This window comes from Trichosurus vulpecula, chromosome 8, assembly GCF_011100635.1.
Source record: "Trichosurus vulpecula isolate mTriVul1 chromosome 8, mTriVul1.pri, whole genome shotgun sequence".
Taxonomy (NCBI): domain Eukaryota; kingdom Metazoa; phylum Chordata; class Mammalia; order Diprotodontia; family Phalangeridae; genus Trichosurus; species Trichosurus vulpecula.
The window spans coordinates 120531453-120675631 of record NC_050580.1 but is presented as its reverse complement, the minus strand read 5'-3'; the positions used below and the strand labels follow the sequence as shown (position 1 = coordinate 120675631).

Here is a 144179-nt window from a genome sequence, read left to right as displayed (position 1 = left end):
TTTTATCCCCTTCCTCATTCTTTCCTGTGGGGTAAGATACCCAATTGAGTGTGTATGGTATTCCCTTCTCAAGTCAAATCCAGTGAGAGCAAGATTCACTCATTCCCCCTCACCTGCCCTTTCCCCTTCCAACAGAATTGCCTTTTCTTGCCACTTTTACGTGAGATAATTTACCCCATTCTATCTCTCCCTTTCTCCTTCTCTCAATATATTCCTCTCTCACCCCTTAAATTTATTTCATTTTTTAAAGATATCATCCCTTCATATTCAACTCCTCCTGTGCCCTCTGTCTATATTCCCTTCAACTCCCCTAATACTGAGAAAGGTCTCATGAATTATACACATCATCTTTCCATGTGGGAATGTAAACATAACAGTTCAACTTTAGTAAGTCCCTTATGAATTCTTTCTTGTTTACTTTTTCATGCTTCTCTTGATTCTTGTATTTGAAAGTCAAATTTTCTACTCAGCTCTGGTCTTTTCACTGAAAAAGCTTGATAGTCCTCTATTTTATTGAAAATCCATATTTTGCCTTGGAGCATTATACTTAGTTTTGCTGGGTAGGTGATTCTTGGTTTTAATCCTAGCTCCTTTGACCTCTGGAATATCATATTCCAAGCCCTTCAGTCCTAAATGTAGAAGCTGCTAGATCTTGTGTTATTCTGATTATGTTTCCACAATATTCAAATTGTTTCTTTCTGGCTGCTTACATTATTTTCTCCTTGACCTGGAAACTCTGGAATTTGGCAACAATATTCCTAGGAGTTTTCTTTTTGGGATCTTTTTCAGGAGGCGATCAGTGGATTCTTTCAATTTCTATTTTACCCTCTGGTTCTAGAATATCAGGGCAGTTCTCCTTGATAATTTCTTGAAAGATGATGTCTAGGCTCTTCTTTTGATCATGGCTTTCAGGTAGTCCAATAATTTTTAAATTCTCTCTCCTGGATCTATTCTCCAGGTCAGTGGATTTTCCAATGAGATATTTCACATTGTCTTCCATTTTTTGATTCCTTTGGTTCTGTTTTATAATATCTTGATTTCTCATAAAGTCACTAGCTTTCCACTTGCTCCAATCTAATTTTTAAGGTAGTATTTTCTTCAGTGGTCTTTTGGACCTCCTTTTTCCATTTGGCTAATTCTGCCTTTCAAAGCATTCTTCTCATTAACTTTTTGGAGCTCTTTTGACATTTGGGTTAGTCTATTCTTTAAGGTGTTATTTTCTTCAATATGTTTTTGTGTCTCCTTTAGCAAGTCATTGACTTGTTTTTCATGGTTTTCTTGCATCATTTTCATTTCTCATCCCAATTTTTCCTCGACTTCTCTTACTTGCTTTTCCAAATCCTTTTTGAGCTCTTTCATGGCCTGAGACCAATTTATGTTTTTCTTGGAGGCTTTTGATGTAGGCTCTTTGACTTTGTTGACTTCTTCTGGCTGTATGTTTAGATCTTCTTTGTCACCAAAAAAGGAATCTTGAGTTTGAGTCTAAGTTCGTTTTTGCTGACTGTTCATGTTCCCAGCCAGCTACCTGACCCTTGAGCTTTTTGTCAGGGTATGACTGCTTGTAGAGTAGAGAGTACTTGTCCCAAGCTTTAGGGTCCAAGCACTGCTGTTTTCAGAGCTACTTCTACTCCACTGTCACGCCAGGCTCTGTCACAGCAGCACTCCTCTTCCCCCAAGAACCACCAACCAGGACCGCAATGCAGATCCAAGCAGGGCACAGCAAGAGAATCTGCCTTAGTGGCCACAAAGTGCTCCTTGCACTCCTGCTCTCATCCGCTGGTAGATTCCTCCCACCGTGTGAGCCAGGGACTCGGGAAGCAGCTGACGCTGTAGCTCTGGAAGCAGCCTCAGGAGCTTCCTGCTGCTGCCACTGCCACCACTGCACCACCTCTGCCACCCCCAGGGCTGGTGATCAGACAGCTCTGAACTCAATCCCAGTTTCCCTCTAACCTGCTCTTTGGCGTTTGTGGGTTGAGAAGTCTGGTAACTGCCACAGCATACTGATGATGGAAACTTTTCTCATTCAGCCATATGCAACTTCTCTTACTCTAAGAAAGTTGCCTGGGGGCACTGAGAGATTAAGCAATTTGTCCATGTTCAAATGTTGCTTGTCCTTCTCAAAGAGGACAATAACATCAAGGAAGTAATGCCATAATATGCAAGTGAATTGGATTTAAGTGAGAAAAGGCTGTGTAAAGTTACCAGCCTTACTTTTTCCTCTGAAGCCAGCTGGTCCAGTGGCACGATATAGATTAGGACAACTGAAGATGGCCTTGGATGCAGTGGAAGACCTTATCCTTTTGAAGCTATGTCTTTAAAAAGTCTCAGTTTGACTGAGGCAACACCCATTCAGTGATTAAGGCTAGGTAAGAAATGAGGCAGAGAATGGCCTCTTTACCCAGTCTAAAAAAAAAAAATCATTCTGGGAAGGGAAGATCCTTGGGAGTTTTTGACCAAAACAGAAACAATTGCTATTTATATTCACTCTGAACCAATCAGAGCCCAAATAATGACCAAATGGAGCTTGGCCTGGGACCCATTGGCCAATCAATAAGAGCCAAAGTGATTTGAGTTTAAGGCATGGTCCTTAAGAAAGAAAGGTTTCAGTGATCAAAATTTACACTCTTTTGTCAGAGGACCTGCAGGTGAGAGTATGATACCCTATGTGGACAGAGGGAAAAGGAAAGGAAGGAAGGAAGGAAGGAAGGAAAGAAGAAAGGAAGGAAAGAATGAAGGGAAGAAAGAAGGGAAGAAAGATGGAAGAAAGAGGTGTGTTGCTCAACTGTCCAGTTCCAGTTGGGTCTCCAGTGAGGGATTCACAGAGGTGGTTGTTCGTCCTTTGTTCTCGAAGAGGACCATGACTTCAGGATGGTGATACCATTACATGCAAGTGAACTGGAAAGTCTGGATTTAAACTCAAGTCTTCCTTACTTTTATGATAGCCCTCTATCCATTAAAATATACTGTCTAAATATTTATGACTATAAATTAAAAAGCACATGTTCACATAAGTGCTACTTGCTTCTAAACTACATGTTCAACCCTGATGTCGCTATTCAAATTTTCCCTAGGAATTTCTGCCCTAAGTAAGTTCTATGAATTGGCCAGTTTCTAATGCTTCTGAAGCAATCAGCCTGTGATTATTTATTTTAAATTGGCTCATATAAATTACTTCTTTGCAAGAAACCAGCTTCATCATATAACTTTAAAAGAACCATCAATAAAAAGATTTTTATAGCAAAATTAGATTCAATTACAAAACTGATTCAAACAATATTCACCCTAAAAGTTCTCCCCTCTTTCAGTTAAATGAAATAATTTTCTTTAAAAAGATCATAAAAAGTTCAGAATAGCTATATCTAGAGTTTCATGAAAACTGAGAGTGAATTTAAGACCAGTTATGTGTCACATAGTATAAAGAATTGTTGTTCAGCCATTTCATGACCCCATTTGGAGTTTTCTTTTCTTTCTTTTTTGGAGGGGGGAAGGCAAGGCAATTGGGGTTAAGTGACTTACCCAAGGTCACACAACTAGTGTGACAAGTGTCTGAGGCAGTATTTAAACTCAGGTCCTCCTGACTCCAGGGCTGGTGCTCTACTCACTGCACCACCTAACTGCCTCATTTGGAGTTTTCTTGGCAAAGATATTGGAATATGTTTTATGTCGGTTCCTTCTGCAGCTCATTTTACAGATGAGAAAACTGAGGCAAACAGGGTGGAGTGACGTGCCCAGGGTCACATAGCTAATAAGTTTCTGAGGCTAGATTTGAACTCGGGATCTCCCTGACTCCAGGCCCAGCACTCTATCCACTGTACCACCTAGTTGCCTAAATGTAAATAATACTAGATTTAAAGTCAAAGGACCTGAGTTCAAATCCTGAATGTGATACTTCTTACCTGTGTTACCTGTGGAAAATCACTTAACTTCCCTAGGCCTCAGTTCTTTCATCTGTAAAATGAGTAGGTGCAGCAATCAATCAATAAATGCTTGATAATTCAGGGTGGAGTAGGTAGTACCAGATAAAGACACAAAATCTAAATCTGTGATCCTAAGTATGGAACTTTGAATTGTTTTCCATTTTATCTTTCTTGTTTCACTCCTAAGTCTTTAAAGTATGCAGTTGATCTTATTGATTGAGGGGTCTAGGGCTTTAGGATATAAAGAGAAAAGAGATTCACCAACTTTGAAAACTTCTAACATTGGAAAAAAAAAAGGTTCTTTGACTTATTTTGGGAGTGTGGAATGGGCCTCATATTTATATGTAAACAAGCCTTTCTTATGCACCCAACTAGATTGTAAGCTCTTTGAAAACAGGGTCTGTACCATCTTTGCTTGTATTCCTTACTGTGCCTTGCAGAAGTCGGGATAGGGGCTGGATCTGTCATCACACTGGTGGTATTGGAAACCTCCAGGGGAAGGGATTCCCCCTACCCGCACAAGATGGCATTTTCTCTGCAACTTATAATCTTAGAGAGGTTCCTATTATACTGAAAACTGAAGTGATTTGTCTAGGGTCACACAGTCAGTCTATGCTGCAGGTAGGACTTGAATCCAGGTGTTCCTGGCTTTGAAGCTCACTCTCGATCCACTGTGCTCCACTGCTCACTAATTGGCACTTAAAAATTTCTGAATTGAAATCAGTAAATTAAATACCACAGGTACCCTGTTTTAAAACCTACTGACAGCAGAACTTATGATGAAGCACCCTTCTTACCTCCTGACAGAAAGGAGATAGACTCAGGGTGTAGATTGAAACATATTTTTCTGGACTACACTTCTTTTGCTTGATTTTATATCTCTATAACAAATTTGTTTTTCTTTCTTTTCCAGTTGAGGAAGGGGAAGGAGGTGAGAGGGAGAAATGGCAAGACTATAACTTAAAAAATTAAAATTTAATTGAAAAAAATTAGATCTAGTTACAGGATTGTTGTATGAGTGTTGAAGCCCTTCTGGGTCTCAGTCTGCTCAACCGTAAAAGTAGAGGGTACGTTAGATTGCCTCTGAGGTCTCTTCCATCTCTAGATCTGTGCTTCTGAATAAGTTATGCCCACCCCCTGAACTGATGATTTGATTAATTTAGGAGAGGCAAAAAATTAGCATATATGGTTGACTGAGATAAATGAATCCCTGGCATTTGTCTTTTGCACCTTTCTGATAGTTACCCATCCACACTCCTTCTTCTACATAATCTGCTCTCTTTCTATCCCCCTCCTCTGATTTCACATTGCACATATGCCCTATAAAGACAGAGCTCAGATAAGCCAACAGGTTTCACTATAAATTATCTGGCCCACTTTCCGTAAGAAATCCATTTGGCCTGACCACTATAATGCCTTTTTTCATCTTGCTTCTGTAAACTTTCTCCCTCCCTTCCCAGAGGTCCCTACTTAGGCTCCCCTTGTCTCCTTTGTTGTAATTAGTATGTGTACAGAGTGTGGGCATTCTTTTCTTGTTTATTTCCATGGTATTTATTATTATTTTTTGTCTTAGGCTCGTGTTTATTTCAATCTAATCTAGCACTATGCCAATTATGCCTCTTACACACTTGCTTCCTGAACATCTCTCCAAGAACAGACTAAAGTATTTGTGCTGTGACGTACCATTTCTGTTTCAGATATAAATTAGCACTTAGAGCATTTGAATGATCAGTGGCAGTAATAGTACTGGAGAGCTCTAGCTGAAGGATTTTTTTTTAAAAGAGCTCAGCTAGACTTCATCTTGTATTAAAATAAAAGTGATTTTAACTTCCATTGACAAGTTCAAGTATTCAAATGTATGCACAAGGAAAAAAACCCCAGAATAAAGTGATTGCAAATAATCAGGTATATATGTATGTGTAAATATACATATTTATACAAACATGTATGTGTATATAAATATATAGTTAAATATGTATGTATATATAAGTAAAAAATAAAATATAAAACAATATAAAATTGGGAAAGACAAGCCTATGGATATATATGTTTATATTTAAATATATATATATTTTTCCTTTGAAAAGAAACAAAAGAAGTGTGCACTTACCTTAATAAGATAGTAACATCTTTCAATGAATTAAAATTAATTTTGTTGATGTGAATAGCTATTTACATAGAGACCTATCTACCTAGATCTTTTGGTTCTGTTTTCTTTATTCTGAACCATATCGTATAAGTTTTTTCCCATTTCTTTTGTAATGTGGTAGGAATTGATGCAATACCCATGTGGAAGAGGCTGGAGGGCCTGCTTCTGGAAAGGCATGATAACAGGTAATGGAAGTATCCTGCTCCCTGATTTGGAGAATATGAAAACATTTTGTCACTGGTTATGATTTACTAACCATGTAATGAGGAGGTTGACTGTTGACTGGATACACAGATGAAACTGGGGGATTTCCCGAAGGTACTAGTTAGCCAGCATTTTGCCCTTGATGGGTCTCTTTTCCTGCCCAGGTGCAGAAAAGGGTAGGAGGTAAGGGGAGAAGTCTTGCAACCTCTCCATCCAAGGCCAACATATGGCCTGTGAATATAAGCCTCTGTTCTTTGCCACCTTTAATTTGTTCTTTCTTGTTTCAATTAAAGGAGATCACAGAGGCTATGACCTTGTGAACTTCAAAAGTTTAGGAGAATGAGCCACCAGAGATCAGAAGCTGGAGTCCATGCTGGGATTCTTGGGAAGCTTGAGAGAAATGCCAGACCCAGGTTGACAGCAGTAGAGATGCAGACTCATCTATTCATCAGTCATACCACATTTGGAAATCGACTTGATGGGCAAATGATAGGTAGAAATTACATTAAGTACAAGCCCTATCTTCCCAGGTACAAAAGTAAAATAGGGGAGGTTGGGGCCCCAGGGGTTGGGGGAAATGTTTGAGTCCACTCTTTTGAGGGACCAATGTGGCCTAGGGCAGAGTGTGCCCCCTCGTGCTGGGGAGAGATGTTTGTACTTTTGTTTTTGCTATGTCTTTGAAGTAAATATCCCTTTATAAGAGCTATCTGGTATTAATTAGTTAACTAGAACTGGAAGGCCAACACTGGTGATCAACATTGGGGAGAACAGCTGGAATGGGCATGCAAGTGGATAGCATCAGAGTTACCCTAACCCCTCAGGGTATCTCTAGGATTTTGAGGGGGAGATGTAATTAGCCTTAGTCTAGAAGTGTGAAATAAATCATTGCTACACTTTAGGTTCTTCATGTTTGTTATTTTTTCCCATGTAAATATATTCTGGGGGCAGCTAGGTAGCTCAATGGATAGCATGCTGGGCCTGGAGTTGGGAAGGCTCATCTTTATGAGTTCAAATCTGGCCCCAGATACTTAATAGCTGTGTGACCATGGGCAAGTCCCTTCACCTTGTTCGCCTCAGTTTCCTCATCTGTAAAATGAGCTAAAGAAGGAAATGGCAAACCATTCTAGTATCTCTGCCAAGAAAACCCCAAATGGGGCCATGAAGAGTTGGAAATGACTGAACAATAAAAACACAATAAGTATACTTCCGTATACTTTCCGTATCATAATTTTCACAGCCATTCTCCAAATACTAGGAACATAGTTTGTTTTCAAATTCTTTCTCTTTCAAATAGACTTCCAGGATTTTTTATAAGTAGGTCTTTTTCCATCAGTTAGTTACTTCCTTAGGGTATACAAATGCTGAATCAAAGTATATAAATGTTTTTGTATCTCTTTATATTATTTACCAAAGAGATTGAGTCTGCTTTACCTACTTACCACTGCTATGCCAGCATTTTATTATTTTTGATAATGTGTTTGGTAGAATGTGGTATCTCAGAGTTGTTTTAATTTTAATTTCTCTGGCTATTATCGACTTTGAACACTTAACTATTCATTGATAGTATTTTTTTTTCTAATACTGCCTACCCTTACCACCTGACCACTAGAAAATGGCTTCTATTCTTATACTTTTTTTTGTCAATTCCTTTTAGATTTTGGATGCCAGACCTTTATCATAAATGTTTAGTACAGGATTTGGGGGCAGAGCCAAGATGGCATAGTAAAAGGAACTCACATGAACTTTCCCAAATTTCCTTCCAAACAACTTTAAAATAGCAAATGGAATTCTGAAGTGGCAGAACCAACAAAAGGCTGAGGTGAAACAATTTTCTAGTCCAAGACAACTTAGGAGGTTGGCAGGAAAGATCTTTCTCACTGGGGTGGTGGTGGGCCCAGGAGCACAGTGCAAGCACTGCAGGCTGGGCCTTGTTGGTGGCTGCTTCAGTTAGGCAGCGGCTTCAGGAGCTCTCAGCACATAGACAGTAAGGGGGCCAGACAAAGGGTCAGGAGATCATAGGGGACCCTTGGCTGGCACTAGGTGCAGGATCCTGTTGCAATGCCCATACCTAGTTCTTGGTCACAGTTCCAGGGCAAAAAGGAACACTAGTGTACTGGTGCTTATAGCCCTGGAGGGACAGTAGCACTGGACATAGTTCCAGGGCAGAGAGGGGCATTATTACTTGACCAGTTGCATTTATAGGGCCAGAAAGAGTGAGAGCCACAGGGGACCAGGGGCCCTCATCCTGGTTCTAGGTATAGAGCAGTGCTTGTGAAGGCTTAAGGGCTGAAGAACAGGTCAGGAGAGCAGTGACCACACCTCTCCTTAGGTCATACCACCTTGGAAGAACTGAAACTTTCAGTCCCCCAGAACTAGCTCTGAAAACAGCAGCACAGAAAACTGAAGCTTGGCTCAGTGCTACCTCCATACCAGGAGCAGACCCAAACTTTAACAAAGTTTAAAGTTAAGAAATAGAGTAGAAACATGAACAAACAACAACAAAAAGAACCTGACTACACAAAATTACTATGGAGATAGGGAACATCAAAAAACAAACCCAGAAGACAATAAAATCACAACAGCTATATGCAAAATCTCAAAGAAAACTATAAATTGGAGATGATCCCCAAAAGAATTCCTGAAATAACTCAAAAAGAATTTTGAAAATAAAATAAGAGGGGTAGGGGAAAAATTGGGAAAAGAAATGAGAGTGATGCAAGAAAATTATGAAAAAAGAGTCAATAGGTAGGTAAAAGAGGCACAAAAAATGCTAAAGAAAATAACACCTTCATAAACAGAATTGGCCAAATGGTAAAAGAGGCACAAAAATCTATTGACTAGAAGAACTCCTTAAAAAGAAGAATTGGCAACAGGGGGAGATAGAGAGAGACAGAGAGGAGAGAGAGAAATAAAAAGGGAAGAAGAGAGAAGGGTAAAACAGGGAGAGAAAGGGGAGAATGGGAGAAAGAGAAGAAAAGGAAGAGAATGGAACTTGAGACAATTCTGATATGGGACACAGAACATAAAAACTTTACTGTTATTTGATTCAATCCTACCTGTTAAATTTTAAGGGTTTATGTAAGATTTATTTCCCTACCATATATTTTACTTTTTTTATTATTTTGGGGTGTTAGTTAACAAGTTTAAAATAAAATATAAAATTTTGTCATATTCAGAAAAAAAGCAAAATTGGTCAAATGGAAAAAAAAAGATTTAAAAAATTCACTGAAGAAAAGAATTCCTTAAAAAGCAGAATTGGCCAAATGGAAAAAGAGATACAAAAATTCACTGAAGAAAATAATTCCTTAAAAATTAGATTGGGCAAGTGGAAGCTACATCAAGAAACAGTAAAGCAAAATCAAAAGAATGAAAAAATAGAAGAAAATGTGAAAGCTCATTGGAAAAAACAACTGACCTGGAAAATAGATCGAGGAGAGTAAATTTCAGAATTTTTGGACTACCTGAAAGCAATGATCGAAAAAAGAACCTAGACACCATATTTCAAGATGTTATCAAGGAAAACTGTCCTGATATTCTAAAACCAGAAGGTAAAATAGAAATAGAAATCACTTCCTAAAAGCGATCTCAAAATGAAAACTCTCAGGAATATAACTGCCAAATTCCAGAGCTTCCAGATCAAGGAGAAAATATTACAAGCAGCCAGAAAGAAACAACTCAGATATCATAGTCAGGGTAACACAAGATCTAGCAGCTTCTACATTAAAGAATCTGAGGGCTTGGCATATGATAGTCCAGAAGGCAAAGGAGCTAGAATTGCAACCAAGAATCACGTACCCAGTAAAACTGAGTAAAATCCTTCAGGGGAAAAATGGATATTTAATGAAATAGAGGACATTCAAGCATTTCTAATGAAAAGATCAAAAATGAATAGGTAATTTGACTTTCAAATACAAGACTCAAGAGAAGCATAAAAAGGCAAAAATGAAAGAGAAATCATAAGGGATTCAGTAAGGTCAAGCTGTTTAAATTCCTACATGGGAGGATGATACTTGCAAATCCTAAGAACCTTATCATTCTTAGGGCAGTTAGAAGGAATACACAAAGACAGATGATACAGGAGTATGTTGACTGTGATGGGGTGATTTAAAAAAAATTAAAGGAGGAGAAAGCACTGCACTGAGAGAAGGGGGGAGTGGAAGAATGGGGAAAGAATTATCTCACATAAAAGAGGCTTTAAGGAAGAGTTTTTATAGTGGAGGAGAAGCTGAGGGGTGGTGGACAACTGGCTCAAGGAGGGAATAACATATACATTTAGCTGGGTATAGAAAGTTATCTTTCACTATAAGGAAGTAGGAGGGGAAGGGATAAGAGAAGGCAGTGGGAGCACTGATAGAAGGTAGGGCAAATTAAGTGAGACAGTGGTCAGAAGCAAAACAGACTTGAGGAAGGAAGAGAGAGAGAGAGATTATGGGAAAAAATAGGATGGAGTGAAATACACAGTTGGTAATCATAATTGTGACTGTGAATTAGATGAATTCACTTGTAAAATGGAAGCAGATAGCAGAATTGATTAAAAACCAGAATCCAACAATATGCTGTTTACAAGAAACACACTTGAAACAAAGGAAACCACAGATTAAAAATAAGGGGCTGGAGCAAAATCTATTTTTACTCCAACTGAATTAAAAGAAAAAGGGTAGGCGTAATGTCATAATCTCAAACAAAGCATCACTGAAAATAGACTGAATTAAAGGGATAAGCAGGGAAATTACATTTTGCTAATAGGTACCACAGACAATGAAGTAATGCTGATATTAAACATATATGTGTCAAATAGTATAGCACCCAAATTCTTAAAGCAAAAGTTAAATCAGTTGCAGGAGGAAATAGACAGTAAACATACTTGTAGGGAAACCTCAACTTTCCCTTCTCAGAACTAGATGAGTCAAACCAAAAAATAAAGAAGAAAGAAGTCAATGAGATGAATAGAATTTTAGAAAACTTAGATATGATGGACTTCTGGAGATTATTAAGTGAGAATAGAAGAGAATACACCCTTTCCCCAGTGGTACATGTCACCTACACAAAAACTGACCATGTATTAGAGCATAAAAATCTTACAACCAAATGCAGAAAAATTAAATGCACCCTTTTTAGACAATAATGACATAAGAATTACATTTAATAAAGGGCCATGGAAGCATAGATTAAAAGTTAATTGGATACTAATAATCTAATCCTAAAGAATGAATGAGTCACAGAACAAATCATAGAAGCAATCAATAATTTTATTAAAAAGAATGTCAACAATAGGACAACATACCAAAATTTATGGAATGAAGAGAAAACAGTACTCAGGGAAAATTTATATCTCTAAATGTTTACATCAATAAAGTAGAGAAAGAGCAGGTCAATTAATTGGGCACGAAACTACAAAAAAAAAAAAACCTAGAAAAAGAACAAATTAAAAATCCCCAACTAAACAAAAAATTGGAAATCCTTAAATATCAAAGGAGAGATTAATAAAACTGAAATTGGACAAGCCATAAATAAGTTCTCTAAGGAAAAAAAGCTCAGGACAAAGACAAATTTGCAAGTGAATTCTACCAAACATTTAAAGAATAATTAATTCCAAAACCAACTAAGCTATTTGGAAAAATAAGCAAAGGAGTCCTACCAAATTCTTTCTACAACACAAATATGATGTTAGACCTAAACCAGGATGAACAAAAAGAGAGGAAGAAAACTACTGACCAATTTCACTAATGAATATTTATGCAAAAAATTTTAATAAAATACTAGCAATGAGATATAGCAATTGATTGCAAAGATCATACACTACAAGGAAGTGGGATTTATACCAGGAATCCAGGGCTGGTTCAGTATTAGAAAAAACTATCAGCATAATTGACCATATCAATAACAAAAATAACAAAAATCATGATTATCTCAATAGATGCAAAAAACCTTTTGATAAAATATAACAATCATTCTTATTAAAAACTCTACAAAACATTGAAATAAATAGAGAGTTCCTTAAAATAGTAAATAATATCTATCTAAAACCATCAGCAAGCACTATCTGTATGGGATAAGCTAGAAGCCTTCCCATTAAGATCATGAGTGAAGCAAGAATGTCCATTATCATCGCTATTATCCATCACTGTACTAGAAATGGTAGCTATAGCAATAAGAGAAGAGAAAGAAATTGAAGATATTAGAATAGGCAATGAGGAAACAAAAATATCATTCTTTCCAGATGATAAGATAGTATACTTTAAGAATCCTAGAGAATGAACTAAAAAACTAGTCGAAACAATTAGCAACGTCAGCAAAGTGGTAGGATATAAAGTAAACCCACATAAACCCACATAAATCATCAGTATTTTTGTTGATGTCCAGTAGTAAAAGATAGAAAGAGAAGTTACATTTAAGATAAAACACTTGAGAGACTACCTGCCAAGACAAATCCAGAAACTGTATGAACACTTTTTACACAAATAAAGTCACATCTAAACAATCGGAGAAATAATAATTGCTCATGGGTAGGCTGAGCCAATATAATGAAAATGACAATTCTACCTAAAATAATTTACTTTTTCAGTGCCATACCAATCAAACTACCAAAACATTTTTCATAGAGCTAGAAAAAATAATAACAAAATCCACCTGGAAGAACAAAAGGTCAAGAATATCAAGGGAATCAATGAAAAAAAAACTTGTATTATAAAGTGATAATCAGCAAAACAATCTGGTTCTAATTGAGAAATACAGTGGAGGATCAGTGGGATAAATTAGGTACACAATACACAGTAGTAGATGACCATAGTAATCTAGTGTTTGATAAACCCAAGATTCCAAAAACTCACTATTTGACAAAAATTACTGAGAAAACTGTAAAGCAGTTTGGCAGAAAAGAGGCACAGGTCAGCAGCTCACACTGCATTCCAAGATAAAGTCAAAATGTATACATAATTTAGAAATAAAAGGTAATATTACAAGCAAATTAGGGGAGCAAGAAATACTTTGCCTGTCAGATCTATGGATAAGGGAAAAATTTGTTACCAAACAAGAGCTAGAGATCTCTTATGGGATGTAAAATGGATAATTTTGATTACATTAAATTAAAAAGGTTTTGCAAAAACGAAACCAATGCAGCTAAGATTAGAAAGAAAGCAGGAAACGGGGGGAAAATTTTTTTATAGCAAATTAGGCCTTTATCAGGCCTAATTTCTCAAATATATAGATAAATTGACTCAAATTTGTAAAAATACAAAGCATTCCCCAATTGACAAATGGTCAAAGGATATGAACAGGCAGTTTTCAGAAGAAGAAATTGAAACTATTTATAGTTATATGAAAATGCTCTAAATCACTATTGATTAAAGAAATGCAAATTAAAACAACTGTGAGGTATTATCCCACAGTTCAAATTGGCTAGTAAGACAGAAAAGGAAAATGACAGATGTTGAAGGGAGTGTGGAAAAACAGGGGCACTAACTCACTCTTGGAGGAGCTGTGAACTGATCCAGTTATTTTGGAGAGCAATTTGAAACTATGCCCAAAGGGCTATAAAATTGTGCATACCCTTTGACTCAGTGATACCACTACTAGGTCTGTAAACCAAAGAGATAAAAAGAAAAAGTCCCACATTTACAAAAATATCTATAGCAGATCTTTTTGTAGAGGCAAAGAACTGGAAATTGAAGGGACACCCATCAATTGGGGAATGGCTGAACAAGTTGTGATATATGACTGTGATGAAATACTATTGTGCTATAAGAAATGATGGGCAGGCCGACTTAAGAAAAACCTAGGAAGACTTATATAAATTGATGCAAAGTTAAATAAACAAAGCCAGATCATTGTACACAGTAACAGCAATAGTATATAATGATCAACTGTGAATGACTTAGTTATTCTCAGCAGTACAATGATCCAAATCAATTCCAAAGGACTTATAATGAAAAATGCATTTACCTCCAGTGAGAGAACTAATAAACTCTGAATGCAGATAGAAGCATATTTTTTTATACTGTCTTTACTTTTCTTTTTTTTTCTTTTTTGGTCTGTATTGTCTTTCACAACATGGCTAATATAGAAATTTGTTTTGCATGACTATGTATGTATAATCTATATTAGAATGCTTGCCTTTTCAAGGAGGGAAGAGGACAAGGAGGGAGGGAATTTGGAAAATTATAAAAATTATAAAAAATGAATGTTAAAATTAGTTTTTATATTTAATTGAGAAAAATTAAAAGTCTTTTAAAAAGTTTAATACAAAGATATTTTTTCAAAGCAGAAAATACTCAGAAATGCTTATATAAAGCTATAGCCTCCCAACAAATGGATACAAATAAATGTGTAATTGCTGTGACATAAGAAATAATGAAAAATTAAAGGATGCACAGGAAGACTTATATGAACTGAATCAAAGTGAAATAAGCAGAACCAACCAAGAAGGAAGAGACAGTGACTCCACCAATGTAAATGGAAAGTACAAAAATAAAATGAAACTGAACACTTTGTAATTATAATGACCTCACTTAGCTCTAAAGAAGAGATGAGAAAATAAAACTCCGATTTTTCTTCTTAGAGGTGGAGGATCATCAGTGTGGAACACTGCAAACACTTTCAGATTTGGTTGACGTTTTGTTAAGTTTTGCTGAATTCCTACCCAAGTTGCTGGATGGTTTCTTTGTTTTCTCCTGACATTGAGAGGGTATTGGTGGAAAATTATGGATATATATCTGTCAGCCTTCACCATGTGACTAGCTCATCTTCTCATTCTATTTTACATTCCTTGATGACAGCTTTTATTCCTGTTCTTCATTGGTAGTATGGTGCAGACTGCTAATATTCACCACGTTCTTCTCCATCGCCCTCTGTGATAGGTATTTTTAATTCTTCAAAGACTGTTGTATTCCACATCTCAATTATACATAGTAACATTGGTATAATGTTGGTATTAAAAATATGGGCCTTTGCTTTCATGAGAATCTTGGGGCCATTAAAGAGCTCTGCAATTTCCTGAAGGCAATTCAGTCATCATCTTCCTCCTGTTTAACTCCTGGTCCAACTGATTGTCCACTTGCACTCTATTCAGAGACACTGACAGAGAAGCTCTGTGGATTATCTATCCCAATGCATGTTACCATCTGGAAAATAGGCATTCTTCACTTGGCTTTTCCTGTGTGAATGGGCAGGCCAAATTCCTTTCAGTTGTTAAAGATCCCTTCTGGGAGATTCTGCAGTATTCTGTGGTTTGATACAATCAAGCAGAATGTGGTCCACAAACAAGAGCATCTTGAGGACTGCACCATCCACAGGGAATCTCTCTTCAGCATTAATTCTGTATTGGATCTCCTCTATCACAGTGGTACAGGACTTTGGGGAGCCTACATGTTCTTGTTTTATGCCTGATGAGATCATTGAACAGGGTTATTTCTGTTACAGCTAGGTGGTACAGTGAATAGAATGTTGGGCCTGGAAGACTCATTTCCATAAGTTCAAACCTGGCCTCAGACACTTACTAGCTGTGTGACCCTGGTCAAGTCACTTAACCCTGTTTGCCTTAGTTTCCTCATCTATAAAATGAGCTGAAGAAGGAAATGACAAATCATTCTTGTATCTTTGCCAAGAAAACCCCAAACGGGGCCACCAAAAATTGGACAAGACTGAAACAACTAAACGACAGTTTCTGTTGCTGTACCTCTTAAGAAAACTTCAATAACTGACATATGAATAGGAGAAATCTTGTTGTAAAGAACTTACAAAGGAGTATTTTGTTCTACTATAGCAAATGCTTTTTTCATAATCCACAAAAAATATAGTTAGATCTTATATTTCCTGCATTTTTATTTAATTGTGAAATGGTAAAGATTCCATTGTTGAATATTGCTTGTAAAAACCTGTTTATTCCTTACTAATACCCTCACTAAGGATGTTCTCTTTTTGCATATAGATGATTCTCATAAAAATTTTGTATAGAGGGGATAGCAGGCATGTATGTTAGTTGTGAATAGATATTCTCTTGCTTTTTAAAAATAATATTAAGCCTGAGATTTTCCCCACATTATTATCTTCCCCTCCTCAGATATTTTGAATATCAGTCCTTTGATACTCTCACAATCGTGTCATTTGCAGCATGAACTTCCTCTCTGCGTCTTTTGTTCAATCTAGCTACCTTTCTTGTCTTTGTTCTTTTTCCAGGGTCATTTCTACTTCCTCTTTAAACACATCTAGGATTATGATGTTATCATCCAAGTATGATGGTTCTATTGTTGTGGATGTTGTTATAATAACTACAGATCTTTCCTTCTGTTTATTGTCCTCCTTCCATCTTCATCCATAAATGCCCTTGGTATGACTTTGTAGAGTCAGATACCTTGCCAAGGTTTCTTTAAACTGGTTTTTCTCTCCTTTGCTTCTCTCTGCTTTATGAGACAACAATGCTCATAATCATCCATCATCCTTCTTTGTAGGATTTTACAAAAGAGTTTACATTCTAACCCTGTGTTGCCTTTGGCAGCCATCTCTCTGTTTGGCAAGTAAGTCAGATACTTGCTGACTTAGGTGCTTCCTAGGCACTTTTGGTCTACTGTTGTGACAATTCATTTACCTTTATTAAACTTCTGGATAAAATTACTGTTCTACAATAATTTCCCTTACATCAAGCTAAAATTTTCTTTAAAAGTTACCCATGGCTCCTAGTTCTGCCTTCTGGGACCAATCAGAACAAACATAAATTCTTCTCATGCCAGTTTTTCAAATTCTTGAAGACAACTATAACCCCCATCTTCTCTTTTCCAGAAAAACAACTCTAACTATTTCCTTCCACCATTCATTGTATAGCATCATCTCAAGAACCTTCTCGTCCTAGTAGAACAAGTTAAAAAGTAGAAAAGAGATATAAAATTCTTTGGGGTTTCAAAGCAGATTACTTACAGGTGAGGATTGGGGATGAGAGGGATAGAAGAAGACTTCATGGAGATGATAGTATTTATGTGAGGTCTTTAAGTTAGGGGTCCTTAACTTATGGTCCATAAAATTGTTTTAAAATATTTTGATAACTATATTTTCATATAATTGTTTTCCTTCATAATCCTCTGTATTTCATTGCATCCATTTAAAACCATTAGTCTGACAAGGATCCATAAGCTTCACCAGACAGCCAAAGAGGTCCATGACAGAAAAAAGTTTAAGAACTTCTGCTTTAAAGTATTTTGTTCTACTATATCAAATACTTTTTTTCATAATTCACAAAAAATAAATATAGTTAGATCTTACATTTCCCACATTTTTGTTTAATTGTGCAATGGTGAAGATTTTAACAGGCAATACAGGTAGAATTCCTAGCAAAGGGAATAATGTAAAAAAAGGCAGAAAAATGTGGGTATTACTGCTAATAATCCCAGAGAATGAATGGATAGTGTCCAACAGTGATGATATCAAAGATGAAGACTTAGGCAAGAAGGAACTAGTGTTTTAGACTCAGCTTATCCTTGAAGATTGGTCCCCAGGCAATGTAGCTTTACTAGACATTACTGCAGCATAAGACACCCTACGGAAGAGGGAAACATTTACATCTTTCCTGGCCACCTTTCCTTGTGCTAGACCTGGGGGTGGGATATAACACACTAACATATCTATATAGCAGACAGTTCTTCCAAAGATCTTAATATCACTGTCACATTCGCATTCCAAACCCCTGGAACTCACTCAAGTCTTAATCACCTTCTAAAAGCAACTTACACTATGATATAGCTATGCAATAATAGCCAATTTATAACTATTAACAGTTTCATCCATTCTTCTTGCTTAAAATCTCCAGTATAGAATACCCTGGCATACTCCTAATAGTGAAGGAATGCAGTTTAGCTTACAGGGGCATGGTGCTGTCCTTTGCAAAGTGCTGACTCCCCTTGTAGTTCCCAGGCACTCCATTACCTCTGGCCACGGTGCTGACAGTGAGACATCTAAGAAATGATGAGTAACCCAGGTAGCTTAGAGTGTAAATTGAGTAAAAAGAACAGAAGAAGATAAAGCTAGAAAGGTATAGTAGAGGGTATTGAAAGTCAGGTTAAGGAGTTTGGATTTTTTTTCCAGCAGGCTATAGGGAAACAGTGATGGACTTTGATTAGGGGAATGGCATGTTCAGAATTATTCATAAATATGAGTAATTTGATTTTGGATTGCAGAATGGATTGGGGGGGGTAGAGGATAGTAATTAAGAGACTAGTGTTTTTACCTTTCAGTAAGTGACACTGGAGGGAGGAGAATATGATCCTGTTACTCTAATAGAATACTCTAGCAATACTCTAATACAAGTTCAGTGACCTTTTAACTTATTCAACTGTTACCTCAATGCTTAAAAAATGAGATTAAACCAAACCTTTGTCATATTCCTGTGCCTATTGCTGTGTACTTCTCACCAGAGTAGGAGAATAAATTCAGTTTGCAGAATTATATACATTGCTTGTTGGTTGAATCTGTGCTCTCACCTCTCCTACCTGGTGTACACAGAGACTGGGTCGTAAAGCAGTGTAAGTGCAGAGTCATGAACTAATGCAGACACTGGGAAATGCACATAAACTGCATATACTAGTATTTATGTAGCACTTTAAGGTTTGCTATCCCAGTGAAGGTTTACCTTCACAAAAATCCTACTCCAATACAATATTATGATGCCACTCATGAAGGCTATGCCAATGGAATGGCAGTTTCCACTGTGCTGAGAAAGGCTTAAAGTATAATCCCCAAAACAACAGCCTACCTAAGCATAGAGAGGCCCATCACCAATACGCTGACCACTAGATTATGGGTTTTTTGATCATGGCGATCCATGGAAAAGGAGGGAAAGGGAAGGAACAAACATTTATATAGCACCTACTACGTGCCAGGAACTATGCTAAACACTCTTTTACCACTATTATCTCATTTGATTCTCACAACCCTGTGATGTACATGCAATATAAAAAAGAAAATACAAAATGATTCTCAGTCGACTTTTCTCTCTTCCCGAATCATGGGAAAGAATGCTCAGAATCACATTTTTAGACTATTAACATAACTTAACTGACAGTACTCTAAATTTGTCACTTATGTCCAGAGACTGATGAATAGACCAACTTCTGGAGGAAATGAATTATTTAAAACTTGACTACTAGACTAGAAGACCGAAGGAATTTGCATCTCAAAGGAAGGCTACTTCATGGGTTCTACTTATAGAAAACAAATAAGAAAGTTGGTAAAGTTGGCTTTATTATATTTCCAAAGGCAACAATAAAAATAATTTTGTAGAACACTTGGTCTGATGAGTATTTGAAAAAAAAAACTAACAGGAAGATGATTTTTGCTTCTACACCAGTATCTGTTGCAGAGGTTGAGAGGCTAGAGAAATTCTATTATGGAGTATATAACTCTATAAGAAGAACTCTATAAAGACCCTTCAGATTCAACCCACATATTCTTTAAAAATAGTTGTCGTCATCATTGGTATAGTTGGCCTTGACATCATCTTCATTTCTGAATATATCACTCTTTCCTCCTACCTAGAGGCCATCCTTTATAGCAAAGGGAAAAGAAAAGAAAAAAGAAGCAAAAGAATAGTCCAGCAAACCTAACCAACACAACAAATGAATCAATGTTCTACATTCACAGTTCCCATGTGCCCCTGCACAAAAAGTGTGGAAGTATATTTTTTCTTCTCTTCTGCAGTGCCATGTTTAGTCATTATAGTTACACAGTATTGAGTTTCATTTTGTTGTGGCTGTTGTTCTTTACATTTACATTGTTCCACATACTCTATGATTCAATAACACTGACCTCCTTGCTATTTCTTTTTTTAAAAATTTATTTATTTAATTTATTTAATATTTTTGGTTTTCAGCATTGATTTTCACAAGAGTTTGAATTACAAATTTTCTCCCCATTTTTACCCTCCCCCCACTCCAAGATGGCATTTATTCTGCTTGCCCCGTTCCCCAGTCAGCCCTCCCTTCTGTCACCCCACTCAACACCCATCCCCTTTTCCCTTACTTTCTTGTAGGGCAAGATAAATTTCTATGCCCCATTGCCTGTATATCTTATTTCCTAGTTGCATGCAAAAACTTTTTTTTTGAACATCTGTTTTTAAAACTTTGAGTTCCAAAGCAATTCAACATAGGCCACATGTGTATCATTATGTAAAACCATTCCACAATACTCATGTTGTGAAAGACTAACTATATTTTGCTCCTTCCTACCCTATCCTACTTTATTCAATTTTCTCCCTTGACCCTGTCCCTTTTCAACAGTGTTTTTGATTACCTCCTCCCCCTTTCTGCCCACCCTTCTATCGTCCCCCCTTTTTTCTCTCCTTCCTCTTTCTTTCCTGTGGGTAAGATACCCAATTGAGTGTGTATGGTATGGTATTCCCTCCTCAGGTCAAATCCGATGAGAGCAAGATTTACTCATCCCTCCTCTTCCCTTCCTACAGAACTGCTTTTTCTTGCCACTTTTATGTGAGATAATTCACCCCATTCTATGTCTCCTTTTCTCCCTCTCTCAATATATTCCTCTCTCATCCCTTAATTTGATTTTATTTTTTTAGATATCATCCCTTCATATTCAACTCACCCTGTGCCCTCTGTCTATATGTGTGCGTGTGTGTGTATGTGTGCGTGTGTGTGTGTGTGTGTGTGTGTGTGTATTTTCCCTTCAGCTACCCTAATACTGAGGTCTCATGAATTATACACATCATCTTTCCATGTAGGAATGTAGACAAAACAGTTCAACTTCAGTAAGTCCCTTATGATTTCTCTTCCTTGTTTACCTTTTCATGCTTCTCTTGACTCTTGTGTTTGAAAATCAAATTTTCTATTCAGCTCTGGTCTTTTCACTGAGAAAGCTTGACAGTCTTCTATTTTATTGTAAGTCCATATTTTGCCTTGGAGCATGATACTCAGTTTTGCTGGGTAGCTGATTCTTGGTTTTAATCCTAGCTCCATTGACCTCCAGAATATCACATTCCAAGCCCTTTGATCCCTTAATGTAGAAGCTGCTAGGTCTTGTATTATCCTGATTGTGTTTCCACAATACTCAAATTGTTTCTTTCTGGCAACTTGCAGTATTTTCTCCTTGATCTGGGAGTTCTGGAATTTGGCGACAATATTCCTAGGAGTTTTCTTTTGGGGATCTTTTTCAGGAGGCGATCAGTGGATTCTTTCAATTTCTATTTTACCCTCTGGCTCTAGAGTATCAGGGCAGTTCTCCTTGATAATTTCTTGAAAGACGATATCTAGCCTCTTTTTTCGATCATGGCTTTCAGGCAGTCCAATAATTTTTAAATTATCTCTCCTGGATCTATTCTCCAGGTCAGTGGTTTTTCCAATGAGATATTTCACATTGTCTTCCATTTTTTGATTCCTTTGGTTCTGTTTTATAATATCTTGATTTCTCGTAAAGTCACTAGCTTCTACTTGCTCCAATTTAATTTTTAAGGTGGTATTTTCTTCAGTGGTCTTTTGGACCACCTTTTTCATTTGGCTAATTCTGACTTTCAAGGCATTCTTCTCCTCATTGGCTTTTTGGAGCTCTTTTGCCATTTGAGTTAGTCTATTTTTTAAGGTGTTATTTTCTTCAGTATTTTTTGGGGTTTCCTTGAACAAGTCATTGATTTGTTTTTCATGGTTTTCTCACATCACTCTCATTTCTCTTCCCAATTTTTCCTCTACTTCTCTAACTTGCTTTTCCAACTCCTTTTTGAGCTCTTCCATGGCCTGAGACCAATTCATGTTTTTTTTGGAGGCTTTTGATGTAGGCTCTTTGACTTTGTTGTCTTCTTTAGGCTGTATGTTTTGGTCTTCTTTGTCACCAAAGAAAGATTCAAACATCTGAGTCTGAATCTCAGTCTGTTTTCGCTGCCTGGCCACGTTCCCAGCCAGCTTACTTGACCCTTGAGTTTTTCATTGGGGTATGACTGCTTGTAGAGTATAGAGTACTTTGTCCCAAGCTTGAGGGAATGTGCTGTTGTTTTCAGAGCTATTTCTATATGGCAAGCTCTGCCACACTAGCGCTCCTCCTCCCCCAAGAACCGCCAACCCGGACTGGACTCAGATCGAAGCTGGCTCTGCACTCCTGCTCAGATCCGCCACTTAATTCCTCCCACGAGGTGGGCCTGGGCCAGAAGCAACTGCAGCTGTAGCTCTGGAAGCAACCTCACACCTCCACTGCCCCTGGGGCAGTGGCCAAACCGCAAACTCCTTTCACTCTGTCCCAGAAGCTTTTCCCACTAACCTTCTCTGTTGTCTTTGGTGTTTGTGGGTTGAGAAGTCTGGTAACTGCCACAGCTGACTGATTCAGGGTGCTAGGGCCTGTTCTTCCAGGCTCCTGGTCTGGTTGGTCCAGTGGCTCATGGCTCTGCTCTACTTGGCTCCCAGTTCCATGCGATAGACCCTACCCTGTGACCATCCAGGCTGTCCTGGGCCGGGGCCCTGCTTCCCTCTGCTATTTTGTGGGTTCTGAAGTTCTAGAACTTGTTCAGAGCCATTTTTATAGGTGTTTGGAGGGACCTGGGTGGGGAGCTCACGCAAGTCCCTGCTTTCCAGGTGCCATCTTGGCTCCGCTCCCAAAATCCTCCTTGCTATTTCTTAACACTCCATCTCTCAACTCCAAGTGTTTTCACTGGCTATCCCTCATGGCTAGAATTCTCTTCCTCCTCATCTTTGTTTCCTGGCTTCCTTGGCTTTATTCAAATCTCAGCTGAAGTCTTATCTCCTACAAGAGGCCTAGGCCTTTCCCTTTCCCCCTTAATGCTAGTGCCTTTCCCCGAGATCATCTCCAATTTATCCTGTATATATCTTTGTGCATATAGCTATTTGCATTTTTTTCTTCCCCAATTAGAATGTTAACTCTTGCGAGCAGGGGCTATTTTTGCCTTTCTTTGTATCCTTAGCACTTAGCACAGTGCCTGGCACATTCTAGCCCCTGGTGGGGAACCTGCAGCCTCAAGGCCACATGTGGGTGCAGCCCTTTGACTGAATCCAAACTTCACAAAACAAATCCCCTTAATAAAAGGATTTGTTCTGTAAAACTTGGACTCAGTTAAAAGGCGATATGTGGCCTTGAGGCCACAGGTTCCCCACCTCTGGACTCTAGATGTTTAATAATACTTGCTGAGTTGAAGTGATTTTGTTTATTTTCTTCCTGGTTTTGCTTACTTCACTCTCATCAGTTCATATAGATTCCTAAAAAAATACATACATACATATATACATACATATGTATACATGTGTATGCATGCATGCGTGTGTGTGTGTGTGTGTATGTGTGTGTTAAAGATACTCAACATATAATGAACTGGGCCTAGAATTGAATAGGAAAAAGAGAGAAACAGGATTGCATTTGGGAGATTGTGGAGAGCTTTCAATGACCCTAAGCCTTTCCTCGAAATAAAAACCCAGGTTTAACCCAAATATGTTTTTAGTGATGCTTAATGATTGTGAATGATGTAAAAATTCAATCTTTGAAGAATCAAAATTGCAGGTCTTCCAAAGGGCAAAGGCAAGACAAATAGTTAGAATAAATAGAATTCAGCATATTACAAATGATGAATTATACACAGGAAGTTATGTGCAAGATGAAATTAAATAGATGCATCACTAGAAACTTATGTAAGCCAGGCATATAAAGAATAAGAGAAAGACAAATTATATATTGCATTGATACCCACAAGAGGCTACTTAGCACATTGAATGGATCCATTGTGGAGGATTTACGGTTAGATATAAACAAAGAATCATATAGGATAAGGAAGTGTGGATACCTTGCGATTTAATCCTTTAATACTTGTGTCACCTCTAGGATAGATCTCTTCTGTACATAGTTAGTCTAGTCTATTTGCTCTTCTAAGTTTTCTATTTTTTCAGCATAATTTCCATTTTCTCAGGTAACATGGGGGAATAATGATGTTGAGTCCAAATGTGATGGCTCCTGTAGCATCGATGAAGAAAAAGAGTCCTTTCTTCTAGAAATCTTACAGATTTTTCATTTCTTCTCTATTCACTGTTCTTTCAGTTTTAATCTTTCAGGCTCTTAGGATGATTTGACTTACTTGGGTTTCTTGCTAAACTTTCTACAAACTTTTTTTTTTTCACTGCTGAGGTTAGGCTGCTTATAATCTTCCGTCGTCCTCTTCTGTAAGATTTTACAGAGAAGTTAATGCGCTAATTTAGTGTTGTCTTTATTATTACTGCCACATCTTTCCACCTGGCAAGGAGATCAAATGTTTGCTGATTGATAGAGTTTCTAGGCTCTTTGGAGGGGGGAGGAGGTCCCTCATTTTCACGGTGTTCTTTCTACAAATTCTTACATGGGATGAAGTGTCCCATGAAATATTTCTTACTGCATTTGGAAGCAGAATAAAGCCAATTCTTCCATAACCCTTATTTGGTTCTCCAAAGAGAACCATTTAGCTGGAACTTCCTTTTGTCTCTTGTTTTCATTTACAGTGAGGGTTTCAATATTTATATCATTCAGTTCCTCCAGTAGTATCTCTCTCTCTTTTTTCCCCTAACCCCTTCTGCCGTTCCCTCTCTGACACATACCCTCACACCTTCATACACACATATACACATTTAGAGTTGAAAGTCAGGATCTTGGAGGTCATGTGCTTGAACTCCCTTATTTTACAGAAGGGGAAACCAAAGTCCAGAAATGTGAAATGACTGGCCCCAAATCACACAGTAAATGGCAGGGCTGGAATTTAAACTCAGGTTCTCTAATTCCAAATTAAGCATCCACAGATTACACTTATTTTTACAGTTAATGTTTGATAGTCTAAAATCTACAAAATTCTAAGCATCCCCTCCCCTTGTTGCAATCAATGTGCTGCCCGAAGGGGACCACATGGGATGAGGATCATTTTGTATTTTTGGTTATTTCCTCCCCTGGGCTGTCAAGGCCAAAGAATCACCAAGAGGACTACCTATTGGTGATTAGGTACTCCACAGTTAGCTAGTCTATTCCTTGGAAAGCAGATGCAGTCTATTCCCAGGACCACACTTGAATAACATCTGGCAATTCTCTGAAAGGCACTAGGGACTGAACTAAGCTTCTCATATATTTTGCAAGGAAAACTAGGGAGACATACTCAGCAGATCAGGGAAGACACAGCATTGTCAACAGCTGCTTTCAGTTTCCCTTACCTCTGCTTAGAGTTGACTTGGCTGAAGTATCATGAGAACCTGTTACTAAAATGGGATATATCACACTTTGTGGGACTGCTTGCGTTAAAATTCTCTGTTACTCAGTAGGGAACTCAAACATGCATACTGTCTTTTACATTAAAAAAAAAATCCCTGAGAGTTTTTGTGAAAGCTATGGATGTATTCCTGTTAAACATCTGCCTTTACAGCAAAATCCCAGGCCTACTCAAACACCTTTTGCATTTTTACTAATGTTAGCAATGATGGGTAAAGTGCCAAGATGAACAACACAGCCTGTATAAAGTATCAAATGGGACCTCAGCAAATTCTGGCCCCTTATGACTGACTTGTATCCCACTGCTGGGCAGGAATAGACTCCTTTAGCAAAAACTCAAATTTACATAGCTCTTTGCAACTTACAAAGCACCTTCCTGTAACGTAGGTCATTTTACTGCCTCCAGCTTAGAGTTGAGGGAGCTAAGGTTCAAATAAGTTGTGTCATTTGCCAGAGCACTTAATTAGTCAATGGAATAGCAAAGATTCAAATCCAGGCCCTCTGATTTCCCAGATTATAAGTGGCAGAAGGACTTGAACCAACTGAGAAAATTCAAGAGCTTATTTTTTAAACAAATTTTATTTAAGTAAAAACAGTAATCCAGGGGAGTAAATTATTACAGATTTGTGAAATCAGCATTATTTACAGGTGCTTTATCCGTGTTGAGATGAAGGCTGAATTGTTTCATCCACACTATTGTTGGGGCAAAGGGAAAAGTAGAGAGGAAGGAGAGAAAGCAAATTTATTAATCTAAGAATAAGGTTAAAAAAATTAACTAAAATATGGAATCACAACTACTCATTTCCTTTAAAAACTTTCCATCAATTCAAAATATTCAAGATATGTGATTATAAATAATATTCAGCCCAATGTGCTGAATCAGTCAGTCAGTCGGTCGGTCAGTCAAGCAGCATTTAGCATAAATAGCATAATGCTGGGGCTACAAAAAAGGGGCAAAATCCAGTCCCTGCTCTTAAGGAGCTCACAGTCTAATGGGAGAGATGACATGCAAAAAACTGAACAAGATACATACAAAGTAAATTGGGAGTAATACAAGGGAAGGCACAAAGATCAATGAGGACTAGGAAAGACCTTTTTCAGAAGGTGGGACTTTAGCTGGAAATTGAAGGAAGAAGCCAGGGAAAGCAGGGGTCAGAGAGGAGGAAGGCGAGAATTTCAGGCATGGGGGATGAGATGCCCAGTGAAAATATTTGGAGTCAGGAGATGGAGCACCATGTTCTAGAATTAGCAAGAAGGACTGTGCCATTGGATGCCAGAGAACATGGAGGGGCATAAGACAGAAGACTGGAAAGGTAGGGAGGGGCCAGCTTATGTAGGACTTTAAAAGCCAGAGGATTTTATATTTGATTCTGGGGATAACAGAGAGTTTAGAGTGGGGGTTGGAGGGAGGTCATAAAGTCAGACTTGCATTTTAGGAATACCAATTTGACAGCTCAGTAGAATATAGACTGGAATGGGGAGAGACTTGGGGCAGGGAGGTAAACCAGCAAGCTATTACAGTAGTCTAGGTGTGAAGTGATAAGGGCCTGTACCAGAATAATGGTAGTGTCAGAAGAGAGAAGGGGTATATATGGGAGAGGCTATGAAGGCAGAAACCACAGGACTTGACAACTGAATGGATAGCAGGAGTGAGAGAAGAGGTAAGGATAATAACTAGGTTGTGAGCTTAGGTGGCTGGGAAGATGATGGTACTCTTGATGGTAACAGGAAAGTTAGAAGGAAGAGTTTTGAGGGGAAGAAAGCAAGTTCAGTTTTGGACATGTTTAGCTTATTGATGTCTAAAGGACATCCAGTTCAAGATGTCCAATAGGCTGTTGGAGGTAGAAGACTGGAGGTCAGTAGAGAGGTTAGTATTGGATAATTAGATCTGAGAATCATTTGCCCAGAGACGATAATTGAAACCATGGGAATTGATGAGATCATGAAGTGAGATACTCCAGGGAAAGAAGAGAAGAAAGCCCAGGACAGAGCTTTAGGAGACTCCTGCAGTTAGCAGGTATGAGGTGGATGCAGATCCAGAGAGGAGACAGAGAAGGAGTAGTCAAACAGGTAGGAGGAGAAGAAAGAATAGTCACAAAAATGTAGAGATGGTCTTTCCATTGCACTGTTGCTGCCTCTCACTATTCCCAATCTTTCCAATTCACTATCAAGACCTAGTTCTTTCTCTTTTTTTAAATAGACTTTGGCCTCCTTCATAAACTGTCAACTTTCTTGTCCCCATAAAATATTTATAAAATAATCTAAACACAAATCAAAAGTATCCTTGATGAAAAGATGTAAAGAAATTAGGTGTCTTTTTACAGATGTATTTCTGTAACAGATCATATCTTCACAAGTATATGACAGACAGCGTTAGCCTTTTTTTAAATTACAAAAAGCATCTGATCTGGTAGAACAAAACACAAACATAAGGGTCTCTTACAACAAGATGTCTCCCATTCAACTGGGACTTCTTCGAAGTTACAACCACAGAGATAATCTTGTTCAATGATTTATTTGACTATTAATGTCAAGTGAGGCATTTAAAAGTTAAGTGTGCTTGCCAAAGCTATCAGCTACTGTTACATAGCGTATGTAACCTCATCTTGGAACATTCCTCAACCCTTTTGGCCCCTTTCTCACATTGGTGAGCTTCTCCTGGAAGCTCCATTTTGAAGAAGGGCCCAGACCATCCATGCTTCAACCCTCTCAAATTCCTGCTTCTGATTTCAATTTTTGTTTAGATTATTTTATATTTTATAGAGATGAGAAAGCTGACATATAGGTCATTTTATGAAGGTGGTCTGGACTTCATAGCTATCCTCATGCTAGCTCCCCCAAGCTCTGTTTATGTATTGTCTTTCCCCAAGAGAAAGTAAAATCCTTGAAGGAGGGAATTGCTTTCTTTTTTCTTTTATTTGTGATCCAGCATTTAACACAGTGCCTGGCACATAATAAACATATAATTTAATAAATGCTTCTCTACTTGACCTGACTTGATTATCTGTATAGAGTCTAAATGGAAGAAGAGGTCCTTCAGCTACTTTTGTTTGCAGATGACACTGTGCTGAATGATTCAAGTCACAGAATACTATAAGGCTTTCTCCATAAGGTCCACAAACACTCTGAAGAGATTGGCCTTGAAATCCACATAAGAAAAACCAAGTAGATGAAGAATAGCAACTGTCCAAATTATGACATGCGATTAGATGGGCAGGCAATTGAATTAATTTATCAATACATATATATCAAATCAGTAATGCTGATGGTCAGGGATCTATACTTGGAGTTGAATAGAGGAAGAGAGTGGTCTGGACTGTATCTCAGAAGCTATCCTAAACTTCTCCCTGGTAAACACTAGTCCCTGGACCTGTCTGGTGGTTAAGGCAGGGGTCAGTGGGGTCCTGGGGCCTGGATGGATTGAGACAAATTTGAAAGATTTGCCCTGAAACCACCAACTCTGCTAGTCGCTCTGGTTGAAAGATCCATCCTATGAATAACCTGGTAATGAGCCTTGTTAAATTTAGCTAGGCTGGCCCTTGGAATCTCAACATAGAAACCATCATCAGGCCTTGACTGAATTGAAAGAAAATTTTGTATTTCAACACAAGAAGCCTTACATATTAGTGTCACTTTTTAATTTTTGAGGATAGTTTTTTTTTAAGTGAGATTCCTATAGAATATTCAAAAGTCATGATTTGAGGATGTTTTTGTCTTGATTTTGGAGAATTAGTAGCAAGGCTAATTCTGTTGAGAGTGTCTGGCAGAACCATTTCCTGGTAAGAGGGAATGGTATACCAGTCCTAAATCACCGGTGGAATACGGCAATTTTATCAAAGTGTAAAATTATAGTTCAAGGTCAGATTATGGTATGACCTTGGCATGTTGAATAACTTGCCTCAGACTATTAGTCATCGGTTGAATTATAAATTAGCTACTTCCCGATGACATATATAAGCACCAGGCATATCATCTTGCCGTAGAATGGGTACTTCCACACTTGCTCAAAATGCTAGTTATTAAATGCCTAATGGCAGCTAGGTGGAGCCATAGTGCATAAAGAGCTGGACCTGGAGTTCTGAAGACCTGAGTTCGAATGTGGCCTCAGACACCTCAGTAGCTTTGTGACCCTAGGCAAGTTACTTAACCTCTATCTGTCTCAGTTTCCTAAAATGAAGATAGCATCTGCCTACTAGGGTTGTTGTGAGGATAAGATGAGATAATATTGGTAAAGCACTATATAAAAACAGTAGATAATACTGTTATGCATGCTGCTGGTCTGTTGGTAAATATGCAGTACAAAGATGAATAAAACATGGTCCTTGCCCGCTTAGAGCTAGTCAGGGAAATAAATCATATATAAACAGAGCTATTGGTATAACACAAGGTAGTAGAAGGTATAAGAGTCACACAGTAATTTGTTAGTTTAGCAGAGGGAGAGTTTACATTGGGTTTGGGAGGAGGGAAGGAAGACTTCTTGAAAGAGATAATATTTGAACATGGACTAGAAGGATAGGCAGGTTTTCAGTAGGAGATGTGGGCTGGGCAGGGCAGGGCAGGTAGGACCTGAGGGACATGTTGAAGGAATAAGCAACAAGTCCTATTTGGTCTGAGTATAGGTATATGAAGAGGTACAGTAGGTGATACTGTTTGAAAGGTCATTTGAGGTCAAATTAGAGAGATCCTTGAATATCGCTTTTATGAGTTTGACCTTTATTTACTGGCAGTGGGGAATCTGATGTTTTGTTTTGACATTACCAGAACTGCGCTTGAGAAAAATTCACACACACACACACACACACACACACGACAGAATAGAGGGTAAGGGTGTGGGGAGAAAATTGAGGCAGGAAGACCAGTCAAGAGGCTATTTAAGATTTTATCGATAACTTTGGTTTTTGTATCACTTTCATTTCTCAATCTATTATCCCTATCCCCTTTCCCACTCAGAAAACTATCCCTTAAAAATAAATAATTAAAAGGAAAGAAAAATAAAAAGCAGTTCAGCAAACTTGATCAATGTCACCAGCCCCTCTATTTTTACGAAGAAGAGCATCTCTTCTTTGGGGGAAAGACTGGTCATCATAATTACACAGGTCCAGCCTTAGTGTTACTGTGATTCTTTTCTTTTACATGGCTGTAGTTGTTATGCATATTCAGCTTACTTCACCTTACTTCTGTTCCAATACCAGTCAAGAGGCTATTACAATTCCAGGTGAGCTGGGAGGCCCTAGCCTAGGATGGAGGAAGCAGAATTAGAGAGAAGAGAGGGTGATTCACTGTAAGGTTTGAGCAGAGGCAGGATGACCACTTGCCAAGAATGTTATAGACTTGGTTCCTATTTACATTCAGGTTGGACCGGTTGACCTGTGAGGTCTGAGACTTAGGGTGATTCTGTGATTGAGAAAGAAGTTGAAAAGGTCCATACAGGGCTTAGTCAATGACTGGATGTTGGAGGAAGAGGGTCAGAGATGACTCTGAAATTTTGGTTCTGGGTTACTGAGAGGAAGATGGTCCTATCAACAGAAAGGGGTGGGGGAAGGGGATAAATAACTATTTGTATAGCACCTACTATGCATCAGGAACTGTGTGCTAAGTGCTTTACAAATATTATCTCATTTGATCCCTAATTGAAATAAGGATGGGAGAACGGAGGATGAAGAGCATGTTTTGTGGGAAAATGATTTAAATTTCAGATATGCTGAATTTCTAATATAAAACACTTGAAAATGGAAGTCTAGCTCAGGAAAGAAATTGGGATTGATTCTATAGCTTTCCGAATAGTCTTTATGTAGGAATAACCAGTTGAAACCAAGAGGGGTAGATGAGCTCAGTCAACAAGTATTTATTAAGCATTCCAAGGTGCCAGGCTCTAAGCCAGGTGATAGGAATATAATTATATAACACAGAACTTTACTTGGCAAGCAAGTAACTTATGGAAAAGAGAGGCAACCTGAAATAGTGGATAAAGAACTTTCCTTGAAGTCAGGCCCATCTATGGATTCTAGCACAGCCCCTGATACATACTGATTATAAGACCCTGGATAAATCATTTAACCTCACAGTGCCACCAGGCAACTCTATAAGACTAAATGTTTCAGATCTGGTTTGGTAGAGGATTTCCCTCACCAAAGAGCTCCCTACACCAATAAAATCACAGATCTGAACAACCACCACCAAAAGACCTGTTGTACAGCACTCTGTATTATCCAAAACCGTGAAGGGGAGGGAGGGAGGATCATCATCCCCATTTTACAGATGAGAAAACTAAGCTCAAACAGGTTAATTGACTTGTACAAAATTATACAACTAATAAGTGGAAGAAAGACCACATTTGAACATAAGGTCTCCTGACTCCAGGGGCTTTTCCTTTTTATCTTGCTGTCAATGAAGAGTATAGAATGAGAACTTAATCTTCCTTAAATAGACTCATCCAAGAACTGTTCACTGCAGTTATTAAGGGTGGGAATTTACTTACTTGATCTCTAGATTTAGGCTTCCCTCTTACTTTTGAGCTAGGGCCCTCTTTGTTTATGACAGCTAATAAAATCAATTATTTATCAGCAGTTTGATTGAGAGTAATACTAGGCCCTGTGCAGTCAGGTAGAAAGTCTCACCAATATAGCCACAACTAGAAATCAATCTCAGGAGTGTATTTTAAAATGAATGTATAAATTTATATTAAACTCAAAAACTGTCAAATGTTAATTCTCACAACAGCCTTAGGAGGAGGGTTATTCCAATTTTACAGATGAGAAAACGGGATTAGGGTTTTTTTTAGTGATTTGCCCACGGGTCACATGGTTGAGCTCGGTGGCAAATCAAAGGGCACTGGATTTTTTATTAGACTGCTGCAAAATGGACAAGTAATGGATTAGAAGGCAAGTGGAAAAGTTACCTCATCCCAGTCATTCATTCACTCATATCCAAGTACTCTTTTGGCTCAACCTAGAAGTATGGCTCTAGGCTTGAACTGTGTACAAAAAAAGTCGGGGGGGGGGAGCTTTCTTTGTCTCTAATGTGGGCAGAAGCACACTCTCCTTAAGAATATTCCAGAATTTAGGAAGAGCGGACCCCAAATTGCAAAATATCCTCCCTCCCTAAGCAAACGTGGTTTTGCTCTAGACTCTTGGGTGTTTGTGCCCAGCCTCTATGTCTAGAGCCCTATTTGCCAATGCACGTGTGGTGGGTCTGTCACCAGCCACACCAGCCCAACTGTGGACAAACTGCAAGCTGCTGGAACCAGTTAGTTTGGAAGGAAAAGCATCCCCTGGTTTTATATTTCCCCCCGAAAATTAGGATAAAAATGGTTTTTGCTGCAGAATCCCCACCTGGGGACCCCTGGTGTTTTTGCCTTTGCCCTTACAAATTTGGAGTAAGTAGGGACTGGGGAAGGGTGAGTGCCGAGCAGCTGAGCTCGCAGGTGCAACTCCTGCAAGCTCCCGGCGCTTTCTTCTTCGCGTGACCCAAGGACAGAAACGCCCCGCCCACCTCGCACCAGCTGGGTGGGAGGCGGAAGGTGTTGCCTCTGCTGCGCCTGTTTCTTTAAATTTTCACCTCGCCTGGGAAAGCCCAGCGCGTCATGGCCACGCCTCTCTCCATGCCCGAAACTATTAGGTGCCTGGAACGCAGCTGCGAGTGGGGGAAGAAGTAGGACGTGAGGGTGAGGAAGGAGTGAGGAAGGAGGAGCTGAAGGGAAGAGGGGCCGGGGAGGGGGTGGTGACAAACAGGGAGGAGGTGGGGACGGAGGGGGCGAAGGAAAACGGAAGAGAGAGGGCGGGGGAGCGACGCTCCGCGGGTTGGGACCAATCGCCCCACGCTCCGAGCCGTCGCCCCACCCCTACCGCCCATCCCCCGTCTCCGGGCTCCGCCTCCGCCGGTAATAATTAGGCTGCGGGAGGGGGGCGCCGCGTCAGCGCCGGGCGTCGGCCAATCCCAGGGCTCTTCCCGGCGGTCGCGTCACGGGCCGAACAACCAAACAGAAAAGTTTAATAAACAGCGGACGGAGGGGCCGGCGGTGGTGGCGGCAGCGGCGGGGCCGGAGCCGGAGCGAGCGGGGGGTTCGACGGCCTCACCTGTCCCCATTCACCCGCGGCGGCGGTGGTGGCGGGCGCGTCGGGCGGAGGGAGCCGCCGCCAGGTGAGAGTGGCCCGGGGCCCTCGTCGGCTAGAGCTGTCCCCTCCCCCCGTTCGGGTCGGCCGGCCGGCCGGCTGGCAGGTTGAGAGGCTGGCGGGCGGTGCTCGAGCCCAGAGTTAGGCGCCTCCCTCTGCCCCTCCCGGCTCGGGCGGGGAGGGGGGAGCCGGAAGCGCCCACGCAGCAGGTGGTGGGGCCGGACCTCCCCCCCCCGCCTTGTGGGTCTGGCACTCTTGCGGGGTGGGGAGGGAGAGAAAAGAGGAGGGAGAGAGAGAAGTGGGGACGTTCGTGGGGGAGGGGATTCCTGGCAGGGGGTGGTGGGGGGATAATGAGGGGGGAGGGGAGAGAAGAGGCGGGGGCGGGATGGTGGGCGGAGGCTTGGGGGAGGCCGCGTGTGTAGGGGGGGTGTCCGGGGGCGGGGCGAGCCGTGGGGTGGGAGGATTAGGTTAGGGTGTGCTATGGCCTCTGGGGTGGGAGAGGAGGGGAAGGAGTCTCTGGGCCCGGCCCGGTTAGGGTGGGGTTGGAGTCGACTTTGTTTTCTGAAAGCTAGGTCAGGTCCCAGGCTTTGGATTCTGAGGGTCCGGCCCTAGAAGGGTAGACCAGCCCTGGGCAGCGTTCCCGGGGGGGGTGCTGGGGGGGCGGGGTAGGAGTTGGCTTCCATAGGGCAACTGATAGCTAATCAACCTGTTTACCTTTTTAGGCCCTTGGGTCACTCTTTTCTGGCCCGAATGTTCCCCGACCTTTTGTCGCCCTATTAACCCCAATTTTATGCCCCTGTTGGTGGTGTTGGGAGTTTCTTTAGACGCTTGGCGTGTGTACACGTTTTAAGCACCTTTAAAATTGATCCTGTACCTTTCACGACTGTTGCTGTATAAGATCCCAAACTACTTAGTGTTATAAAAGTTATCCTTTTGGAGTGTTTCGTCTAATGCTTTGGTAACATCTCTTTCTAGGGGCATTTTTATGTCCTCTGGCATAGAGATCTTCGGTATTTGATGATTCCCTCCCGACTTACCCTCTTCGGGAGATAGTAACTTTGGCATAGAATGTGAATTTAGTAGATCGGTGTCATTCCTTACACTCAACTGCTCTTTTAACTAGTCTACTCGGAATTTTGGAGTTTTCTGATGCTTGTATTAAAATAGTGCCTTTCCAGGTCACAACATTATTTCAGGCCTCTGATTCTAGTTGTTTAGTTACATAAAATTAAATGTAAAAAGTTCCTTCTAATAACACCACAGATGTCCTGGGTGCTTTAAATTGGGTCCATAAAGTGGTTTTTAAAACAATTGTATTCTGAAAAGGAATTTTAGCTTGGGTGTTTTTTTAGTAACTTGGAGTCAGCATATGATCTTTTTTTGAATTTTAAAAAATTGTATCTTTAAAAGAAGGCATCATAGTATTGGAAGGATATTTGAAAACATAAAACTGCATTAACTGTTATGGCCTTGGCAAGTGTGCTGCTTTTTTCTGTTAATTTTCTTATATATGACATGGAAATAATCCTTCCCATCCCCCCATGCAACATGAGTATTAAAGGTAAGGTTCTGTAACTTGAGGGAAAAACTTAAATTGAGTCAACAAGGTGACTTATGTAAAATTCCCAACTTCCTGCTGGAAATTGTGTGTAACTATAATGATAAATACAGTGGGTCAAGGAATAACACTGAAGCTTTATTTAAAAAAAAAGTGTTACTTTTAAGGTAAGAGGCAGTATCTAAATAAAGAAGTTCTCTTGACATACTGGACTGTGACCCTGGGCTAGTCACTTAATCTAGATCACTTTCTAAGACATAAGTTACAGAAAACCTGCATTGGTAGAGGTAGTTTATCTACCCAGAAATTTCCCTAAACTATTGAAATTATAGGTCCAATCTCTGTCCCTATTCATAAGGTAGAAATAGCCTAAACTTTAGTCAAGACTAAGAATTGCCTTTCTGTTTCACCCTTATTTTTTTACCTCATTGGGGAAAAAAAAAAGATAATAGTGGACAATTCCTCAAATTCTTGAAGATAACATGTACATGTAAAATAAGCCACTTTTGTCTTTTATTAAGCCACATAGATGATGTGAAAGTAGAGAAAGAAGGCTTCTAACTTATAATTTTGAAAGAAATCCCGGTAGTACAGTTTTAGTAATATTATGGTTTTTAACTTTTAAAAAACTTTTTTAAACCTCCCATATCGCCTATTGCACATTCATTGAAGTTTCAAGAAATGATTTGCTATAATGTTATAAGTAATGTAGAAAATTAACTTTATCTCCCTTTTCCCATAGGCCTGATACTGTTTTTGGGCAGTGGAGGTGGTTCTTCAGTGTTGTTCTTATTAATGAACTCATTGAAAGAGCCTTTTTTTTTTTTTTTTTTGGTAAACTGTCACCTTTCCATAATTACCCTTTCTAGTAATGATTTTTTGGCTCCATCATGGTGACCTAGTAAGATCTGTCTAGGCTCCCTGGTGATTCCAAATGATTTTAAGAAGTGCTTTTGGCAGACCTGTATCTTCTGGGAAATATGATTTCTTTAGAAAGATCTGAGTGACTTTTAGTCTCTTCTTCAGCCATAGAAATTGTTCAAAAGTTCTCTTTGCTCCACCTATAAATTAAAGTGTCATAAATTTAGTGTTATTGATATGCTGGCTCCTACTTTTCTTGTTAAGATCTTGATCAGCAGAAAAATTGGATGTGGCTTATTTTCAGATTCTTTCTAAGATGATTATGTGGGGAAACTTCTTGGATTCAGTGGTAAATATACATTCTTAGGATACGAATATTTTGTTATTCAGAGGCAGAGATAATGTCACATCAAACTGGAGACCTGATTTCCTTCTGGTAAAGCTCTTCCCACAATGTTGGTTGGTAGTTCATTTGCTAATAATGGACTTCTGTGTGTGTTCCCTTTTAGTTTACCATGCAGCTTTCTAAATTTACCTGCCTCTGAAGGACATTTTCATACTGGGTTATATCTGGGAGAACTTTTGGGGTACAGAGTACTTTTCTTTTTTAGAAAAACTAATTTGAATTTTTGTTTTGTGAAATTGAGTTTCTTCATTGAATTTAATCTATTTTTCTTTAGTCTTTGTTTTCTAACTACAGGTTGCAGGTGTGTTGATGACAACCTGGTTGAGCAGGATTGCTGAATTGTAACCTATATCTTATGTTGCTTGTGTCTATTTCATACCAATAATTAACTTTTGTGGGTGAAGGATTGTGGTCAGATCAAAGGTTGTTTTGTTTTGTAACTGCAGCTATTTGCTTACAATTTCATGCCTACCAAATTTGACGTTTAAAATGTTTGCCCATTGAATCTTCTCATGACCCCTAAAATTTACTAGTCACATACACACACACCCCACATCTGCAGGATTAGTTGTGTATTTATTGCTTATGTTGTGTACCTGGTACTTTGGTGGCTTTACTTTTTTCCAAGAACAAATGGGGAAGTTAGGTTAGGAAGAAAACCTGATGAACTTTACTCTTCTAGTGCTATGCATTCAAAGCACTGAGTCCTTGCAAAGCATCTTGGGAGTAGACCTCTGTGAATTGGCTCTTTCAATTTGTACACTTAAACAGCATAATAGATTATACAGCTGTCTGGGCTTCTTGAGTTTAGCTTTTTCCCCCTTTATTGCCTCATGTTTGAGCCTGAGAGACAAATATGTGAATTTAATTTAATTTTTTAAAAAAGGCCTTCATTTAATATTCAAAGCACCTTTCTGTTTCTTTAAAATAGCACACCATATAACAAAAGAATTGTTTTGCAATGGCATGACTACAGGAATCATGTTTTTAAAATTTAATTCCTTGAACCATTAAAAAGAATTTTTGGTGAACTGTTAAATAGTGCCAATTGAAAACTTCACAAGACAGTTTTCAGCTCTTTGTTAACAAGCCCACTTAGCAGTATCTTCTGAGTATAGTTCCTTTAGCTGTCGTTAGGACCCAGAGATATATAGTATCTTAAAGGAGGAATTTTTGAGGGGAATAAAAATAACTTTCTATTGATTAGATTAAAAAAAAATAAAACTGGTTACTTAGATTACTAGAACCTGGGCTTTGGTTACTAGAAGCTGGGCTTTGTTTACAATAGATGCAATGATTTTATATAGTTTAGAATAATTTCATAAAAATGACATCTAATGTCAGGCAGCTCTCTTAAGTTACAATATGGAAATACTGTTTCTCCCTATAACATTTTCCGTGTCTAACATGCAGTTGTAAACCTTATGATAATTTTGTGATGTTTCAGACAAACTTTTGAAAAAATGTTAGAGATATCCCAGAAACCAATTTTTAGTAGCTTATGATGAATGATAGTTTATAAGTTTTAGTGAATCTTCAGAATGATTTTCTCCACGGTGGAAACTGATGTAGGTTTCCAAACTAGTTAAAAGGCATGAAAGCTAAGAATGTTGCTGAATCATTTACTAAGTTAGTAGACTGAAACTAGTTGATACTCTTCAAAACAGCATAACCTACCTACCTGTTATTCACCGCCATTTCCAATGAGCATTATCAATTTTTAATTTTAAGTTAGTATCTTATTGGTATAATATTAATTCTCCCTTTTAAAAGTTCTGACAGAAGTGATGGGGGAGGTTCATCTTAATTTTTAGACAAAGTGAAATCCAGTAAAATCACCGTTAAAAAAAAAAATCTAACCTCCTTTCAAGGGCCGATTCTGGCCAAAATTAAAGCATGGTATTCTGAATGATTTGACAGCGTGAAATCCCATTAAATAAGTTTGTGGTCCTGCATGATCTTAATTGATAGGCCATGCAGTTTTGTCTTCTGAGTAGTCAAAAACCAAATTCGAATAGGTACTGAACCCTCATTACATACTGTTTCTTTAAGGAAGCAGCTTTTTCAGGGTGTTTTAACATGCTTAACCTAACCTGCTAGCTGGGAAAAGTTCTTTAAAATAATGGATATTAGCCTTAACCAATCAAAACAAAGAGTTTGATCAATGGGGTGGAGATTAAACTCTTCAGCCACTAACCTCGAAGAAGGCGGGACTTGGTGTTCAGGGTTGGTTGCTTTGGAGTACAGCTTCAAGTGAAGTTAATCTGAGGTGAAGCAAACAGAAAATTTGGGGAGGTTTTGGTAGGATTTTTGTTCTCATCTCATAATGTTCCTGTTTCCCACTCGTGCACCTTTAGGTTTCTGTATGTGCCAGGTTTTGCCATTGTTTTATTTTCCATTGTTAGCTGAACATGAGAATTAAGCAGGGAAGCGGAACAAAAGGGCTGTTTGGACAGGAAATAGAGTGCAGAGAATCCAACTTGACTTTCCGTGACGGTTTAATTTGGTATAGTGTCTGTCTTTTATTAAAGCTAGCCCCTATCCGTACGAGAATCTTGTCATGTATTGCTCATGTGATGAATAATTCTTGAATAAAAAAATGAGAACTTTAGGAGGTCCGCTTGGTTTTTTAAAATAATAATTTCTTTGATTTTTTAAGAGATTAAGTAGCTGAATGAGTATCAAATAGGTTTTATCTTAAAGTATTGAGATATTGTAGTTTCCTTTGTATTCTAACATTAACTTTTAACTACATGTAGATACTAAAATAGGAAATTTAGATTTTAAAAAATTATCCCTGGTACAGTTTGATCTTGAAAAGGTCGTTTGTTTCCTTTTGAACAGAAGCAAAGCAAACTGTTTTCACCTTGATTTCATTGAAACACCTTTATTTCTTTGAAAGGTAGACATTGAAACGGGGAACTTTTTTTTAAGCCTTAGTAGCATGTTATGATTCGAACTTAAGTTACGTTTCAAAAGTCATATCTTTATTAGGAAATGAACACAGTTTTATTTAAAAATTATACTGTGTTTTAGTTTGTCATTTCTTTGTTAAAGGAAATTTTTTTTTAAATTTTAAAAATTTTTTTACTGCGTTGCATCTGGGAATCCAGGGCCCTTTTTACTTTAAAAGAATGGCTCCCTTGCTTTTAAAGTAACACCTACCCAGGGGGCTTAAATTCTTAAGTAGTTTCAGACTCAGATTTGTTTAGGCACCTTAGTAAAATTTTACTTCTTTTTGTTAAAACTTTTTTTGGAAATAAATTGAATTTTTTTCAGGGGGGTTGCGGATAAAAAGAATTAGGGAGACTGAATTAAATAGAGACTACTTTGGATTTGTTTTCTGGAGTTAATGCCCTTGGTCTCAAGTTCCCTTTCTGTGTTTTTAGTTTTCTTGCCATGTCATCTGAAGGAAAGTGAGAAAATACTTTTTGAAAACCAAGAAACATCTCTACTATCCATTTTTTAGTAGTAGTAGTAGTAGTAGTAGTAGGTTTTATCTTTACAATAACTTCGTTTTTATTTAGGCCTTGGTATCTTCGTATGTTTTTAAATACATAACTATTTACAACTTGAAGACATTTTTATTCTAAGTTACTGGAAGTATCATTAAAGGAGTCTAAAAAAGCAATCAGTGTCAGTAACCTTCCATTTCTTTACCTGAAGGTCTGCTCTGTGTATTACAATTCACATCTAGCCACTGGGAGTGTTTTTTATATGGACTTCAAGAACAGCAAAAAATAATGTTTAGTTTAAGTAAATGATAATAATAGTAGGTCTAGGTTTAAAAGTGATATCAGTACTCTTCAGTGTTTTATGACACTGGCTTATCCTTAATTGTATATACTATATATAGACGAGTATTATATATCTCTTTGCCTTTAATAGCATTCTTTGTTTCCTGATGACTTGCTGATTATATGTATTCATCACTACTAGTCTTTCTGTGCTAAATGAGCTAGACTAGAAACAATTTTGGTTCTTAGTCTAGACTTTAGTTTTAGTTTACTATTGAATCTTTCCCCCTGACCCCCCCCCCCCCCAGCAAAATGCAAAACAAATGTTAAGTAGTATTTTTAAAATGCTAGATTTACCAGTGGGGGTCCAGTGATACAATGTTTGTGAATAGTAATTAATTATCCTTAAGCCAAATATTTTATTAAAACATTCTAATCCATTCTGTAAGTCAAATCCATAACTAGTCTTTCTGAAAAGATTGATTATTAATTAACTGCAGTAATTCTCACTTTATACTACTTGTAGCTTTTAGAGTTGATAGTAGTGATTATGTGTTTTGTTATTCTGACAGTTTCATAGGTGGAAATTTTGTTGGTCATGACTGAAAAGTTCTGTTTTCCTCAATATTTGAACTTAATAAGTTCAGTTTTTGTACCAGAGGATGGAAATTTAGCTTTCATTATTGAATATGTTAATCAGTTTTTACTTAGTGAACTAGTTTCTTTGAGGATCTGTTGTACTCTTGTATTTTAAGTCGCTTCTTAATGTGCAAGAACTCAAGCATTTTTCACCTTTTTATTAATAGAACAGCTCATTGACTTTTCATTTGAATAACTGAATCCAAACTTCCATTTGGTCTTAACTATCCGTATGAAATATTTACCTCATTCAAAATTTGTGAGAAAATGAATTTGATTTTCATTTCTTTTTCTTTGATAGAAAAGTTAATTTCATTGCCTCCATATCAAAAATACACTATCACTCGATTAACTTTTAGACAGAATTATGTTAAAGTTCTTTACAGTTTGTTTTGTATATGGAATTCCAAGTAAGGACTGACAACTTTCTCTTAATACTATAAGAAAATCCACATTGGTGATTCTTGATCAATCTGTTCAAATTTCCTGATTATAGTGTGTTGTAGACACTCTATATTGTACAAAATAAAGGTTCATGGTTGAGTCAGGAAGCAAAATATGAATAATTTTGTTTTCATAGGGAAGAGATTTTAGGAATAAGACTCCATAAGTTTGTTAGGTTTTTATGGAGGTCAAATGTATTTATTAATAACTGTTTTGATGTTCTTTAACAGAATGGATCAAGGAAGGTAAATGCCAGTTAGGTGACCAGTGTATTAGATGAATATTTGTAACTTTTTATAATGAGCCTGTAAATGTGGCATGCAGTATGGAATCATAGATTTAGAACTGAAAGAGAAGAGTCTCTAACCACATCATTTTATGTTTGAAGAAACTGAGGCACAGAAAGGGGAAATTGATGTGTCCCAAGGATAGATAGCTAATTAATATCTTTACTAAGAATTTGAACCCAGGTCTTCTTGACTCCAAGTCCAGTGCCCTCATACCATTACATTATAGTACAATATGCTAAAGTATGCTGCAGTATGTTCTAAAGACCTTACTGACTAGGAATTGAACCCAGGAGTTAGCAGGGAAAGCACAGAATCCTAATCAGTAGAGCATCCAGAGAAAAATCACAAATTACTAGTATATTTTCTTCCTGTTTCCTACTGACAATCACTTGGGGAAGCCGTCTCTTTGAATTGTGACTATCATAATTCATGATTTATAAAACAGTTCTATAGAACATAGATATTATAGTCTTATAAAGTAGTCGTGTAGGTTGCCTTTCCTGTTTGTCTAATTTGTGAAAGTAGGTAAATGGTTTAGTATAGGTAACTTTTGTTCCTAGTTCTAGAGAAGTTGTTAATCATTTATACTCCCAAACCTGTTTTTGAATGAATCTGTGTTTTCCTATACTCTAATCATGAGAAGCGAATGGCAAGAAATATTTCTATTTGGGGTACAGAGGGAACTGTTGAAGAGCAACTGGAAGAAGCAGTCGACCACAATAGTTGGTTATATTTTTGCATCTGGTAAAAAACTAGCTTAAAACCACCTCATCAAGATGTGATTTTTCAAGTATCATTAAATTTTGGCATGCACTGAAAACTGTTATATAAGCAGGTAACTGGCGTTGGGAATAGAATGCTGGTGAGGATCAAACAGTGTAATTTGTAACTGTACTTTGAAAACGTTGATTTGCTCTGTGTGTGTGTATGTGTGTATGTGTGTATACATACTACTACTACTACTTTTTCTATTCTACTTCCACTACTACTAGCATTGGGCTTTGAAGTCTTTTGAGTCCAAGACCTGGGTACAAATCTCTTACTCTCATCTGACCCTCAATTTTCCTTATTTGAAAAATGAGGATGAGAATATTTGTACTGCCTTTTGGTTAGTAGTGATTTGATTCAAATGATATAAAGTGTTAAGCCTAAGGACTAAAAGAACCTAAGCTATTACTACTTCTTTTAAGACTACATTGAACCCTACTTCCATAAAAGCCCCTAAATGGTTCCAAAGTACTTTTGAAATGTTATAAAAGGTATGTTTTGCTATTTGTTTTGGAATTAACAGCTACTCTGTTCCCTATTTAAGTGACTAAATCCTAGGGCTTAAATGGTGTGAAAAGAGATTAGGCAAAGTGTGAAAGCACTTTATACAAGTCCCTCTACTGTTTGAAATACTAATGTCTTAGAATTCACACTTAGTCACTTCTTCATTCAGGTATGGGGTATACCTCAGAGATATTTTCAGTTGGGTTCCTAAAGTGAGTCACAAATTTTTTGGGTTTCCCATTGCATATAAAAGTTATGTTTACTCCATGCTGTTGTCTATCGAGTGTATAATAATATTATGTCTGAAAAAAAAAACAATGTATGTACCTTAATTAAAAACATTTTATTGCTAAAAAAAAAAATGCTGACCATCAACTGAGCCTTCAGGGATTCATAATCTTTTTGCTGAGGGAGGGTCTTGCCCCATGTTGATGGCTGCTAACAGATCAGGGCGGTGTAGTTGCTGAAGATTGAGGTGGCTGTGACAGTTTTTTAAAATAAGACAGCAGTGAACTTTGTTTCATCTATTGACTCTTTCACTTATTAATTGGCCTAATTTCAGTGTTGTGTCTCAGGGAATAGGGAGACCTGAGGAGAGGGAAAGAGATGGGACTTGCAGGTCAGTGGAGCACTCAGAACACACACAACGTTTATCAGTTAAGTTTGCCATCTTATATGGGTTTGTGGCACCCCAAAACAATTACAATAGTAACATCAAAGACCACTGATCACAGATCACCATAACAGATATAATAATAAAGAAAAAGTTTGAAATATTGCTAGAATTAACAAAATGTGACACAAACAGTATATGAGCACATGCTTTTGGAAGAATGGCACCGAAAGACTTAGTGCAGGGTTTCCACAAACCTTCAATTTGTAAAAAATGTAATATCTTTGAAGCACAAGCGCAACAAAATGAGGTATGCTTGAATATGAAGTATCCACCTGTGAATCCAGCATCTTTGAAAGCAAAATGAGGGTAGCTTTTAAAATAGCTTAACCCAGTTCCTTTCCCTTGCCCCTCAGCCTTCAACCTAATTTAGACTTATGCCATTCCAATCTCCCCTCCTTCCCCTTCTTCCAGCCCAAAGTACAGTACCACATCTTATGCAAAGTGACTAGTGGGATGAAAAGTATGATCCTATAAACTTGTGGTTGGAGACTTATAGATGAAACTGAATGCCCTTGTGTCCTCTTAAAAACAACTGCTTTCTCGGTAGATGTGAAAACTCAATTTTTCTCACTATGCCAAATCCCTGAGAAAAGTTTGAATGGACTACCCTCAAAATTAGAAGTTTGGGTAAATGCTTGACAGTTTATATTCAAAAGGGTTTTAATTCTTTGCCTAAAGCTTTGAGATTATGGGCATTTTGACCCTGTTTGGACTTGCATTTTAAAGACATAAAGCCCTGACTTGCTCTTCAGCATTTATATATATGGCATTTTGGTAAGGGCTGAGGAAACAAAAATGTAAGCATAACTAGTTCTTGCCTCTAGGAGAAAGAAATATAATATGGTGGGAGGAAAATGGCATGCAGGGTAAATTGATATAGGCAGAGGAATCTAGACTCCGTGCATCCCTGTAGGCACCATGTTGACTTTGTAAACCACAGATTAACATTATGTTGTATCATTTTTATTTATTTTGTTAAACTTATCCCAGTACATTTTAATCTGGTTCAGGCCACACTGGTAAGTTTTGCAAGCAGTGAATTGGACACTCTTATCTACAAGCTTGCCAATGGGAAGTGAGGAAGAATCATACCCCTTTTGGGGGAAAAGAGGATGTGTGGGAGGCTAGAAATTAATAGGGGGGCTGAGTGGAGTTGAAGTAGGTGATCACAAATGCAGACCACTGTTCTTCTCATGCTTCTGAAGCCTGTTATCATAGGATCTTGGATCTAGAAACTAGAACCTCAGTGGCTATCTAGATCAGTCTTTTCATTTTACAGATAAGGAAAGGGAGTGAAGGGAGATTAAGGGGACTTGTCTTTGGCCAGCCATGTTACTGGTGGTAGTATGTATCAGGAACAGGATTTGACACCAAGTTCACTGACTCCAGAGACTTTCCATATTGCAGCTCTGGTTTTCTTTTTCTTCCAAGTATTGTTCTTTACTGGATCCGTCTTGGTGGCCACATGAATAAGTTGAATAGTTAGAAGGTAGAGCTGGCAGTCTTTTCCTTATGAAGCTCCCCCTGGCTTTCTTCTCTGTGTAGAACTTTTCTTTATGATAACCATAATTTTATTCCCATTCCTTAAGGGCCTGTGAGGTCCAGTTCAGGTATGAGACTGTCTAGCTTTTGAAGATCTGAATGTTAAGGCAAGTAAGGGGTAACTTTTTTTAGTTACCAAAGATTTAGATTTTTGGATTTTCCTTCAGAGACTCTTAAAGGCAGATTGTATTTGCAGCTGTTGGGAAAAGTGGATTGTTTTTAGGATTTAATATTTGAAATTGTTTATGGCAATAAGCAAAAACATTTCAACCTATTTTTTTTTTAAATTTTGGTCAAACAAAATCTACCTTCTCTTCCTCCCAACTCTACTCTGCACACTCCCCATGCCCCCAGCCATTGCAGTTGAAAAGGAAAAACAAGGACCTTCTAACAAAGAAGTGTAGTCAAGTAAAACAGTGTGGATCTGAGTTCCAAAATCGTTTGTTTTTACAATACTTTTGTTATTGTATAAATTCTTCTGGTTCTGCTCACTCTATTATGCATCAGTTCATCTAGGTCTTGCCAGGTTTTTCTTAAAGTGCCCCCTTTAGCATTTCTTACAGCATAATAGTATTTTATCGCATTCCTGTACCAAAGCTTTAAAACATTCCCCTGTTAATGCTGCGCCCCCCCCCCCAAGTTTCCAGTTCTTTGCCACAGTGAAGAGAGGTGCTAGCTATAAATACTTTCGTATATTTGGGTTCTTTTATCTTGGTGGGAGAGGGCAGGGGTGGCAGCTAGGTGGTACAGTAGATAGAGTATTGAACCTGAAATCAGGAAGACCCGAGTTCGAAATGGTCTCAGACACTTACTAACATTGTGACCCTGAGAAAGTCACTTAAACTTGCTTGCCTCAGTGTCTTTCATCTGTAAAAGGATCTGGAGAAGGAAATGGTGAACACTCCAGTATCTTTGCCAAAAAAAACCCCAGAAAGGGTCATGAATTGGACATGACTGAAAAACAACTAAACATCATCATCATCTGAAGGCGCAGAGGAGTATGTGTGGCATTATAGACCTAGTAGTGGTATCACTGGGTCAAAGGGTTGCCATTTAACAACATTTTTGGGCATAGTTCCAAACTGTCTTCTTGAAAGGCTGGACCAATTCACAACTCCACCAACAGTGTGTTAATGTACCTGTTTTCTCACAGCTGCTCCAATATTTGTCATTTTCCTATTTTTGTCAGCTTCATCAGTTTGATCAGTGCATGGTAGAATCTGAGTTGTTTTAATAGACATTTCTGGAATAGTGATTAAGAGCATATTTATATGGCCTTTGATAGATTGGATTTCTTCCTCCAAAAACTGGCCTGTTCATAGCCTTTGACTATTAATTAATTGGACAGTGGTTTTTAGAAAGTTTTTGCTTCTGAAAAATAAAATGCAAATGAGCAGTTCTATTATAGCTTTAAGTGTCTGCTTCAATTGATACAAATTATCAAATTTTCTAAATGATTGGGAAGAAATCAATACTTTGAGAATAGAATATATAGTAAAATATCTTTATTCAATAAAAATCACATTTCATAAGGGAAATCTCCCTTATGCATTTCGATCCTGTTGATTTTTACATCTACCATACTAATCATTTGTTTCCTTCAACTCACACTGCAATCTATTCTGGTTTAGTCGCTTATCACCTTTCCTTGGATTATTAAAATGACTTTCTAGCTATTGTCCCTGCTTCTCTCATCTGTTCACTCATGACATGGTTGCCCAAGTAATCTTCCTGGTATACTGTTGTGTTGAAGTAAGTTTTTCTTAAAAAATTTATGGTGACTCCCCATTGCCTACCAAATAAAGTACAGATTTCTTAGCTTGATACTCAAAGCTCTCCACAGTCTAGTTCTAACTTATTTTTTTTTGAATTCCACCTAAATTAAACTACTCACTAGTCTTTGTTCTCTTACCACTCTCTTGTCTCAGTGCCTATCCTATCCCTTGAGCCTAGAATTGATTCCTCTTCCTTCTCCCCCTTACCTTTTCTCAGTACCTAATTTGAGCTTAGTTCTCACCATGAAGCCTTGTATGAGTTACTTCCCTAAGATGGAAAAAGTCATCTCTTCTCTTGGAGGCTGCACAGTTATTACAATGTTGTGCTAGAATGTGACCTCAGACGCCGATTGTGTGACCTTGGGCAAGACGCTTAACCTTTGTTTCAGTTTCTTTAATTGTAAAATGGGGATGATAACAGCACTTTTCTCCCACAGTTGTTTTGAGGATCAAATGAGATGTTTGTAAAGTACTTAAATATGAAATAAATAGATATGAAAACAATGGATACAAAATGAATAAAGATAGTTTGTGGATGGAATGCATGAACATTTGAGGGGATCAGGAGAGCATAACAATATTGTATGTTTTATGCATCCCTGACTTTTAATAAATGAAATCACTATTAATTTGAGCATCTTGTGCATTAATATATTTCAGTACTTGGTTTAAAAATAACCCTAAATATGCAAGTATTTTGAGGAAATTAAAAAAACTCACTCCTATCTTTAATTTTTATATCTCCTTTAATTCCCAATATGTCTCTCCCCTTTCCTTCAGACAATCTTACTTATTCCTTTATTTTGTTGCATATTTCCCAATTACATGTAAAAAAAATTAGAAATCATTTAAAAAAATTTTGAGTTCCAAATTCTTTCCCCTTTTTCCAGCCCCTTCCCCCTTCCAAGCAATTTGATTTCAGTTATACATGTGAGGTCATAGAAAACATGTTTCCATATTAGTCATGTTGCAAAAGGAAACAACAAAATAAAACAATAAAATAAAGTAAAAAAAAGCATGCTTCAATCTGCATTCAGAGTTCATCATGTTCATCATCTCTGGAAGTAAATAGTATTTTTCATTATAGGTCCCTTGGAATTTCTTGGGAGTAGCTCAATGTTTTGTATTTGATCATCCATTACAATATTGTTGTTACTGTGTTCTGTTCACTTCACTTTGCATGAATTCATATAAATCTTATGGGGTTTTTCTGAAATCTTCCCTATCTTATAGTACAATAGTCATATACCAAAACTTGTTCAGATATTGCCCAATTGATGGGCATCCCCTCAATTTTCAATTCTATGCACTACAAAAAAAGGTACTATAAAAATTTTTGTACACATATATCCTTTCCCTGAGTCAAAGGGTATGCCCAGTTTGATGGCCCTTTGGACATAGTTCTAGATTGTTCTCAAGAGTGGTTGGATTAGTTGACAATTCCACTGACTTCATGTTGTATCTGTATCAGTAATTAAGGTGGGACTTTTTTTTACTGTTTTCTCTCTTAGCACTTATTTAATCAAGTGCCCTTGAAGAATCTGGCCTTTGTTTCTTCAATTGGATCAGAAATTTTTGATGACCTCCTTGCCTCAAGGGAAAGCCTGGTTTGCAGGGGTTTGAGTCACATGTTTTTGAAGCCTGAGGCTTTTAGGGCTCTTTGGGTTTGAGTTGAATTTAGGGTTGAGTTGAATGTCTGTGACACTTCTAGGTCACATGGGTGAGTCACCTGTTGTGACTCCCTTTGACCCTGAACAGAATATATAAACCCAGAGGTTAGTGTTTTCCTTTGGGGCCCTCAAGACTTGAAGAGACTCTGGCCAGCCCTTAAGAGGGTGAGGCCCCCGCCCTGCCCCGAAACCTGGATGTTGGGACTTTGTTAAACCCTGGTAACTATGCATTGAGATTTGAATCAGACAAAGTCTGTCTGTTGGTGTTTGTAATTTTTATGTTATTTGTTCTGAAGTTCAGGTTGATGGCTTTTCCTCCTGAACTGAGTGAATTATATTTGTATGTTGGATTAAAATGAGATTGTTAACCCCTTAAAATTACTTTCCTTAGTAAAGCAGATCAAAGAACCTGTGTTAGTAGCCCTTCTGTGTGCTGGTTGTTGTTGGTTTTACACAGCCAGAGTAGCTGCTAGCAGATTGTTGGTACACGTGTTAGTGTTCCAATTTTTCAACATCTCCAGCATATGTCATTTTCCTTTTGTGTCACGTTAACCAATCTGATAGGTGTGAGGTGGTATCTCAGGGTTGTCTTAATTTGCATTTCTCTAATCAGTAGAAATTTAGAGCATTTTTTTCACGTGACTACTGATGACTTTGATTTCTTCTGAAAACTGCCTATTAATATCCCTTGACCATGTATCAGTTGGGGAAGTGGCACTTATTTTTGTCAACTTGTCTCAGTTCCCTGTATATTTGAGAAAGAAGGCCTTTATCAGAGAAACTTGCAAAAATATTTCCCGTTTCCTGTTTTCCTTCCAGCTTTGGCTTCATTAGTTTTGTTTGTGCAAAAAGCCTTTTAATTTCATGTAATCAAAATTGTTTATTGTACCACTTGTGAACCTCTCTATCTTTTGTTTAGTCAAACACTCTTTTAGATCTGATAGGTAAAATTATGATATCATGCCTTATTTCTAAATCATGTTCTCATTTTGACCTTACTGTATACAGGGTGAGATGTTGGTCTATACCTAGTTTCTGTCAAATTGCTGTCCAGTTTTCCTTGCAACTTTTGTTAAATAGTGAATTCTTATCCCCAAAGTTTGGATTTTCAGTTTAAAAAAAAACTAGATTACTATGGTTATTTACTACTGTGTACTTAATCAGTTCCACCAATTTACCACTCTTAGCCAGTATCAGATTATTTTGATGATTGCTGCTTAGTAATATAGTTTGAAATCTGGAACTGCTAGGCTGCCTTCTTATTTTCTTTTCATTGATAACCTTGATATTCTTGACCTTTTGTTCTTCCAGGTGAATTTTGTTACTATTTTTTCTAACTCTGAGAGAAATGCTTATTTCTCTCATACTAATAACCAATTATTCAGATCAATTTTTTTTTCTATTTTCTCATTCAGAAATAAATTCTTAAAGGGTAATATAGTAAGTTTTTGAAAGACCTTACTGACCTTGCTCAAAAATTTGCCCCACCTAGAACATCTTATCTAGGTGGAATTATTACTCCACCCAACTAGTAGAACCTTTCCTAAGAAAATGTAATCTAGGTGAATGCTGGCCCGTGTTATACTCAGGCTTGGCTGGGGGTACATCCTTTGTCTAGATAGATTGCCTGAGGCTAGAGTAGTCTGGGAGTATGAGTAACATTGGAATCAAAGTCACTGGTCCCCTAGCCTCTCATTAGAATAGGTCTACCTCTCATAATATTCATTCTTTAATTAAATTGTTAACCAATGAGAGTTGATTGCTGACTTTCAGGAACAGCCACTCTTCTAAGAGTATATGAGAGTCAAGAGGCATCCAGGAGAGGGGTGTTTGGTTTACTAGAGGCAACCAGTTGGCTGTCCTTTTATTAATTATTCACTAGCCATAATTAATAAAAGTATTAATTACCCAGAAGCTAAGTCTCTCAAACTTTTCATTTGTCAAAGTTCTATAAAATAATTCTTTAGTACTTTGGTATGGCACTAAACTAAATTAACTTAGGTAGAATTGTTATTTGTATCACATAGGCTCTGCCAGCCCATGAGCAATGAATATTTTTACAGTTGTTTAGATCTGTCTTTATTTGTGTGAAAAGTGTTTTGTAATTTCTTTTTCTTGTCTTTGCCATAAGCTAATATGTCATTACAATTTAGTTTTAGATAATACTTGTCATTTTAAGAGGTTCTAATGCTTTCTAATGTTTTTAATAGGAATAGGTGTTGTATTTTGTCAAAGGCTTTTTCTTTGTCTATTGAAATAATCATTTGGTTTTTGTTGTTATTGTTATGTTCAATTATGCTGATAGTTTTCCTAATATTCAACTAGTCCTGTATTCCTGGTATAAATCTTATCTGGCATAATATATGATCTTGTGATATATTCCTGTAATCTCTTGGTATTTAAAATGTGCCTTGACATAAAGGAAGTTGGTTAATAGTTTTCTTTTAATGTTTTAGGTTTTTGTTTTGTTTTGTTTTCTCCCTGAATTAAGTACACCAAAATCATATTCATGTCATAAGAAGAATTTGGTAGGCTCTTTCTTTCCTATTTTTTCCTATAGTTTTATAGCATTAGGATTAATTGTTGTGTAAATGTTTGGTAGAATTCACTTGTGAATCCATCTGGGCCTAGGAATTTTTTGAAATACAATGTCAAGGCTCTTTTGTTGAACATGGCTTTCAGGTAATTTAATAATTCTTAAATTCTGCCTTCTCAATCTATTTTCCACATCAGTTGTTTTTCCGAGGAGGTATGTTACATTTTCTTTTTTGTTTTCAGTTTTTTTCCTTTTGTTTTATTGTTTCTTGATTCTTCATAGTCATTAGCTTTACTTGCCCAGTTCTAATTTTTAAGGAGTTATTTTCTTCAGGGAGCTTTTGTACCTCTTTTTCTATTTGTCCAGTTCTATTTTTTAAGGAATTCTATTCTATAATGATTTTTTTTTTCTAGCTTCTTTACAAAGACTTAAATTGTCTTTTCATAATTTACTTCCTTTGTTATTTTGAATGGGGCATAACTTTTTATTATTAAGATATTTATTATAAGAAGAATTACCTTTCTTTATTAAGAAATCTCAGTTTTTTTCTTTGAGTTCACTCATCCTTTGAAGTACTTTGACCCAATAAAGCTAATATGTTTCTCTTTATGCTTTCCCTCATATTGTCACACATTTTTGCAAAAAAAAAAAATTACTGGACTCTTGTTGTAAAGTTGGTTTTTCTCTTAATTTGAAAAACTATAATATTTTGATCATATTTCTCAGTTAAGCAGTTATGAACCATTCATTGTATGTACATTGCTTTTAGACCAGTGCTTTATCACACTCATTTAACTCTGTCAGCACAGAATCCATTATGATTTATCATCGTTCTGTTAATGTGATTTTTTTTAAACCAGTTTTAAGTTTCAGATTTACCTCCCTCCACCCTACCCATTGAGAAGGCAAAAAATACAAAACCCATTACAAATATGAAGTTGTGCAAAGTGAATTTTCATGTTAGCAGTCTTGCAGAAATAAGAAAGAAAGAAAAAGAAAAGATACTCTCCAGTCTCACTTTGCCTTTTTGGAGGTGGATAGCATGTTTCTGAAATACTTCTTCTACATTTTTCCCCGGGCCATCCAAAATCCTTTGGTGGGCCTCAGGTTGTGCAGGCCTGCCCTATGTGTTTTAGAAATGAGACCTTTATTAGTAAAACTTGCTGCAAAGATTCTGCCCCTCCTCCCTCCAATTCTGTTTTTCTTCTAATTTTAGCTGCAGTTATTCATGCAAAAACTTTTTAATTTTGTATAATCAAAGTTATCCATTGGTACCTCCTATGAAACTCTCCATCTCTTTTTTGGTCACAAACTTCCCTTAAATCTGACAGGTCATTTCTTCCCTACTCCCCTAATTTGCCCATGATACCACCCTTCTTGTCTTAAATAGGTACCCATTTTGAGCTTATCTTTGTATATATACAGTATGAGATGTTGGTCTGTGCCCATTTTTTGCCCAGACTACATTTTCCCAATTTTCCCAGTGCTTTTTGTCACTTAGCAAGTTTTTGCCCCAGTAGCTGGAATTTTTGGCTTTATCAAAGACTAACTTAGGTTGTGATCACTTGCTTCTGTATATTGATCTAGAATCCATTGATTGTTTTTCTTACCTAGTACCAAATTGTTTTTGATGCTTTACAACTTTATCGTATAGTTTGCCATGGTACTGCTAGGCTTTTTTCTTTCTGATTTTTTTTTCCCTTGATATTATTGACCCTTTTTTCCTCCAGATGAAGTTTGTATTTTTTTTCCTAGCTATGGCAGTGAATAAGTAAATTAGGTAATGTTGTCATTTTTATTACATTGTTTCGGCCTATATGTGAGCAAGTAATATTTCTCCATTTATTTAGATCTCTTTATTTGTGTGAAGAGTGTTTTGTAACTGTGTTCATATAATTCCTGTATGTGTTTTTGTCAGACCCCCAAGTATTTTATATTGTCTATAGCTATTTTAAATGGATTCAATATAATTTTTTAAAAATGTCAATTGTATTGAAAATTTATCCTAATGTAGCAGTGCTATGTTAGACTGCAATGTAACAAATTTTCCCTTACATCACTACATCTGTAGTTTTCTTGTGTACAACAGGAAGTTTTTAGTTTCTCAGTTGATGCATGATTTCTTTTCACCATAACGTTTGAAAATGGAACCATTGGAAGCTGTTTTTCACATTATGTGCTAAATTTTGTTTCAGCTCTATGAAAGTTGAAAGTAATGCCTGTGTTTCTCTCTGATGGGGCCTTTCATGCTTACCTTTCTCTAAGTGACCCTGTATGAATGAGTCCTTTTCCTGTCAGAGTTGTCAGTTTGAAAGAATTTTTGTTAAAAGTATTTCATTTTCTCAGGAGAATCTTACTTTGTTAACCTTCTGCTTGTACATTGTCAAGATATTAGTGTTAGTTGTGACACTACTCTGTCCTGCTTCTCCTTTCTTCTGACCCTTACTGCTAAGGAATCCTTATTTATTTATTTGTTTTTAGTTTACAAATTCAGTTCCATAAGCTTTTGAGTTCCAAATTTTTTTCGCCTCCTTTTCTTCCCCCCTCCCCAAGGCTCTACGTATACATTCAAATTAAACATATTTTCACATTAGTCATGTTGCAGAGAATTATAACCAGTAGAATGAACCATGAGAAAGAAGAAACAAAACAAAAAAGAGAGAGCAAATAGTATGCTTTGATCTGCATTCAGACTGCATAATTCTTTCTCTGGATGTGGATAGCATTTTTCATCATTGATGCTCAGGAATTTTTGATAGATCATCTTTGATGTTATGCTTACTAATTGTGGGTATATGTGCAAAGCTTTGTCCTTTCCCTTTCATTTGTCTGTGCTCTCTTGGGAATACTATCATTTTTTTTTTGTATGACCCCCAATTCTGTTTCTGAGCATCAGTCTCTCATTTCCAATTGCCTTTTGGACATTTCAAACTAGATGTCTCATAGATATCTAGAACAAGACATGCTTCAAACAGAATTCATTGCCATACACTTGGGTTCTTTTCTGAATTTGCATATTTCTAGTCTGTCAGGTTTTCAGCCTTGGGATTTTCCTTAATTCATCCCCATTTTCCAGTCATTAGCCAAATCTTGACATTAAGACATTCACAGTACTGCTCTTATCTGACCCCTTCCCAGTAACACCAGCTTAGTTCAGGCCCTCACCATCTTTTCCCTGAGCTATATTGCAATTGCCTCCTGAATGGTTTCCTTTTTTCATGTCTTTCCCTATTCTAATCCATCTTCCACACTATTTCCAAAGCAATTTTCATTAATTTCAGACTGACCATATCACCTTCCTATTTAATCATTTCATTAAATTCAGATCGACTATATCACCTTTCTGTTTAATCAACTACACTACATCCCTTTTGTATCTAGTATGAACTTTTCTGTTTCGCATTTAAAGCTTTTTGAAACCTGGTCATGATCAAATTTTCCAGCTATACTATACAGGCTTTCTTACTGTTTCTTACTTACTCTTTACTTCATCTCCCTTCTTGTTCCCTTTCTACTAGTTTTGTTTCCTGTGCCTGAAAATATACTTCCTTCTTGTCTACACCTCATAGAATCACTGGTTTTGTTTTTTTTTTTTTTCCCCAAGTCAAGCACCACCTTCTAATGAAACCCTTGTGTTAACCCACTCTCCTTTGTATTTATTCTATGTATACATGCTATATGCACTTTGTCCTCTACTACAATGTAAGCTTCTTGAGAACTGGAATTGTTTCCTTTTGATTTTGTGTTTCAAGTGCCTAGAGCAGGACTGTCCAACCTTAGGTTTTTATTGAAACAATAGACAATATATTTTGATTTGCCATTTTAGTGAGAGCTCTGTTTTTTTTTCTTTTGTGAGAGCTTTGTTTATTAAAGCATTTATGTAAATTTCTGTGGTTGTAGGTGGGCCGCAAAAATGGCACTGTGATTTTTGTCCAAAAATGTCCAAAAATTGCATTTTGGATAGCCCTGACCTAGAGCATACTAGGCACTTAATAGATGCTTGCTCATAGGTTTCTTGCTAAATGCTCTTAAAGTGTATAAAGCAATCCTATCATGTGTTTCTTCTCCATCAGTAACAGTACTTGTGAATTCTAGTTGTAAGTAGAGTGGATTATATTTCCTGGATTTGAGCTTTTTACTTTTTTTTTTCTTCTGTATTTCTGCTTGTTTAACCCATCACTAACGTCTTAGCTTCTTAGTTACAGCTGCTCCAGTGGATTTTCTCTTCATAATGGTTATATATTTGTCTCTCACAAAATATTATTATTTCCCCTAAGAAAATTTTTTAAAACGACAATTTAGCTTATTAAATTTCAAACAATTGTCTATCATTTTTCAAATTACCTATAAGAGTTTTCAAGTTACTTTAATTTTTTTACTTGTGATTTTTTTGGGGAAGCCAGCTTAAAATGAGTGATAAGGAGAACTATAATAGAAAATTATAATACTTCTACAAAAAGATTACTTTTGAATTGATGACTTAAATTCCAGGCAGCAAACATCACCTAGAACACTGATGGCAGATACACACACCTACTGACTAAAATTTCACTTTGTTTGCATGTACCATTCAGTTGCTACATCAGATTCTCAGTCAGAGCAAATTCAGATGTTAGACTATTCGTTGTTGATTTTGACCTTTGTTTTCTTTGAAAAAATTAAACACTTTTTTGGGAAGTTGTCCTTAAAAATTTCCAGTCATTTCGGCTATTGCTTCTTTTCCATCCCGTCGGTTGACAGAGATTTCTAAGGCCTTGCTATTGCTACTGTCAGAATAATTGTATGAAAATTATGGTACATCTTCACATATTTTTTCCTAGGATGTGTATACAATTTTTATATTGGTGAATGGGTAATTCCATGCCAGCCAAAATGTCTTCATGTTAAATTGGTCTCCCCTTATCCCTGTAGTGTGTATTGGGAAAACTTTTGGAGGGTTGGAGAAGAGGTGAACTTGTTGTCAATGAGAAAATAGTTTCTACAATACTGGTCCTTTGTTCATCTTGACTCAGAGTAAGAATAGATGAAAAGGAATTTAGTGAGGTTGAAAGCACCATAGAATATGGGCAAGAAGAAGTAATTGTACCCCAGGGTTCTTATAAGTTATTAGCAACAGCTGAGTATCTTTCTAAAAAGTCCCATGAGGTCTAATTATTTTATAGCATTCATCGTTGTCTCAGTTAAGGAAAATCAAGAGTGAGGGTTGTCATCTTCTTCATGAAAACTTAGTACTTAATTGAAGAACACTCATGTTTGACATAATAAGGAGGGGGAAGAAACTTCAAAATTCTTCACTATACTTGTCTAAACTTTGGTAAATTTTGAACCATTTAGGCTAATCCAGTCATGGTTTTATCATGATTTAATCTCTGAAAATAAACATTTTATTTATTTGTTCCGAATGTTTAATGAGGAAATGTGAACCATCTGCCCTTCTCTGCTCACCAGGCTCCAGGACAGCCCAAAACCCATCTGCTGGCATTTGAAGGCTCTTGTGGTACTTCAGAAATGGGCTGAAGCAGAGAAGTCTAAACTGCTGAGGAAAGATTTTCTGGAGAGCATTTGGGGAAAGGGAAGGGAAATAAGCATTTAGATAGCAGTACCCCGAATATAGTAGGCACTAAGCACTTTACAGATGTTATCTCATTTGATCCTCACAACAACTCTTTGAGATAGATGCTGGAAGAACAGATAAAAAGGAAAGGCTGGAGACAAATTATAGAGGATTTTTAAATGCCTAAGAGACAGGGTAAAGAAAGACAAACACAAATACACTGTTGGTAGATGTTTTAATTAGTCTTAATTTCTTCACAATTGTTAGGGAAATCAATTTGGAAATACGCTAGAAAGTTTTAAATTTTGACTCAAAGATCCCATTGCTAAGTATACGCTTCAAGACACATACATATGTATTTTAAAATTTATTTATTTATTTTGAAGGACCTACATGCACCAAAATGTTCATAGTAGCACTTTTTGTGGTAGTAAAGAACTGGAGCCAAGATAGATGTCCTTCAGATGTTGTGGTACACAAATGAAATGGCATATCACTGCACTATAAGAAACCAGCCAACATAAGGAATTCAGAGAAGCATGGAAACTGATTCAGAATGAAATAAACAGAGCCAGTAAAACAGTTCATAGAATGAGTGAAAAGGCATTTTTAAGGACTTACTATGTGTTAAGCACCTTGCTAAGTGGGACAGTATAAATAGAAAAGGTGAGTCTTTGAGAGCAAGACTCGATTTTTGGGGAAACAAAGTATACAAGAAAATTCAGTTGTAGAGCACGTGAAAAGTTCATATGTCCTAACGGTTCATCAGTGGCACGTCAGTATTCTCAAACTCAAAGAGAAATGGGCCACTGAATGTTACTAGAGCTGCATATTGACTTACAAACTACAATTAATATTATAGATGTTCTATTGTATTTTTATTTATTTTGTTAAATATTTCCCAATTACATTTGAATCTTGGTGTTTGACACCTCTGATCTATATCACAAGAAGAGAGTTGTTGACTCTCATCTCGTTCAAGCCGTATGAGCCACCAAACAGCAATGAAAAAGGACGCTTGGGTGGTGGCAGATCCTTTACTCATCCCACATGGGTTCTGGGCCCTGCTGGGTACTGGTGAGTAGAGAAAAGATGATCTTTTCACTGCCTGATTATAGTGACCAAGCTTGGCCCTTCCTCCCTCTTTTTCAGGTATTTGAGATTGTCGATGTGGGAAACTGCATATGCTGTCAGACTTGGTGATGTATTAGTTTTCCTGAACTACTTTTTTTTTCTTCTTTTTGTTGCATGGGATAGCTCACTGTATAGGGTAGGGATATATTGAGAAATGAAAGTGTTAATGGGAAAAAAGACAGAATTTTGTAAAGAAACTTTTCCAGAAGGACAAGCAGTAATTAGTATTTTATTCTAAACAAAATGAGGAGCTACTGAAGCTTCTCTAGCAACTCTTAGATCTTTATTTAGTAATATCATCTGAGGAATGGCCTTGAGAATTCTTGGTGGGGGGAGAGGCTACATGCAAGGATGCTATTTCAAGAGCATAGGCTTGATAAAGATCATGAGGAAGGAGGCGTTAGAGAGAGAGGGATGGATGGAAGAAACGTTGAGATGAAGTGAACAGAGCATGGCAGATTATTAGATATGAGGCAAGTTGGTGAGAATGAACTTGCCTCTGGATGGTTGAATGAGTGGAGGAAAAACTGTCCAGCTTTATTGGAATTAATCCAACAAAATTTTTTTTAAAAGTGCTTCACAGAAAGTGATCAAGAACTCTAACTGTATTTTGCTAGTCCAGGTTAGCACTAAGGGACAGCCAGAAGCCATGGGCACTAGGGATGAGGTCCAGATAAGGTCCAGATAAAACAGCCTATCCCCAAAGCATAGCTCATAGGAACTCTCCAGCTTGGGGACTAGAGAGAGGGAGATGGGTAACAAACCCAGGGACACGTAGAGCTTAAAGCTGTTAGAAAGAGATATGATTTAGTCAAAAGTTTCTGGAACTGTGTCACGCTGACTCAAAGCTTGTGGGGATGGGGAGTGAGCATCATAATCTGCCTTGCCATATAGTCAGTCTTGCATGCACTGCCTCGGTAATCAGGCCCCTAGTTCCCTTTATATCACTTTGTGGGTTACCAGTAACCTGAAAGAAACTCCAAAATAGAAACTTCCCTTGAACATCCTAGCCAAAATCTGGAAGTTTCAGGTTAAGCAAGCCCTGAGAGGTAGATACTATTACTATCGTCCTCATTTTTCCATTGATACTGAGGCAGACAGAGTGACTTGCCCAGGGTCAAACAACTAGGAAGTGTCTGAAGTTGGATTTGAACTCCTAAGTATTCCAGATTCTGGACCTAGCAGTCTATCTACTTTGCTGCCTACCTACCTACAGACAGCTTTTTAATGAAATAGAGCAGGGCTGTCAAAAATACAGCCCGCAGTGCGATTTTATGAGGCCTGCCTGGGGATTTTAATTTGCACAATTGAAACAATAAAATAATAATTTGCATGGAATGCGTATTAGATTTTTTAATTCCATCACTAATGAATAATCTCGTTGATGTTAATTTTCTTTGGTGTTTTTAAGCAGTTATTATGGACAGAATATATCGCACGGAATTTTCAATCGATCTGTGGGATGTGTTCTGTCTGTATGATGCAGACTAGTCAGTATGCACCTACCTGTATACTGTTGTGTTTTAGCTTTGTTATACTGCTTCGCCTGCTGTATTAATGATGCATGTTCCCCCACTTTTATTAGTGCACTGTATTTTTTATTCTGGGTGCAGCCCTCAAATAATTATTTTATCCTAATGTGGCCCTAAGATAACCTAAGGTTGGACAGCCTGAAATAGAGGATTTTGAAATATCCCAGGTGAAGAGACCATTCCTGAGTAGATACTTTGAAATGCAAGAGATACATAGAAGGGTAAATACATTTGAACAATTAGAAAGAAGTCTAAATGGTCAAGTGTTTATATTCTAATAGGGAGAGAAGAAACATTGAGAGTCCTAATGTTGGGGCAGCTAGGTGGCACAGTGAGTAGAGGACTGACCCTGGAGTCAGGAGGATCTGAGTTCAAATTCGGCCTCAGACACTTGACACACTTCCTAGCTGTGTGACCTTGAGCAAATGACTTAACCCCAGTTGCCCTGCTTTCCCCCTTCCAAAAGAATAAAAAGAGCCCTAATGTTTTCTTAAGCATCAAAGGAGTCAGTAAGTCTGAGAACTTGGGAGTAGTTTTGTTACATTTTGATGACCTAAGAGAAAAAAGGAAACCATAGGGAAGGAAGGAAGGAGGGAGGGAGAGGGTTATTTCACATAATTTAAGTATTAAGACTTCAAATATGGAGGAAAGGTGGGGTGGTGGAGAAATAGGCAAATTGGAGAGAGTTGAATGCACACAGAATTTAGCGCAGGAATATATTAAACTCGGCAGGGAATTGGGAGAAAGAGGGTATTAAGAAGTAATGTGTTTTGAGGGAAGGATTGGATTAGTCATAATCAAAACAAACTCTTCTCTTTGGAGAATGGATTTTGAAGGGGAGAATAAGAGGATGGAAAGAAAGGGTAAGAACCTATCAAAGACTAGTAGAAACAGATTGAATCAAATATAGATCAGTAGTGTTGAGCACACTCCTTAAAACTTTTATAAAGAGGGAGTTGGGAAGCAAAAAGAGAGGAAAGGATAATAGAAAAGTATGGAGGAAATTATGCACTTACAACTGTGAAGCTGAATGGGATGAATCAACTCATAAAGTGGAGGAAGAAAGTAGGATGGATTAGAAAGCAGAGTCCAACATTTTTTTGTTGTTGTTTATATGAAATTATAGGATTGTAGTTTTTGAGCTGGAAAAGATAGAGGCCATTGAGTCTAATCCCTCTTTTACAAATGAAACACTTGAAACAGAAAGATTCACACAGTTAAAACATTTCAAATAAACTTAAAAAAAAGATAGGAATCATGATTTATAATAAAGCAACAATAAAAATAGGCTAGGTTAAATGATAAATGGGGAAAGTACACCATGTTTAGAGGTAACACAGGCAACGAATTTTTGAAGGAAAAGTATTTACAAGAAGATAATCAAATTGTAATAGTGGGAGAAATCTCAGTGTACTTTACAGTATATCTCAGAGACAGATAAATGTAACAACTACCCAAAACCTGAAGTCAAAGACCTAAATACAAAGTTTAGGTTTGATGGTTCTTTAGTGATAACTAAATGGGGACAAAAAAACAGTATATACATTTTCGCATGGTTCTTTTACAAACCTTATTAACAAATACAGAAAAGAGTTAAAGATAACTTGTAGGTTGTGACTCTTGAAGATAACGCTCATCTTCTGGTCACCAACAGAAATGGGAAAATGAGAAGGTATGGGTTTAGGGGGTGTTCTCTTTGGATGGTTTTGAGTTTGGGCTGTCTATAATATTTCTTTACATAAAGTTCACAGTGTGTCCAAAAACTATTCCGTAAGATGTGGCAACCAAGACAGTTTGGAGATCTTTCTTAGAAATTGGGACAAAAATAAAAGAGGTGGCTCTTAATAGCTGACAGTATTGAAAATAGCATGTTACTGGTAGCTATAAAAAATTAAAGCAATATTTCCTAAATTTCTAAGGAGTTTCCTGAATTTTAAAGTAAGAAATTGCCACTTTTAACTTGTCTTCTATCAGTAAGAAGAAGTTGTTTGTTATCCTCAGAAGACTTGGAGGGGGAGATATGTTAGAATTAGTCTGGTTTGTCTCTTAAGGGCTGTTAAAGGGTCCCCTGAACTTGCCTTTTGAGTTGTCAGCTATTCCAGAAACCCTGAAGCCAGAGCATGCAGGAGGCCCTGAATATGTCAAGGACAAAGCTCCCCTGAGCCGAGGAAATTTGTGGTTGCACCCCAAGCTGGACTCCTTTTGTGTCCTTGGGAGGCAAGACAGGTGCCAGCCAATCTGTGCCAGGCTGGGATAGTAATGTTTGTGTAGTTGGGGTCCTTTGCAGATAAGCAGACTCTCCTATCTTCCTAGTCTTAATAGTAACCAAGGAAAAAGAATGAGGCTTTTGCCACATTACCTGGTTCCTCCCCATGGGGCATGGTCTTTGTCTTTTTTTCCACCTTTGCTGCACCATCCCCCCTCTCATGTCACACCCCTTCCTGGTATCCTCTCCTTTGGTCCTGCTTTTATAAAAATGCAAACTTCTGTAATGCCTGGGAACCCTTTGGGGTTACACATGCATGTTCATTTCTCTTGTAATAAACCTGGTTTTTGCCTAAGTCGTGATATTGTGATTACCTGTTGACATTTCCTCACTCTCCATCTAGGGATCTCCTCTAACTATGGAGTTACGGTATCTTGGATTTGTTTGGAATTCTGAGGTTACACGAGTCTGTTTCTTGTTTGGCAGCCAACCTAGGACTCCCTTGAATTAACTCTATGGGCTCTGCTTTTTTCATATGTAAGAGGAGGGATTTTGGACTAGATGAAATAGTAGAAGTGAAGTCATCAGGAATACCTGAGTTCAGATTGTGTGTTCCTGGGCAAGTTCCTTTACTTTGCTTCAGTTTCCTCATCTGTAACATCAGGGGAAGTGGACTCAGTGGCCTTTCAGGTCCCTTTTAACTATAAGTCTGTGCTTTCTGATGTATTTTTTTTTATAATTAAGATTTTTTATTTTTAGTTTACAACGCTCAGTTCCACATAATTTTGAGTTCCAGATTTTCTCCCCTCCTCATTCCCCCCGTGACGGCATAGAATCCAATATATCTTCTACGTACAACTTCTTGTTGAGCTCATTTACACCTTAGTCAAGTTGTAAAGAAGAATTATGACCAATGGAATGGATCAGGAGAAAGAAGAAACAAAATAAAAAAAACCAAAAACAAACAAAAGAGTTAAAAAAAAAAAGAGAGCCAATAGTGTGCCTCAGTCTGCATTCAGACTCCATAGTTCTTTCTCTGGATGTAGATAGCTCTCTCCATCATGAGTCCTTTGGAGTTGTCTTTGCACCTTGTATTTCTGAGAAGAGTGAAGTCTATCCGGGTTAGTCATCACAGAATCCATATTTCTGTTGTTGTGTATAATGTTCTCCTGGTTCTGCTCCGCTCACTCAGCATTACATTGTGTAGGTTTTTCCATGTTATTATGAAGTCCTTATAATGCCCATTTCTTATTGCACAATAGTAATCCATTACCTTCATATACCACGACTTGTTCAGCTATTCCCTAATTGCTGGGCATCCCCTTGATTTCCAATTCTTTGCTACTACAAAAAGAGCTGCTATAAATATTTTTGTACATATGGGTCCTTTTCCCACTTGTGTGATCTCTTTGGGATACAACCCTAGAAGTGGTATTGCTGGGTCAAAGGGTATGAACATTTTTGTAGCACTTTGGGCATAGTTCCAAATTGTTCTCCAGAATGGCTTCTGGTGTATTATCTACTTTCAAATCCTAAAAGTTGAGTTCACTGCCTTCATGAGGCCTAGGGTGCTCACCAATCTTGAGGCAGCTCATTATATGTTTGGACACTATTAAGTTTATATATATGAAGCTGAAATGTACCTTCTAGTTACTATCTTTCCACTTTTAGTTGTTTTTATTTTTTATTTAAATAGTATTTTATTTTTTTCCCCAATTATATATCAAAAAATTTTTAGCATTCATTTTTACAAGATTTTGAGTTCCAAATTTTTATCCCTCCCTCCCCCTCTTCTAAAAATGGCAGGCAGTTTGATACAGTTTATACATGTAAAACATATTTCCGTGTTCTTCACAGTTGTGGAAGAAGAAACATCAAAAGGAAATAAAACCATGAGAAAGAATAAAGTGAAAAAATATGCTTTGAACTGAATTCAGAGTCCATCAGTTCTTCATCTGGATATGGATACCATTTTCCTTTGTGAATCCTTTGTGCTTGTCTTGGATCATTGTGTTGTTGAGAAGAGCTGAGTCATTAATGGTTGATCATGATTTTCTTGATACTGTGTACACTGTTTTCCTGGTTCTGTTCATTTCACTTTGTAACAGTTTGTACTAGTCTTTCCAGGTTTTTCTGAACTGTGCCTATTCTCAGGTGTTTTTAGCTATTCTCTTTGAGGCAAGGTGATATTGTCTGAGGTACTGCCAGGACATTCATGTGGACATCTTGCTTTTGGAGCTGAAGGGCAAAGCCCTATCTTCTCCTCTTGATATTTTTTCCCCTTGGTGATTTCATCAACTCAAATGATTTCAGTTATTTCTATTTAATACAAGAAACCTTTCCTGATTTCCTCCAACCTCAATTACTAGTTCCTTCTCCCTTCTCCTCCAACAATTAGCTTTATTCTATTTTGTGCAGGCAAGGGCTTTTTCATTTTTGTTTTTGTGTTCCTAGGACCTGGCACGTTGGAGATAGCTAATATACTTACTATTCAGATAACTTACCAAATCTATGTATATTGCTCCTAAAATCCCTTCTAAGTTTGTTTCACATTGGCAAACCACCCTCTAAACATATCCATGTGGGTGTCTTTTCAATATCTCTAACTTAACAGGTCCCAAAAGGATGATCACTTTTTTCTTTCCCCTCTGCCCCCCACCCCACCCCAAACTACTTCCTTCAGACTCCTGATTTCCTCTGAAGGGTCCATGATCCTCTGTTTGTAGTCACATGTAGCCTCATAGTCAATGTCTACTCTTCCATTTTCCTCATCCCCTCATAATGATTTAGTTGTCAAGTCTTGGATCTTCTTCAACAGCATCTTTAACATAGGTACCTTTTTGTCCGTTATCCTAGTTCAGACTTTTAAAACTCTTTCATTCTTGTATGTTTTTGTACTTACTCATCAGGTTGGAGAACTTAACCAAGTAACTTCTAAGGCCAATTTTGTAATTCTCTTATGTAAAAGGAATTCCTGTGTAACATGGGAAGTTGAATTAGATGACTTCTGAAGACCTTTCTGATAGTTAGATTCATTGACTTTAGATAGCTATTTATTTCACTTTGTAACAATTTATAGAAACATTTCTGTGCTTCTCTAAATTCTTCACATTTATTGTTTTTTACAGCATAATAATCTATTTTATATCATGTACCCTAAATTATTTAGCCACTAATTAATCTTTTGCTAGCTACTTTATTTCCAATTCTTTGCTTAGAGGAAAAAAATGTCAATGTGAACATTTTGGCAACTTATTCAGTTTATAGGAAAAGAAACTGTCCAAGGTTAAGAAATTGCTGGTGGCCACACAGCTGGGAAGTAGAAGGACTAACATTTAAATTTAGGCCTTCTTAATTCCATTTATAATTTAATGGAGCATATTTGAGAGTGACAAAATAAGGTTATGAGGTCAGGGGCAAGGACATAACTATAAGTATCATTGAATGCTTTATGGAGAAGATGGCACTTGTCTGTGCTTTTATATTTGGATAGAAATCAGTAGGCAAAGAAGAGAAAGAGAAATGACACTTTCCTCTATAGAGAACAGCATGAAAAGAAGTATGGTGGTAGTAAAATTCAATTCATAGGGGGTAGCTAGGTGGCGCAGTGAGTAGAGCACTGGCCCTGGAGTCAGGAGGACCTTCCAAATCCAGCCTCAGACAATTGACACATGTCCTAGCTGTGTGACCTTGGGCAAGTCAGTTCACTTCTCTGGACTTTAGTTTCCTCTGTGAGGATGGTTGAACTAGATGTCCTCTTACCCTACAACCTTAAAAGACAACCCATTCCAGTTTTTTTTAATAGTTCTTATTGTTAGTCCTTCCTTATCTCAAGCCTAAATTGGCTTCTTTGCAATTGTTACCCATTGCTCTCAGCTTTGCTCTCCTGGGCCAGGTGGGACAAATCTGATCCATCTAGGTAGGTAATGGCACTGAGCATATTTGAAGACAGCTATTATTCTTCAATCCTTTTTTTCTTCTTCTTTAGACTTGTGGTTAACCTCTCTGAACCTCATCTGTAAGATGAGCAAGTGGAGCTAATTGAATTCTTAAGGTTCTTTCTAACTCTAAATCCATGTCCTATGACAGGAGTTATACCGTAAGAAGGAATATCCCAGCAATAGTGAGAAGAAGAGAGAATGGAAACAAACAAAAAACCCCTCTTAAACGATTATAGTAGTCCAGAGGGATGCTATATGAATGGTGAGTGAAATAACCCCAAGGTTGTGAATGTGGATTACTGAATGAATGATGGTTCTATATTTAGAAATAGTAGTTGCAGAAGAAAGAGCTGGTTTAGGAGGAAAGATAAACCTAATTTGGGTCATGTTGAGGTTTGGATTCTGGAGAAATATTCAGGTAGAATGTCTTATAGCCAGTTATTGATGGAGGTCTAAAGGTCAGGGCTGGAGATTTAGAATTTTGGGTCATTTGCATAGAGGCAGGGAAGAGTGTAAGAAGAGAGCCAAGGTTAGAACCCGTACCCACATCAGGAGGTTGGAAAAAAGATGAAGTCAAGAGTAATGTTTCAAATTATAGGAGAAGTAATAAGATATGGGTGTCTCTGAAGCCAAGGGAAGACAAAGTTTCCAGTAGCAGGAAATGAAATGACAAAATGGAAAGGTAGATTTTTAATCCAAGGACTTCTTAATCCTTCCTCTACTATTTCTCAGAATTTGACAAGAGACCTGTAGAAACACTATAGGATCAGTGGTAATGAAGATGAAAGTATTTATTTGTATGGTAAAACACCTCATTTGAGCCCGATGGTTACCAAGAGATATGGTGTAGTGCAAGTATTATCTCTGTTTTACGTATGAGGAGGTGGGTTTACCCAGGGAGGTCAAGTAATTTGAGGTCATAAAACTCATTTGAGATTTGTGCCCAGATCTTCTGACCTCAAATCTATGATCTTTCCTTCACATCTGCTTCCATTCATTCAAACACTAAGCACATATCTATATACTTAACATGTTTCTCTTGCAGGTTTTGCATTAGATAGTCTTACTTTTGATCAGTTTCATCTTTCAATAACTTTTCTCTCTGTGGTCACCAATGTCTTTGTATCTTCAAATCCAGGGGCCTTTTTTTTTTTTTAAAAGCCTTTGTTCTCCTTGATTTCTCTGTAGCTTGATTAGAACCTTTTTCTTAATATCTTCTCTGACATTGTTATTATGATTCTCTTTCTGTTACTTTCCCTCCTTGGCTTCTCATCTTCCTCCTGCCCCTTATGTTTGGTTGTCCTTCAAAGTTCTCTCCTTTATGTTCTTTTTAAAAAGAAGCACTGAAGGGGTCCTGAGTGGAAAAAGTTTAAGAAGCCCTGCTGAGTTTATAATTAGTTTCCTGTCAATTTTATAACATTATTATGACTTCATTTATCATTTCTTTACTGACTCCTGACATTCCCAACTTCTTCCCAGGGTAGTTTGTCCAACTGCCTATTTTAACACCTCCACCTAAATGTCCTGTCAACATGTCCATATTTATTAGGGAAATTAGTTTGTGGTTGCTTCTTTGCATCATTTGTCTATACTCCAGGTGTAAAAACCATATTGTTTCATAGAATGATTTTTGATAAGATACCTTCTTTTCCTAATTCCTCAGTTTATGTAATATTGTAATTAGTTACTAGTTATTAGTTATATCTCTGTGATAGAATTTACTTGTAAATCTTTGTCCTCTTGATTCTTCCTGTCTCCCTTTTTGGGAGTTCATTTATATACTTGTCCAATTACTTTTTCTAAGATTTGGTTATTTAAATTCTCTTTCCTGTTATCTTAATCTGCTATTTATTTTTGTAACAACTCATCATTTTCATTGAAATTACTGTTTTTATTGACATAATTGGATGAAATAGTTTCTAATTTTCATGTGTTTCCCCTATTGTGAATTCTTTATTTTTGTTTTACTCATTTAAAAAAATTATTAGCTATTAGGTTATGATTTGCCTTTTAAAAAAATCTCCACTGCTTTTCTGAATTTAATTTGGATTGTGGGGTGGGTTTTTTTTTTAAATGGAATTTCTTGTTTGTTTTTTTTCTCTTATTGATCTAAGTGTTTGGGGCTATAAATTTCCTCATAACAACTTTGGGTTCATCTGAAATGTTTTGCTTTGTTTTCTTATTCCTGTCATTCCTTCTGATGAAATTCTTTATTTGAGTGATTTGTCTTTTGATCCATTAGTTCTTTAGGATTAAATTACTTAAGTTTCCATTTAAATTTTACTCCTTTCCTCAAATGCCTTTTATGGTCATAATTTTTATTGTAGTGTTAGTAAAAAATATTTAATGTTTTGCACTTTCCAAAATGTGAGATTTTTTTTTTTTATGCCTTGAGTCCATGGTCAGTCTCTTTTTATAAAGGAACCAAGTAGTGCTGAGAATTAAAGCTATTTTTCCCTGTCAAAATTGCTATAGAGATATCTATTATATCAACCTTTTCAAAAATTCTATTTAGGACTTTAACTTTCTTACTTATCTTTTTAAAAAATGTCTAAGGTCTTAAAAGGGAAACCTTGGGGTCCCTGAATATTAGAATTTTGTTGTCCATTTCTTCCTACAGTTTATTTAGCTTTTCCTTTAAGTACTTGGATCCTATGCCATTTGGCACAGATGTAACAAATACTGTTATTCCTTTTCTTTAGTGCATTTAAACATAATGTAGTTTTCACTTTTTAGTGCTTCTATTTTTAGTTTTGCATTGTCTGAGATCATGATTGCCACACCTGCTTTAAGTTTGCCTAAAACATAAATTCTACTCTATCTCATTTTTTAAATATATGAATTTTTATTTCAAGTCTATTTCTTGTAAAAGAAAAAAAACAAAACATGTTAGATTGTGCTTTTTAATCCATTTCATTGCCCCAGCTTTTAGCACAGTGCCTGGTACATAGTACATGCTTATTGAATATTTATTGATTGATTCTTGTATTATCTTCCGTTTTATGAATAACTTTATTCCATACTCAGTTATGATTGTTGTATATTTTCCTCCATCATATCTCCTATACTTTTTTTTTCCGCCTACCCATAATCAATGAACAAATAATTATTCGTGTACAAAGTACCATATTAGATGCTGGGAATAAAAAGAATGTAACAATTCCCACTAGCAAGGTGCTTATATTTCTAATGAGAGAAACAGTAAATATTTAAATATGTGAAGTGTATATATTTGAGGAGAGCAAAAGCAGTTTTGAGGTATCAGAAAAGGCTTCATACAGAATAGAGCATTTGATCTGCAGTGTAAAGGAAGGGAGGGAATCAGAGGAGGCAGTAGGAAATGCATTCTAGACATTGGGGAATGGTCAGTGCAAAGACCCAGAGGTGGGAGATGGATTGTCATGAATGAGGAACTTAAAGAAGGCTCTTTTGGTTATTTTGCAGTGTCAAGTCAGTGAACATTTATTAAATACTGTGTGATAGGCCATATACTTTGGACTGCTCTTTAGGAGCTTACAGTTGAGTGGGGATAGTATGCAAATAATTAAATGTAACCAATTGAAGGAAAACACTAACATTTAAGGGGCTGATGAAGAAAGGCTTCTTGAAGAAAGTGTTTACCTGGAGCTCTCAAGTAATTTATACTGTCTGTAGTTATTTTAAATGGAATTTCTCATTCTCTCTTTTCCAGCCTGTGTGTGTGTGTGTGTGTGTGTGTGTGTGTGTGTGTGTGTTCTGTTTTGGTAATATACAGAAATGCTAATGATTTGTATGGGTTTATTTTTTTAACCTGCAACTTTTTGCTGAAGTTGTTTATTTTACTTACTTTTTTAATTGAGTAGGGCTCTTTAAGGAAACTATCATACAAAAAATGATAGTTTTGTTTGCTTACTTCCTGTGCTTATTCCTTCCATTTTTTTTTTCTTACATTATGGCTAACATTTCTAATACGACTTTTAGTAATGGTGTTAATGGACATCTTTGTTCACTGCCCCCCCCCCCCATCTAGCTTATCTAGGCTTCTAGATTATTCCCCATTACATATAATGCATGCTTTTGTGTTTATATAGTTATTACTTAGAATTTTAAGGAAAACTTTATTTTACTCCTGTGCTTTTTAGTGGTGGTGGTGGCGTTTAACAGGAATGAGTGTTGTATTTTGTCAAGATTTTTTCTACATCTATTTTTGTTAATATTGTGGTAAGGTATACTTATAGTTTTCCTAATATTGAACCAGCCTTGCATTCCTAGAATAAATCCAGTCTGGTCATAGTGTATCATTTTTGTGTGATATATCTTGGTAATCTCCTGACTAGTTTTAAAAAAAATATTTTGCATTAATATTCATTAGGTATCCCTATTTGGGTATCAAGATCAGATTTGTGTCATAGAAGGAATTTAGTAGGTCTCCTGTATCTTTTTTTTAACCAGACTGTTTATGTATTATTGTTTCTAATCTTTAAGTGTTTAGTAGAATTCACTTGCAAATCCAGTCAGTTGTCTTATTAATTTTTTTTAAAATAGGGTTCTTTAAATAGTTTCTTTCCTCTTCTGTTAATCTGGGCAATATATATTTTTGTAAATATTCATCCATTTCACTTAGGTGTCAGTTTTACTGATATCTTTTTGGGCAAAATAAGTTCCTAATAATTGGTTTTTATTTCTTCATTGGTTGTGAATTCATCTTTTTCATTTTTGATACTGGTAATTTGGTTTTCTTAAGTTAGTTGATGGCTTATTTGTTTTGTTATTTTATTTCCTTAAAAACCCCAACTCCTAATTTTATTTATTAGTTCTTTTTCTTTTTACTTTTATTTTTGTTAATCTCTCATTTAATTTTTCAGGACTTCTACTTTGGTGTTTAATTGGGAATTTTTAATTTGTTGGTTTTCTGAGTTTTTTAGTTACATTCCCAATTCCTTAATCTGTTCTTTCTCTTTTGTTGATGTAGCTGTTTAGAGATTGAAATTTTCTCCCAAGAACTGTTTTGGGTGTTTTCCACAAATTTTGGTGTGCTGTCTCACTTTTGTCATCATGTTTAATGAAATTGTTGTTTCTGTGATTTGTTCTTTGACCCACCCATTCTTTGGGATTAAATTATCCAAGTAATTTTTAATATATGCTTCAAAGGCCCTTAATTGAATGTAATTTTTATTGAATGTAGTCAGAAAAATGCATTTACTATCTCTGCTTTTCTACATTTGTTAGGTTTTTATGCCCCAATGCATGCTCAAATTTAAGTCTGATTAGGTAAATTTAGATCTTTCCTTTTCCCCCTTTAGTTTTACTGTGTAGTTCCTCTTATAAATTCGTTTTCCTTTCAGAATTTAGATGCGATGATTTTTGGGTGCAAATATGTTCAATATTGATATTAATTCATTGTGCATGGTACCTTGTAACAAAATGGAATTTCCCTGTTTATTTTAATTAGGGCCATTTTTGCTTTGTCTGAGACCATGACTGCCACCTGTGCCTTTTTTACTTCAGTTGAAGCATAATAGAGCCCACTCCAGCCTCTTATTTTTACTCTCCGTGTACTTTTCTGTTTGAAGTGTATTTCTTTTAAGTAACATTATTGGTTTCTAGTTTCTAACTCATTCTGAAATTCTCTTCCGTTTTATTGGATGAGTTTATCCTATTCTTATTCATGTTTATTGCTAGTTATGTATTTCCCTCCATCTTGTTCTCTATATCCTTTTTTTTATCCTGCTTTGTCTCTCTGTTTTAATTATGATTACAGACTCCCTGTGACTATTCTCTTTCTAACCCCTACCCTCTTTCTTTTAACCTCTTTCCCTCCTACTTTCTTTGCTGGATAAGATGAATTTCTGCACCTAATTGTGTGTGTGTGTGTGTGTGTGTGTGTGTGTATTCCCATCTTTAACTATTTCAGGTGAGACCACAGTTGTGCACCTTGTGCACCCCATTTCTATGAGAATATTTTCCCTGTTCTGTCCATTTATCCCTCTCCCAGTGCTTTCCTCTTTCTCACGCTTCCATTCATCTTTTGAGATCATACAAATACAATTATGCTCATGGCCGTTTGTTTAATTAGAGTTCCTCTAAGACCCCTGGTGGTGTAGCAGTTACATGTATTATCTCTTTGTATTAGAATATTAACAGTTTAACCTTGCTTAATCCTTTTTGATTCCTCATTCTTGTTTACCTTTTTATGCTTTTCTTGAGTCCTGTGTTTGTGTTAGATTTTCCTTTCAGTTCTGGCCTTTTCATCAGGAATGCTTGAAAGCCCTCTATTTCACTGAATGTCCATTTTTCTATCTCTGTAGGATTCTACTTAGTTTTTGTAGGTCAGTTATTCTTGGTTGTAATGCTAGATCCTTGGCCTTCCATAATATATTCCAAGTCTTTTATTCCTTTAATGTGGTAGCTGCTAAATCTTATGTGATCCTGACTGTGGCTCTATGGTAATTGAATTCTTTCTTTCTGACTACCTTCAGTATTTTCTTCTTGACTGGGGAGCTCTGGATTTTGGCTGTAATATTCCTGGGAGATGAGGCTCCTTTCAGGAGGTGAATAGTGGTTTCTCCTTTGCCCTCTGGTTCTAGGATATCTGGGCAGCTCTCATATTTTAAGAAATATGATGTGTAGACTCATTTTTGTTGTTCTTCACAGCTTTTAGGTAGTCCAATGATTCATAATATCTCTCCTCTATTTTCCAGGTCAGGGGTTTTGTTGTTTTTTTTTTTTAATCTAGAAGATATTTCACAAATTATTCATTTCTTCATTCATTTCAGTGTTTTGTCTTTTTAAAAATTATTTCTTGGCGTCTTATAGAGTCATCACCATCCATTTGGACAGTTCTAATTTTTAAGGAGTCATTTTCTTCAGTAAGCTTTTGTACCTCTTTTACCTAGTTGTTAACTCTCTTTCATAATTTTCTTGCATAGCTCTCATCTTTTCCCAGTTTTTCTCATACCCCTCAAATTTGGTTCTGAAAAAATTCTCGCTGTCTTTATCTTTTAATTCTTCTGAGAATTCTTACTGGCCTTATGTGCAGTCTGCATTTTTCTTTGAGGCTATATTTATAGATATTTTCAAGTCATTTTCTTTGTTTCTTGAGCATCTGTTGAACCCTAGTAGCTCTTCATGCTTGGGGTCTTTTTTGTTTGCTTATTCTTTTAGCCTGTTTTTGTTGACTTTGGACTTTATTTTAGCTATGGGCTCTGCTCACCTCTAGGGGTGGGGGCAGTTTACATGGCCTTAGCTTCTGACCTTTTATTTCCTCTTGCTTTCATAGCTCAGTCTGGGGCCCTGGAAGTTTCTGGTGCTTCCAGAGTGATGTAGTCTGAGGAGAGGTGTGTTTATTGTGCTTGTAGTCTGAGCTCTACAAATTCCTGACCCTAGTTTGGCTCTGTTAGCTTATATGTAGTTGAATTTCAGTAGACTGCTGCTGGACTTAGTCACTGGTAGCTTACTGAGAGGTTTTGCAGGTTTAGAGCAACTGAACTGCTGGCTCCCCATTGGACTGTCTCCTGACCTGGTTATTACATTGCAAGCATATGTGTGGGGCTAAAGGTTACAATTGAGTCACTGTTCTGCTTAAAAATTAGAAAATAGATAAAAACACTAAAAGTAGTACATAATTCTTGGAAATCAGAGACAAAATTGATAAAATTTGGGACAAAATTATAGATGTAAATAAGACCAAGAGCTAGTTGCTTTTTTAAAAGTATTAAAATTGCCAAACCATTGGCTAATTTGATTTTTTAAAAGAGAGGAAAATCAGATTACTAGCATAAAGTTGAATAAGATAAATGCATGGAGAATGGAGAGGAAATAAATGTAATAGCAAAAAATACTATTTAATAATTAAATATTGGGGGGATGACCTGAGAATTTAAAGAAATCAAACATTATAAATATGTAGGATTCTACAAAATCTATACCAAGACTGGGAACACCCTGTATAATACCAAATTAAGATAAGAAACTGAGATCTTAAACAATTCAATATTAGAGAAATTGATCAATCCATTAACAAACTACCAAACTACCTTAGATCAAATAGATTCACAAATAAATTGAATCAAATGTTTAAAGAACAATTGGTGCGTATATTAAAAAATTTTTTCTTTGTAACTTTTTCCCTTATCCTAGAGGCAGTAATTTTGTTCAACCAAGATTATAATTTTTATTTTTTGTACTTGTTAAAAATTTACCCACTACACATAGCTATGAGAGATCTATGGTCTTCTTCTCTCTTCTGCCATCTCTCCCCCATAAATTTTCTTGTCACATATCCATTTTTAATGAATTTTGAACTGATATGTTTCCTAAGCCTGATTTCTGTCAGACTGCTTTCCAGTTTTCCTAGCCATCCTTTTCAAATAGGGAATTCCTACGTAATTTATGCTTCCAGAATTATCAAACTCTTGGTTATGGAGTTGAATTGTTTCTGATGAGTTCAGTGATTCTTAAATTCTTTTCTTAACCTCCTTTCCAGGTCATTTGTATAGTTACTATCTTGCATTTTCTATTTTTTCCAACCATTTGATTTTGTGTTTCTTTCCTGGAATCACTAAGTTATACTTGCCCTATTTTTTTTTTCCAGTGAATCTTTGGGTAAGTTTGTTGTTTTACTTTAAACTGTTCTCTAGAGCTGTTTTCTCTAGAGCTGTTGTTTCATAATTTTTCTTCTTGTTTGATTTCTTATGGATACTCTTGTAATTCATATTGTCAGGCCATTATTTTCTCTGAGGTTCCATTTGGACTTATGGAGTTATTCTTTGGGCGTTTACCTCTTCAGGGTCTCTTGATCCATAATAATTCTCAATTGTTTTGTGTTGTCTTTTTTTCTTTTTAGAAGGCAAAGGAAGTATAACATTTATTTAGACTCCAGAGGGTAAAATCCCAAGACCAGTAACTTCAGTTTGATATAGGTAATTATATTCCAGAACTGGTAAGCCCACCTCAGTGTAGCAACAAGGAAATTATAACACAATATTATAGTGAGGAAACAAGTCATCCTGTAACCTTCCCTCCTGCTAGGGCCTTCCTGTGCACACTCTATTTTGCAGCTCTGTGGATGCTGGCTCTCTCAATGTCTTCTCTTCAGAACCCTCTTGATGTCTGCTGCCGCAATGTCTTCTTGATGTCTGCTTCCTTTCAGTTCTGCTTCCCTTCAGTTCTGTCCCTTTTCAATTCTGATTCTCTCACGCTCTGGGATCTCTTTTTATACAGTCCTAGCCAGTGTCTGATTGGCTAGAACTCAGGTCTGTGATTGGCTGAATTCATGATTGACTAGAATTCAGTGCATACCATTGGCTCTGGTCTTAGCAACTCCTATTAGGGCGCTGAGCGCTTGACATCCCAATCTGATTAGTACCTGATAAGCAGAGTCTTTAGGCCTACTTACAAACAAAGGGATAATCAAGCTTTCCCACCTAGCCCCACCTGAGGCCTAGGACTAAAATATTTCTTTTTTTTTTTTTAAATTGTTTTATGCTGAATTCCATACTTTATTATTTAATATTAGTTTTCAGCATTAATTTCCACAAGATGCTCAGTTACAAATTTTCTCCCCATTTCTACCCTTCCCCTCCCTGCTCCAAGATGGCATATATTCTGATTGCCCCATTCCCCAGTCAGCCCTCCCTTCTGTCACCCCACTGCCCTCCCCCCCATCCCTTTTCCCCTTACTTTCTTGTAGGGCAAGATAGATTTCTATGCGCCATTGCCTGTATATCTTATTTCCCAGTTGCATGCAAAAACAACTTATTTTTTGAGCATCTGCCTTTAGAACTTTGAGTTCCAAATTCTCTCCCCTGTTCCCTCCCCACCTACCCTCCCTAAGAAGGCAAGCAATTCAACATAGGCCACACATGTATCATTATGCAAAACACTCCCATAAATAGTCATCTTCTGAAAGACTAACTGCATTTCTCTCCATCTTATCCTGTCCCCCTTTATTCAATTTTCTCCCTTGACCCTGTCCCTTTTCAAAAATGTTTGCTTTTGATTACTTCTTCCCCCTATTTTCCCTCCCTTCTATAATCCCCTTCCCCCTACTTTCATGTGGGGTAAGATACCCAATTGAGTGTGTATGTTATTCCCTCCTCAAGTCAAATCCAGTGAGAGCAAGATTCACTCATTCCCCCTCACCTGCCCACTCTTCTCTTCCAATGAACTGCTTTTCCTTGCCACTTTTATGTGAGATAATTTACCCCATTCTATCTCTCCCTTTCTCCCTCTCTCAATATATTCCTCTCTCATCCCTTAATTTGATTTTATTTTTTTAGATATCATCCCTTCATATTGAACTCGTCCTGTGCCCTCTGTCTATAACTACCCTAATACTGAGAAAAGTCTCATGAATTACACATGTCATCTTTCCATGTAGGAATGTAAGCAAAACAGTTCAACTTTAGTAAGTCCCTTAGGATTTCTCTTTCTTGTTTACCTTTTCATGCTTCTCTTGATTCTTCTATTTGAAAATCTAATTTTCTATTCAGCTCTGGTCTTTTCACTGAGAAAGCTTGATAGTCCTCTATTTTATTGAAAGTTCATATTTTGCTTTGGAGCATTATACTCAGTTTTGCTGGGTCGGTGGTTCTTGGTTTTAATCCTAGCTCCTATGACCTCTGGAATATCATATTCCAAGCCCTTCGATCCCTTAATGTGGAAACTGCTAGATCTTGTGTTATCTTGATTGTGTTTCCACAATACTCAAATTGTTTCTTTCTGGCTGTTTGCAGTATTTTCTCCTTGATCTGGGAACTCTGGAATTTGTCAACAATGTTCCTAGGAGTTTTCTTTTTGGGATCTTTTTTAGGAGGCAATCAGTGGATTCGTTCAATTTCTGTTTTACCCTCTAGTTCTAGAATATCAGGACAGTTTTCCTTGATAATTTCTTGAAAGACGATATCTAGGTTCTTTTTTTGATCATGGCTTTCAGGTAGTCCAATAATTTTTAAATTATCTCTCTTGGATCTATTTTCCAGGTCAGTGGTTTTTCCAATGAGATATTTCAAATTGTCTTCCATTTTTTGATTCCTTTGGTTCTGTTTTATAATTTCTTGATTTCTCATAAAGTTACTAGTTTCCACTTGCTCCAATCTAATTTTTAAGGTGGTATTTTCTTCAGTGGTCTTCTGGACCTCCTTTTCCATTTGGGTGATTCTGCCTTTCAAGGCATTCTTCTCCTCATTGGCTTTTTGGAGCTCTCTTGCCATTTGAGTTAGTCTATTTTTTAAGGTTTTATTTTCTTCAGTATTTTTTTGGGTCTCCTTGAGCAAATCATTGACTTGTTTTTCTTGCATCACTCTCATTTCTCTTCCCAATTTCTCCTCTACTTCTCTTACTTGCTTTTCCAAATCCTTTTTGAGGTTGTCCATGGCCTGAGACCAATTCATATTTTTCTTGGAGGCTTTTGATGTAGGCTCTTTGACTTTGTTGACTTCTTCTGGCTATATGTTTTGGTCTTCTTTGTCACCAAAGAAAGATTCAAACATCTGAGTCTGAATCTCAGTCTGTTTTCGCTGCCTGTTCATGTTCCCACCCAACTACTTGACCCTTGAGGTTTTTGCCAGTGTATGACTGCTTGTAGAGGGTACTTTGTCCCAAGCTTGAGGGGCTGCACTGCTGTTTTCAGAGCTACTTCTACACAGCAAAGTGCCACACCAGCGTTCCTCTTCTCCCAAGAACTGCCAACCCGTACCACGACCCAGATCCAAGTAGTCTCTGTACTCCCGCTCTGGTCTGCTGCTTAATTCCTCCCACACGGTGGGCTTGGGGCTGGAAGCAATTGCAGCTGCAGCTCTGGAAGCAGCCCCAGAGCTGCACTACTTACATGCCCTGGGGCTGGGGTCTAAGGCGCACTGCTCTGGTCTAGCAGTTTTTCCACTAACCTTCTCTGTTGTCTTTGGCGTTAGTGGGTTGAGAAATGTGGTAACTGCCACAACTCAATGATTCAGGCCCTACGGCCTGTTTCACCCGGCTCCTGGTCTGGTTGGACCTGGCCTGTCCCCCGGCTGGGCTCTGCTCCCAGCTTCGTGCGACAGACCCTTCTCAGTGACCATCCAGGCTGCCCTGGGCTGGAGCTCTGCTTCTCTCTGCTATTTTGTGGGTTCTGCAGCTCTAGGATTTGTTCAGAGGCATTTTTTACAGGTGTTTGGAGGGACCTAGGGGAGAGCTTAAGCAAGTCCCTGCTTTCCAGCCACCTTCTTGGCTCCGCCCCCTTCGTGTTGTCTTTTTAAACCATGTCTAGCCTCAGTTCCCGATTTGGGACTTTGTTGCTGGAGTAGCCAGGCTCTACACACCTTCCATCCTACTGTATGGGGTACCCTTTTGGTTCTGACTTCAGTGTCTCTTAAAATCCTGAATTCATTTGCCCTAACATGTCTTCATCCTCTTTACTGTTAGGTTTTAGTTCCTACTCACCTTTCACCCACAATCAACCATGCTACAGTCTTCAGAGCTCAGTAACTTCTGCTCTCTTCCCCCCTCCTTCTTGCAACCCCTTACCCCTCCTCATGTCCTAGTCAAGAGCTCTGTGGACTACCTGAACTCCCTGGAGTTAAGAATTAGTAATTCTATGAGCTTTTTCCCCACTGAGTGCTGCACCGTCTTCCCCTGCACTGCAGGCTTGGGGTACTCCTGGAATATCTCTGGTGTGAATACACTTCTCTGTTAATTCTGACTTCACTGCCCATGGACACTGATGTTCTTTGTATGTAGACCTAGGCTAGTTGAGGGTACTTTTCTTTCTCTTTATCATAATTTTATCTAATGCCTTTGAAAATCTTCTTTCTAATAAAAGAAAAAATTTAAAAATTGATTTTGGGCTCATTTTTCCTTGTTTTTTCTCCTCCATTCCCTTTCAAAAGTTCAATTATAGCAATTGTGACAGAACATGTAATATATTCTTGGCTTATATTTTTCATTTCTTAATAGAGAGTGTATGATCTGGAACTAATATAGTTGATCTAAATTCTGTAATGTCTTGTCTCATCTTTATTTTTAAGCATCATCATCATCATTTATATAAAATTTTCTCCTTGTTTTGCTTCCTTGATTCTGTATCATTTCATACAAGACTTCCCATACTTCTCCTAATTCGTTTTCATTCATTTTTTTCAGTTTCTTGTATTCATTGTTTCCTAGAGCACAATAATATTCTATTGTATTTTATATATTGCATTTTGTTTAGTCATTCCCTACTTGATGGACACATTTTTCCCCCAACTTTTTGTCTGTTCAGAGATGGTATGAATATTTTGACATTTTGTGAGACCCTTCTTCCTTTAATTGGCCAACCTTCTTGCCATATTAAGCCCTTAAAATTGTGTTGCTGAGTTCACCCTCACGTTACCCACTTGAAATCTAAAATTTTTGTATCGATTTTGTTGTTCATTTTCAACCTTTTGCGTTTCCAGCCTGTATAAGTGTACAAATATAATCTCTTTTTCTTCCACCCTACCCACACAAAAACTCAAATGATCCCATCTTTTAGTTTTAATTTCATACACCTCTGCTGCCCCTTTCTAATTTTAATTCATCCTATTCCTTGTCCCTTTCCTCTTCTAGTATGCTCTAGAATCTGATATTCCGTTTATGGAAACATTATTCTGAAAAAAGAATCCATAGGCTTCACCAGACTGCCAAATGGATCCATGAAACAAAAAAAAATTAAGAATTTCTGCTTTAATTGATCACTTTTTCACTGTTCACAAATCTTCATAATGTACTGTTTTGGTAATGCTGTCTCTCTATTAAAGGATCCTCCTTGGCTTCCCAGATTAAGGATAAATTAATACATAATCTTGACATTTGAGGTCCTTCATAGCCTGCCTCAAACCTGTATTTTCAACCTTTCACCCTGTTCCCCTTCTTGTACTCTGTTATAGCCAAATTGTGCTGCTCAATTTTTACCATTGTTATTTTGCCTTTCCCAGTTGTCTTACTATTGTTCATAACAGTCTCCCAAGCCTACAATAAGTTTCCCTTGCCTGCTTTTTGTGTTTCTCTAGCTCTCTTCTGTCAAGGCCCACCTCATTCTTTCCAATAAGCCTTTGCTCTGACCCCTTATTATTCTCCTATCACATTTTTCCTTATCTCATAGTTACTTGTCTGTTATTTTTTCCTATTATATCATACTGAAATTTTATTGAGAAATTTTTCTCTCTGCTGTCTTTGTATCCTTAGCCCTTAGCAAAGTGCTTTCTACATAGTTGTTCTTAGCGTAAATGTTTATTGAATCAAGTCTAACCGTAATAATGATAATAATAATTATCCTCCTCATCCATTTTTTTCCCTTGCTGCTATTGTGAGATATAAAATTCTTAGAGCTTCAAAGGACCTTAGAGATCTGCTGACCTAACCCCCTTCTTTTATAAATGAAATTAAGGCCCAGAGTACATCACATATTACATTAGCCATTCAGTTAGGTAATTGCAGATGTTATTTTATTACTTCTTCTAGATGAACATGGACTAACAAGTTTCTTTTATTTGTATAGTACTGTCCAGTTTTCTTCCCTACTAGGATGATTAGTGAACTCTTACTCTGTACTTGGGGAGAAAATTTGGCTTTTCTTGCTTGGTTTTAGATATGACCCTTTCACTTCAAAAACAACCATCTCCCTACACTTCTAAATCCATGCCTTTTGGCAGTTGTTTGGTGGTACAGGCAAGGAATTAAACCCTGGTCTTGAAGTTTAGAAGATTTGGGTTTGAATCTTGCCTCAGACAGTTACTAGCTCTGTGATCCTGGACAGTCACTTAACGTTTCTGAGCCATAGTTCCCTCATCTGTAAAGTGAGAGGAGTGGAAGTTAATGACTTCTGACAAAATTTCTAGCACTAAATATTTGATCCTTCTTGATCTGGTCTGTCTCTTCCTTTGTTCCTTTCTGTCTTGGAAAAGCCCTGTTGCTTGTGGCTATTCATTACCTATAACCTTTTTTCTTAACTGATTTACTGTTGAGTACTTTGGGTGGTTGCTGTAGCCCCATTAATTTGAATCTTATCACTGTTTTGAATTCTCTTCCGCTCCATTTTTTTAAAAAATACATTAACATAACTTTTTCGCTTCTTACCTTGTCAAGGTCACTTTCGTGGGACTTCAGTGGTACTTTGTAGGTGAAGTCTTATGAAGAGGTTGACTGTATAACATACTCTTTTCAGGAGCGCATGTAGGTATAGCTATGGTGAATTGAGTACAGTTTCAGCTAATATTTGTCTGGATTCTTGCTCCTCCCTCTCTTAACTGAGTATGAATCAGAAGATAAATACCTAAATCTGAGAACTGAGGGTTATTTAAGGAAAATTGGTCCATAATCCAGGAAGTCTTTCAGCCTGCGAATTGCTGTGGAATTCTGTAGAATCTAGTCACACTGTGGTTTATGATGCTTTGGACTTAAAAGAGATAGTTTCTAAGGTCTTCTTACTTTCTTAAGAAATGGCCGTCACACCACATTGCTTTTGTGATTGACTTGGAGCCATTTGGACTTGATCCAGGAGTACAGAAAAATGGGACAGCTGGTATAAGGCTTATTGTTTCTATAGAAATGAAATCTACATCTGGATGTCAGTTGTAGATTGGTGTCAGTGAATTCCATGGTACTTAAACAATGCTAGTATGTTTTCAGCTGTAGTGGTTGTAGATGATGATTTCTTTTACAAACCAGACTGGTGCAGATCTGATGGATTTTTTTTTTTTAATGCAATTTATTTATTTAACATATTTGGTTTTCAGCATTGATTTTCACAACAGTTTGAATTACAAATTTTCTCCCCATTTCTGCCCTCGCCCCCCACTCCAAGATGGCGTATATTCTGGTTGCCCTGTTCCCCAGTCAGCCCTCCCCTCTATCACCCCCCTCCCCTCTCATCCCCTTTTCCCTTCCTTTCTTGTAGGGCAAGATAAATTTCTACGCCCCATTGCCTGTGTATCTTATTTTTTAGTTGCATACAAAAAGTTTTTTTGTTTTTGAACATCTGATTTTAAAACTTTGAGTTCCAAATTCCCTTCCCTCTTCCCTTCCCACCCACCCTCCCTAAGAAGTTGAGCAATTCAACCTAGGCCACACATGTATTATTATGTATAACCCTTCCACAATATTCATGTTGTGAAAGGCTAACTACATTTTGCTCCTTCCCAACCCATCCCGCTTTATTGAATTTTCTTCCTTGACCCTGTCCCCTTTCCAAAGTGTTTGTTTTGATTACCTCCACCCCCATCTGCCCTCCACTCCATCATCCCCCTGCCTTTTATTTTTTTTTTTTTATCTTCCTCCCTCTTCTTTCCTGTGGGGTAAGATACCCAACTGAGTATGTATGGTATTCCCCCTCAGGCCAAATCTGATGAGAGCAAGGTTCACTCATTCCCCCCTCACCTGCCCACTCCCCTCCTCTCCTAGAACTGCTTCCTCTTGCCACCTTTATGGGAGATAATCCACCCCATTCTATCTCTCCCTATCTCCCTCTCTCAGTAAGTTACTCTCTCATCCCTTAATTTCATTTTATTTCTTTTAGCTATCTTCCCTTCATCCTCAACTCACCCTGTGTCTGCTCTCTTTCTTTTACATATATACATATATACACATACATACACATACATACATATACACATAGATACATGCATACATACACATTCACTTATATATATACATAAACATATATATATGCATATTCCCTTCAACTACCCTAATACTGAGGTCTCATGAATCATACTCATCATCTTTCCATGTAGGAATGTAAACAAAACAGTTCAACTTTAGTAAGTCCCTTGCAATTTCCGTTTCTTGATTACCTTTTCATGCTTCTCTTGATTCTTGTGTTTGAAAGTCAAATTTTCTATTCAGTTCTGGTCTTTTCACTGAGAAAGCTTGAAAGTCCTCCATTTTATTGAAAGTCCATATTTTGCCTTGGAACATGATACTCAGTTTTGCTGGGTAGGTGATTCTAGGTTTTAATCCTAGCTCCATTGACCTCCGGAATATCGCATTCCAAGCCCTTCGATCTCTTAATGTAGAAGCTGCCAGGTCTTGGGTTATTCTGATTGGGTTTCCACAATATTCAAATTGTTTCTTTCTGGCTGCTTGCAGTATTTTCTCCTTGATCTGGGAGCTCTGGAATTTGGCAACAATATTCCTAGGAGATTTCTTTTTGGGATCTATTTGCGGAGGCGATCGATGGATTCTTTCAATTTCTATTTTGCCCTGTGGCTCTAGAATATCAGGGCAGTTCTCCTTGATAATTTCCTGAAAGATGGTATCTAGGCTCTTTTTTTGATCATGGCTTTCAGGTAGTCCAATAATTTTTAAATTATCTCTCCTGGATCTATTTTCCAGGTCAGTGGTTTTTCCAAGGAGATATTTCACATTGTCTTCCATTTTTTCATTCCTCTGGTTCTGTTTTATAATATCCTGATTTCTCATAAAGTCACTAGCTTCCACTTGCTCCAATCTAATTTTTAAAGTAGTATTTTCTTCAGTGGTCTTTTGGACCTCCTTTTCCATTTGGCTAATTCTGCCTTTCAAGGAATTCTTCTCCTCATTGGCTTTTTGGAGCTCTTTTGCCATTTGAGTTAGTCTATTTTGCAAGGTGTTGTTTTCTTCAGTGTATTTTTCAGTATTTTTTTGGGTCTCCTTTAGCAAGTCATTGACTTGTTTTTCATGGCTTTCTCGCATCCTTCTTATTTCTCTTCCCAATTTTTCCTCTACTTCTCTAACTTGCTTTTCCAAATCCTTTTTGAGTTCTACTATGGTCTGGGGCCAGTTCATGTTTTTCTTGGAGGCTTTGGTTGTAGGCTCTATGACTTTGCTGTCTTCTTTAGGCTGTATGTTTTGGTCTTCTTTGTCACCAAAGAAAGAATCCAAAGTCTGAGACTGAATCTGGGCGCGTTTTCGCGTCCTGGCCATATTCCCAACCAACTAACTTGACCCTTGAGTTTTTCAGTGGGGTATGACTGCTTGTAGATTACAGAGTTCTATGTTCTACGTTTGGGGGGGAGGTGCCAGCTCTGTCAGAGCCGCACTCCTCCTTCCCCAAGGACCCCCAGTCCAGACTGGGCTCAGATCTTCGGCAGGCTGTGCACCCCTGCTGTGATCCGCCACTTAATTCCCCCCACCAGATGGGCCTGGAGCCGGAAGTAACAACAGCTGTAGCTGCCCCACCTCCGCTGCCCCCGGGGCTGGAAGCCGAACCGCGAACTCCTTCCACTCCCGCAGCTTTTCCCACTAACCTTCTCCGCAGTCTTTGGTGTTTGTGGGTCGAGGGTTCTGGTAACTGCTCACGTATTCAGGGCGCTAGGGCCCCCTCCGCCCGGCCTCTGGTCTGGATCGTCCACGCCGCTCAGGCTGGGCTCTGCTCCACTCCGTTCCCAGCTCCCAGCTCCCAGCTCCGTGTGGAATAGAGCTCACCCAGAGACCATCCGGGCTGTCCTGGGCTGGAGCCCTGCTTCCCTCTGCTGTTCTGTGGGTTCTGCCCTGCTGTTCTGTGGGTTCTGCCCGATCTGATGGATTTTTAAATTGTTTTGGAGTTTACTTTCTTGGATCTTTTCGGTATCTTTCCTAATTAAGAGAAATTAGAGAGATAACCAAATTGCTAATAATGGAAATTAAGATGTATGATTTTTTTAAGGAAATATTCATTATATTTATACTTGGTGAGTACTACTGAATAAAAGTGACCCTAATTCTTCATGAAAATCCTGAAGACAATCTACTTCTGTAAATGAGAATTTAGGAAAAGAAAACTTGGGGCATCTGGTAACCAATTTTCAGATCATCACATTGCTTAAATCCATTGCTGTAAGTCATGGGGTAGTGGAATAAAGAAGAGAAGTTGGAGAGGCTTGATGTGTTTCCAGTGTAAAGAATTTACCGAATTAACTAATAAAAATAAAAAATGTAAAAGACAATATTACAGGTGATTTTTCTATAGCAGACAATTTATATTTGTTCCTTTTTTCCTTTTAATATCTTTAAAGTACTTTTTAAAAACAATTTTGATTTTCAAATTCATTCACTCCTTCTGTCCCCTCCCCTAATCACCAAGAAGGCAAGCTATATGATACTTTTGTATGTGTGTGAAATCAGGCAAAACATTTTTCCACATTAGCCATGTCACAAGAAAAATAAAATGAGAAAATTATACTAAAGTTTATGCTCAGAGTTCATCATTTCTCTTTCTGGAGGTGGATAGAAGTTTTCATTATGAGGTCTTCCAAATTGTCTTGGATCACTGTATTAATCAGAGTAGCTAAGTTTTTCATAGTCACCATCGGAATATTGCTATTACTGTGGCCGATGGTGATATGGTTTTGCCCACTTCACTTTGCATCAGATCATACAGGTCTTTCCAGATTTTTCTGAAACCATCTTCATCATTTCTCATAACATAATAGGGTTCCATCACAATCATGTGCTGTAACAGCCATTCCCCAATTGATGGGCATCCCCTCAATTTCCAATTCTTTGCCACCACAAAAAGAACTGCTATAAATATTTCTGTATCTATAGATAATTTCCCTTTTTCTTTGATCTTTTTGGGATATAGATTTAGTGGTATTAAAAAGTGTATGCACATTTTCATAGCCTTTTGGGCATAGTTCCAAATTGTTCTCCAGAATGGTTGTAGCAATTTACACTTCCACTAACAGTTCATTAATATACTTATTTTTCCACATCCCCACCAGCATTTGTCATTTCTGATAAGTATGCAGTGTACCTCAGACTTGATTTAATTTGCATTTCTCTAGTCAATCATGATTTAAAGCATTTTTTTAAATTTGCCTATAGATAGCTTTGATTTCTTCTTATGAAAATTGCCTGTTTATATTCTTTAACCATTTTCTAATTGGGGGATAGCTCTTATTCTGAAGAATTTGACTTTGTTCTGTACATATTTGAGAAATGAGGCCTTTATCAAAGAAACTTGAAGTAAAAAATTTGGCTATTACTTCATTGTCTATGGTACCTTTTAGCAAAATGTAGTTTCCCTGCGTATCTCTTTTAATTAGGTCTGTGTTTACTTTTGCTTTGTCTGAGATCATGATTACTACTCCTGCCTTTTTTTTTTACTACAGCTGAAGCATAGTAGATTTTACTTGAACCCTTTATTTTAACTGTTTCTGTTTCAAGTGTGTCTCTTGTGAATAGCATATTTTTGGAGTCTGGTTTCTAACCCATTCTGCTACCTATTTACATTTTAGTTTTAAAATTATTTTTTATTCATTTCATTAGATATTTCATAATTATACATAAAAATATTAAACATGTTAAAAAGTTTTGAGTTTAAATTTCTTTCCTTTCCTCCTGGCCAGCCTCCTTCCTTAAGAAGGCAAGCAATTGATTTCGATTATACATGTGAAATATAATGTAAAACATCTCCATATTAGTCATGTTGCAAAAGAAAAAAAAATAAAGTTTGGAAATTATGCTTCAATCTGTATTCAGAATTTATTAGTTCTTTCTCTGGAGAGAGAGATAACATTTTTTATCATGGGTCTATTAGAACTGCCTTGGATGGAATTATCTTGGATCATTGTCTTGATCAGAGTCTGCTTCCACAACTAAAAGGAAGGGTTTGGGTTAGATGGTCTTTAAGGACTCTTCTGCCTGTAAATCCGAAGAAAGAGGGTAGGACTGACTGAAATCATGATTTCTTTAAACCAAATAATAAATTAGCTTTTATTAAGTACCTACTGTGGGCCAGGCACTATGCTAGGAACTTGCAGATTCAAATTCAAAAGTGAGATTCTAGTTACTGACACTAAGCAATTTATATCCTTTTAGGGGAACAGGGATGTGTTGGATCAGTTCATATATGTTCTGCCACACCTCTCTGAAGTCTTCATAGTTTCTTACAACATAGCAATATTCCTTGATAGTCCTGTACCACAATTGGTTAGGTATTCCCCAGTTGAACTTGTCTTCAGTTCTCTACCATAGAGAGATCTGCTGTGAATATTTTGTTGTATGTGAAATTTCTCTCTGTTTCCCCTGGGTATGTTTCTAACAGGGGAATATTTGAGTCAATGGATGTGGACCTTTTGTTCACTTTTTAAAAGCATAATTTGAAATTACCTTTTTAGATTGCTTTCACACATTTTTGGCCCTGTCAACAGTGTCAGCACTACATGTATTGGTTTGCCTGTCTTTCCAGTGCAACATTGATTATTCCCAGTTTTTGTTACATACTATTCTGCTACAAGGTAAAAGTCTCAGAATTTTGATAAACATTTCTCTTGGAATAATCTTATACTTGGTTGTTAAGTGTGCAATTCTTTCTTTGTAGGCTGTTTATAACATTTGACCGCTTATTAATTCCCTCCCATCTAAGTGAAAAAATCCCTTCCTTTTATGTTCCTCATGTAGAGGTCCAACCTCTTTCCTTTAATCCTTCTAGCGGTGGAGAGAGTTCACTGCCTTTCACAAGAAAGCCTCTTCTAGTATTGGTTAGTTCTAGCCATAGAAAGAACAGATCTTATAACTCCTTTTCTGTGTGATCACATAAGGCAAATGTCATGTCCTTCTCTCCCTACTCTACCTCCCAAATCTTCTCATTAGGCTAAACACATCTAGTTCCTTCAGCCATTCCTTGTACAGCAATCTCTAGATGCCTTGCCATCCTAGGTGCCTTTTAGGTGCACTCTAGGTTGTCAGTTTCCTCTTTAAAGTGTGTTATCCACAATTGGATGCAATACTAATACAACTAGATGTGGTCTGACTGGTATGGAATATAGTGAGATTATTACTACTTACTATTATTGCTGTGGTCTGGAAATTCTATTTAATGCAGCCTGGATTGTTAGCTTGTTTAGCAGTTACTTTTTTATACAGCTGCCTCCATAAACTTACGATTAAGCCCCAAATTTATTTCACAGATGTGAGGTCTTCTCTATTATGCACGTAAACAGCAGCGGCAGCAACTGTAAACAATTGTCTTTTTATACTTATACTTTTTAACTTTTATGTTAAGATTTTTCATCATACATATTGTGGTTTAACCATCATTTTTTCCTTTATCTTATGATTTAATAAGTATCTTCTAGTCTTCCAAATAATTGATAAAAACAGTTGAGCAGTATAGGACAAAGAAGGAGCTCTGTAGCATGCTACGAAAGACCCTTCTCCTAACTAACTTGGAGTTGTTGATAAGTTTTGAGTACATTTGTTCAACCACCTGGTAGTACTTTGTATTCCTGCGTACTTATTAGAATGATATTTTCCAAAGCAGTAGCAAGGTATAAGATTTTACTATTAAAACCCTTAAACACATACTCTTTTGGGTCCAGAGATTCCCAGATTGTCCTTTTGGAATAATTCAAGGGTTTAGAGTTATACAGTATCTATTGAATTTTTGAATTTTTACTCAATTTCATTGAGAAGGTTGGAAGTTGTTTATAAATTGTTATCGAATATTTTCAAAGTTGAGTACTTTGATCAACTCTGTGGAGAGTCTTACTGTTTTTCTTTGTTATTCTTCTAAAAAGCCCTTTAAGTGTCTACTATCAGAGAGTAAAGTTAGCCTATTATTTTAACTTTTTTAAACTAGTAGGATGCGTTGAAATTACTTGTTTTGTCGTTATATAGAGAACATTTTTAGGTAATTTACAAAATTTAAAGTGTAGAGAGTCAAGGGAAACTTTCTTTGTAAATCTAGCCATTTGAAGAACACTTTATATAAATTTAGGGCAAATTTTTTTGGTTTACTAATGAAGATGGATAGTAAAAGTCAAACATATGTTTGAAATTCATAAAATTTTAATAAATGAAGAGCTTAGAATCAAATCTTTTCACAACTTACCAATTTGAAAGGTAGTCATCTTGTAACATTCTTATGAGATTTTGGCTTATGTCTTTCAGTGCTGTAAATCGAATACCTGTTATATATACAATGTAACTTAGATTATAAAGAAACTTTTGGAATATTATGAGTGGATCTGTGCATTTGGTCATCTTTTATAGCACAGCAGGTATGTCAGATGCTTCAGTATAAAGTAGTACTTTTTCTGATTTCATGATTCTGATTTATTTCAATTACATGATGCATTTAGTATGGAAGAGATAAGGAAAAAATTTTTTCCAATAAAATGGAAAAAAAAAAACCCACCCCTCTTAAATCTTGTTAAAAATCACCATGGCAAATACTGAATATATAAGACAGCTAGAAACTAAGCCCTAGGACCTAGTTCCAGCTCTACCACTTCAGTTCCTTTATCCCTAAAATGAAGGGATGGAACTTAGATTTTTAAGAACTTCTCAGTCTGTGAGTCTCATTTAGTAATAAGTTGAAGCAGTAAGTAGTGTGGTGTTATGGATAGAGTGCTGGACCTGGAGTCAGTAAGACCTGAGTTTCAAATTCAGCCTCAGACACTTAATAACTGTGTGACCCTGGGGAATTCCCTTAATCTTTCTTAGCCTTAGTTTCTTTATCTGTAAAATGGGGATAATAATAGCACCCACCTCACAGGGTTTGTTGTGAGGATCAAATGAGATAATAAATGTAAAGCATTTTGCAAATTGTAAAGCTCTATGTGAATGTTAGCTGTTATTTTTCACGATCATTACTCAGCTAAAGAAAACATAAATACCAACCAGTATCTTGGAGATATTGGTATTCTTGTCAATCACTGTGGTGTCAGAGGCAGACTGCCTCTTTTTGTGGTATTAATAGGAAATTCTGGATTTGGAATTAGAGGCCCTGTATTTGAATCCCACATTTATTATTTAGTACCTGTGTGACATTGGACGAATCATTTAACTTCCTTGGATCTCAGTTTCCTCATCTCTAAAACGTAGGGCCTGGACCAGACCTGTCTAGCTCTGATAGTCTGCAAATCTGTCATTCGTGGGATTTTGACTGAGGGATGATAACACAACTTAATTATACTATTTGAGAATAATATGAAAAGAAAAACAAATCAGAACATCTTGACCAAAAACCTGACCTCAGGTGGTAGAACTAACTGACCTAGTATCTATCTAATAATAATATCTACTGTTTAAATGAATAAAACTATTTTAGAATTTAGTGATGGTACCAAAATAATTAAAAGTCAATTCATTGTCACTGATTTGAAACTCTACTATACTTTCAATATTTAAATCTCTTGTTCTTGGTATGTAAACTCCTGTCTCCCCTTCATTTCCTCACCCCACCAAAAAGAATATTGGGAAGTTTCTTTGGAGAATGGGGGAGAGCAGAATGAATTGAAGACTGTGTTTCTTTAATATGTGTTGTTAAAGATAGATATTATAATACCAAAATAATAGACATAAGAAAAGTAGGAAAGGGGATATTATCTTGTTATTATAGGGTACTTCCCAAATTTGCGGTATGTGCAGTATGAAGTTAGGTGTTTGAAATTCAGAACCCATTTTCACTTGTAGAAACTACATAAATGATATGGTTAGGATCCCAAGGCAACCCATTGTTTCCCCCCCACCCCAAGCCTGTTTATCTTATAATGTACCTTATAAAACCTGCCATTTTATAGCATGAATTGTCTGGAGAAATGTATTCCAAGCCCTAGTATGGCATATCTCTGACCACTGTCTCTCTCATCCCCTCACCCCCCACTCAAGGTAGAAAATCGATTCTTTTCCTATCCATAGCATGCAGACATACACACTCCAGCTAGGGCAGGTGGAATGGGAACTTTAATGCATCCCCATAATGGAAAACTTGGGATTTTTGGTTCTAGGTCTAGTACTTATTTGGATGATAAGGTCTTTCAAAAGCCAGGGACTGGACTGTCAACTCAAATGAATGTCCTTTAAGAAAATAAGATAAGATGCGTCATTTGCCTATTTTAATATTCACACAATGTTTTCAAAAGATAGCCCTTGATCCCGATCTGTACCAGACAGAATAAGAGGATGTTTTTGTGGAACTTTTTTTTAACCTAAACCTACCCATAAATTTTATTAACCACCTTATGAAAAGCTTCTGGTAGAATGTGTTTCTTCTTGGTTTTTTTTGTGGGGTTTTTTTGTGTTTTTCTTTTCTTTTTTTTTTTTTTTTTGTATGCTTACAACAAATCATTTTTAATGAATATAAATAGTAATGAAACTGTTCCTTGAAATTTTGGAAGATTTTTTTAGAATGTTCATAATGGATATTAACTGTCACAACTCTTTCGTATTGAATGTATTACAGGAATGAAACTGAAGTCTGCTGCAATAAAACACTGAAGGCTTTAAAATGTTTTCTTGCACAAAACTCAAACTTTAAGTAGCTGCTTATGAGGATAGGGAAGTCAGGAAACTAATGTCTGACTCAAGATACAGGACAGCTGTTTGTTCATCAACCTCAACTGTGTGAGTAGAGCCTTAAGCCTGTAACTCTGCTTAGTTGGATATGGTGAATAAATTATTTTTCTTCTTTCTGTGAAGCTATAGTTAACTCAACATGATTAAGTATTTTAAAAGACTTGATTTTCTTCCCTTACCCCTGCCCCTTCCCCGTCCTTCCATGGGTAGGATATTGAGGTTGAAGTGGGTAGTGATAGTTTTAAGGAGTAATAGAAAATTCTTGGCACAAGTATTTCTGTGAGCATTAAGACTTATAACTAAATTTCGACTGTGGCAATGTTTCTTCTTTCATACCAAAATTATTCTAAATCGTAGGAATTCCATCTCATAAAAAATAACCTAAATCATACTTACAGGTATATGATTAATTTTTTACTTAGGTTACACTCCAAGCAAAATTGACTGATTTAAAACGTGTATTTTGTATAGTTTACATCTTAAAATATATGTTTACATGTATACATGTATATACTCATACAAGAGTGAAAAATAGGACTTAGGGAAATAATAGGTCATATTCATATTTAAAGCAATATTCTGAAAAGATATGTCATTATACTAAAAGTTATGCTTAGCTTTTGCATCCTTAATCGACTTTGGTATTTTAAACTCAACAGTCATAAATCTTTGGTTAAAGAAGCATTGATTACATTGAAATGGTTGTTTCTTAAATACAGTTGGAATTATGCATTAAACCACTTATTAGGAGACTTATTTTTAAAGTATGTTTTATAATTGCCTTTCTCTTGAGAAGCAAAATGTTAGCCTTATATAAGAATTGATTTGTAGAGCTTTACTATTTCTATTCGGTCTTTTCTTCACAAATTTAGCAGTGAGAGCCTCTTTGTGTCCAAGAGGAATATGGCATTTCATAGGATATTATTCAAAAGGCATTGTTTTAGAACATGAAAATATTTTATTTTAAAAAATAATGAAATTTTATTACACTTGGTCACTGAAGTTAAGTAATTACTGTTATACAGTTGTTACGTGTCAGTGTCAGGACCGGAATGAAGGTACTCTGATTCCAAGTCTAGTGCCATTATACTTCCTTTTAAGGTCATATAAAATGATGTCCTATTTTCAGAGTATTAAAGGGAAGGGAATCACTTGTTTAGCAATTCTTACCTTGTAGTAAATCTGTACCTTGGAGTTTATCATCTCTCTCTTCTGCTATAGTTTAGCCCTTTACTTTTTAATCAATGAATATCAAGAACAAATGGTCACAAACCTTCATGTAGTAATATTTGTTGGATCCTATATGAACCTGGCAAGTGTGCCTCTTTCAAGAAGTTGGCCCAAGACAAATTACCTTTAAACTTACTCTGGGAAAGATTTTTCTACGTGATTTACGCTTATAATTCTACGTTTTTCAAGTTTCTTGATGAACCTGTATGTAGTCCACTTTTTTTGCATTTAATTTTAATTTCATTTTTTCTCAATTACATGCAAACAGAATTTTTTAACTTTCATCTTTTAAAATTTTGAGTTCGCAATTCTTATGCCGCTCCCCACTCCTTGAGAAGGCAAGAAATTTGATATAGGTTGTACATGTGTAGTCATGCAAAACATTTCCGTATTAGCCATGTTGCAAAAGAAAGCAGACCAGGAAAAAACCGAATAATAAATAAACTGTACTTCAATCTGCTTTCATACACCATCAGTTCTTTCTCTGGCTGTGGATAGCGTTTTTCATTATAAGTCCTTCAGAATTGATTTTGATCATTGTATTGCTGAGAATAGCTAAATAGCTAAGTCATTCACAGTTGATCATCATATAGTAATGCTGCATCAGTTCATGTAATTCTTCCCAGGTTTTTCTGAAACCATCCTGCTTGTCATTCTTAGAGCACAGTAGTATTCCGTCAGAATCCTTTATCATAACTTATTCAGCCATTCCCCAATTGATGGGCATCCCCTTGATTTCTAGTTCTTTGTCACCACAAAAAGAGCTGCTGTAAATATTTTTGTAGATGTTGATCCTTTTCTTTTTTCTTTTGATCTCTTTGGGATACAGACCTAGTTGTGATGTTGCTGCATTAAAGTGTGTGCAAGTTTTATAACCTTTTCGATATAGTTCCAAGCTACTTTCTGGAATGGTTGGATCAGTTCGCAATTCCACCAATAGTGCTTCTTGCCTGCATTGATTTTGTTTGTGCAAAAACTCTAATTTAATCAAAATTATCCATTCTACACCCCATAATGTTTCCTTTCTCTGGTCAGCAGTCTACTTTTAGAAAGGTTGCTTAGTTGTTTTTTTCCTTCCCTTGAATAATTTTGACTAATATTAAGTCAAAAGATTTTGCTCTGCTGTTATTTTAATAGCTATCAAATTGCTCTGGCTTCACTTCTTTGTACATGTTATTGTTTGAGTCAGATTGTATGCAACTATATAAAACTGGAAAAGAGACTTTAAAATGTTTCAAAATTAGTTCAGGCTAACAGAATTAATTTAAGTATTCCTCTCCCTCCCTGGAATTTTGATAGAAACAACATATAAGAAGACCTAGAGGAAAAACAGGACTGCATTTGAATGCATTTCTTTCTGGAGCTTCTGTGATTCTCTACTGGTTTCTAAGAGACAGATTCCAGTATCATGATATCAGAAGTTTTAGAGGTACTTTAGACGTCACCTAGTCAGAGTCCCTTCTTTCCAGTGGCCCTGCAGCACAGCTGCAGTCTTGCTTGCAGTTGTACAAATCAACTTTTTAAAAAAACGTGACTCTTACTGACCTTGCCAGTATCAGAGCCATTACCACTCTACTGTTCCAGTGTATTAAATGTGTGCTTCAGATGTTCTCTCTGGGCTATGTTTCATATAGTGGCTAGAGTACCAGACTTGGAGTCAGGAAGACTTATCTTCATGAGTTCAGATCTGATCTTAGACACTGACTAGCTGGTGACCCCAGGCAAGTCACTTAAACCTGTTACCTCAGTTTCCTTGTCTGTAAAATGAGCTGAAGAAGGAAATGGCGAACATTCCATTATTTTTGCCAAGAAAACCCCAAATGAGGTCATGAAGAGTCAGACATGACCAAAACGACTAAACAACACAAGAACCTCAAGTTTCTTTTTACAATCCCTTCATTTAACAAATAAAGAAACTGAGGCTCAGAGAGATGAAGCGAAAAAGGTTGAACAGTTAATTATTGGAAAAGTCCAGGACTAAAACCAAGGTCTTCTGTCTCTCAGATCTCTGTGTTCTTGCTTTATAAGAGATGACTGATGTGCTGAATAGAGGGCTGGCCTTTGTGTCAGGAAGACCTGTGTTCAAGTACCATTCGAATCCATATTGGCTGTATGACCCTGGGCATTTGATCCCTCAGGGTCCCCAAACACTCTCTTAAAACTCTTAAGTTGCAGAGTAGCTGTGGCTCTTCATTTATGGAGGAAGGAAGCTCTCACTAGAAGCTCCTTACAAAGATCAAATCACAAGTGGTGTAAGTATATACCCATTTACATATATTTTAAGCATTTTAAAAATAAGGACAGTTACATTAAAAATTCTCATTTATACCCAGGAATTGATTAAGCTAGTTACATTCTAACTTTTTAAAGTTTGTTTATGGTTTTGCTAATTGGAAAGCAGTATCTGTTCAGTTCTCTTGTGTTAAAAGTTACAGAAACATTTGCTCTTAAAGTTATAAGAACTTTCAATTCTTATTTTGTGACTTTTTACATCGAATCATTTTTCCTTTAATTTACAATCTTGAATATTTGTAGGTTTTTACAATAGTGTGATAGATAATGCATGTTATTTGGTTCAGTGGGTAGACCAGAGAGCCTAAAGGCAGGGACAGATGAGTTCATTGTGGCTCCAGACACTTATTAGCTGTTTGATTCTGGGTAAGTCATTTTGCCAAAGATGGGGATAATAATAGCACCTACCTCCTGAAGTTGTAAGGATCAAATGCAATAATAATTATAAAACACTTATTACAGTACTGGGCACATAGTAAACACTATATAAATGTTATTATTATAGGACTACTTTAGATTTAGAGATATATCATCTGTATGTACCACAAAAATCAGCAATTAACTTGATAATTGCTGTCTTCGGTTCCTTTTTTTTCCTAAATACTAGGTTTTCTTCACAATTGTCCTGCTCTAAAAAACCTTATATTCTAAATCATAGAGAAGTTCACTTGTTTATTCACCTGGTCTCTTCATACATACTGCTTACATACAATTTAATAAACACTTGTTTTAATTTAAACCCCCCCCCCCAAAAGAAATAATTACAGTCAGCATTATATATATTATATGTAATAAATGTTGTTTCACATGTATTATTACTAATGTAATATATAGAATTTGTATTACATATTATATGTTATATTACATAGCTTTGTAAACAGTAAGGTTAAAAGTTAGGAGTTTGTGTGATAACTAAAATTGGAATTGATGCCGCTGCTGCATTTTGGTGCTGTTTTCAAAAACTATGTGTTCTTCAGAGGAAATAGGCATGCATAGCTTATTTATTTTTAAAATCAAGAACTTAAATGTATAATTATTCAATTAGTTTCTGTATCAGCAGATCCAGTGGATTTATTTTTTTCTTTATCAGCTAAATTTGAACTTCATGACAGGAAATACCTAATGGAAACAGTAGTAGCCTGGAAAATGAGAATCAGGTTCTGATCCCATTTTTACCATAAACTAGCTATTGTTACCTTGAGAAATTCACTTCTCACTTTCCCCTATCTGTAAACCAGAGGAGTTAGACTAAAGCCCCAAGACCTTTCCAACTCAGAAATTCTGTGATGACATCGATAATTTAGATGTGCCCTTCAAGTGTTTGAGACAGGAAAAGAGTCCTTTTAAGCAAGTGTATGAAAGGAGTGTCAATTTAGCATTCCCTTTGACGTGAAAGTAAGAAGTTGAAGGGTATATGTCTGGGTTTTAAATTAGTTGGATTTTTTTTCTGGGGTTTTGGGGGTAGATGGAAGTGTTGGGGATCCTAAATCTTTATGTCCCAGTTATAATTAGTGACACAAAAATAAGAATCAAGGTCATCCCTTATGTATACATTTGGAGAAATCCTTTCTCTTGGAATATAATTCCATTATGTTTTACTAGACAGAAACAGTATACTTTAAAAGTCCAGTGTCTCTTTCCAAGCAAAGACATTGAGCAGGAAAGTCAACAAGACAGATTGAAAATAGTTATAGACCCTGCAAATGATGACAGTTTCAAACCAGTCTTTATATGTAGTGAGGAAAACACTATTGGTGATCTAAATGATCCTATTTGTTGAGGTTATGGTCATTAATTCAATTAAGTAAACATTTATTAAGTTCCTATGATGTGCCAGGCAATGTAGTAAACACCGGAAAGAGGCAAAAGATAGCCCCTTAGCTCAAGGAGCTCACAATGTAATTGGGAAGAGAAATATGAACATAAGTATATATATATAATATATATATATAATATATACACACATACATACACACATATACACACATGTGTATATATGTGCAAGCTATATACAGGAGAAATAGAAAAAAATTAAAAGGGGGAAGGCATTAGCATAATCGTTAAACGTAGTAAAGTGTTGTATGTATGGTATACACAAATGGTAGTGTCTTTGAGCAAACACCAGATATTAGTGTGCTTAGGGGAAGAATTAGGAGTGAAGCTAAAGATATTTGGCCCTTTGAGTATGTGAACTTTGGAGTTTGTTTCAGAATCTTAGGGACTTAGGTTTAGAATAATTAAATATTTGTGGAACATTTAGCAAGTTTATCAGTATTCTGTGTGATATGAAAAATATGAAGAATTGTAAAATACGGTCTTTGACCCTTTGAATTTTATAATCTAACTAGGGAGACAAGTTGTAGGTTTGTGGAAAAAAACTAGAGAATGATTAAGTATGTGTTATAAGCTATACATGCAAAAGCGATTCAGAGAGAGGGGAAATCAGTGGATAACTAGAAGGTAAAAATAGAGACTATTCTGGAGGAAGGAGGCTGCAGCACCAGTGAGAGCTTAGACTTGGAGGCAAGAATGGACATGGTTATTATGTTCAAGGAGCACAGTGACCTGACTGAACAGAAGGGTTTATATTAAGATGTTGCACTTTTGGATTTTATTATAGAAGATAAAGTTGGATCAAGATTATGCAGAGCATTAGAAAGTAGGCATAGAAGTTGAGTTTTAATGTAATTGATAATAGGGAGCTACATAGTTCTTTGAGCAGAAAGTGATGAAAATAGCTTTAGAATGTTTAGAGTGTTTTGGATATGTAGAACGGATTGTAGGATGAAGGATGGGGGAGAGACCTACCAAGTGTATTGCTATAATCTTTATGAAGTGAAGAGGGCTTGTATATTAGGTTTGCTAGTTTTAATTACAAAGAAGAAAGGATGAAGGAAAAAATGAATAGGCCTTAGTGCCAGAATGGATATAGAGGACAAAAAGGGAAAGAAAAAGAGTCAGAAGTGATGCCAAGATTTCTAGCCTGGAAGGCTGGTCAGATCATTGTAGAGATACTAATATGTTTGTCAAGAGACACTAGTTTAAGGGAGAGCACTGAACAGTGCACATTGTGGATACTTAGTTTTTTGTGGGGGATGGGAGGGTATCTGAATTGAATAATGAGTTTGTTTTGTGCAAGTCCCGAAGAAGATGGGAATCTTTCTTGTGTGTAGGTTAGTGATTAGCTTTATAAAGTAGCAGATAAATCTCTTCCTAGGAGCTAGAGGAGCAGAATGTATTGAGCTGAAGAAGGGGGTGGGAATTATGAGGGAACATATTTTGTTGGTAATCTCAATCTTTTCTAGAAACTGGGGAATGAAAACATTTATAGAAGGTGAGGGTATTGGGCACTTAAGGAATAAAATTTACAATAATTCCTAGATTGCTCTATATGTATTGGATACTCCAAAACAGTTAAGTGCACATATAAGAAATGCTGATTCTTGTCAAGAGCCAACTTTAATGTGTAATTGACTACTTCTTTACCTAAGAGCAGAAAGGGAGAAAGCATGTTGGTAAGACTGAGGATTTGATACAATGGCTCCATGCAAAGTCAGGGGTTAAGGAATGATTGTGTGGTAAGGCATTCCTAAGTGTTAGAGACAATTATATTGAAATAGTTGGCCTTGGAGTGTGAAGATTCGGAATCCATTGTAATTGTGAGAAGACTAAGAAAATGGATAAAATAAGAAAGAGTGAAAATCTCTTTGAAGGTAGATAATAGATATGGAAAGGCATGAAAGAGAAGAAGCCCAGGCAGGAAAAGGCAGGAGGGAAGGTAAAGAGAGGGAGAACAAGGACAGGCAATGTGACTGTGATGGAAGAGAATGAGCACTAAATCTCAGAGATCCAAGGAGGATGATAACTCGTAATGATGATTTTTGAGGGTATAATTAAGTTACTGCGTGGCTTTAGAGGTCTGTGAAATAGAGGATGGCGAAAGGACCCTGTGGTCTCATCACGTATGCTGAAGTTTCCAGAAATAATAGATACAGGATAGAGGGAAAAAAAAACAAAAAACTGGGAGCCAAGTCAGAGTCATCTAGGGAAGAAATAAAGAAGCTTTTGAAGCAATGATAGTTTCAATCAGTAGTGTGGTAGATAATGATCATGTGCATAGATAGTTGTATAGAAGCAAAACTATCTCTAACACTTCTGTTGCTAAAAACAAAAAACTAACAACTTGGGGTCTATCCTGTGCAGCCTCTTCTGGGCTCTCCTTTTCTTCAATGTCAACTAACTTCAAAAAGAAATAGAGGAAGAGATCAGCTCCCCTCCCTAATGGATTTCCTTTTCTTGTGCTGGGTTTGTCCTTCATTCTCGAAGAGGACCATGACATCAGGGAGATGATGACATGATTTGCAGTTGACTTTGATTTGAGTGAGGGAGGGCTGTGCAAGGTCACCAGCCATACTTTCTCCTCCAGAGCCATCTGGGTCCAGTGGCCTGATAATTCATCAGGACAACTGGAGATGGCCCAGGATGCATTAGGAGATCCTGGCCCTTTCAGGCTAAGGTCTTTTCAGGTTCTCACTTTGAGTGAGGTAACGGCCATTCAGTGAATAGGCCTCTTTAAGAAATTAATCAAGGGATGGCCCCTTTAATCAAAAACTCACAGTGGTAGAGCTATAGAATACTCCTCTATCATTGGTTATTGTTCTTGCTGAGGAAGTAGGGGTGCTAAGTTGTTCTGTGCCCTTCAACTTTATCTTACCAAGCTCTTTTTCTTTTCTTTTCCAAGAACAAGTAATAACTTTAGATTACCCTCACCTTCAAATTTTTCTATCCAAGTGCCCCACCCAAGGCCTATCTTTTCCTCTGAAGTTCTCCCACATTTCACATTTTCCTATTACATCTCTTTCCTTTACCTTCATTAAAACCCTGATAAATAATAATAGTTAGCATTTATTAGTACTTACTGTGTTCCAGGCATTGTGCTAAGTGCTTTATAAATATTCTCTTTTGATCCTCACAATATTCTTATATCCTCATTTTTATATATGAGGAAACTGAGACAAACAGAGGTTGAGTTTCTTGCCCGAGGTCACACAGCTGTGTCTGAGATTTGAACTCGGGGCTTCTGACTCCAGGCTTGATGCTCTATCCACTTCGCCACCTAGCTAGCTGCCTATTGATTCTGTCAGTGCTATTGGTCTCAGTTTGATGTGAGGCAAAGTATTCTGACTAAATTTATTCTGCTTGGCACTTATTTGTAAAACACTGCATCAGGTGCTGAGGGTATGATAGAAAAGTCAGAAGGCCCCTGTTCTCAAGAACCTCACATTTTAATGGAGGACACTAAATGCATGGAAAGTTTCAGCTGCAAATCAAGTGAAAGATTCTTGGGGTGCAGTGGCAAAACAGATGGTAATGCCTCTTCTTTAATGTCATTTCAACAGCTAAAAGTATATCAGTTCTGATCTGGTGTTGAACCATCTTTACAGTGTCAAGGACTTTGACAGGAACTTTCTTTTCTTCCAAATGCTCTTGTATTCAGAATTGTGACTTGTGTGAGAGGTGGTGGTGCTAATTTGATTAGCCTGGCATATACTGCCTCCTGTCTATACCTCAGGGTACCTTGCTTCTTCTACTAGGTTATGAGGCCTTCCCTTTGTTTTGTAGTTTGTGAAGGCTACTGAGCAATAAAGGATAGCCCTTTCTTTAATCCTCCCTAGATTGTTTGTACTCTAGAACAGTTAACTTTTGTATGTATATATTTGGATGAATGCCACAAGATAGGAGAGGTATTGGAAGGTTTTTTGTTTGTTTGTTTTACCATCTTGACAGCCCTGTAAGAAAAAATGAATGAAAAAGTGCAGGGAGGGGAAAATAAAGTTTAGCAAAACTAACTATATTATTGGAATAGCTGAAGTTAAATACAGTGTTCACACCCATAGGCTCCATTTTTGTAAAGAAGCCTTGGAGGGGATAGCTTCTCACATCTCTTCTTTGAGGTCAAGATTGGTCATAATTTTGCACCATTCAGTTCCATTTTTTTATATTTTCTGTTTACATTGCTATTGTTCTTGTGTATGTAGTCTTCCTGGTTCTATTTATTTCATTTTCCATCAATTTGTATAAGTCTTTTCCATGCTTCCTGTAGTGTCTTTATGAGGAAAAATTGAATTCAAATGGCTTTTTTGATCAAGAAGAAGTAGACGTGTTGGTTTTGAAAAATTCAATTTGTCACACGTTTATTAAGCACTTACTGTTAGTTCAGTGTGTTGTACTAGGCCGTGATAACATAGACAAATAGATTTTGATCCCTGTCCTCAGGGAATTTAACATTTTACTGGAGGGACACAAGTACACGAATAGTACTGTACAAGATAATTGAACAAAGGAGTGAGGGGAAGGGATGAGATGGGGATTAGTAAAGAATTCTGAGAGGGAGTGTTGAGTGTATCATGTCAGGCAGAAAGTTAGTGAAAATCTGTGGAGGTGGGTGATGGAAAAGCTAACTGTCCAATTTGGCTAGAATATAAAGTGAATGAAGGGAAGTAATAAGAAATAAGGTGATAAAGTTATATAAGATTGTGATGAGCTTAAATGCCAACTTGTGGAATTTGCATTTTATCCAAGAAGCAGTAAGGAGAATACTTGATTTTTTTCTACTTCATATACAAAAGGTTTTTGAGCAGAAGAGTGACATTGTAAAACAGGCTCCTTTGAAAGACTATTTTGGAGACTACTTAGCAATTTGAGTTAGGGAGATAAATTAGGAAACTCTTAACAATTTTGTTAAAAGGCATTTAAGGCTTGGTTGGGCTATGTGAGTAGAGGAAAAAGTACAGCTACTGAAGATATGGAATCGACAGGACTTGAAAACTGTTTGGATGGGTAGGGGGATGGGTGGAAGGAAAGGTTAAAATTGGAACATGATTCTGAGTTTAACAAACCAGCATGACTGGGCAGATAATGGTGCTATTGACAGAAATAAGGTGTTTTGAAGGTAGTTGGGGGGTTAGAAGAGAAAAATGTTGACATATTTGAGATATTTTGGGAAGAACTTGTTATAAACTGTTCTTTCACATATCTTTTGATACAAAGGTGGCTTAGGTAGCTTGCTTTGGTCAGATTCTGTGTGTATAGAACCAGATGTAAAATAGTTTTGGGTTTTAGGTTGGCATGTGTTTTCTGCTGGATATTTTCTAGAATCCACTTATAAAATGGACTCCAAAAAGCTTTCCTATATAATCAAAGGTACCTGGAAGGAACATCATATCATTAGTTCTCCGTATTCTACAATGACTTACTTTTTATGCTAAAAGGGTACTTCCAAAGTCATAATTTGATGGATTCAGTATGTACATTATTTAAACATTAAGGTACTTAATAAAATTTGCCATTCAACACAGGAGGAATTGTCCTTAAATAATAACCCTGATATTTTAACCTTATTAGAACTTGATTGTTATTTCTCTGAATTAAAAGAAAAGAAGGGCCCCCAGTATTTTTCATGATTCCTTTGGGAAAACTGGCAAAATAGAAAAGGAAGTTCTTTTGTAACTTTACAGTTGAACTTTATATGGAATTACTCACATGTTATTTTGAAGATTTATTGTATTAATTTGGAGGGAGCATGTTGGAAACCATTCCTTATGCTGTCAGTTAAGTGTTTTTCCCCTGCTCCCCAAGTAGAAGCCTTATTCAAGAGTGTCTAAAAAAACTAGTTGTTGGCTGTGTCAGGTGGGAATTGCTGTTACATAGCCAACTGTCTTTGTAGTCTGCATACTTGTTCAAATTTTTTAAAATTTGTGATTGCAGTTGTCTTTTTGCAGCACCTATTAACTGTAAATCTGCATCTTACGATGTCACCTTTGTCAGCCATGTATAACAGACCATTCTGTCCATCACTGTGGTTAATAATGGACTGGACTAGTGGTTAATATTGATACAAGTTTTCATAGAGGCACAAATGTGAATTCTTTAAAGTGTTTCTCAGGCTCCCTTGCTTTTGACTGGCTGCCTTCATCTCACCAAAGAATAGCTATTGTACTTGAGTATCTTGCTTTAGTTTTTCTGTATCTGTTCTCTAAACATCTCCAGTCTAAAGAATCTTTTGTTGTAGTAGTACTAGCTTACATTTAGAGAATGCTTTACTTTCTCATTTCATCCTCAATATGATTTTATGAATAGATAGTGTAAGTATTATTATCCCTATTTTACAAGTGTAGAAACTGAGGTTAGAAAGGTAAAGTGATTTTCCCAAAGTTACAGTAGTTAGTGACAAGCCTGGGGTTGAGATGTAGGACTAGTTCCAGATCTAACGCTCTTTGCGTTGTGTTGTGCTCTCAAGCCTGCTGCTTTCCAGAATTTTATTTTTAGTCATCATGACCTGTGTATGACAATTCAAGGCTTCAGGCTTTGCTGAAGACTTTGCACAAAAAATTGGACATGAATACTTCTTTTATATATTTTCAATGTAATCTGGAGTTTGGTACCTCGTCCTTTGAGGAGTTTTTTGTTAACAAGATTAGCAACATTTGGATATAATTTTAAAGACTACAAAATGCTGTAATTGGCGAGTTAGGTAGCATGTGTATATTCTCATTTTATAGCTGAAAATCCTGAGGCTCAAAGAGATGAATAGACTATAGGAAAAATTTCACACAAATGTATTAAAAATTCAGAGCATGATATGCATTTGGATGAAAATCTTATAGAACTGGTCTGTTAATACATATATCTTGGATACACACCTCAAATAATGTACTTGTTCCTGGAAAGAATAAACTAGGCTAGGTTGAAATTGGGGAATAGTGTAACACTTTCAAATAACTCAGACTTTTTTATGAAACAAAAACTCATCTTTACACTATTGTTCTTTCCATGATGCCACATGACTTGAAAATACAATAATGGCTACAGACTACAGAATTTTACCAAAGGTGAATTTCATGTGAGATGTGAATTTTAGATGTATCGTGAAAGAAGTGGCTGAAAAGAAAGTGTTCTGTCAATGTAGCAAGAGGAAAGGATAGTTGTTTCTAGAAACAGCAGAACAGGATTCTGCAGCTGAATGGATATGGAAAGGAGGGGGAATGAGGAGTCAGGGAAAATTCTGTGAGGTTTAAAACCTGAGTGACAGGATGGTGGTATCCTTGTTCTAAGAAGATGGGTGGGTTTGGGGAGTTGGACAGGTAGAATAAGTTTCATTTGGGCCATGTTTAGTTTGAGTTGATGATAGGGCATTCAGTAGGCAGTTTGTACTGTAGGGCTGAATCTTAGGAGAGAGACTAGAGCTGGATATATAGATCGGGCAGCCTTCTGGCTATATAAATCATCATTAACACCTTGGGACCTGATGATGTCACCAAGAGAAAAGAGAAGGCCTATTGTCGGTGAGCAAAATGGGCTCCTTAGCACTTAGTTCAACAAGTGCCCTTGAATTATTTGGCTTTTGTTCCCTTTGAGTAATTCATTGAGCTTTAGTAGGTGCTAAGCCCCAGACCCAAATCCCTATTAGGTGTAAAACCTTAGTGAGTGTGGATTGGCAACTAAGGTGGGGTCCAAGGTGGTGCTAACTCCAAGGAGGGCCTAGTTTACATGTCTGGGAAAGCAGAGGCTTTTAGACCACGTGGCTTTAAGTCCGCCTCTTTGTGACGATTCTAGGTCAGGTGGGTGAGTTGCATGTGTGATTCACCCCTGACACTGAAAAAGATATAAAAACCAGGGATTGGCTGGCTGTTCTTTGGAGCTCTCTTACCCACAGCAGTGGTGGCTTGCGTGACTGGGCCAGCCCTTGTTCTGAGCTCCTGGGCTGAACCTAGACGTTGGTAACTATGAATTGTATTGGGTCTGTCTGTCTGTCTGATTTGTTTAAGAGCTCTGGAGATGGTGTTGATGAGGAGACTCTGGGCAGCTGTAGCTAAGGAGCCATCCAGCTTGTAAACCCAGATGCTGAGACTTTGTTGAACTCTGGTAACTATGTATTGGGATTTGAATCAGACAAGATCTGCCTGTTGGATGTTTGTAATTTGTTTGCATTTTGTTCTGAAGTTCAGAGTGCTGGCTTTTTCCTCTGAACTAAGTGAATGATATTTGTACGCTGAATTAAAGTAAGCTTGTCAACCTCTTCACCTTGCTTTCCTTAGTTCAGCAGATCAAAAGAACCTGTGCTGTTGGCAGCTTTCTGGGTGCTGGTTGTGGGTGAATCTTGCACCCCCACAGAAGCTGCTAGCCAGATTGTTGAAACAGGCCTACAACATAGTATTGGGGTACACCCATTGTGATAAGCTTAAAACTGCACCAGATTTTTGGAACACTATATGAATTTCCACAGGAAAACAAGTAGTGATAGGAAAAAAGGAGGAAGGTAGGAAGAAGGGAATCACCACAAACAAAACAAACTTCTAATCTCAAAGAAGGCATTAATGGAAAAGGCAGAGTGGGAGACTGGTGGCTAAAAAAAAACCAACTAGAATATAAGGGGAAATCACTTGGGGAATGGTGGAACAATTTTTGTGAATGCAATGGAATATTACTTTGCTGTTAAGAAACGGTGAAAGACATGCATCACTTTAGGGAACCTTGAGCAATATTTAACTGATGCATAGTAAAGTGAGCTGAATGAGGAGAACAGTTTATACAAAAACAAAGTATTGTCAAGGAAAACAACTTTAAAGACTTAGGGAGCTTGTCACTCAGTGTAGTGATGGCCATGTCTTTAGAAGACTTAGAGTTAATCTTGTTATCCACTTCCTGACAAAAAACTTAAGGACTCCAGGTGCGGAAAGAGATACATGTATGGATATGGCTAATGTGTGGCTTCTTTCAGTTTGTAATTGGAGGGAGAGGGTAATTGTCATGATGCCCCCCCAAAAAAGGAGAGGACCATTGAACCATTTTCAGAAATGCACAAAAGAAAATAGAAGGAAATTCAGAAGGAAACACAACTAGTAGTATAGTTTGGAAAGTAATGTGTAATTTTGTACTTTTTGAAAAGTACATAGTTTAAAATGGAGATTTACAGTTTCATATAATACACTCATGTTCTGATCATCTTTTTGGTTTTTAATAATGAAATATAAAAGTTTAAAAACTGTACTTTTATATTTGATCTTGGAGGTAATGGAGAAACCCTGTGGTTTATTATATAGAGGGGTGAGATAGATTTATGCTTCAGGAAAAGAGATTGAGAAGCTGTGTGGAGGATGAATTGGAGTGGGGAGAGACTTAAGGCATTAAAAGTCTGTTACAGTAATTCAGGTGAGAGGTGTTAAATGTTAGTTACTGAGTGAGATAAGAGGATGTATATTAGAGATGTGACAAGTAGAAACAACAAAATTGGGCAAATTAATTGCATATATTTGAGAGTGAAAAGTTGAGGATGACAAAGTGTTGTACACCTCAGTGACCAGAAGGATGGTAGTACCCTAGATAGTAATAGGGAAATTTGGAAGGAGAGTAAGGGACAATGCCTGGGAAAAGATATCTGTTTTGGACTTGCTGACTCTGAGAGGCCTGCCAGACATATAGTTGGAAATATCCAATAGGAAGTTGGTGATTTAGAGTATTAGAACTCAAGAGAGAGAATAGAAGTGGATATGTAGATCTGGGAATTATCTGCATAGAGACGGTATTTGAATTTATGGGAGCTGATGAGAGAGAAAAGGAGAAGTGGGACCCCAGTATAGAGCCTTGGGACATACGTAGTTATTGGTTGAAGGTCTACTCAGAGAGACTGAGGAGCAGTCAGATTAGGTAAGAGAACTAGGAGAAGATAACAGTCCTGAAAATCTAGAGGAGACAGTGTTTTAAGTGGAGAAAGTAGTCTACAGTGTCAAATGCTACAGAGAGGTCAAAAAGGATGGCGATTAAGAAAAGGTCATTAGATTTGGCAGGTAAGAGATCATTGGTAACTTTGTAGAGAAAACCACATCTTACTGTCATTATTTTTATAAGTTGAAGTAATGCTGGCCTTATATGCCTTGCTGGTAGAAGAAATTGGCCTTATTTTTAAACTGCTAGGCATAATCAGTAATCAGCAAGTATTTAGGAATGGCTTTATAAATGCTTGTTAATTGATTACTTCCATTTGGCACCATGTGTGTAAAGAGTACCAGGTAATCCAGTTATCTTTTTTTGGATGACACAGTGACTGTGGAATCTTTTCTGGTCTTATTTTTTGGTACAATAAATGTATTCCTATGTTGTTCTGTCATTTTTCAATCGTGTCTGTCTCTTCATGACCCCATTTGGGGTTTTCTTGGCAAAGAAACTGGTGTGGTTTTCATTTCCTTCTCCAGCTCATTTTAGAAGAGAGGAAACTGAGGCAAACAGGGTAAAGTGACTTGCCCAGGGTCACTCAACTAGTAAGTGTCTGAGGCTAGATTTGAACTCAGGAGGATGAATCTTCCTGACTTCAGGCCTAGCACTTTTCTACTTTGCCACCTAGCTGCCTACACTATTCCTATGTAGGCCTGCTTAAATGTTGAATCAAGCAACAAGTAATGTTCTTAAGTTTCAGGTGCATTTGACTTGGATTTTTAGAAATCCCACAACTAACAGGTCACATATTTGAGTTTTTCCCCTATTATATTATGGATTGCACTAGGCCATTTGAGAACTAGTTGGAAATATGAGTTTCCCTTCTCCAGTACAGTCTTTACTTTGTACCCTGTTCAGCAGTATGTAGCTGCTGTGTCCTTATATGTGGGATATGATATCAACTATGCTGCTGTGGTCTTTGGGGTCTTTACTACAAACTTGATAGCAGGGTGGTGAGAAAGGAAAGAGGAAGATATTTTCCTAATTACTAAAATGAGCTTTAATGTTCTCATATACTTCATATGTTTGTGGCCTAGGGTTTGGGGAATGAGTTGATTATCATTGAGTAAGGGGGATGTAAACATTTTGTCTTTCAGCCCAAGCTGCAGAGGGAAAGACAGCCTGACATAGGGAAGTGGGGACAGCTACATAGAGAGAGAACTGCAAAACATCCTCAGTACAGTAGCAGGCCTGTACTCCAAATCCAAAATCCCTATACTTTTTCACCAGAGTGAGTAAAACATGTTTCCCTCCTTTGTCAAAGCAAAGTACTTTTGTATGTCATTGCAGTATTTCTTAGCTAATTCTATTATAGCTTTCCTTTCTTTGACCTCCACAGATAATTTCTTGCCCTCTGGACCATCCCTCTTTTTCCCATAACACATCTGTCTCTGTGTCTGTCTCTCTCTTTGTCTCTTTTTCTATCTATCCATCTCTCCCCACTGTTTCATGTGAAACTTTAATATAAAGTGAGTTTTGTTGGCAAACACCTGTGGTTATTTTCCTTTGAAAGATATTATTACTCTGCTCTCTTCTGGCTTCTAGAAGCTACTGCACATAACTATTAGTAAGTTGTCAAGTAAGTCACTACTCAGTTAATTTACATCAGAAAAAAATGAGTCATATACATAGTAAACAATGTAATTATAATATTCATATTTAAAGTGACTTGAGTTTAGCTTTCCTAACATGCCTACTACCAGTTTTCCCGTGTTCTCTGGAAGATCACAGTATAGAGAAGTCAGTTTGGATACCAAGTTAAAAAGAAGAGATCAGTTTTTACCACAAGGTATTCTAGTCTTATAATTAAGACAGTTTCCCATCCTATTCTCTCCAGTAAAAACACAAGTAGTAGTAGTAATGAAATCTGCATTCTTAACTGCTTGCCTAGCAGTCAGTAATCCTCCTATTTAGTTAGATATCTACCTGTAAAATTGAATTTTTAAGATATAAGCAGAGGAAGATGTGTTCATTTTCTTTGTGACTAATTTGTCTAAAAAGGAAAGACTTTTGTTCTTATAAATAAAATGAAAACTTAAATGTTTTTGGAATTGAAATTAAAAAGGACTTTATTTCAAATATGACATTAGCACTAGTCTCATTTTTCATTCAGTGTGAGTATTAATGAAATACTTAAGATGGACAAGCATGGTGGGAATTTCTTTGTTGGGGAATAAATACAAAGGAAGTAAGTTTTGTTTTCAAGTATCTTATGATCTAATTGGACAATAAAACCTATATACTTTCCTCTAGCAAACATTTATTAGACACCTCTGTGGAAGGTATTCTGCAATCTACTAAGGAAATAGAATTGTTTTTTTTGCCTATATTATTGCCTTCAGGGAGCTTTTATGTTAATAGAAACATACAGAAGTTAAATAACTATGCAAAGTACATCGTAAGTTGCCACACATGAATGGTGTAGAGGCTCTTAAACTGTAGGTCTCGACCCAGTTTTAGAGGCACTGAAAGGGAGGGGTCGAGAGTGGAAAAAGTTTTAAGAAGCCCTGGTGGACAACTTTTTTCACGTGGAGCTATGATTTCATAGATTTCTGAAGTACCCTTCAATGATGCAGATCACCACTCATCCATGCCAGCTCATCCTGTGTAACTTTTACCTATGTTTTACTGTACATTTACTACTGGGGAGCGGGGGAAGGGTGTCTTTCTTGCTTTCTCCTGGTACTACAAAAATACTAGTGTGTACAACCTTGACCACTGAGATTCAGGATAGAGGATAACAGAGTGTGCTGAGGCAGTCAGGCAATGTCTCCTGAAGGTCAGTGATGGGGATTTTAACTGTACTCTTGTAAAAAAAGAAAGAAAGAAGGGATCCAAACAATCTGAGCCAGAGGCTTATGTTAAGGAATGGGGATTTGGGTGTTCAGATAACAGTAATAAAACCAACCTGATTGGTGTTGAGGTATTTGCATTTGGGGAATGAGGGAAGATAAAATTAGATAGATGGATTGATGTCAAATTAAGGAATTTTGATTGCCAGAGTAAGGAGTGTTAAACTTTTTATTGATATTTGGGCTCCCTCAGCAGGTTTTTGAGCAAGGGAATAAATGGCATGATAATGGGTGTTCTGGAAGTTATAGCTGTATAAATAGGATGTATACAATGGATTTAAGCAAGGTGAAGCTGAAGACAAGAAAACCAGTGGTGGCTCAGTTGATCATGTGTTAGACTATAGTAATAGCAAGAATGGACATAGGTGGGGATGATGACAAGGAAGAATTGCTAGAAATTGGAGATGGCAAAGAGAAGTAGCTATAGTTAAAAGGTATTTGCATACTAATTGAGTCATCCCTCCTATGTTTCTCTTGAAAGTACATGATGTATGGAGTCAGGAAGAGGATTTGAATCCTAGCTCTGCTATTTTTTTCCTGTGTGACTTTGAGCAAGACACTTAATCTACCTGGCCTTAGTTTTCTCCTTTGTAAAATTAGGGAGTCGGACCCTCACAGAGACCTCCAAGGTCCCTTCAAGCTCCATATTTGTGATCCTAAATTATAAATTTAAAAGCATTTTTTTTGTAAAGACATTTGAATTTTCCTAAATCGTAGTTGGAATGAGTTAATGGTCATGACTTGAGAAAGAAAAAAGAGTAGCAACAAACTTAACATTTTCTTCAGAGTTCTAAATTCTTTAAAGCTATAAAACCACCTTATCAGAATAAATGCAAAATTTTTAAAGTTTTTTAACATGGAGTTTGGAAAGAAGAATATGTTTTAAAATTCACAGGAGTAATGATTACTGAATCATATCCCTTCATCTTACGGCTGGGCAAATGAATGCCCAGAGATGTTAAGGGACTTAGCCATATTCCTACAGATAGTGGAAGAACGAGGTCTATATCTTTATTCTCTTTATTTCTAGTCTCTCCCATGATGATGAGTCATTGATTTTCCCCCCCTCATTACCTGTCATTGTTCTTTTCCTTATTTTTTTCCCCTGAGCTTTGTGGCTATAAATACTAGGGAGAGGAATTGGACTTGAGGTTTCTTCCAGATGAGGAAAAACTTCTTCATTTGATAAGTGGACACCTGTGCATTGTTGCCTAGAGCAGTGGTGGTGTCAAATTCATAGAAATGGATACTGAAAGCTATATATTGACTTAGAAAATCATATATTAATATTATCTATATTTCATTGTATTTTAAAATATTTTGTTAAACATTTCTCAGTTATATTTTAATCTGATTTGGGCCACACTCTGAAATATTGTGGACTGCATGTGGCTGCAGCTGCATGGACTTAGGAGCTACAGGACTTAGAGGTTCAGTGACTGGTCCAGCATTGCACTGCCAGATTGGTCAGGCAGAAATTGAACCCATGAGTCTTGTGGATCGAAAGCCAGCTCTCTGTCTACTTCACCACCCTGCCTCTTCTTAAATATAACAGAATAGCAATTAAGGACTTAAGTTCCCTTCATATTCCCTTTTACCTCACTTCCTCCTTGGAAATGCCAGACTACGTTTCTTTGATATAATTAGTCATCTACCAAATGGTTATAATGTGGGAAATATGTTCCTTCCCTTCCTCTTTCTGCTTCCTACCCTATCCCTTCACCAAGCTAGCCTGGTTTATGCTTAGGGGCTTGTAAACAGGGGTTCGATCCATACAAGGTATTGGTCTCCTTATAATTTGCATCCTTGATACTTATTAATCTATATCATTTTCCCCTACTTTATGTCATTCTCCACCCCCCCCAAAAAAAGCTTAGAAAAGTGTTTTTAAGTTACCAAAATTACAGAATCAAAGCCCTCCATCCCTTCACCTAGAATAAAGTATGAACTCTTAAGGCAGACAGTATCAGTGGGGCCACAACTCATTGTCTGCTGAGAGAAAGTCAAGACCTTCCCCTTATAGCATTAACTTTCTCTGGACATTTGAAAGTAAGAGAGTCAAGTCAAACCAAGAGAAAGAGTTCAACCATGAGAGGAAAAGGGTAAGACTGAGGCCTTTTGAAGGATGTCCCTAGTTGTGGTTTTGTACCTGCAACCTAATTAAGAAATTGATGTTTACCAATGTAATCAACAGTCTGGAACCGATTACAGAATGTCTGCACATGTTTCAAAGTCTCTCCAAGGTACTTCTGTTGCATGTCATCATGACTTTCCTGGAAGCAGGTCTTTCCTACTTTCTTCCGGATAGGGAATTGTCTCAAAGATACTCTGTGCAGACAGATGTTAGGCCCCCATTACCTTGATAAATAGAAAAAGACCTGATTAGACCTTTTTGAGTAAAAATGCAGATTTGAGAATCAGTCAAATAAAGACCATAGCCAGAAATGGAGGGAGCAGATTAGATCTAGATTCCTGAAGTATATTCACATCCCTCTAAAGTAATTAAGATAAAGAATCTCATTGAAAGCACACTATCAAGGGGGAGAGTAAGTAGTTTAGATCAAAAGTAGGTGGTTGAAGATGGATGGAAATGAGAAAAAAAACACTCCAAAACAAACAGAAATTTTGGCATGGTTCAGATAGAGTGAATGTAGCAAAAGATGAATTTCAGAAGTTCATGGAGAAGAGCACACAATAGTCACTAAGGTACACTACTATTTCAGTAAAGAGCTTGTATATTTAAAGAGGGCAATGGAAATTTTGTATTGGTAGATGAGTCCTTTTATGCTTTTGAATTTAAGGCAAATGTTTAGTAACTTGAGAATCAATTCTAACAGTACTTGAAAAATGGTTTTTGAAAAGTACTGCTTATACTTAATTTACCCAAGATTTTCCATTCTTCAACTTCCTCCATTTCCCCTTTAACAAAATTGTCTTGTCACAATTTCTAGAAATCTTGTATTTTTGATGTCAAACATGTTTTACCTTTTACAAATCTAATGTCATAGTTAAGAATATAAAAATTATTATACAAGACTGTACAATCATAATTCTTATGTTTGGCATAATACAACTAAAAGTCTGCCAATTAGCTAACATTTATTAAGCGCCAGGCACTTTACTAGAGTGCTAGGAATACAAAGAAAAGTGAGATAGTCCATACTTGCCTGGAGCTCATAGTTTACAGTCTCACAGGTAACATGCAAAAAACAATGTACAAACAAATGTATGCAAAAAATTTGGAATAACCAACAGAGAGAAGGCACTAAATTTAAAGAGGATCTACAAAGGCATCCTGTAGGGGAGGTATGGTTTTAGCTAAGATTCTTAAGGTAGCCAGAAGGCAGAGATGAGCATTCAGAGTATAGGAAACAGCCAGTGAATATGCTTGAAGTTAGGAAATGGAGTGTCTTCATTGAAACTTCAAGGAGGCCAGTGTCACTGCATCTCAGAGTGTATGAAGAAATGTAAGGAGTAAGAAGACTAAAAGGGGGGTGGGGGATGTTAGGAGGCCTTTGAACACCAAACTGAGAATGTTGGATTTGAACCTATAAGGGAACCACTGGAGTTTATTGAGACAGAGGATGATGTAGGCAGACTTGTGCTTGGACAGCTTAGTGTGGACTAGAGTTAGGAGAGACTTGTGGTGTACCCAGCTGTCCACTTCAGTAGGTGGAGGTGTTTATGCCAGGATGATGCCAGTGTTAGAGGAGAGAAGGGGGCTCATGTAAAGATGCTGAGAAGGTACAATCAATAGACCTTGCGACAGATTGAATATGACCTTTAACTATAATAGAGAAGTTAGGATGTGAGGAAGCCTTGAAAGGGGAGGAGAGAGGAGATAATGAGTTCAGTTGTGGCCATGCTGAGTTTAATTAAGATGTCTATGAGAGGGGCAGCTAGGTGGCGCAGTGGATAGAGGACTGGCCCTGGAGTCTTGAGGATATGAGTTCAAATGTGGTTTCAAATGTTTATTAGCTATGTGACCCTGCTGATTGCCTCCAAAAAATGTCTACAAGAAAAGTTTGTGATGTTCAGTAGGCACATGGAGGGAGATACAAGGCTGTATGTCAGCAGAGAATATGCTGGTTAAGGTGACTTGTGAATCATCAGCCTAGAGGTGATAATTGAATACATGGGTGCTGATAAGATCACTAAATGAAGTAGTAGAAAGGGAGAAGAGAAGAATGTGGAGGACAGAGCCTTTTTTCAAAACTCATAGTTAATGGGTATGACTTGAGGAAGATCTAGCAAAGCAGACTGAGGAATGGTCAGATACATAGGAGGGAAAACCAAATGAGCACAGTGTCATGAAAACTAGAGAAAGAGGGTGATCCGCGATGGCAAAGGCAGAAGAGAGGTCCAAGAAAAATGAGGACTGAGAAGATAGCATTGAATTTGGCAGTTAAGAGGCCGTTGGTAGTATTGGAGAGGACAGTTTCAGTTCAAAGCTAAGATTGAAATCATTGTAGAGAGTTAAGAGGAAAGGTAGTAGATTTATTGTTGATAGCTTTCTTCAGCAGTTTAGCCAGAAAAGAGAGGAGAGATAGGGGATTGCTTATAGTTTGGCCAAGGTAGATGGATCAGTTAGGTTTTTTTGAGGATGAAGGAGACAAGGGCATATTCGTAGACAACAGACAAACAACCAGTAGAGAGTAGTGATGATGGCAGGGACAGTCTCTGGAGAAGATGGAATGGAATGACATCATTTTCGCATATAGAAGAGTTTGCCTTGGCAAGGAGAGAGGATCACCTCACTATGTGAGTTGGGAGTGAAGGAGGTGATACTAGCAGTAGTAGGCATCTGAGTGACATAGATAAGGAAGATGAGAGAAAATCTCAGCAATTGGCTCAGTTTTTTTTTTCTTTTTTTTCAGTAAAATATGAGGAAAGGCCCTCAGCTGGGAGGATAGGAGAAGAGAAAACCATGGAAAGTTTGAAGAAGGATAAAAGGATTTGGAAGAACCGCTGTGGTGGGTGGGATAGAGTTAATTGGGGGACAGTGAGGGTGGTATGTAAAAGAATTGCCTTGCAGCATTGAGGGCCCAGGCTAGGTTATATAACATAAATTTGTAGTGGACCTCGTCAACATCGTTATCATTTTTAGCAGCAGCATATAGTAAGGATCATATAATTTCAAATTTATTAAAAGTGTTTTAAAATAAATTTGATTTTTGTTACAAATGGAAATACAAGTTGCTGAACTTTAAGGAACCCATTGTTAATCATTCAAGAAAGCTATTTTTTTTTTTTTTTTTATTAAACACTAATTACATGCCAGGCACTATACTGAACACTGAAGATGTTAAGAAAAAGCGAAAATCTCTGGCTTCAAGGAACTTATGTTTGAAATAGGCAAAAACTCATATTAGAAAGTTTTATAACTATAAAACAAGGTTATTATATTTTTAAATTTTTGTGTCCCCTGCACAGTTCAGCAAATAGAGTGCTCAGAGGAACTGGAGAAGGTGAGGGAGGGGGAAAGGGAGAAATTGTAAACCAATTGCTTTAATTAATTGAATATAATTATTGCCATGCAAAACTTCGTTGACTTAGTATAATTTTCTGCGATTTCATTCTTGAGTAGTTTCTGCTTCTTCCTAGTACTTTACTTTCATCTGTTGGATATGAGAATTGAGTGTTTCTGGGTTGAGACATATTTCCCTTAATATATTGGCTTAGTGGAAGTATATCTAAATAGAGACCTATTTCTTTCACATGCTACATAAAATGTAGGAATTTGAACCAGGTAAAAAGCTAAGAGAGTCAAAAGCTGTTTTAAACAAAGATCACAGGATGTACTTGAATGATTTCTAGCCTATCACATGAACCTTCTGTATTTTGCAGCAGTTGATAATACCTTTCCACATCAAGTCTTGTATGTTGCTTGTATTCCTAATGTGTTAATTTGGGTTTCGTTTTTGTTTTGTTTTTAAATCAGTTATGCCCAGGAAATTAAGTGTTATAGCTGCAAGAGATTTTCTTGGATAATCTTCATAGCACATAGGTGGTTTGGATGATGATGGCATTAGAACTTTTCATACTTTCAGACTGGAAGGCTGACCCAGAAAATAATTAACCTCCGTCTAGAGTCTCTGCCTATATTGCATAGCTTCTCTCTGCCTTGCCTGGGTCTTCTAGTATACATTATACAGGTCCTCCAGGCTTTTGAGCCTTCTGCAGCTTTCATGATGGTTCAAAATGATCCAGGATTTCAGAGGAACATAGAATTGCTTCCCTCATGCTGCTAATTTGATATAGGACTTTTGTGACATTTTGAATCCTAGCAAGGATCAGGACTCATTATCTCACTATTACTCCTAAGTGTTGTACCTCAGTGATCTGGAAGTCAAACCTGAGAGGAGATCTGAATTGATAGAGGGAGTTTCTTCACCTGGTAGTTGTGTAACACTATGCCAGTAAAATTACAGGTCTAGCACCTATTCTTAGCCTGAAGTATAGATAATCATATGTGAACATTTTCCCATTTGTTCCAAAGATTTTAATAATTTTGAATTTTTGAAAATTAGCTTTTCTAAACCCTCATATCTTAGTTTTTATTTTAGCACAGATTTATCTCTTAACTATCCATCCATGTAGGAATTTTTGCAAGTGTGGGGAAGAAATAAGAAATTGTATTACTATGTTTTGTCGTAAGTCAGGCATGTTAGCCATTTGTTTTATGGGAGAAAAATTGATACAACAGAGGGCTTTCTCTACCCCCTCCCCCACTCCCTGCCATTAATGATAACCCTGTACTAAATGACATTATCATTCTGCTACATTAGCATTGTTTGGTTGGAGAAGACCTGGCGTCTACCCTGATGGTTTAGAAATCTTCATTGTAATCTAGGAGACTCCAAACAGAACTGGTTTGCTGTAAGCTTCCCACAGTTCTCTGAAACTTAAGAGCATGCGGTTTATGGTTAAGGACAAACTTTTTCCAAAGTATCTTGATACCTGAGAATCTGCTCGGATTCCATGTTTGTTTTGACATAAGGGAGTGTGAATTTTTATCTTATTTGAAAAAAATATTCCAGCTTTGTCACGTAAATAATGTGCTTTTAGAGAAGTACGATTTATTTGTTTTTTATGACACAAAACTAATTTGGAGAACACTTGGAATATTATCTCTGAATGCTCTGACTATAATTTTCAGGTGCACAGAAGAGGAACATGGCTCAAGAAACTAACCATAGCCAAGTGCCTATGCTTTGTTCCACTGGCTGTGGATTTTATGGAAACCCTCGTACAAATGGCATGTGTTCAGTATGCTATAAAGAACATCTTCAAAGACAGAATAGTAGTAATGGTAGAATTAGCCCACCTGGTAAGTAGTTCTTATGAGTATTATACCTACTTTAAGTAATATGTATTAACTAGAGAGTCTTTGCTCATTTACTACTGTACACACTACATACATATATTTATTGTGTATATACATATGAACCTGTGTGTATAATATATGTATGTCCTTCGGTAACTTTTAACTATTCACTCCGGATAATTAGAGAATATATTACAAATTTTCATGCAGACTTTTGAAAGTTTTTAGTCTTCAAAGTGTAGGGGGTGGGTATGGAGGAGGTAAGAGATTTTCCCACTGGGGAAAGTTTTCATCTCCAGCTCATGGGAGTTGTTTTCTGTCTTTATAAGTAGAATGTTGGGGATGTATGTTGGGGAAAATAACATCTTCAAGGTTTAATAGTTATGCATGGCTGGTAAAAGTCTTAAACAAAAATTCATGTGCCTTTTATCCAAGAATGTGGATTATCTTTTATAGCATCTAAAATACTTGTATGTTTTATGTTGTGTTTCATATTCTAAATCAAAATCCAGAGCCGAATTAATTAAAATGTCCCTGATTTTTCTTTAAGTTAAGATCAAATTTAATATATTTTCTTCAGTTTCCCAAGAGACTCTAAATTAGGTGAATAAACAAAGGCTTGTGACAGAATTATCCCCTCAAGATTAAATGCATTTTTTGCCATGGATGATAGAATATTTTTATGTTCTCATGTTGATATTTCCAAATGTCCTTATAATATTTAAACAGGTATTAGTTTTAAATGACTTTAATTGTGATAAGAAATATTGCTGATATTTTGCATCCATAGCTAAAGCAAATCATTTACACATGTGTGTGTACACACACACACACACACACACACACACACACACACACACACACACACAAACACATCTCCTTAAAAGTAAGTCACTTAGCCTTTGCCTTGGAGTCAGCATAGTGGTTCACTGGATAGAACACTGGGCCTGGAGTCAGGAGTCAGGAAGATCTGAGTTCAAATGTGGCCTCCAGTACTCACTAGCAATGTGACCCTGGGCAAATCACTTAGACTCTGTTTGCCTTAATCCACTGGAGAAGCAAATGGCAAACCACTCTAGTATCTTTGCCAAGAAAACACCACATGGGGTCACACAGAGTTGGACACAACTGAACAACAACACTGTAATATAAACAAGTAGGCCTTTTTTCTTGCTTTAACTATTGTATTTATTATAGACATAAGAACTGATAATTAGAAGAGATCTTAGAGTGGAATGACATGTAAGTTCATTAGAAGAAAAATAGGCATTAGATATAGGTATTAGAAATGGCATGTCAGTACTCATTTAATGTGTTCATAACATTTATGGAACACCTAGAAGTATAACTTAGTGGACTGACAATTACATTTAATTCTAACCTCAAACTCTCAAGGTATATTTGACTATAGACCATTTTTTAAGTTATTTACTGACCAAAGATGTGTGTACTTACACCAGGAAGATGTTTGTGGATTAAATAATAATAAAATTGGTGGATTTTTCTTCCTAATTTATCATTCTAGCCTTACAACTATTACTTCACTTAAAATGCTTCAGTGGAGATCTGTTGAGGGAATATGTGTATGATAATAAATATCTCTAAATTAGATAGCAAAACAATCTTTAATATTTAGTGGAACCTTGATTTTATAGGTGAACTCTTGAATTTACCAAGGTATATAAACCTTAATGTGAAATGTGGTATTCTTACAGCAACTTCTGTCAGTAGTCTGTCTGAATCTTTACCAGTTCAGTGCACAGAGGGCAATGTCCCAGAAGCCCAATCAACATTAGACTCCACGTCTTCCCCATCTATGCAGCCAAGGTAAGGTCTCTTCAAGTCTCAATTAAAAAGATAATTAAAAATAAAGTGTATAGTGCCTGTGTTTGACCCATTTGCTTCCTAAGGAATGGTGTATGAAAAATAACTTTTATGTGAAAAAGTTAGTTTCATTCTGGTTGTTTCTGTCCAGGTAGCTGTAACTTCTATTGTCCTCATCTTACATAAAAAAATTTTATTTTTAAGTCTTTGTTTTTCCTCTGTATTATTGAATTATAGCTGGTCAAGTTTTCAAGTATTAATTTATTGATAAAATTCTCTTGTGTGTTTTCTCTGTCCTAAATTCATGTGTATGATCAGATTTTGATGATGTGCTTTCTTCCTACCTGTGAGTTGGATGTAGTGCACATAGTACTAGAACCTAGCTTACAAAGAAACTGACGCTTAAATGTTTGGTGACTTGTTCCGCAAGTCACAAGTCTTCATAGGATCATAGATCTAGAAATGAGAGATCTCAGAAGCCATGGAGTCCACCTCTCTTATTTTACAGATAAGGAGACTGAGGTCTTAGTAGACCAAATGATTTCTTAAAGGTTATACATGTGACCGATAGTCATAACCATGATTGACATTTTGCTTTCTTGAATCCCAATCTAACATATTTTCCAGTATTAACAAATTGTTTATTTGTTTCTAAAGAATGTAAGTATTTCAAATTGTCTTTTAAAACTTGGTACCATGCATTGAGTGAAGATTAAATAAGTTTAGTAAGCCTTCATTCTTGTCTACATTAGCATATTTTTAACTTTGAATTTTCTATCAGTTTAGAGATGTAAAACAAATTTTATTGCATTGTTCTTACTCCACAGTTGATTTATTATGCCAGAACTAGTTTCCTACTTTCCTAGGTTCATAAGACTGTAAATTGCTTAAAGGTTGAAAAAACTATAGAGGACATTAATTCAGACTCCTCTCATTTTCCAGATGAGGAAACTCAGGCCCAGAGCGGTTAAGTGATTTACTGAGGATCACAGTAAATGTCTGAGACAAAATTTGGACTCAGTTCCATCTTACTCTTAGGTCCAACACTTTCCCTACTATGCTACTATATCATTTGTGGCTGTTTATATTGTGTGGTGTTCTGGTTGATTTTTTCGTAATAACAAGGTATTGTAATAAATTGCAAATTTACATTAGTGTTTCTTAAACATTTATTCATCATACCATTCACATCACCTTTATATGGTACCTGAAGCATGTTACAGATGTGCCTTCTGTACCTCCTGATGGAAATAATTGCTTAATGGGTCATTTGACCTTTATTGATGAAATCTAACTGGAATACTTAGTTTCAAAAATACTATTAATTTTCTAGTACCATTTAAATGTGCTAAAAATTACTCTTTTTATTGAAGCCATATGTTGTAATAATCTGCTGCAGTTAGCTGAATTGTCACCTGATTATCTAAAAGCACTGAATAACTTCTTATCTAAAAAATTGTTGTTCTCTCTTTTAGCCCTGTATCAAATCAGTCACTTTTATCAGACTCTGTAGCGTCTACTCAAGTGGAAAGTACATCTGTGGACAAAGCAGTACCTGAAACAGACGATCTGCAAGGTGAGCAAGTGACTGAGCAGGTGCACAGACATGTCCCTTCTTAAGGCCTTTTTGTATTTAAGTCCTTCCCAGGGCCCCTGAGCATATTGCATCACTAAATGAATGTGATAAACTGACTGCAAACTTTGGTTTGTATAGGCCAGGGGTTTGATCAGAATCATTAGTCAGTCTTGAAGCATTACTTAATTATCCTTAAAACCAGATGCCCCTGCCACACTCCTTTCTCCACAATTTGGGATTCCTTTGGGGGAGGGGAGCATGTCTAGTAGCTATAGTTTCCCTTCCCCAGCAATGATATGCTGTGTCAGTAACTCTGGTCAGCCTTTTGCATATTCAGCACATTATTTATGACTTTATGAAAGTTCTGTTTTACGAAGATTTGTTTCTGATCAGTATGGAGGATAGATTTAATAGGAAGAGTCATAGTGGGTATACAGGAGGCTGTTGCAGTAAACCAGTTGAACTGCCATAGTGGGAATAGAGAGGAAGGTAAAGAGACATTTTAAAGGATGAGTTACTAGACCATATTTACTGAGTGTAAAGGAGGAACAGAAATATGAAGCAAAGATGACTTCAGGTCATTTTTAGACCTTGGAAGAGACTTTTGATGTCATTGACAGGCAGAGAGGGATCTTGTTTCAGAATAAGGATGATGAATTTTGTTTTAAATTTGGGGAGTTTGCCATCCAAGTGGAAAATTTTAATATATAGTTGGACTTAGAGAGATGAGAATTGAACATATAGATTTGAAAGCCACCCTCATAGAGATATGGTAGTTTAAGGCAAAAAATGTATAAGTACTCCAGTGAGGGAGTTTGGATATAGAAAGGACCGAATTTGGGAACTCTACAATAGCTAAACAGATTAAAGAGGAACTAGTAAAGAAAATGGAAGACAACACAATTTATGCTGGATTTCAGCCTGGAAATCATGTCATCCATCTCCATCATTTTAAAAATGAGGAAATTGAGGGCCAGTGAAGTAAAGAGACAAGATTTCAAGATTAGTTGGTGACCTTAGGGATAGCCTGACATCTGAAAAACTTAAGCCAGAGTTTAAACCAGGGCCCCACCCATTGAGACTGTTGGAGAGAAGACCTACACACATGAGGAGTTTATATAGGAATAGCCTGAACATATGTAGAACAAAAGCCAGGGTAGCATGATAACTTTGAAATGAGAGGGTGGATATGCAATAGAGTTATGCATGCAGAGTGTTATGCAACAGAGTTGTTAGGGAGAATGAAGACAGAGAAAAGACCATTAAAGCCAACAATAAAGGGGCCTATTGGTGACCTACAAAGATACAGTTTCAGTAGAGGGAATAAAAGTTAGATTGCCAGGGTTATGAAGGGAATGGGCAGTATATTTGTATACCTAATCAGAAAGGGGTGTGATTTAAAGGAAGGAGAAAAATCTCTAAACTAGTGTTTTAAATTTCATTCATACTATATATGATGGAACTGATAAAATAATATATTTCCCAGCTGACCTTTTTCCCTTCACAGTCTATGTAGAACTAATTAGATACACCCAGAACAGGAGTTCAGATTACCACGTAAATAAGAATGGGATGAGGTTCTGAATTGGGCTTTTAGATATGGGCTACTATACCTCATGGATGTCTCCCTCCTTTCTGTGTCCAGTGAAATTATTTTGAGGTTAAGTCAGCCCTGATTGTATGTACTTGATTATTATATTTGTTATTATTAAAGGCCTGACTCATTTAAGGAAAAACACCATAGGAAAAATTTGCAGTCTCCTCTTTAGTTGGTTCACTGACGGGATGGTATTTAATGGTGGAGGAGGGCTCAGCTTTGATGGGTAGGAGGCAGACATTAGATCTACATGGGAGTCCTAATCGACAGGAGCAGGGAGTAAAGTGGGAAAGTTTACTTTAACAAGTTGGATTCTGTTCTCAGGAGGAAGTTTCTTCTGAGTCATGTGCTTGCTCCCTTCTTTATGCTGTCATTCAAAATGAAATAATGATAAAGTGTTTAAGTGCCCTAACAATAGTGTTATGTAAATACCCTTATTTAATAATTAGCATTTCCATGCTTCATCAAACATTCATTGATACTTTAGTTTCTTCTGCTCATATCCAAAGACACCTCAGGATGAGCCTAGACATAATAATTCTATATAGCCTTCTGACATTTAATGCCAAAGGAAAAAACAAATTGACTGTGAAGTCTGTTGAACTTAAATGATAGTGATACTGAAATACTAAATTAGTAAAATGATTTTTTTTTAAGTGTATAAGTACTCCACTCAAGGTAAGTTGTACTCTTGACCTCATGAGGGATTCCAGTGTTTAACATTGCATGCTGGTGACTTTTTAAATTAGAGATCTGAAAAGTAAACTTGATTTCATTGTTCAGACTCTTAGACATACCAAGCAGATATTAATATAACTTTTTTAAAGTCTGTTTGAACTTAATTATCCAAAATTTGTCAATGGTGATTTTTACTGTGTTTGTAACCTCACCCATCCTGTTAGATTTAAAATAGTGTGGTCTTTGTTCAAGTGACCCCTCCCCCCATGCCTAATTGCTTAATAAATGGCTTTTAGTGAAAAATTAGAATTTATACAATTTTTGTTTTCACAGTAGCATTTAATTTCCCTAATACAATGGTGTTTAACATGTGATTCTCTAATAGACATGGTCCATGCCAGCTGGTTGTTTGCAGTCAGATGAAGTTCAGCTTCTACTGATGCCACTTTGCTGTTGCTGTGCTGCTTCTTTGAGACTAAGGACTGAAAGGAAGGGGAAAGCCAACGTTCAGATTTTCATCTTGGCCTGATGTCCTATTTTGTTCCTTACTTTGCTTTTCCCCTCCTTAAGTGACCACAGAAAGGCATTTATTAGGAATATATGCCTTTTATAAAACTGCATGCTATTTTCTGAATTTCTCATAGTTTTAATTATTAGTGGGATAAAAAGGAGGCATTTGGCTATAAGTTTCATACCATCACAGGAAAATTATGCTATCATGGGAATTAGTGTTAGGCCCTTTGGTAAAGCTTATGTCAGTAATAATTCAGAGCTTATTTTGTACAGAGCATTGTAATAGGTGCCTCGGAAAGACACAAAATGAGTTAAGGTGTTCTATACTTAGAGTGATGGGTTTTCATAAATATTAACTACATTGTATGTCAGTTAGTGTAGCTAACTGTAGTAGATATAGTCCCTGACCACAAGGACTTTGTAATCTTAATTAACCATAAAAGACAGCACATGCTTGCAAAAGACATACAAGAAAGTGAATATATAATGCTTATGGTGGCAGTTGGAGGAGGGAGAATCAAGGAAAAAGGAGTCTTCATGCAGCTGAGTCTTTCAGGAAGTTTTTGAAGGTAAAATGAATGTTTTCCCAGCAAGAATTGAGGGGTGGAGAGGTTGCAAAGTGATAGAAATAGACAGATAAACAGAAGACTACAAGGAGCTTTGCTGGCTAAAGCAGAATCCATGGTGAGGAGAAACGAAAATAACATTACTTGGCATCAGGAAAGTAATTTGGTCATAAGACTGGCATTGGTGGATTAGGAAAGTTTTACAGAAAAGAGGATAGGTGGGATTTGATGAGGAACTAAATAGGGAGGGAAATGCTAAGGGGAAATTCTGATGTATGCCTAATTAAAAAGAAAATCCCATGTTCTGCACATCTGGCATTTCTGAATAAGAAGTATTTTATGTAAAATACAGTTGCTTTAAAATATATACAGAAGAGTCACCAAAAGTTAATTCACGTATTTCTTTCTGTTGTGATTTATGGTTTCCTTCAAGTGGAGGGTATAATGCTAAAAACCGCAAATCAGATGAAGTTTCTCTATTGATAAAACGTGTGTTTCTTTTGGAGACAGGGACTTGTACACCAAAGATTAGAACTAGAGGAGATAATCTGAAGAAATAGGGTCCAGGTCTGGCCATTTTAATGAATTAGACAGAAACATTTGGAGCCTGGGTTTATTACAGAGGTGATTGTAAGGTAATAGGGTGGTAGAGGAAATCAGTAAAATCAAGTAAGATTTCACAGAATTCATCTGAGTTTTCAAATGAAGTGTTTAAGATACAGTTCAGTGAACTTGAACAATTCACTTCTCTTCCTTGGGTTTTATATCTGTAAAACAAGTTGTTCCATTAAATGATCTCTAAGGGTTCCTTCTGTCTGTATCCTTTTATAAGGATAAAATAGACTAGGAGGCAAAATGGAGATTTTAGGAAGAAAAGGAAATTGATGATTCTGTTAATATGGGAAGTCCTGGAAACTTCCTCAAAAACTCTTAATTTTTTAAAGACTGGTTTACTTTAGAAACTGAGAAGGAATGACAGTTTAAGGAAGAAAACGAGTTCAATTTTCAACATGTTAAAGTTCAAGTATCAGTGAAACACCTAAGTAAACATATTTTTCAATACAGCTGAACATTTGGGACTTCATGAAGGACAAAAGTCAAAACTTTAAGGATAGAGATTTGGGTATCATTTGTACAGGCAATTAATGCTGGCTTAACACATGTGAAATGTTTGATGTGGTAGCTTATAACATAGTATTGTATGCCTATAAATATGATTGCATGATAAAACGGGACGTTGCATGTCAGCTCTCTTTCAGGCTTTTCCCTCAGTTTGCCATTACTTTGGCTGAAATCCCTTTTGAGATCAGTTACAAATTCACATCCTACTTTTTTTTTTTAAGATTTTATTTTTAGTTTACAACGTTCGGTTCTACATAATTTTGAGTTCCAGATTTTCTTCCCTCCCTCCCCTCCTTCCTCCCCAAGATGGCATGGAATCCCATATAGCTTCCACGTATAACTTCGCATTGAATTAATTTACACACTAGTCAAGTTATGGAGAAGGACCGTGATCAATGAAATGAATCATGCGAAAGAAGAAACAGGACCAAAAAAAAAAAAAAAACAACCCAAAAACAAAAGAGAGAAAAAGAAAAAAAAAGGATAGCATGAAGTGTGCCTCAATCTGCATTCATACTTCATAGTTCTTTCTCTAGATGTAGTTAGCATTTTCCATTGTGAGTCCTTTGGAGTTGTCTTTGTACCTTGTGTTGCTGAGAAGAGTGAAGTCTGTCAGGGTTGGTCCTCACAGAATCTGTGTATCTGTGGCTGTGTATAATGTTCTCCTGGCTCTGCTCCGCTCACTCAGCATTATGTCGTGTAGGTTTTTCCAGGTTGTTATGAAGTCTGTATCATCCCCATTTCTTATGGCACAATAGTATTCCATTACCTTCATATACCACAGCTTGTTCAGCCATTCCCCAGTTGATGGGCATCCCTTTGATTTCCAATTCTTAGCTACCACAAAAAGAGCCGCTATAAATATTTTTGTACATATGGGTCCTTTTCCCGCTTGTGTGATTTCTTTGGGATACAGCCCTAGAAGTGGTATTGCTGGGTCAAAGGGTATGAACATTTTTATAGCCCTTTGGGCGTAGTTCCAAATTGCTCTCCAAAATGGCTGGATCGTCTCACAACTCCACCAGCAATGTAACAGTGTTCCAATTTTCGCACATCCTCTCCAGCATTTATCATTTTCCTGTTTTGTTATTTTAGCCAATCTGACAGGAGAGATGTGGTCTCTGAGTTGTTTTGATTTGCATTTCTCTAATCAGTAGTGATTTTGAGCATTTTTTCATATGCCTATAGATGTCTTTAATTTCTTCCTCTGAAAACTGCCTGTTCGTATCCTTTGACCATCACATCCTACTTTTGTTGACAAACATTTTCTAGTCTCGAGACAAATAATTAGTTTGGGACAGGGGCGGGGGATTACCTCGTAGACAGAACATAGGGCTTAGAAGTAGAAGACTTCTCTCCACATGCCTTGGATCATCAGCCACACAACCCCTTGAACTTTAGTTGTCCCATCTTTAAAATAAGAGTACTTACACTATTTACCTTATATTTTGTGAATTGTAGCTATGTAAACATAGGTGATCATGATGCTTAAGGCCTTACATCTCAGGATAACTTGGTGTTTGTTGTTTAGAAATTAGAAGGTAACATAGTGTAGTGGATAGAACCCTTGGACTCAGAGTTAAACCTATGTTCCCTTCCTGGTTCTCCTCCTTAATTACCAGTATGACCTTGAAGGTTACATTCTCTCTCTATGTCTGCAAAGTAAGAAAATTGAGTAAATTGATCTTTCAAGTCCCTTCCAGTTTTAGATCTTAGTATTACTCTGTGAGGGAGGAGTTTAGGGTTGGAAATGAATTTGAATTTTTAAACTTTAAAGTTATGGGTAGTCCTTAGGTTTTTATTTTCCTAATTAAATGAAGTAATATACTTAAAGTACTTTGCAAATCTTAAAGCACTATACAGATGTCCACTGACATTACTGTGATTTAATTGGATACTGAAGGAATAATAACACTATATTTTGAATGATTTTCATATAAATTATCTTTTTTTATCATAATAACATACATGTGACGTGGAGAAGTGCAGGGAATTCCCTTCCCTGTGTATAGCCTCACAGTTTTTTGATGAAGGAAAGGGAAAAAAGAAAATTTAAGGTTTCTTGCTTGTCACCCTCTTACTAAAGCTAGAATTAGAACCCAGTCTTCTGACTTCTAGCCCAGTGTTCTTACCACTAGCCTACTCTCTGGTGTCCCCTAAATGTACAAGTGCGACACTTGCTTTCACTCTGTATTTTGACTTGAAAAATTGATTGTCAGCAAGCTGTTCGGCTTTTTTCTTGTCTGCAGTCATGCCTTTGCAATAGTACCTTATTAATATTAGCAGGTATGAGAGGCAGAATGTTAGTGTAAAGAGATTTTGAGATTGAGGCCTTGGGTTCAAATTCTGACTACTATTTTATTTCCCTGTAAGACTAAGGACAAGTTCATTTAAATATAGAGGGGCCTCAATTTTTTCATCTATAAAATGAGGATCTTCATGGCCTTTTCCATCTCACATTTTATGATTATGAGTCATTTATTTCATGTCATTGGGAAATGAGAGGTTCTACGTAAATGAATAGTAAATGCAAAAGTATTTAAGAATTTGAATACATAAAGTTAAGCCGCAGTTATCCAGAAAATTACATTTATTAAACAGATATTAAGGGCCTACTATATAAACATACCATTTAAAATATGAAGCCTAACATGGTCACCCCTGGCCATGCCTGTACCCAGAAGTATTCACATGAGGAGATCGCAATGGCAACTGTAACTGCCCTTCGCGGGACTGTGCCTCCTGCAGTCACCGGTATCACCTTTCTTTCTGGGGGTCAGAGTGAAGAAGATGCCTCCATCAATCTGAATGCCATCAATACCTGCCCCTTGCATAAGCCATGGGCCCTGACCTTTTCTTATAGTCGAGCCCTGCCGGCATCTGCCCTTAAGACCTGGGGTGGAAAGAAAGAAAATGTCAAGGCTGCCCAAGAGGAATATATTAAGCGGGCCACGGCTAACAGCCAAGCTGCTCAAGGCAAGTATACTCCAAGTGGAAAGTCAGGAGCTGCAGCCAGCGAGTCTCTCTTTGTCTCTAACCATGCCTACTAACTTAAGTCAAGGCCTTCCACCTGGGTATGCCCTAACACTCCAGGCCATCCCTCACAGTCCAGGAAGAGGCTGAGATCCCAGAGCTTTGTGCTGACCTCTCCCATCACTCTTAACTTGTGTGGTATTGTTGCTCTCTGTTGAATCTAGTGACCCCTCCTCAGCCCACTTTTTCCAATAAACAACTATTTAACAAAAAAAAAAATATTATGCTGAACATAACCAGCTTCTCAATGTCTCAATCATAAGTATGCTTAAGAGTCTTAAAGAATGTAGGACTGTTTGCCTTATATTTTAGCGATTCTAATTAGCTTTGTATTTGGTGATTCTACTGCTTCTTCTACTTCTCCTTGTTGTAATATGCCCATTGCTAACATCGATTCCCACTCAAGCTTGTCTATAGATTCATAGATCTAGGGCTGTAAGGGACCTCAGCAGCTATATAATCCAATTCTCTCATTTGACAAATGAGGAAACTGAGGCTCCAAGAGACATGACTTGACCAGGGTCACAAAGGGTAGGATATGTGAGGTGGGGTTTAAAATGAGATTCTTTGATTCTGGAAATAGTGCTCTTTCCATTGTATTAAAGACCAGTAAGCTTATTTTTACACAAATTTGTGAATAAACTAGGACCAGAGTGTACTTCTACTGCTGAGTAAAGGGCTTAGGTCTTTTCTGCCCATGCTTTTTGGTCAGTTATTTTCAGAGGCAAGAGCCATCTTATTACTTATGTGCTGTTTTCAAGATCACATAAAATACTGGCTTTGGGCATATTTTGTTACTGTGATATTGCCAGCTTCATTTAATAAATGGAGTGGTAAGAGAAATCCTTGGTATTAAGAGTCAAGTTTACATTTACAGAGCCAATAGTACACTGAGGTTTGTCATACTGATGTTATGAAAGCAGCTGGTCTGCCTGGGAGCTTAAGGGCACTTTGTTTTTGTCATATTAAGAAGTGCTTTAACACTGTTTGATTTAAGTTACTGTAGATATAGAATTTAAACTGGAAGAGAAGGATCTGAGAGATCATTTATTCCATTCCTGTAATTTTATAGAAGAAGTTGAGGCCCATAGAGGAGAAGCGACTTCCCTAGGCCATATAGATAGCAGTGCCATGTTTTGAATGTAGATTCTTTAGCTCATGTCCAGTGCTCTTTTCACCATACCATTCTGTACCCCTATGAGAACAGGTCTTAAACTGCTTCCTGGTTCTAGACCATCAGGTTTCTTTTTTTCTTTTCATGTAAACCATGACTGCGAATATTGTATTAATGCCAGACTTTCTCTGGGTATCATAAATAATGAAATATTTTCATTTTGAAATTGTAGATTTTTGCTTGGAGGTGTTTGGTTTAATGTACTCTATACTCTTTCTAATGAATGCTTTTTAGTTTTCTACATAATTTTCTGTTATAACTCAGAAGTCTTTTATCTTGTAATAAGTCAATAAATAACTGTTTAGTGTTTCTACATGCCAGGCATTGTATAAAAGTGAGAGATAGGAGCAATGATGTTGTATAGCCTCTGCCCTCAAGGGATATGCAGTTCTGCTGAGAAGATCCAAAGGGGAAGAATTAAAGAACAAAATAAGAGAAGAATAAATCCAGTATAATGCAGATGTTGTGGTTTGTGAACACTCAAGAAGTAACTGTTGACTGCCAGAATTTTGCACAGAGATGCCTTTTGAGTGTTAAACTGACCTCTTGTTAGACCCCTCTATCAAGTAATATTGTGGACATGGTGTATTTTGATTTAAGCAAGCTATTGGACAAAGCTGTCACCCTTTTGACTAAGATAATGTGACATAGACTGAATGCTAGCTGTAGGGATTTTAATGAACTTAGACACAAGCTAACTGTAAAATGTGACTGTCATATAAGCTGACCTTGGCAGCACCAAGAGGTACGGTATCCAAAACGAAGGCAGTCAGTAACCTCTGTGCATATCACTCCTGGTCAATTCAAGAGCCATATTTTAGGAAGGCCATTATAACAAGCTGTTTTTCATCCAGAAGAAGAGGATAGTGAGGGAACTCAAACTCATGCCATACAGAAATAAGGTGAAGGTACTAGGGATGTGGGATGTTAAGCTTAAAAGAAAAAAAGACTTCTTGTGACTATCATTATCTGTTTCTTCCTTCTTACACTCTCCATCCCACCTGCCCTGCCTTCTCCCCAAGATAGCTATTTGAAAGAGAAGAGGAATTAGGTGGTCAAAAAGTTGCTTTAATAAGGGTATTCCATTGGCAGTTCTTGAGATAACAAACGGTAGAAAATCCATAAAGATTCACTTACATTTTGAAATGGGATAGTACTACTCCTAAAGTATATACTGTGATAATGTTTCATTTTTATTAAGCTTTACTTTTTCCAGGAAGAGTATGCATTATTATAGGTACAACATATTACCTGTCATGCTTTCCATCCTTTATTTACCTACCTTACAGAGTTGTGAAGAAACTGTGTATCATGATATATAAGTGTACATTGTTTGTTATATTCACCATTGTCTACCCTCCTAAGATGTAAGATAGTGATGTGTCTGTAATCTGGGTACAAGTGATACCTTGTTCCACTTAGTACTTTTGCTTATCTGAGTACACAAATAGTAGACACTAAAGAATTGTCTTTACAAGTGCTAATAATTTTGTGTACTTTACTTTTATTCATGCACTTCTTTTTTTTACAGGACCCAGAGCAGAGGGCCTTGTGATCCTCCATGTGGATAGTTAATCTAATTTTACCTGCCTGGTGCTTTTTAAACAGTTATAATGGCTAGTGGTTAACAGAGTCTAAATTTGACTTCCCCAAATAATGGAAGCTGCTGAACATGAAAGCCACATTTTCCCCGCCACAATCTTAACCTGTTTCAGATCTCTTTGCTCTCCTTCTCTCCCCTCCTCACTGAAATAAAGTGAGTCTTAAGGAGTATAATATACCAGGCCACTAACACCTATGTAGGCTTGCCATTGACAAATAGGTGACTTTGTAAACTTGATTTGAGAACTCTATTTGTCACCAAAGTTAACAGTATAATCAGGTCTCATTTTGATCCCCAGTTCAGTAAAAAGTTTTGCATGGGATATCTATTGAACTTGCAGGCTCTTTAAGTCAAGTTATTTACCCCAAATTAAAGCAAACAGCTTATATAAGAAATTTGCTTCATTTACTTATATTAGCTTTCTGTTTTATACTTTCACCTAGAAATAGTCATTCTGTGAATCTAGTGGCCTAGCACTTAGCTTTCTCATTGCATGCAGTCTTGGTGACAGATCTATTGGCCTTTAGAAACCCAGATTCATTCTTTTCATATACAAACTACAATCTTTTATGCTCATTTTAAGAATTTTTTTTTCATTTTAAGAATATTTAATGCAATATTTTTTAGGTGTGGTGATGATCCATTTTATTACAGATTAATTCCTTTTTTTTTTTCATGTAAATACTTTTGAGAAATGTGCATCTATCCTGGCTAAACCAGTTTTGATGTTAAAATTTGCAGTCAGTCTTGTAGAACTCTTTTTGCCCCAAGATATGGTACTGGCTGTTTCAAGTTGTTGGTGTGTCATATTTTTATTGATGTAAAGAGAACATACAGGTTAGACATGATTTCTGTCAAGGAAAATGAGATTGGATTTTCTTGATGGTCACAGACTAGTATTGTTTGACCACTTACATAAAGTTTTTGCTTATAGTGGGGCCTCTTTTCCTCCCTCTTAAATAACCACAACTAAATCTCAATTTTCCCAAAGGGATATATTTTTCATATTCCATAAAACTGTCTTCAAGTATTACTTCCTTTTTTAAAGGAAATCAGTTTAGTAGAACGAGCACACTATTTGAAGTCTTCAGTATCATATTTTTGGCAAATTAAAGTTACTTTGACTTCAGTCATACTTGGTTCAAGTAAAAAAAAATTATTAAGTTAACCAAAAAAACTTTAAAAAATAAGTAATCATCATCACCACCACCACTAATAGCTAATATTTATTTAGTATCTATGTGTAGCATACTGTACTTGTTATAGGTGAGAGGGAAATAACATCAGATACTTGCCCTCAAGGAGCTTACACTAATTAATCAGGAAGCCAGCTGAGAAACCTCAGCTATTTATTAAGTGCTACATGAGTGGTACGGATGGTTAGTGTTATAGACTTAGTGTTTGGTGATATTGCTGATAGGTTAGGGCAACAAAGAGAGCAGTCTTTATGGAAGAGATAAAAACTTGTAACGTTGCAGCTAACCTGGAAGAAAGAGTAGAGCTTAATTAAACATGGATAGGGATGAAGAATAGACATGATATTAAATTCTAGACATGAGAAAACATTGAATTAACCTGTGATAATAGGAACGAATATGTTATTTTGGGGGAGCAACATAGAAATGAGTTCAACAGGAGCATAGGGTTTGAATTAAGTGTTCAGTAGATCAAATTGCAGAGATATCCTTTGTCCTGTAGGTGGTAGAAAGCCATTGAAGTTGGGGAGTGGGGGGATGGATGGCACATGATTTTTCTACAGCTGTGCGGATGAATGGTTTTTGTAACTCCAATCTTAATATTTTTTTAAAAAGTTCTTCCTCCTGTGGAACTGTTTCTATTTATTTTAGAACTTTATGTCTTCATACCTGTTTAACTTTTCCCGGTTCTTAAATTATGTGACCCTGAATGTTTTTGTTTTTGTTTTTTTTTTTTGAGGGGGGGGAGGCAAGGCAGTTGGGGTTAAGTGACTTGCCCAAGGTCACACAGCTAGTGTGTCATGTCTGAGGCCGAATTTGAACTTGAAGGCTGGCTGTACTCACTGCATCACCTCCCTGCCCCGTGACCTGAATTCTTGGCCTTGGTCAGCCTGTCATTTTTGAAACTTGTCATTGAGATTTTAATTTTTAGTATTTCTGGGGTGAATGGGTTCAGATAATCCCTTTTTTTGTGTGTAATTTTTTGGTTTTGTTGCTGTTTTTAAGTTAAATCTAGTAATGAGAGTATGCTATGATATGGTATATTGGGGCATGGGATTTGAAGTTAGTTGATCTGGCTGGTTGATCTGAACTATGAGCTCTTCCAACTTAAGCAAGTCACTTCAGATCCCTTCTTTAGGCCTCAGTTTCCTTACCTGTTTGGATGTATATAATATCTAATGTCCTTTTCTAGCTTTAATATTAATTGATTCTGTGACACTTAAGATTTTGCTAAATGATTATTTCATCATCACATTCCTATTTTGTTAGCTTCAGTATCGGACACTGCACAGCAGCCCTCTGAAGAGCAAAACAAGTCACTCGACAAACCAAAACAAAAAAAGAATCGCTGTTTCATGTGCAGGAAGAAAGTGGGACTGACTGGTAAGGAAAAAGAAGGACATGCATTATCTAAGATTAAACTGGATACTTACATAACAGGTGTCTAAGTGTGGTTTCCTATGAGTGACTTCAGTTTGCATTTTTTTTGTGCCTTGGAGTATTGCCGTAAGGAGGAGTAGTTTCTGGGAGGAGGTCATCATATCTGAACCCCCATTTAATGACATTCATAGAATTGGTAATGATAAGATGGCCTCATATGTTCCTTGAAAGCCTTTTCCATTTTAATAATATATCAAATAATTATTTTTTGAATTGCAGATATTTTTCTTTAAAGAATACCAAAGAGAAGTGCATGTAGGAGATCTGTATATAAATACTATTAAATATATGCAATTTTTTCTATTATGATTAATCTCGCTTTTAAAAGACATTGCTCTCAAATTAATAACATAGACATACAAAAGAAAGGTGATTCCAGAGATGAACTTTTTACATTGTATTTTCCAGTCAATTCCTATGGTTCATCTTCCAGAATCTTTGATAGCATAAGAATAGGTGTTGAAATTGCTAGCTCATAGCCACTGGGAGAAATCAGAGATAGTTGTAAAGACCATATTATTTGTGGATTATCCACAGTTCCTTTTTTTTTTCTCTCTTACAACTGCTAATCTTTTGGCCATTTCTTTCACTAATCATTAGTACCTCTGCTGGACACTGGTAGAGGGAAGCAAGAAGAGATGAAATGCAACATCAGTCATGTTGTTTGTTACAGTTTTTACAAAGGTTTGGTTTTTTTAGGGGAGGAAATTTACACTTAGGATGTGATGGTGTGTTGTAGTAGAAAGAGCATTGGATTTGGAAAGGATTTAGTTTTGAATTCTGGCTCTGCTACTAACTCCCAGCGTGATCTTGGGCAAGTCACTCTCTCTGGACCTCAGTTTCTTCATCTGTAAGGATGAGAAGATATGACTAATACATGAAGTTCCTTCTAGCTCTTAAGTCCTATGATATCCTGTAACATTAGGATCTCACTTTTTAGTTTTCTTTCAGTAGCACAAATAGTAGTTTTCTACATAACGTGTTTGAGCATTCTTCTGATTGAATTTGAGAGGTATTTTACATTGTCATTTCATTCTTATCAGCAATCCTATGAGATCGATCACACAAGATAGATGATGCCACTTAGACATGGAGAATCACACCAATCAGAACCAGAATAGGAGCTCTCAGTTTTCAGAGTATCATTTGACTCATTGAGTCATGTTTCCCATTATTTTGATTAGTTTAGCAATTGAGAATCATACTGCTTGCCCAAAACTTGGGATTTGGATTGAGATTTACTCATGTTTCAAAATGGTTGAAGTGTTGATATGACCTGTTCTTATTCTTTTCATTCAGTCATCACAGCCATGATGTTTTAGTTCCTTTTGGCTCTAATAGCCTCTAATAGGCTGATGTTTCTGTTTTCAGGGTTTGAATGCCGGTGTGGAAATGTTTACTGTGGTGTGCACCGTTATTCAGATGTACACAATTGCTCTTACAATTACAAAGCTGATGCTGCTGAGAAAATCAGAAAAGAAAATCCAGTAGTTGTTGGGGAAAAAATCCAGAAGATTTGAACTCCTGCTGGAATACAAAAATCCTTTTGACCATCTGCAAACTAAATTGACTTGAGCTTTTTTTTCCTAGTCATTGGGAATGTAGAGCAATGTATCTTGCATAGACCTTTTAATCATGCATGTCATCAGAAGAATAGATTTTTGTTTTTGTTTTGAAAATGACTCTGAACATTTATTTCCATTGCAGTTTCTGTGGCTGAAAAGACTTAAGTAAACTTTACAAGTATTATCCTTTTAAGATCATTTTAATTTTAGTTGAGTGCAGAGGGCTTTTATAACAAACATGGAGAAATATTGGAGGGCTGTGCTTTTCCAGTATTAAACATGCATGCGTTAACCTTGCAGCAGTTTATTTTCTCATTGTGTGTGTATCTATAGCTTTTCTCTGCAGCACGATTTCTCTTTGGATAATGCCCCTTATGGCACAACTAGTTATCAGTAACTGAATGTATTTTAATCATTATGGCTGCTTCTGTTTTTCATTAACAAAGGTTATACATATGTTAGCATATTAGCTTCTTTGCACCCACGACCTATTTATGTATGAATCATTTGTAATGAGAGAGTGTGTGCCAATGAGATTATAAGTTTGTGTGGTTTTTAAAAATTCTTTTTGAGTGAGGGGAGGAAAGGCTGTATGCACTTCATTGCTGACTGCAGGTTTCACTGGGATTAAGTTCATCAGTCTGTATGTACACAAATATGAAGAATGATCTGAAGTAATTGTGCTGTATTTATGTTTATCCACCGGTCTTAACTTTGATTAAATAAAAAAAAAGAAAGGCAAAGCAACTCCCATTGTGTTTCAGCATTTCTCAGACACACTGCCAGTTGATTTTGACTCTTCTCTCTAATTCTGATTTTCTAATGTAGGGAATAACAGACACCACAACAACCAGCTTCCCCCCCTTCCCCCCCCCCCCCCGCCCTGCCTTAGAAGAACAGTGTCTTGCCTGTCTTTATATGACTAGCTAGGTGACTGAAAATTCAAATAAAATGAAATTATTAGCTACTCTCATGAATTATAAATGATAAAATTCTTAATCAGAGGCCATGGTCTACATCTTAAAAATGCATTTTAATTCAATGGATTTGAAAATATTTTAAAACACTTTCCTCCGTCTAGATTTCTGTTTCCCAAGTATAGTTTTTTGTGACCCTGGGCAGTCATCTTTTTTTCCTATGCTGTTTTAACATCTTTTCACCAGAGGAATAACTGGTGTAGCTGTCTTTTTGTTATGTGGGTATTTCTTGTGTTACTCTATATTCTTGGTGTTCCCAGAGCAAGACATAGGAAATAAATACATTTGCTGGGAGAAAATAATTGAGAGTACTTCTTCCTCTAGCTGTTTTCACAGAGATTGAAAACAAACTGACAGTTCTACATGCATTCAGCTTGATCTTAAGGAGCACAAGGAGAATGAAGTTCTCGTGGTCCACCTCTAAGTATACAACAGTCAGATTTTTATAAACCTCCCATGTTCACTGGAGGGTGGTTTTGCATGGGGCTGACCATTGCAAGGTGGGACAGAAAACTTGCATTTGCTCTCACAAGTTTTCTTGCATTAATTTATGGCCCTGAGTATTTGATTCACCTTTCAGGCAATTTTCGTGTTGATATCAGTTTACAGAGATTTTTCTTCACAGCAACCAGGCCAAGGGAATTAGTGCAAATACTGTTGACTTGTTTTGGTTAATGAAATTGAGGGTCAATAAAATGAGTTGTCTAAGGTTATGGGCTAGATTAACCCTCCTGTCTTGGGACTCCAGGTCCAGGGTTCTTGCTACTTCCAGTGACAGTCTTGTAAGCAAAGAACTATGAAAGCAGATTGAGCTAAGCAAGGGGAAAGAAATTATGAAGTAAGCAATATAGCCATTGAGCAACTAAAATAGATATGCCAAAGTTCATGCATATTACTCATAGTTCAGGGTGGTTTCCAGTTTCTTGTTCAGGGTCCGTTTACTCTTTATTTGAGACACGTTAGAGTTAGCTTGCTGGCTTGGTTTTCCAGCCTGCAGCTATAGGCAAGCATTTTTACATCATTGTAAAGTGACAGCCAATGAGCCTAGCAGTATGGGGTCATTTAATTCTACAGGCAACTTTTACTTCAGTAAATTTACCTGAGTAAATCCTGAGGATATTGCTATATTACAGCATAGCATGGTAATTGATTGCTCATAGAGATGATGATCTGTAGTTACAAAAAAAAAAAAGGTTTTTAGATTATGCCTGCTACGTTGTTTAAGAAAGTAGGAAAATTAGTGCATTTGAGAAATCTTACAAATGGTTAAAATTAAAAATTATGGCACAAGTGGTGAATTTAGTTGTCTAGAATATTCACTTTTATGGAGTGCTTTATCCCCTTAAAATGTCAAGTAAATGAGACATTCTTTGAGTTTAATTTAGAGTATCATGGTATGGTATTCCAGGATAGGTATTTAAGAAACTTTTTAGTGTTCAGGGAAACTTGGAACAAGGATGGCGGGTGGGAGAGAGAATGTCATGTGTATTCAAGGATCAACGTATTTGAATGTGTCCATCATTGTCAATGCTAATGGTTTGCTGTCAGTTTTCACATGTTTGCATATGCCCAAACTTCCACAGGTGCTCAGTAAAAGAAGGAAGTGACTCCCAAACTGTTCTGTAGCTAACTGCTGTGCCCCTCCCTTTTTTGTCGTATACCCAAACTGCATGTGTGTGTGTGTGTGATGCTGAATTTTATTAAAATCCATTTAGCAAGAAAAGTGCTTTTACATAGTTACAGATAGGCACACTTATCAATACTAGGACACATTTTTCTATATAATGTGACATTTGTTATTGAACAAAATATATTCATTGAAGAAGATACACTCGGTCACACTGAGCATGGGTTCCTGTCTCTATTCCTCTCTGCTTTGCCATTTTATCCTCCCTAATGACAAATCCTTCCTCCTTCCCTGGAATCTTTTAGCATAAGTCCTTTTTAACACATGCATGGTTTTGGCAGATGCCGGCTGTATTTCCCAACTGATTTTTGTGTACCCTTAAGACCCTCAAGAGCTATAATATTACAGCGTTCAGGTCTGTGTAACACTGGCTGCCAGGGTTTCTCTTGTCAAATATTTTAGATGCTTTCGTTAAAAAAAGTTTGCAATTTTTATTCTTTTGGGGGTCATACTAAATTCTCCTCCTCCTTTTGACATTTGTCATCTCTTCATAAGTTTGAATTTACAAGCTTTTTACCATAGTTTGTTGCCTTTTAGAGACCAGATAATCCAGGTAGCAACCACTCAAGTCAGTGATAGTCCTTGATGTGGCTGTAATCCATATGTATAGGCTTTCCCCATCTAGATATCAGTAATTGAGTCAGAACAAGCAGCATTTGCTTCCATATCCAATGTGGATGTTTATTAATAAAACACACTTTTAAAAAGGAATGGATACAAAATACTTCTCATTTTGGGCTTTATATCCCCTAGCATCTTGTACAAGGCCTGACACCTATAAATAATAAATGCTTATTGCCTTGTTATTACAGAAATTAAAATTAAAAAATTTCAAAGTAAAAATTGGTACTTAGGGTACAATTTGGTACCTTTTTTCTGTTTGATTAAATTTCTCTGTAGTACTCACTAACAAAAGTGTTATGGTAGCTCCACAAATGCAAATCACATCTTTTCCCATAAAACTTCAACTCTTAAATCACTACTTCATGTGCAATGCTGGCTTTATATGTAAGAACTAAGAAGGAAGTAGTTTGAATGACTACAGTTTTCTTGCTTCTATGCTTTCCTCCTTTCAAAGAACTTTTGTGTCAAAAGCTCTTAACCACTTAGAGTTTTGAATTGTGAAAACACTGATGTGTCTTCTGAACATAACCAGCTGGCTCTGTTTTCACTAGATATTTAGGAAAATTTAGAGAGGCACCTGATAGCTTTGTGTAGTATGTGAACAACTTCCTAGGATAGTCTCTGAAGCAGGAGATTTTCTTTCAATATGATCTGCTTTTATGGCTTTATGTCTTGTCCTTTTGTAGCTGGTTTTTATGTAAAAGCTAAATTACATCAATTTCCTTAAGATTTCCACATTAACCCCCATTTAAGCAGTTTAAAAACAGGCATTCCAGATCTTTAATCCCTTCTATATATTTGCTTCATTCACTTCATTCTAAGTAGTTCCCTTATCTCAGTCCTTCATTCTTTTGGTGATCTCCACCATCATAGCTTCTTTTACCTTCTGTTACCAAGCAAATGACTTTCAAATTTTTATAGCTTATCTCTCAGTCTCTCTCCTGTACCTCGAGTCCCACATTGTCTGCTTGAACATGGCGAACGTGGTGTAGCAGATAGAGTGCTGGGCTCTATCCATCTTGAGTTTGGAAGACTTGGGTTTGAATCCTGCTTTGTACACTAGCTCTGTGATCGTGGGTTTAGCAAGTCACTTCACTTCTCAGTTTCCCAATCTGTAAGATGGGAATAATAGCTACCTCCATGGAAGTGTTTGTGAGGAAGAGCATATGTAAAGTGCTCTGTAGCCCTTAAAAGTGTTACATAAATATTAGCTATTATTGTTATAAGATAAGCTGGAGAGAAAGGAAATAGGCTTGGGAAATACTACAGCCCTGACATAGATATACAGTATAATAGTGGTGGACATCTAAAGTTATCCAGACATCTGCTGAATCTCTCTCCCTCTCCCACTTCCTCTTCAGCCCCTTTAATGATTTCATCCAAAAAGAAATTTTATTTTAGATCTAATTCTCACCAACAAAGAGCTATTGATTGGTGAGATGGAAATGGTGGGAAACCATGGGAGGAGATCTTGGAATTTGTGGTAGACAAGAAAAGGAATATTCTGACATACACATTAGGATTCGCAGTAAGGATAAGTAGGAGCCTATGTACTAAAACTACAAGAGAAACTGACTTAGGAGGCATATGAAGCCCTTTAATGAAATTCCTAAAGATACAAAGAGAATTCTAAGGATAAGGGAACTGTGAGAAGATGGAAATTGATGGATGCATAAGGAACTCGACAACCAACTTGTATTTTTGAAAAGTGCAAAGAATGAGTGCAAGAGTGACACAGCTCTTAGAATAATAGTATCTAGAGTGCCAAAGCTTACAATTAGTAGAGGTTGTGGAAAGCTGAGGATGGTGAGTGGATGAGCCTAGATGTATCAGGGGAAAACAGATCAAAGAAGGGATTAACCCAACACATGGTATGATCGCTGATGAGAGACAATGTATGGCTGTTCAACTTTTATTTTGCTGAGGAAAATAAAATATGCTCATCTATTTGGTGCTTAGAGCCTTAAAAATCTAAATCCAGTTTATGTTTCCAGGCCTATTACATGGTATGCCTCCTTCATATTCTAAATAAACTGCCCTACGTATTATTCCCTTGCATGATATTCTAGTTTCTATTTACTAGATGCAGAAACCAGAGGGGGAAAAAAAGAATGGTCTTTTAGTATGAAAAACATGTTTAAAACCAAGGGCTGCAGTACTAATACAGGTCGAGTAAGAAGATTCCCATGTCTCCACAATTGTTTGACAAAAGTTCTACAAGTACTCGCTATAGGAGTTAAGACAAACAAAGAAAATTAAAGGTAGAGACATAGACAAGAGGAAATAAAACCATTTCTATTTGCCAATGATGTGACAGCGCACTTAAGAAACCCCAGAGAATCAGTAAAGAAACATTGAGATGATTAATGGGTACAGCAAAGTTGTAGGATGAACCACAAAATCACATTATACAATATTAAAAAGGATCGATGATAAATGCTATTCAGAGTTGCTATAAAAATTACAAAATAGGTAGGAACTAAACTACTGAGCCACAAAATTTCTTTAAACGTGATACACTTTAAGGGAGATGACTGTGGAGAGAGCTTTGCTGCTCATGGTAGAACTGCACCAATATGATAAAAAATGAATGACACTTTTCTGCATCCTTTGCACAAATGAGCCCCTTGTTTCTGGAATGTTCTCCTCTTTGCCTTGTTATTCTCTTAGTGCCCTTCATGGCTTAGTTAAAACTATCAGGTTTGTTCTGCTTAGCCCCAAAAAGCAACTTACAAGTAGAACTCTCCAGAAGTGCCAATCAGCTGTTTAGAGATAGAGGATTTCTTCTCAGTAGAGATCTCTAAGCAAAACTAGACATCTACCAATTAGGAATGTGAAAGCTATTGTTCAGGTTGTGGTTGGACTAGATGGTTTCTGAGTCCTCTTTAATTTTTTTGGTTCTGATACATCCCCGCTCTGAGTCCCTTCTAATGTCAAACTGATTGTGTTTCAAGCAGAATTCAATTATCTTCTTCCTTATATCCACCACTCATGCAGTAAGCACGACCTTCTCAATCACCTAGACTAACTCTCCTTCCCTCGTAGTCAGTTACCAGCCAATCAGTCAGTAAGTATTAATTAAGCATCTGCTATATATATATATATATCAGGCATTGTGGTAGGACCAGGAGAGAGAAAGTAATCTCTGCTTTCAAGATTATTTTCTGTTGGGAGAAACTCATATTACACACACACACACACACACAATGTAAGGAGAATAAATACAAGAACAGGAAGCAGTTAAATTACAAGGGAGGACAGCACTGGCAGTTGAGGGAGATCTTGAAAAGATCTTTCCTGCAGAAACAAGGTGGTACTTGAATTGTCTTGACATTGAAGAGTGAATGTATGGAGTTAAGAAGGGAATGAGTTCCAGGAAGGAGAGTAGGCTAAGAAATGAAGAAAGGAGATGAAGTGCCTAGTGCAAAGAACAGTGAAGGCCAGTTTGGCTAGATCCCAGAATACAGAATGTACCATGAAGCTGTTAAGATAAATTAGGGTCTGGTTGTGAAGGGCTTTAAAAGCCAAATGGGAATTTGTGTTTTATCCTAGAGGCAATAATAGGAAACCCCTGGAATTTATAGAATAGTAACACATTCAGATCTGTACTTCAGGATAAGCATTTTAATAGTTAATGTGAAGGATGATAGGGGATAGAATAAGATATTTGAGGCAGGGAGAATAATTTGTAAGCTGTGGCAATAATCTAGGCAAGAGGTGATGAATGCCCAAGGTGGTACCCATGTGATTTGAGAAAAAGGTCTAGTGAGAGATGTAGAGATGGAAATGGTAATGAACCTGGGAGACTGGGAGAACAGGGATGCTTCAACCAAAGAAGGGAAAGTTTGGAAGATGAGTGAGTTTGGGACATGTTGAGTAAGTGATGTCTCTGGGACATCTAGTTTAAAGTTTTCAATGGGAATTTGGAGATGTGGAATTAGTTCTCTGGGAAGAGCCAGGGGCTGGAGATAGACAAGTCATCTGTGTAGAGATGATAATTAAACTTATGTGAATTGATGAAGTCTCCAAAAGAGGAGATATACAGAAAGAAGAGCCCAGGACAGAACGCTGAGGAATATCCACAATTAAAGGAGTGTGATATAGTTGATGATCTAGCAAAAGAGACTAAGACGGAGCAGACAGGAAAGAAGACCAGCAGAAAGTGGTACTACAGAAAAACTAGAGAGGAGCCTGTCCAGGAAGAGAGGGTGATCGACAGTGTCAAATTCAGGGGAGGTCAAGAAGGATGAGGACTGATAGAAGAAAGACCATGAGACTTAGAAATTAAGAGATCGTTGATGGATGCTACCTGGTAATTCTTTTGTAACTTCCAGAATACCTATTCTCCCATGTGTATAAAGAATCACAGATTTAAAGCTGGAAGGTACCTTAGTTATCATTTATTCAATTCCTTTATCCTTCAGATGAGGGAAAAGAGGTTAAATGACTTGTCCAAGATCACACAGTATGGCATAAACAGGACTTGAGTGCAAACTTTTCTGCATTCATTATACTATGCCACACATTAAATTCTCATTAAGTACTGTTCATTCAGCCACAACTCATTTATATTATACTTTAAAGTTTGCAAAGCACTTTCCTCAAAACAACCCTATGATTGTTTTACAGATAAGGAAACTGAGGCTCTGAAAAGTTAAATGGCTTGTCCATGATCACTCTGCCTGATTGTCTGAGGCAGGATTGATTCAAAAGGTTACTCATTCTATCCACTGTGCCATAGCTTTTATTAATGCTTAAAGTAGTGAAAGAATAGGCAATGCCAACTACCAACAAAGGCATTTCTCCTGCTTCTCACACTTAATTCTCCTCCATCTTAATCCTTTTAAAAGTTACATACCTATTCTTTGCTTCAAGTTTTGCCTCTCCCAAATTTAAAAATAAAAGTTAAATAGAAAGGCCGAGGAAGTAAAGAAGTGAATAAGAGGAAAAGAGAAGAAAACATTGGTTACTTTGGAGAGATCAGGGCAGGGCACATATAGAAGATAAGTGCCTTGATAAGTGGAAAGGCCACCTCATGATCACAGACTGAGGAAAAGGAGAAAATAGGGAGTGATGTCAAAGGGTTTTGAGATGAAGAAACGGGGAGTGGAGGGCACTTATGATGAATGGCCCCAATTTTCACAGTAAATCATGGGAGGCAAGGGGAAGTGTGGGAAGCTTGGAGGAGAAGAGTTGGAATAGCTTCTTCAGAAAGGTAGGAATTTAAGAAGGAATAAAACGATCACCTTGCTTCAGTGAGGGCCCAGATGAACCTGGATAATAAGACCTTATAGTATATCAGTTATCTCAGCTGGGTTACTTCCTCTTGCTTTGTTTAGTAGCATGTGAAGTAGGAGTAGAGGATGGGCACATGGTGGGAGTAATTGGGACAAGGGTTTGGAATGAGTAAATGCTGCATGGAGCTGGTTATCTGAATGTAGATGACAATGTGATGTTGAATTGATTACTGTAGAATCAAGGTTGGGAAGGAAGGAAAGTAAAAACAAAATTGAAGTGATGGCCTGAGAAAGGGGCTTAATGAGTCCTTAACGAGGGCAGAATCAGGGTTAGGAATGGCATAACCCAGGGAGAGATGAAATGATAGGAGGTTCTCATGGTCATTGGATAGAAGAATGTCAGAGTTTTTGTTTGAGGAAATGGAATGCTTGGATAGTGGTGAAATCCAGGGCATGACTATCTCTCTGTGGATGAAGTAGAGTGAAGGAGTAGGTCATGAAATTGAGACTGAGAAATTGGGAGGTTTGGATATTCGAGGGAGCTTCAGTATAAGTGTTGGAAGTTCTCCACTAGTGCAGTAAATCAGGTACTGCATTCCTTGAGAAAAGCGAGGGAATTACTTTAGTGCTGGTAGATAGCCTCCATCATGATTTGAACATGTTAGGAGATTTTAATACCGTGAACAGAGAGGTTGCTAAGTGATGATGGCAAAGGGAGAATCTGGAAGTAGCCATGGTAAGCCAAGGAGTATACCAGTTTCCCCAAGAGGATCAGTGTGAATGAAGGTGCAGCCAATACTAAAGAGGATGGCCAGGAGCACAATGGTATTAGAGGACCTCGGCTGGGATCCCAGCTCTGTCACCTGCCCCTTCACTGCCACCTAAATAATGGGTAACGTTTCTTGGCCCCAGTTTCCTCATTTGAGAGATGAGGGGTTGGATTAGATGGTCTCTAAGGCCCCTTTCAGTCTACAGGTATGATCTTGAACTTTGAACTTAATGGCATTAACATAGGCATTCTTGTTATAAAATGAAACCAAAATCAATAAGCATTTATTCCCTGCTCCCCCACCAGCCCTCAGAACATTCACCCTGTTTCCTGCCTATTGTCCAGGCAAGTAACCACTGAGGAGGTACAACCTGGAAATTCCTGCAGTAAGTGTCGCATCCTCTGCCTCCTTGGTAGCCACAGCTATTGAAGACACAGAAGAGAGAGGCCTTAGCACTGAGTTCCTTGGCATTGCCAAATGGTTCAGTATCAGAATCAGACATGGTTTTATCTGTGAAAATGACATGTCAAAAGATGCATTGCCATCTGCTTTGGCATTGTGTTCTGAAGATCATGGGACCTTTCCATCTGAAACCCTGTTTCCCTTGTTCGAATAGGAACTCCTTGAGAATGGGGACTGCTTCTGCTTTTCTCTTTGTATCCCCACTGCTCAGCTCAGTGCTTTGCGTGTTGTTCCTCAGTTGTGTCTGACTCTTTCTGACCTGTGGACCACACTATCCATGGGGTTTTCTTGGCAAAGATCCTGGAAGGATTTGCCATTTTCTTCTCCAGTGGATTAAGGCAAAATGATTTGCCCAGGGTCATACAGCTGGTGAGTGTCTGAGGCTGGCTTTGAGCTCAGGTCTTTGTGACCCAGGCCCAGCACTCTGTCTACTGAGCTGCCTAAATGCCTCCTCCTTTACACACAG

The 144179-nt window shown here is 37.1% G+C and overlaps 1 protein-coding gene across 9 annotated transcripts; it reads left to right on the top strand.

Moving 5' to 3' along the window:
- Positions 1-33342: 33342 nt before the first annotated feature.
- ZFAND6 (zinc finger AN1-type containing 6) lies at positions 33343-134704 on the top strand. Of its 9 annotated transcripts, XM_036734797.1 has the most exons (10): positions 33447-33612; positions 57697-57743; positions 88188-88297; positions 90484-90644; positions 106988-107121; positions 115902-116072; positions 117785-117896; positions 119369-119469; positions 132221-132334; positions 133763-134704. In XM_036734797.1, the coding sequence occupies exons 6-10, from the start codon at positions 115919-115921 to the stop codon at positions 133909-133911; spliced, it is 630 nt and encodes a 209-aa protein (XP_036590692.1). In that variant the 5' UTR covers positions 33447-33612; positions 57697-57743; positions 88188-88297; positions 90484-90644; positions 106988-107121; positions 115902-115918; the 3' UTR covers positions 133912-134704. The 9 variants fall into 9 exon arrangements, with proteins under 9 accessions (XP_036590691.1, XP_036590693.1, XP_036590697.1 ...); XM_036734799.1 differs by lacking the exon at positions 57697-57743 and having other exon boundaries at positions 33417-33612; XM_036734798.1 differs by lacking the exons at positions 88188-88297; positions 90484-90644 and having other exon boundaries at positions 33349-33612.
- The last annotated feature ends 9475 nt before the right edge of the window (positions 134705-144179 follow it).

Bases quoted from the DNA above. Each gene is read 5' to 3' on its own strand.
- ZFAND6 (XM_036734795.1), top strand. From the start codon at position 57,713: ATGTGGGAAACTGCATATGCTGTCAGACTTG. The intron at 117,897-119,368 runs GTAAGGTCTCTT...TCTCTCTTTTAG, and splicing joins TCCCCATCTATGCAGCCAAG to CCCTGTATCAAATCAGTCAC. The intron at 132,335-133,762 runs GTAAGGAAAAAG...TTCTGTTTTCAG, and splicing joins GAAGAAAGTGGGACTGACTG to GGTTTGAATGCCGGTGTGGA.